This window comes from Delphinus delphis, chromosome 16, assembly GCF_949987515.2.
Source record: "Delphinus delphis chromosome 16, mDelDel1.2, whole genome shotgun sequence".
NCBI classification, from domain to species: Eukaryota; Metazoa; Chordata; class Mammalia; order Artiodactyla; family Delphinidae; genus Delphinus; species Delphinus delphis.
The window spans coordinates 4,477,093-4,618,915 of record NC_082698.1 but is presented as its reverse complement, the minus strand read 5'-3'; the positions used below and the strand labels follow the sequence as shown (position 1 = coordinate 4,618,915).

The window sequence follows — 141,823 nt, the reverse complement described above, 5'->3', positions numbered from 1 at the left end:
CCCATTTCCCCACCCACAGTCCCTGGCAACCACCAGTCTACTCTTTGCTTCTATGAATTTGACACTTTTTAGATTCCACATATAAGTGAGATCATACAGTATTCGTTTTTCTGTGTCTGACTTATTTCACTCAGCGTACTGCCCTCCAGTTTCACCCATGTTTTTGCAGACGGGAAGATTTCTGTCTTTTTTAAGGCTGAGTAGTATTCCATCATCTCTCTCTCTGTCTCTCTCTCTGTCTCTCTCTCTGTCTCTCTCTCTGTCTCTCTCTCTCTCTGTCTCTCTCTCTCTCTATATATATATATGTATGTATATGATATATTTGCGTGTGTGTGTCTCACACTTTCTTTATCCGCTTGTCCATCAGTTGGCACTTGTTTGTTTCCGTATCTTGTCATAATGCTGCAGTGAACATGGAGGGGCAGATGTTTCTTTGAGGTAATGATTTCACTCCTTTTGGATATTTACCCAGAACTGGGGTTGCTGGATAGATATTACCTTTTAAATTTTTTTCCACAGCTTTATGATACATTTCACATGATATTACCTCTTAATATTCTTTTTTGCTACTGGTGGGAAGTATGTAAATGGATAAAAATTAGTATCATTGCTTCTGCATTTGGAATTGGAAAAACAGAAACAGAGCCAGTCACCTTTGTCAAGGCATTATGTCCATCCTCAAGCCCCAAATATGTGCTCTCTGACCCTGCCTGGACCTGCACATCCCAGGGCACTCCATGTTGACATGAGTTAGGATGTCATGTTATCTAACCTTCCATGAAGAACTCGAGGAACCCGACATGCAAAAAGCCTGCTACCGCAGAGGGATGCTTCCCTCTCTTGGAACAAAATTGTGTGCCTGCCTCTCTGAACAAAGGCTATGAACTAATCCCCATCGTTCATTATCTTTAAACAGCATAATAACATTCCAGTAAGATGCTTTTCCAGGTATTTCGGCAACTGAAATCACTTGCTTGTGCTTCACATTATAGCTTTTTCAGTAAAATATGACTTTAGAACTTTTCACTCCTATGAACAAAAGGGACCCATTCCATCAATTATAGAATTCTTCTTGGGATCTTTTTTTAAAAATTCTTTCATCTTTCTTTATTTTTCAAACATCTTAGCCTCCTGTAGCAAAAACACCCAGGACATGTTAAACTTTATCTTTGGAAGATGACTGCAGTGTGTGATTTTCCAAACAAGGAATCTTACATTTTAGGTCTAGTTATTCCAGAAAAAAAAAAAAAAAACAAGAAGAGGCCCAAGCGAAGAATTGTTTGTGATCACTGGTGATCGCAACGCACATTTTGAAGGTTCAGTTGAGCACAGGTCACTATATCTCCACGTAGGGGATATGAGGGGAGGGAAAGCATGGCCCGGCCCTCACTGGGATTCCAGTCCAGGTGGGAAGGCAGTTCAGGTACACGGGAAGTGGGAAGAACAGCCATGGAGACGTGTTCCACACAGCCAGGGAGGGGGCAGCACCTGGAGGGCAGAGAGAAAAGATGGACCCAGCGGGGAGGCAGCTGGGGGCGGGCCACTGGGATGGCTGGCGCTGCAGCCCGCCCAGGCTTCTGGTCTACCCCGTACACCCATCCCCAGAACATCTCTCTGAAAACTGCCCTGACCTTGGTGCTTCCTTGATTAAACACCCTGGAGACTCCTGGTCATCTTCATGCAAGAATCCCATCTGCTTAGTCCCAGGGACAAGTTCCCTACCAGGCCCCTGCTGACCTTGGGCACCTCCCATCCCGCCGTCCCCAGGCACGCTTCGGTACTCACAAGGGGCCCAGCGTGGGCTTGGGAATGGACAGATGAAGGGCTTCCCACACGAGCCCATGCAGAGCAGAACGTCGGCCGGAAGGAGGCACTGAGCTGGCCAAGGCAGACGTCTGTCCGTAGGCGCTCCTGGAACAAGGCTGGCCAAGATGGGAAAGAGCAGGAGAGTTGGTATAAACAGGAGGTCCTGCGGTGTCTGACAGGTCAAGGTCAAGGTCAGGACCACTGAAAAGGCTGGGCTTGCACCAAGCTGTGGAGGGTGCACTGATTCTGAATGTCTCCAAATGTTAAAGTCAAGAACTTCAGATTAAACTTTCTTTCCAACTGGAATCTCCTTCTTCTCCATCCCCGGATTCCTGGACAGCCACCATTCAGCAGAAACAGCACAGATTTCCTGTGTGCCCATTCTGTTGTGTGCCCGGCCCCATAGCTGCAGGAGGGTCACAGGGCACAGGCCAGGCAGGTGTGGTCCAGGGACTGGCAGAGCCAGGCTGGGCGGAGCAGCACCTGCCCCACTCAGGTTCAGCCCAGTACAGCCTGGGTGGGTATGTCTGAGTTTTCAAGAGATGCTGGACATCTTTTTTGTGCGAAACGCTACAATTTAAAAATGTGGACAGGGCTTCCGAGGTGGCGCAGTGGTTAAGAATCCGCCTGCCAACGCAGGGGACATGCGTTCGAGCCCTGGTCAGGGAAGATCCCACATGCTGCGGAGCAACTAAGCCCATGCGCCACAACAACTGAGCCTGCGCTCTAGAATCCTCGAGCCACAGCTACTGAAGCCCATGTGCCACAACTACTGAAGCCCGTGCACCACAACTACTGAGCCTGCGCTCTAGAGCCCAAGAGCCACAACTACTGAGCCCACGTGCCACAACTACTGAAGCCCGTGTGCCTAGAGCCTGTGCTCCAAAACAAGAGAAGGCACCTCAGTGAGAAGCCCGCGCACCACAACGAAGAGTAGACCCCACTCACCACGACTAGAGAAAGCCCGTGTGCAGCAACGAAGCCCCAATGCAGCCAAAAATAAATAAATAAAATAAATTTAAATAAATAAAATAAAACAAAAAATAAAAATGTGGACAACTGAATAAAATATTCTTTTACACCAGGTGAGCTAAACAGGCTTTCTTGCCTGCATTTGGTCTCTGGGCAGTCAGCTTTCCACCCCAACTGATGAATTCTTCGTTCATTTCTTTACCTCCGGAAATCCATTCCTCTGCCCTTTCCACAATCTAACTCCGCCTCCTCCGTCTTGCTAAAACCACTCGAGCCAAGTCCCCGTGGGCATCCTTGAAGGCTCTGTCTTTATATCCAGGCTCCTTTGGTTCATGGACACAGGCCCGGGGGCCCTTACCTATAGACAGGTGATTTGCAGAGCGGGGAACAGGTAAGGTGGTAAGGCAGCCCAGTCCTCCCCCGGGCCAAGTGCAGAGCCACGGCGAGACTGTGCACTGTGTCACCAGTGGGAAAAAAGGCAAAGGAAATGGGCAAAATGTTGACACTTATCTGCAAAGCTGAGTGTCTTTTTATAATATCTCACAGGGAGAAAGTAGGTCAGCATCCCCCAATGCAGGCCACTTCTCCTGCAGTAAATCAAGAGTGTGTAGATGCCCCACTTGCCATGCCGGGGGTCACCGTGCCAGAAGTAATGAGAATGAGTGGAAATGAACAGAGAGCCTTGCATTCCAGGAAGGCACTTTAAGGAAAGGGAACCAAGGAATCTCACTCCGTCTGCTCTCTAGCAACTCAGAGGCTGTAAAAACCACTAGGGATGGAAGGGAATTGGGGAAATGAGGAAGTCTGGGGGTTGGGTGCTGTGTGTCTGCCTGTCTAAAGTGAACTTGTATAAAATGAAATTTTTTCTTTAAATTATATGATCGCTTTGATTTTAAAAATTGACTTAACTAACAAGCCCGTGCCTTTGATAGGTCAACTTGATCGAATTCAGTTTGACCCTTTGTCTTTAGACCTGAAAGCCAGTGCATGCAAAGTGTCCATCGATGGATGGATGAATAGATAAACAAAACAAAGTCCATCCACACAGTGGAGTATTATTCAGCCTTGAAAAGGAAGGAAGTTCTGACCCAGCTACAGCGGGGATGAACCTTGAGGGCCCAGTGAGATAAAGCCAGAGAACAAATACTGTGTGATGCCATTCAAGCGAGGTCCCTAGAATAGATTCACAGAGATGGAAAGTCGAATAGAGGTTCCCAGTGGCTGGGGGAGGGGAATGGGAGTTGTTTAATGCATGTGGAGTTTCACTTTGGGAAAAAGTCTGGAGATGCTAGTGGTGAAGGTTGCCCTGTGAACGGCCTTAATGCCACTGAACTGTACACTCAAAAGGGGTTAAAATGGTAAATTTTATGTTAAGTATATGTTACCACAATTTTGAAAAGAATCCTGCAAGAGCAGGAACCTTAGGGTGGCGTCTGTGATCACAAGGCCAAGACGTCTTTGAGACTTGGAAGTCGTTTTTATCACACAGCCCGGGATTCTTGAGTGATTTCTTCATCCCTCTTTGGTCTAACAGAAACCTCAATGATTTTTTTTTTTTTTCTCAGTTTTATCCTTCTCTTGTTACTCTGCCAGGTATCACCACATCCTGTCCTAACGAAAACAATCAGGTTCTTTAAACTAGAAAGAGGTCTTTTAAGGAAACCTTCCCTGTGTGTGCCGTTCCAAGCAAAACGCGGTCATGTCTCCATCAATTTTTGAGAAATGTATTTTTTCTGAATACTGCAGTGGTATGTGTTCATCTCTAGAAATCGAGACCATATCAAGATGCTTTCAATTCTTTCTCCTGTCCGGTCTCGTCTCCTCTGGGACATCTGTATTGAGGAATAACGCCTTGCTGGTCCCTTCTTAGCCGCTCTCTCCCATTAGGCCCAAGGGCCTGGGGATCCCTCCGGTTCTGGTTGCGGTTCTGTCAATTCCTGAAGTTCCCTGCTTTGTCTTCTCCCACACGGAAGGAAGGGCAGGGATTGGGGACAGCCCATCTCAGGGTCCCTGTTCGGAGGAAGCACGGGGCAGGCCCCTCACACGGGGCCAGGCTGCAGGCACGCGAGGACCCCCGCGCCCACCCCCCGACTGAGGCCCCAGGCATCCGGAGTCTCGCCGCCTGGAGTGCTCTGGAGGCCTCCCCGGCGGCGGCGGCGGGAGAGCTGCACCCGCTATCATTTTCTCAGGCAGATGGGGTTGGAGAGACTTGTACCACTTTATTCTGCAGTTGGCCAGCACTTCCCACAGGGGTTTTGTCTGTCCTCCCATGTCTCCTAATTCCGGGCGTTCCCAGCCCTCACATCTGCCAGAGGAGAGCTGGGGAGGCCTCTGCTCTTCAGCAGCCGGACAGGCGGACTGGACTGGCACTGACCATGCCGGAGCTGGGCCTGCCTGCTGGCACGGGCAGTGGGGCTGGGGGGCCGTGCGCACACGGAGGGGAAGGGCTGCTCTGGCTGTAGACTCTGCGGAAGGAGAGGGGGTCCGCGTGGGCACCGGGGCTGCAGAGTCTCATAGGAAGCACTGGGGCTGTCCCCGCAAGCTGGGGAGCTCAGCGCTGTGGAACTCGAGAGCAGGCGAAGGTGTTCCCATCAGGGAAACACATCAGCCAGTGGACGGGTTGGAGGGCGGCAGCAGACCAGGGCCCTCCTGCGGGAAGGCTGAGGTCCAGGTGGGCAGAGGGCCTGGGGGGGATTCAGGAACCACTGGGGGATAAAGCAGGACTTAGGATTAAGAGTCAAACCTTAGCTGCTGTGTCATAATGACAGTATGGTCACCATGAGGTCAGGGCCAGAGGAGCAGCCCTGGGAGGTAAGACGTTGACTGGATGGGTAGATGGATAGGTAGGTGAGTGAATTACCGCTGGATGCGTACGTTGATGAAGCTAGGAAAGTAGGCAAAGCTCAGATCCTGAAGGCCTCATAAGGAGCTCGAGGATAGTCTGAAAGCCATTTGCAGAGTGTAAGCCCGAGATCTGTGTCTGTGAAGAGTGCTGCTGGCACCATGTGGGTAAGAGGCTGATGGAAGCAAAGACCACTTGGAAGGTTGATGCAGTGAGAGATAACAGTGCCCTGCAGTTAGGTCAGTGACAACGGGATGGAGAAAATGGGCCAATTCCGCAAATTTCAGGAAGCACGATTCTCAGATAACAGTGCCTTAGATGTTTGGGGTAAGAGCGGGAGACACCAGGATGACCCCCAGTTGATTAGACAGCTGGGGGGACAGCAGCACCTTCCACGGGGGCAGCAGGAAAGGGGGAGGGTCAGGTTCGGGGAGAGGAGGGATTATGGTGACGGTCACAGCACTGCGGACTTGGTGGCCTTGATCTGCTGGCGGCCACCTCCTCTCCAGGACCCTGACGGCAGGCCCCGCATCCCCAGAGCCTAGCTCAGGGCGTTTGCAGGTGGGCTCCCTAGTGAATGTGGAGCTGCGATCAGAGCACCTCTAAAAGCCTTCCTCCCCTCTGATCTCTGCCACTCCTGTGACACGTCCGCGGGGCAGAGTGTGGTCACTTGAGGAGCTGGTAGGTCAACACGGAGAAGCCTCCAAGGCCAAGTGGCCCTGTCTGGCCGTGTGCCAGCCAGACTCTTGGGTCCTCGCCCGGAGGCCCCCGCCTCACTTCCCCGCTCTGGGCACTTGCGTGAGGAGGCCCCTTGCTCACGACAAGTGTCGCCAACACTGAAGGCGGGGGAAGCTACTGTGGACAGAGCGTGTGCCGTCTCCCTCCGCAAGAGCAGGGCTGGGCAGTTAACCAAAGACTCGCTGTTCCGACACACTCGCTGTTCAGGGCAGTAGGTCCTGCGTGCCCAGGGCAGCCACAGAGGCCATCGAGGGTGAGATGTTTGGGCTGAGCCAGGCTTTCCCTCAGAGCTCCGAGGGTGGAGGCCGCGGCCATGTTGTTTTCCTGTCGGTGAGGCACTTCCTGCCCAAGATTCATCACCCCCTCCTCGTATGCTTGCACAGAAATGCATCGTCTGGTTCACCCATCTTCCCTCCTGACCCCTGCGTTTTCCCCTGGCCCGACGCTGGAGTTGAAGAAGAGAGTGTGGTGGGTCACCTCTGGGGGCCAGGTGCTGACCTGGGGTGTCTCCTCAGGCTTCTGAGAGAGGCCTGCTCTGCGGCGGCTTCTCCTGGAGGCGAGGGCGGCCCCGGGTGGCTGGGATGGGGCAGGGAGCAGGCTGGAGAAGGACGTCAGATCCTGTGGGGAGGCTCATGTGGTCTGACAGGCCAGGCGAGGCATCTTCCCTCTAGGGTCGGAGGTGGGGCTTCTCCAACAGCCTGACTTACGCTGATGATTCATTGCTGTGACAGAAGAAAGAGGGAGCTCCTTGTTTCTCATCGTTATTCCAGGGATATGTTTGCTTCCCTCAGCACTTCTGAGACAGTCAGAGATGACTTCCAGGGTCCCCAGCTGACCTTCCAAACGAAGTAGCTGAGCTGCGCCTGGTGGGCTTCTCTTGTCAAGGTCCAGTTAGAAAGATGAGCCAGGACACGGAAGCAACCTAAGTGCCCATTGACAGAGGAGTGGATAAAGAAGGTGTGGGACAAATACACAATGCAACGCTGCTCAGCCATAAAAGGGAACGAAATAATGCCATCTGCAGCCACATGGATGGACCTAGAGATGACCATGCTAAACGATACTGACTTACTAGTCAGACAGAGAAGGACGAGTGCCATCCGATACCACTGACATGTGAAATCTAAAACAAGATACAAATGAACTTATTTACAGAACAGAAACACGGCCCACAGAGGCAGAAAACAAATTTAGGGTTACCAAAGGGGAAAGGAGTGGGGGGAGGGATAAATTAGGAGTTTGGGATGAGAAGATACAAACTACTATGTATAAAATAGGTAATCGACAAGGACCTACTGTATAGCGTAGGGAACTCTACTCAGTACTGTGTAATAAGCTATGGGGGAAAAGAATCCGAAAAAGGATCTATCTATCTATCTATCTATCTATCTATCTATCTATCTATCTATATATGTATATATATAACTGAATCACTTTGCTGTACACCTAAAGCTAACACAACATTGTAAGTCAACTATACTCCAGTATAAAAAGTTAAAAAGAGGAAAGATTCCACAAGCTCAGCTCATTCTGAGAAAACCCACACCATAACACTTACATTTTTTGAACTTCCCTCATCTTGCTTCAAAGTAATTTCAATTTTCTCGATATCCTGTCCCAAAGATGCGGTAACATAGTTGGTGCTGTATGTTGGGAAAATTGTCCCTGGGACAAATTGTAGTGGTGTGAATGAAATGATGGTTCTCCTAAATGATTCCATATTTATGTTAAAAGATAGATACATAGAATGCGTTGAAATCCTCAAGTGATTAAAAATAAATGTATGTATCAATTTAATTTCATTATCAAATTAAATAATTTATTTATTTGACTGGAGACTCTGCCACAGGGCCTAAACACAAAGAAAAAAACGTGTCAAAATTCATGGCAGGTGAATGGCCATCTGTGCCTGTCTTGTTTGATGGGGACTGATCACCTCCTAAGTGACCAAACCTGCTCAAGGCCGTAGGAGGAAGAGATGAAAAATCAGACTCTGTGCCCTCACTTCAGGGCCAGTGAGTAAGAGCACATGCACAAAGATGTTTACTGTGGCCAAAAATAAAATTAAAGAAAAAAATGTAAAGGCCCATCAATAGGGAAAGGTCGATAAAAGATTGTTTCCACTTCTGCATCATGGGCCAAAATGCTGCCCTTCAGAGGCATGCGTTGGACCTCTAGGGGCTGACAGGGTGGGGTGTCTGCGACGCTTCATAAATGAGGAGAACAAGATACACCAACGTGTTGTCCTCTCCTCAAAGCCTGCACCTGTGAGCACTTGTCTGACTCTAACTGTGGGCAAGGACAAAGGTGTGCAGGTTATCACGTATCTGTACTGGACCACATACACTCAGGAAAAGTCCCTGACTTTTAAAATTTTGTATACAGACTAAACCGGCCTTACCCTGTAACCGGGATGGGGAAAACATGGTTGGCGCTGGATCATCAAAGTTCAGTGTTCCTGGAGCTCAGGGGAATGATGTGGGGGAGGGTGGCATGTATGTAGAAGGTTTTTTTCATATGCTTGTCATCTGTATATTTCTTCCCTGAGGTATCTTTTTGGCTCTGTTGCCCAATTTTTAATCAGGCTGTTTATTTTCTTATTGTTGAGTTTTGAGAATTCTTTGTATATTATTGATAACAGTCCTTTATCAGGTATGCCTTTTGCAAATAGTTTCCCCCAGCGTGTGGCTTGTCTTCTCATTCTCTTGACACTGTCTTTCACAAAGCAGAAATTTTTAATTTTTTTTTTTCTCTGCGGCACGTGGGCCTCTCACCGCTGTGGCCTCTCCCGCCGCGGAGCACAGGCTCCAGACGCGCAGGCCCAGCGGCCATGGCTCACGGGCCCAGCCGCTCCGCGGCACGCGGGATCCTCCCGGACCGGGGCACGAACCCGTGCCCCCTGCATCAGCAGGCAGACTCCCAACCACTGCGCCACCAGGGAAGCCCAGAAATTTTTAATTTCAATGAAATCCAGATTATCAGTTACTTCTTTAATGGATCATGCCTCCAGTGTTGCATCTAAGAAGTCATCACCATACCCAAGGTCATCTAGATTTTCTCCTATGTTATCTTCTAGGAGTTTTATAGTTTTCAGTTTTACATTTAAGACTGTGATCTATTTGGAGTTAATTTTTGTGAAGGGTGTAAGATCTGTGCCTACATTCATTTCTTTGCTTGTGGATGTCCAGTTGTTCAAGCACCATTTGTTGAAAAGACTGTCTTTGCTCTACTGTATTGCCTTTGTTCCTCTGTCAAAAATCAGTTGACTATATTGATGTGGGTCTCTTTGTGGGCTCTCTGATATGTTCCATTAATCCATTTGTCTGTTCTTCTGCCAATACCACATTGTCTTGATTACCATAGTTTTACAGTAAATCTTGAAGTCCAGGTAATGTCAGTTGTCCAGCTTTTCTTCTCTTTTAGTAGTGTGCTGGCTCTTGTCAGGCTTTTGCTTCTCTCTATAAAAGTAGCATCAGTTTGTCAATATCCACAAACAATTTGCTTGTATTTCACTTGGAACTGCATTGAATCAATAGATCAAGTTGGGAGGAACTAGCATCTTGACAATATTGAGTTTTCCTGTACATGAACGTGGAATATCTATTTATCTAGCTCTTCTTTGAGTTCATTCATCATAGTTTTGTAGTTGTCCTCATAGAGATTTTGAAATTTATTTTGTTTGATTTATACCTATTTCATTTTGGGGGGTGCTGGTATAAATGGTATTGTGTTTGTAATTTCAAATTTCATTTGCTCATTGCTGGTATATAGAAGAGCAGTGACTCTTTTTATATTAACTTTGTGTGTTGCACCTTTGCTACAATTGCTTATTAGTTCCAGGAATTCTTTTTTTTCCCCGCTGTCAACTCTTTCGGATTTTCTACATAAGTAATTACTATTATCTGCGAACAAAAACAGTTTTACTTCTTATTCCCTTTCAGTATACCTTTTATTTCCTTTTCTTGTCTTATTGCATTAGCTAGGACTTCCACTATGATGTTGAAAAAGAGTGATGAGAGGGGACATCCTTGCCTTGTTCCTGATCTCAGTGGGAATGCTGCTAGTTTCTCACCGTTAAGTATTGATAGCTGTAGTTTTTCTAGTAGATGTTCTTTATCAAGTTAAGGAAGTTCCCCTCTCTTAGTTTGCTGAGAGTTTCTATCATTTATGGGTGTTGTGTTTTGTCAGATGGTTTTTCTCTTTCAATGGATGTGATCATGGGCTGTTTCCTCTTTAGCCTGTTTATATGCTGGATTACATACATTGATTTTCAAATGTTGAACATACTTAGCCTTATATACCTGGATAAATCCTACTTAGTCATGATATGTAGTTCTTTTTATACAGTGTTAGATTCTATTTGCTGATATGTCATTGAGGATTTTTGTATCTGTGTTCCTAAGGGATATGGGTCTGTGGTTTTCTTGTAAAGTCTTTGTCTGACTTTCGTATTAGGGTAATGCTGGCCTCATAGAACGAGTTAGGAAGTATTTCCTCTGCTTCAGTCTTCTGGAAGACATTGTAAAGAGTTGGTACAATTTCTTAAATGTTTGGTAGAATATACCAATGACCATCTGTGCCTGCTGCTTTCCGCTTTGGAAGGTTATTGATTATTGTTTCAATTCCTTTAATAGATACAGTCCTGTTCAACTGGTCTATTCCTTTATTTTAGAGAAATCCAGGTTAATTACAGGTCAGGGCTTGAGGGGAGTGAAGTACAGTGCATGTTCATCCTAAAAGCCCACCCACTTCATGCATACTCATTCATCATTCATTTTCACATTCATTCATTTAACAGCCACCTACTGAACCTGTTTAATAGGAACAAACCCTGCGTCAAGATGACAGCCTATGCATTTCTTAGGTCTTCCTCTGCTTTTTCTTGAATTCCTTACCTTTTTTTGTTTCTAAAGTGTAACTGCACATCTTCAATAATTTAGATTTAATTAGTCTATATTTTGTAATAACCGTTGAAATTAGCTTGATAAAAGGCAGTCTTCCTGAATTTGCAAACAAAGTGATTGCCAGGCAAGACAGAAGCGCGAGTCCATTGCCGGGAAGATGTTTGTGTTTAAACCACACGCTGTTCAAATGGAGTTCAGCACGTTCTCCGTAGGGGTTTAGGACATCGCTAGAGTCAGACCCACTTGGAGTGACCCTGGTTCAGCCACTTGCCAGGAGGCAGACCTAGGATAGTCTCCTTACCTCTTTAATCCTCCCTTCTCTCACTTGTAAAATGCAAGTAATAATACCAACCCTGCAGGCCGCTTGTGAGGATAGATGGAATAATGCTACAGAGCTTCTAGCCAAGGCTTGGCAGGCTGCCAGTGGTAGCTCTTGTACTTACCTTTTTTTTTTTTTGCGGTACGCGGGCCTCTCACTGTTGTGGCCTCTCCCGCTGCGGAGCACCGGCTCCGGACGCTCAGGCTCAGCGGCCATGGCTCACGGGCCCAGCCGCTCCGCGGAATGTGGGATCTTCCCAGACCGAGGCACGAACCCGTGTCCCCTGCATCGGCAGGCAGACTCTCAACCACTGCGCCACCAGGGAAGCCCACTCTTGTACTTATTAAAGTGAGGGAAGCTGTATTGAGGGGAGCTGTGTTGAGATTCTCCTCGGTGTTGCAGGGGATGCAAAGTTCCTGTCCTCACAGAGAATACAGTTGCTTGGGAAGCTAGGACAGAGTGAAGATTATTACTATAGAAGATGGAAAGTGATCAGAGATGAGGGGAAATGAATGCAGAAGCTGGTCAGAAAGGAGACCCCCTCCCCCGGTGTGGTCGAGGCTCGCTGGTGTGCGTAGTACCTGGTGGACTCAGGGTGCCTGGCGCTGGATGGTCAGATGGTGGCATCTGAAGTGGCCTTTGGAGGGCAAGGTGGGACGTGCATGGGAGAGCGGACCGTACCCACCTGCAGCGCACAGGAGCAGGCACGTAGTATGTGGGCAATGAGTTGGATTTCACAGAGAGAGAACAGGTTAAGAGCAAGCACAGAGGGGAGAGCCTCCTCTGTTTGCTGAGAGCCACGATTTCCTATCTGCACATTCAAAAGCTCCTGTATTCACTTCTCCTGGTCTTGGGCCCTTGGACGATTTCCCTGCTGTAACTTAGGCCTCGCAGGATTCATTCTTGTTCATCTGCATCCAGCTCCAGTCTCCTTGGGGTCGGGTCTCATTTGTGACTTCACCTGGTCCCCTGTGACCCGGAGCTCCTAGGGACGCAGACGCACGCGCACGCGCACACACACACACACGCACACGCACACACACACATCTTTTCACAGCTGTAGCTTTGTGTCCCTGCAGCCTGGAATGGGTCCAAGTCATGTCTGGACCCCTAACTCAATCAGTGTGTGAATTTACCATCACCCAGACCTTGCTGGAATTTATGAGCCCATAGTTCCATTAGCCCCCAAATGTGAGACTTTTTCTTCTACGGGAACAGGTGGTTCCCACTGGCCCCTCCTCTTGGCTGTGAGCACACATTCAGATGATGCCAGCGGCTCGGCTGGTCAAGGCAGAGCCTTGGGTGTAAGAGGGGCCTTTCCTCCTCCCCAGCGTGTCCCGCATGTATGTGGCCTTCTCCGGGGCATAGAAGTGCTTTTTTCAGCTCCCACAAATGAAAACGATGAGACATTCAGCAGAATAGCCCAGCTGCAGTCTAATTATTTCATATCATTATCGGTGACAGCCTCCCCTCTTTGGAGCTGGGATGGTGGGAGGGGAGTGAGACAGTGTTGGCTTGTTGGGGAGCTGTTTGTGGGGCACCCGGCGTGGAGAATCGAAAATGCTTACTTAGAGGCCGCTCTTTGGGACTGGGTGGGGCGAGGGTGTGTTTGGAAGCGGGGGGAGCTTGGTACAGGCCAACAGCAGCCTTGGTATTTCCCTCCGGGAAGATGCCCCTCTTCCTGCCCAGGACTGGGGACAGTGCAGCACGACAGTGATCTGGGGGGAGGGCTCTCCCAGGAGGCTGTGGGGGGGGGGGCTCTCCCAGGAGGCTGTGGGGTGGCCTGGCACCTGAGAACGAACGAGGCAGGTGCACAGGGTAGAGGCATCTTGACTAAGGCGGGCACCCCTTCATCGGGTGACCGCCCTTTACAGCTGTGTGACCCTCTCCACCGGCATCTGTCCGTTCCTGCACTTGGTAGTCGTGTGTGTCTGTGTGTTAATGTTCTCATTCTTGTCCTCCACCCGCAACGCCACCAGACTGCAGGCAGCGCTGCGCAGGGCCAGGACCCTCTTGCGCACATGCTGTCCCCAGGTGGGGCAGGGCCTGGCATGAGTGCAGGTACTAGGCAGGTGCTTGTGGAATGAATGAATGAATGAATGAAGAAAGAAGACATGAAATACACCTTGGACGATGCCTGGCATGTAATGACCACCCAGGAGATGCTTGCTCTGCTGGATGGGAGAGAGACTCGCACTTTCCTTCATGGATTACTGGGTGGTTTTAATTTCATTGAACAGTAAACCTTCATTATCTTTCTTTTCTTTAAGTTTTAGGTAATGACAGGGAAACATAGTAAACATCCAGTCAGTCCTCCTCGCCAGGGCCCAGGGGTCAAGGGAAGTCTGGCCACCAGGGCACGTGGCTCTGGCCCCCAGCAGGAGAGACTTCCTGCCCCTAAACCTGCAGAAAGGCTGACACCAGCGGAGCACAGGCCCCGTGCCTGGCCGTGTGTCCTTCTCAGAGAGAAAGGGAGGCCGGCAGAGAGGCCGGTCAGGGACCCCAGGCCAAAGGGTCAGGTGACTCGTCTCTGCTCCCCAGACAGTGAGCCCAGGTCCACTGCTACATCCTCTGCCTGCAGCTGCTCTACGTTGCCAGGCACAGACCCGTGCCCGCGAACAGAGGCCACCGTCATCTGGAGGGGAGGGGTTGTGCCCTGATGTGCAGTCTGCGGGGCTGGGGACTGGCCGAGCCTGCAGGCAACCCTCCAGTTCTCACCAGCACTTCCACGTCCCCTGCACTGTCAGCTCACTGTCAGAACGAGACCCGTGCATTTTTAATCAGCTGCAGTCAAACAACTTTCAATGTTTATAGAACAAATGCCCTGTTCAAGGCGCAGCAGTGGGTGCTCTGGGGCAGACATGGGAGGCTCCGTCTCTGGGATCCCTGCCCACGCCAGCGCCCAGGGGGGTGTGCGCTCAGGGTTAGGGTTCCTCACATTCTGTAGGGGAAGAAGGAACAAAGCCCTGTCCCGAGAAACCCCCCGACTGCTCACATCAATGTCCTTGAGAGACTAATGATGCTCGTTATCAAGAAGGTTGATTTTTTTCCTACAGTCTGATCTCTGGGGCCAAGCCTCTGTGAGAGCCTAAACTGGACCACTTAATAGGTCCAGGCAGAGAGAGTGTTCTCGGCCAGTGTTTCCCTTAACGTGGCTGGTTAGGATGGGTGAAGCTTTCTTCACTGGGGTCAGTCCCACAGATTAAGGATTATCTTCCTGGCCTCAAAAGGACCTCAAAGCTTTATCCTAGGGAGTTCCCAGACACTCTCCCATTCTCCCATCCATCCCCTCCATCAGTATGTTCCAGACCACCGCCTGAGCTCTCTGGGATCTCAAGCATTTACCACTGGGAGAAAGAAAAGGTGTATTTGTGACAAAGCAGTGCTTCATTTGGCTTAAGATCAGTTCGGGATAAACATGGGGATGAGGCAGAGGTGGTTTGGAAAAGAAGTTTGCCAGCCTGGTAATTTGAGACGTCCGTGTGGGGAGCCATAGAATGTTTTAGAGCAAGGTCATGGCAAGGTCAGATCTGCACCTTAAAAGATAGCAACTGGCCAAGAGGAGGAGAGGCTTGGAGGCTATTTGGGACATTATTGCAGGAATCTGTTCATCACACAGATTACGTACCCAGGCTTGTGCTGAGCGCTGGGAGGATGAGTTGGAAATGGTGATGCCTCTGACTGAATCCAGACAAAGGCAGCCAGAGCTGAACTGAGACCAGAGGCGGTGGAGAACAGGTAGCCCTCAGCAGCCTCACGGGCGGTGGAGGAAGCCGAGGATGCCCTGTGTGGGTGAGGAGTGCAACAGTGGTTCTCCCTCGCCTCCCACCCCAGAGCATTTGCTGGAGACATGTTTGATTGTCATGACTGGAAAGGTGGGGGGAAGGGTGTTACTGGCGTTTAGTGGGTAGAGGCAGGGATGTTGCTAAACATCCTATGATGCCCAGGACAGACCCTATGACGAAGGGTTATCTGGTCCAAAATGTCATCTTGCCGGAGCAGAGAACCTCCAGGCTAAGGTAACATCTAGGTTGGTAGGAAGGGATCTTACCCTCCACAGAAACCAGGGCCTGGGGGAGGAGCTAGGCTGGGGTCTAGGGTATTTTCAGATTCCTATATGGAAGTGGAACTGTGCATACAGAGACCTTGGCTGGGGAGGCCTGGGCTGAGAAACCTGGCTGAGGCTGGAGGAAGGATGTGCCTGAGGAAGGGGGTCCATGGGGGACAGCCACTGAGGTGGCAGCTAGGCACCGCCCCCACCGAGGCACGTGAAAGTCCAGACACCGAGATACCGAGGGTCCTTCACCTGCCCCTGAGGGGCTGGGGCAAGCAGACTCAGCCGAAGGCCTGTGGTGTGGGCCCTTTCTCCATGTGCTGGGTGCATCTAATTAACTCCCTCACCTCCTTTAGCTCTCAGCCAAGGTCGCTTCCTACAGGAAGGCCTCCCTGACTACTAGTCTGGCTCAGGTTGCATCCCCTCAAAGAACTGTTCGTTAATGTAAACACTTGATTCCCATCTGTCTCCCCCTGCTGCCCTGTGAGCTGCCTGAGAGCCAGAGGGGCTTCTGAGTTGGCCCCTCGTGATATCTTCAGAGCCCAGCACATAGTAGGCACTCAGAAAATGTTTCATCAATGAGCGCACTTTGTGCTTGATAACTGAGAAAGAGTCTTCTTTGCATCACTTGTATGGCAAAATCGAGTTGACAAATCCAAAGTGGTCAGAGGGAGCACTTCCAATCCTGGAGAGGTCTCCCCCAACCCCTGCCTCACCTAGAGGGGCAGCATGTGTGCGTGTGTGTGTGTGTGTGTGTGTGTGTGTGTGTGTGCAGAAGCCACTGGGCCAGGGGTGTTCTCCAGCAGTCTGAGGCCACAGCACATGCTCACCTTCTGGGAAAGCCCTGGATACCAGGTCCTCTGTGAGAGAGAAGAAGCAGAGTCTGCTCCGGCCAAGGGTCTCCAACCCCTGTGCCCCAGCTGCCTTGCCCTCTGTGCTGAGAGGGACAGATGGTTTCTCCCTCCTGGAGGAGAAAGCAGGCCCCATACCTTCCACCTCTCTTACTGCTCATCCTTTGGTCCAGGGGTTCAGGCTTATTTTCATAAAGCAAGAATCAGGGTTAGTGCTGGCCCCCAGGTTTTAAAATCTTCCTCCCGGTGTTGTCTAGCCTCTTTCCTGTCGAGGCCACTCCTTGCAAAGCTAATTGCATTTGAAGTTGAACCCAGTGTAATTGCAGTCCATTACCTCCTCCTGGTGGGCAGGGTATCCTTTTCCTTTATTAAATTTAAACGTTTAGGGATTTATTTTTATAGGTGATACTTCTAGCCATCTATAAGAATTAATGAAATGCCTCATTCCCGTGGCTAACAGTAGACAATTCTCAATTTTAAGGGAAAGATTTACTTCTTTATTCATAAACCTAAGGGCTACAGCAACCCTTTTCATATTGCAAGGGTACTTGCATTACATGGCAATCCTTCCTGCAAAGACACAGGTTGGTAACATTCGGGAATATTATTGAATGCTTTGGGGAATGCAAATTCTGTGCAAGTAATGATTTAACAAGCAAAGCTAAAGAGCACTCTGCACCAATGAATGCCACGAAGAGTTTCATTTCCAATAAGCACTTGCGGTCAGATGTCCAATTTTTAGAACATGGGCTCAGCAGCACTCTTGTAGATGTCGGCGTCATGCTGGGAGGTTGGCGAGTTCTCTGGATTGCAGGAAACTGCGGTGTGGGTGAGCGACAGGGTCCAGCCAGCCACAGCCTTTCATGTCTTCTCCCACTGAAATGTCCTGGAAGCATTTGGGTTTTAAATAAGTCTCTTTTCCCAAATCTCATAAACCTGTGAAGATCCTGCACTCTACATGTGACATTCGGTCCAAGATGGATTTCCTTAATAAGCACGTCCCTACAACAATAAGTGAGTTTTACTTCTGAAGAAGCTTCTTTAATTTGAACTTCCATAACGATATTTTTATAATCACCAAATGGAAGGAAATAGATGCCGGCTCCCTTACTTTTATCATTCTAAATGTCACAGGAATGGCAAGGATGTTGAAAAGACAAAAGAAGTGCTTCAATGAGTAATTCCCATGGTAACTAATAGAGGTTGATCTTTTTTTTTTACCCTTTCTCTGGCTATTTTAAGTACTTAAATTGATTTATATCCTCGTGGAGATGTGAAAAAAGCATGGATTGAGTTCGTCCACTCCGCTGGGAGTTGGGGAGTTTTTCTGTTACAAACCATGTTCTTTTCATTCTTCCCCAGGTATTTGCAGTAGAAGGTAAGAGCTAGATCCCAACCAGAAATGTTTACATTTCCTTTAATTAGGAAGAAGTCATGATTTCCCTTTGTATTTCTTCCACTGTTTATATTAAAACGTAAGTACGTAACCAATTTCATTTTGTATTCCTCTTACAGTTTATATGAAAACATAAATGTGTTTTAGTGGCCAGACATTAGATGAGAAAACTGGCTTAATTTGAGCTGAGCAGGGGGACCCCCTCGTTGGGTACAGTGAGGGTCTGAGCCCAGAAACCTTGTCTCTGTCTGGTACCCACTGTGGAGCCTTTAGAGCACAGCCAGCTTGGGGTTGGGCCCGTCTCTCACCTTGTTCACTGGCTGTGAACCACACTCCTGGACGCTGAGGTCTCCTGTCTCCTCCTTCAGGTGTCCTCCTTCAGGTCCTCCTCACTGGCCCCTTTGCCTGCACCGCCCGGCCCCTGGATGCCTCCGCACGGTCGCTGGTCCACAGGTGGCCCCGGCTGAGTGCAGTGCCAGCTCCCACACCCACTGAACAGGGCAATGAGCAGGTGCGCCGGGTCTTCACTACGCATCCAGACACCTGAACAAGTGGACGGGCATTGCATCCTCATTTTAACACAAGGCGTGGAACTCAGCGGTCCAGGCGCTGCATCTTGGGTCGGCAGGGTTCGCTGTCTCTGGCTGGATGTCCATGTTCTGATAGGAACTGTTCTGATAGGAACTGCTCGAAGGTTACCCATCATTTATGTTTTAAAGTGTGTCAGGAAACTGAAGGAAAGGTAGGACTAGGGGAGGTGTCTCAGGTATAATACGTCAACAGATATTGCAGTCGAAATACACACAGAGGGAAACTTTTGGGAGAAGGTTGTGGTCCTGGTTCTGATAAAAAGTCAGTATTTATTAAGCCTGTGGCCTGAGCCAGACATCGTAGAAGTTCCATTATGAACGTTACCTGGCACATCCCACCTCTTTACAAGGTGGCCAGCCACTCAGTTTTCCAGGGAGTGAGGGGTTCACCGGCCCGTGGGATTTTCAGCGTAGAACAAGAAGGTCCGGGGCAAAGCTGGGCTAGTCGGTCACCACATTTCCGACTTTCCCAGGGAAAAGGGGGACTTCCCTCATTTTGTAAATGGAAACCCCACAGCTCAGAACGGGGAGCTTTCTCCCCTGGCAGAAGGACCGATCCGAATCCATGTGCTTTGACCACAGCACCTGATCAGCCCCTGAAAGGCAATTCCCTCCCACCACTGAAGGGTCAAGGTCATCCGTAGGGTCAACATCATGAAAAGATTTACATGCAGATTGAAGATTCCTGTCCTTTTGAAAACAAATAAAAGTCAGAAAGTCATTTCAAATAAAGTTCGTGCCTAAAGGTAAACAAGCTTGTTTCATAAGAAATCAGGCTTCTGATGGCGAACAAGCAAACACGCCAAGGGCACAGCCAGGCCAGGGGCACTGTGCCCTTCAACCCCTTAAGTCTCCTGATGCTAACGGTCATCTGTCACCCTGTTGGGCGAGGAGCAGGTAAAGCGAGGATGTTTCTTAGTTGACCATATTTGCAAATTGCTTTTTTTTTTTTTAACGTCTTTATTGGAGTATAATTGCTTTACAGTGTTGTGTTAGTTTCTGCTGTATAACAAAGTGAATCAGCTATATGTGTACATATATCCCCATATCCCCTCGCTCTTGCGTCCCCCTCCCACCCTCCCTATCCCACCCCTCTAGGTGGTCACAAAGCACGGAGCTGATCTCCCTGTGCTATGCGGCTGCTTCCCACTAGTTATCTATTTTACATTTGGTAGTGTATATACGTCCATGCCACTCTCTCACTTCGTCCCAGCTTACCCTTCCCCCTCCGTGTGTCCTCAAGTCCATTCTCTATGTCAGTGGCTTTATTCCTGTCCTGCCCCTAGGTTCATCAGAACAATTTTTTTGTTTTTAGATTCCATATATATGTGTTAGCATACGGTATTTGTTTTTCTCTTTCTGACTTCACTCTGTAGGACAGACTCTAGGTCCATCCACCTCACTACAAATAACTCAATTTCGTTGCTTTTTATGGCTGAGTAATATTCCATTGTATATACGTGCCACATGTTCTTTATCCATTCATCTAAAGACACATTAATTTGTTTGCTTATTTATACAGGGTCAAAAGCAATACCAGCAATGATCTAAAATAGTAGCTCAAATTACCACTGTGGAGCACCCCTCCCGATGTGGGTTTACTTACAGAGCGAGCCTCTGAGTAACCAGCAGGGCCGGGGGACAACACGGGACCAGCTGCCACACCAGCCTCCTGCTGCTTTATCCCCGCTCCCTCTCCTCCTTCCGGGGCAAACACTCTCCCAACTTCTAAGCCCTCCATTCGTTTGACTTGCTTTTGAACTTTATGTAAATAGAATCATAGAGTATGTAACACCTTTTTTTCATGTTTTGTGAAAACCTACGATGAGCAAAAGGCACTATGCAGTTTCTCAGTGAGTCCCCATGACGTGGCTTTGATGGCATCCCAGTTGGCTCTTGTGGACACGTGTGTCCCTGTGTCGGTCACAGAGTCGTCTTAGCGGCCAGTCCTCAAAGGCCGTGCTCACCGATGACCAGCTCACAGACCGTGTGTGTTCAGGAAGGCGTCGCCACCACGTGACTCGATGGTTTAGCATTCGACGTAACTGTGAATTCGGCAGAGCACTTCGGGCGCTGTGCGCCTGGGAAGGTTTCGGGATGTGGCAGTCGCCTGCGCTCTGGGCTGCAGCAGGCAAGTTGGCACGAGGAAGAGTGGCAGCCGCTTGGGGGGTGGAGGAGGGAGGGGAGGGGCCTTCAGGTGTCATCTTACAGGGCAGCTACCACAGACCTGATGTCCAGTGAAGGCACAGCCATCTCGACAGACGGTCCCCGGCCAGCCCCGGCTCTACCCAGCAAAATGTTCGCCCACCCTGGCCACCCACAGGGGTTGTCTCTGACAACCAGAGAGCTGTGGGTCAGAGCCCGGGGCAGGAAATGCCCATCGATTCCATCCTGGGCACGGGCGTTACCGGTGTGTCATCTTGGTGTAATCCGTGCTCTTTACCCCCAAGAAGGGTTTGGGGCAACTTAGGGAAGGGAGGCTGCACTGTGTCAGGATGGTGGTAATTCGGGCGGGTTTGGGTCTGCGTGCTGCCTTCGCCTTGAGCTCCTGAGTCTGCGTCTCTAACTCTGCGTTTCTACCCTGTGAAGCTGGAATAATAACCAGGCGGTCGCGAGAATTCAGTTAAAAATATTTGGTGGAAGCACCCTGCACAAGTAGGCATTCCACAGATGCCAGCTCCCTTTCCCTGGAGATAAGTTGTGATTGCAGTTGTACCTTAAATTCGGTCCTAAGCTTCCTGGCTGACATGGCAAAAACGGAAACACAATGGCTCGTATTGTTCTAGTCTGATTAAAAGAATGTTCCCGCTTTTCCAGGAAGCATCAACACTTTCCTGGTGCTAGTTTCTAAGATGGCTTTATTTTGAAAGCCAGAGTCATTCAGTCGATGGTGTTTGCAGCAATGATTTTGTTTTCTCCAGAAGATGGAGAAATCCCCGTTCTATCTCCACAGCATGTATTAATCCCTTAATTTAAGAAATACTGAACTGAGGGTATAGTACTAAATTAAGTATGGAAAGCTAATACCTTGGCATAGGATTAAGTAAGTTCTGTTTCTCCATTTCTTTCACCATCGCTTTTTCGTGGAATCTTATGATAATAACATAAAGCAAAAAGAGCGTAAAGTCTGGAGGGACTAGAGGGGACCCTGGGTTCGTCCAGTGCTCTGGAGCCTTCCAGGGTCACCATGTGGGTGAAGGAGGTGACATCCGTAACCGCGCCCGGTGGTCTCTTGGTGTCGGCATCTGTACAGGAACCAATCGCACTAGGGGACTGTAGAATCATAGCGAGTGTAAGCTAGTTAGTCGAGACAGGAGTGAGCGGCCACCACCGTCCTCAGCATTTGTCGATGTGCTGGTGCCTGTGGTGGGCTCTGCTCCCCAGGCTCACGGACACCGGGTCCAGGGGGCAAGGAGCCTTGCAGAGGGAAGCGTGGGTGTCTCCCTCCCCTGCCCGGCAGCTCAAGAATTTGGATTCCTTTGCCCAAAACATTGCAGTTCTTTGTTTTTCTCCTAGAGGAACTTACACACACACACACACACACACACACACACACACACACACGCACATAGAATAGTGTGTAACCAAGGTGTTTCCCTGGCCTGCAGTGGCCTGGGAGCCCACCACACACACATGCAGACTCTGGACCAAGAGAGGCAGAGGTGAGGGGGCTGGGAAAGGTAGGGGCCACTGCACAGCGAGGTTCTTGGGGACCCTGTCCTCCCAGGGCCTTCGAGAGCAGAGCTGCTACGTGACAGCAAGAGTGCCTTAGACCTCGGAGCTGACCAAGCCAGGGAAGGGCAGTGAGGGGCCTTATCACTGTAAGCACAGCTTTGCAGGTGAAAGGTCTGCATTTGCAGAATTAGCTGGAGTCAGAGCTACAGACCTGGAGCGCCCTACTCCCGCCCAGGACCAGAGTCCAGATTCCCGTCCTTAGAGGCAGCCCATCTCTCCTCCCTTGTTGCCTGTCCTGGGGGGTTGTCGGGGCGGGGGGGGGGGACCCTTCCTTCACCACTGTTGACAACTCATCTGTTGTAGTTTTTTGTGTAGCCCAAAGCATCTCATCAGATGCTTCAAACATGGTAGGCATTCGAGAAATATCTGCTGATCAACTGATTACGTGTTATAGCCACAGATGGAACGATCCTACAACCTCCTAAAAATACTTTATACAATTATTATTCTAAACTCTGGAGCTTGAAAATTTTGACGATTCTTTCATTAATCCTACAGCAGTCTAAGTTTACTAATGGACTCTAAAGTTTTCATTACAGCTGCGTTCATGAACGAGATAACCTGATGTCTCCCATGTTGAAGATTTTAGGTGGATAATATTCCTACTCAAGTCATAAGAACCATTTATTGGAGAGAGACCATTTTGTTTTAATTATGAACGATTAGTCATTTAAAAAATAACCTATCCCCCCAGGTGAAATTTATCTGGGGCTAGTGGTTGGACAGAAAGGCTTCTATGCCATTCAAATTAGTTGACACAGCAAAGTCAACTGGGTCATTATCCCGACCCATATCTGTGACGGAACCGGAGGGCTGCCTGTCTAACACACGGCTGCAAAGGCCGCCGTGTCCTTTGGCCCACGCAGAGGGTCTGCCCGTATGTCACACGGAACGGAAATGTTAGGGAAGATCTTTTTGCTGTTGTCGTTTAATGGGTACAGAGTTTGTTTTGCAAAATGAAAAAGCTCATCTTGCATATCGCACAACGTGGATGTACTAAACACTACTGAACTGTGCACTTGAAAGTGATTGAAATGATAAATTTTGTGTTATGTGTATTTTTAAAATTTTTATTTTATATTGAAGTATAGGTGATTAACAATGTTGTGTTAGTGTCAGGTGTACAGCAAAGTGATTCAGTTACGCATATACATGTATCTATTCTTTTTTGGATTCTTTTCCCATTTAGGTTATTAACAGAATATTGAGCGGAGTTCCCTGTGCTGTACAGCAGGTCCTTGTGGGTTATCTGTTTTAAATACAGCCGTGTGTACGTGTCAATCCCAAACTCCCCAACGTGACTTGCGGTGTGAGCTTCGTTCATCGCGAGGGTTACACACGGTTGGACGTGGCGGTCACTGAGGCCGGCGCATTTGCACAGAGGGTCACCCAAACGCTCAGGGCCCACTGAGTCCACTGCACAGAAGGGCCCCGCTGGGCACAGGGGCTCTGGCCCCGGGCGAAGGGTCAGGGAACTGTTGGGAAGACTAACAGGCTCGGGTGGAGGGTGAGGTTTGTCCTCACTGAGGGAGGTCACCCAGGTCTCAGAGCTCCCGTTTCCTCCTCGGTCGTGGGGAGGGTCGTCCTTGGCCCTTCGCTCTAAGGGGAGGCCTCGGGGAGGAGGTGCCTGCCCGGGGCTTGACACGCAGCGCGGCCACGGGGTACGCGAGCCCGTGCACGGCAGCCTGGCCTTGCTGTCCTCACGGTCACGGTGATTTCAGTTCTCAGGTAGAATGACCAAATGGGTAAGGCGGGCGCCATCCAGCCCTGCCCTCAGTGCTTCTCCCTCACGAGGTGGTTCCGGGAGGGGGTCCCAAGAGCCCGTGGTTTCCGGGTCAGTTAACGTGGAAGCGGGTTCTTTAGAAACTTGGCTGCTCTGCAGTGAGACTCCCAGCTCTCCGCTGGACAAAGATACGGGCCGGGGGGCAGGTGGCTCGCTCGGGCCAGTCGGGGACACCTGCTGGGGTGGCCAGCGGGCCGAGACAGGGTCTGTTCGGTGCCCTTAGGTGCTGCCAAGTTCAGGCCTGCTCTTGAGCTCTGGGCAGTTTTCCCAAATTCAACTTCCAGGCTTTCACCTCTTCAGAGACCCAGCTCTGTTTTAAATGAGCTGAACGTTCTTTGAATTTGCTCACGAGTCACTGATCTGAGTCTGGGCTTAGGTGGGAAGATGGTTCTTTGGTGTCCTTGGCTGCAACACATCCCATAAACGGTGGTCGTTTAAGGAAACGAGGGCGCTGTGGCTGGGGAGGCATCTCTGGAGCGTCCTTCCCCTGGCCGGCTGGGTCACGACTGCTTCCTCGGCCGTGGCCCTCGGCACTGCTGCTTGCATGCAGCTTGTCTCCCAGGAAGTGATTCCCGGCCCGGGCATCAAAGCATCAGGATTCCCAGACGTTGGGGGCATCATTGCCCAGGGGCGATGCCCAGGGGATATCGCTTCAGGCCTGACCTCTTTCTGACCACTTGCAACTGGCTTCCAGGTCGTCGTGTGGATTAGAGAGGCCCCTGTACTGGGGTGTCCAGCCTTGAGCCTGACAGGTCATCAGTGCCCCTCTGACCCCTGTGCACGTGGCCCCAGCCCACTGTCACCCCCGGGGGCAAGCAGTGGCCTCTCTGTCCTGAGCCGCCCGCACCTGGACCTTCCCCTCTCCCCTTCACAGCTCACAAGCTCATTCACTCAGCGCTGCGTGCTTGGATCTTCCCCTGAAGCCATCTGTGACCTCATGTGTAGAGGCCACTGAAGTACAGAGAGGATGTGGGACCTGCCCAAGGTCACCTAGGTAGGAAGGTCACCAGCCTTCCATGGCAGCAGTGCTGGGGCCTGGCTTGGGGAGCACACGCGCTGCTTCTCCCTCCCTCCCTCAGACTTGGGTCACAGGGCAGACCACCGGCCATACGTGAGGCCGGGGAGGACCCTGGGGCCCCTGCTCCACTTCCAGCCTCTGACATCTCCACGTTTACCCCAGTGCCTGGGACTGTACAGATTGTTTGTGGAAGCAGCTCAAATCCCTTCATTTTCAGATGACTCCTTGAGTGGTAAAGGAAGAAAATCATTTTCTTTGAGAATGATGGGTACGCTGCCTGCCAGTGGGAGAGGAGGGCTGACCTTTCTCGGCCGATGAAGGAGAATGCCAGTGAAACAGGACACTTGTGTTGCAGTCTATTGTCCCGAATGGAGCGCGGCATATTTGTGTCATAATGCCGTTTTTGTTTTCAGATGAATACTGCAGTTCTCTTAAGTGTGGAGGAGGGATTCCTTACAAGTTCACAGGACTTTTCCTGTGGCGGGGCAGGGGGAAAATGGGCGCCCGTCCTCAGCAACAACGCATATATCAAGCCTGGAGACATTTTTGTTAATAGCTCAGTGATGTATGAGTTCCCCGAAAGCTCCCCTTCCATCGTGAGCTCTCTGTCAAATGGCGACGTTTCGTTTTTCCTCTTTAGGACGACACATTTAATGCTCGAGATGTTCTCTTTCCCCTCGTTGTTTTAAAAGCAGCCTCTTCTCTGAGCATTTTCCACGGATTCTTAATAATGAACTAGTTTAGATGGTTCAGATCAGCCAGTTAAGGTGGGGAAAAAATCATAAAATGTTTGAGGGGTTCTGGGCAAAATAACTTGTTGATGAGTAGATGTCTTAGCTGTCTGGCTTGCTGGGTTTCAAAGTCTTTCTTGGAAGACTTTATTTCCAAGTTCGTTATTACTAACAAACTGCTCTGCTCTGGAGGCCATGTTCCTGAAAAAGAACTGCGCCATTTTCAAAAAGGTTTTCTCCTTTTCTTATGATGCTTATATATGTCCTTAGTCTCTCGGTGACATGCTCTGGGTGTCTGTGAGGGATTCCCATACACATTACTTCCTGGCGACTCTGAGACTAGGACCCCACCTCCAGGAATGGCAAACCTTCTACCTGGGTGCCCAACTCAGGTCCAAGGTTACCTTGATTTCTTCCTTCCCTTTCTTTCCTCTTCACATCCATTCCCCAAGGCTGGTGGGCTCTTCCCCCCTTGATCTGTAGATAGCCGCCTTCCCCGGCTCCATCCCTACTGCCAGTGCCCTCAGGGGCACCTCCCCGTGGGATCCACTGGCCAGGCTCAGCTCACCCCAGCCTTTGACCTCTCCGCAGCCAGCACAGTGACCTTCCTTGCAGAGACCAGAAAGCGATGTCCAGGCTGCCAGACTTCTGCAGCCCCCTCATGGCTACAACCCCAGTCCAAATGCCTTTGCGGCTTCCCGGGCCCTGCCCATCTCACATTCCAGATCCGTATTAGTGACTCGCCGGGTATCTACGGAGTTCAGTGCTGGATCCTGTATGTGGGTTTACCTCATCTGTTCACCCAGCACAGTAGGGATTCTTATCCTTATTTTGCAGGGGAGGAAACGGAGGCTCAAAAAGGTTAAGTGACTTGTTCCAAGGTCAAAGCCAGGATTCAGATCATCTGCCGTTTTTAGAATGTTCCGTGAGCTCCCCAGCTTCCTCGCCTTTTTGTCATCTGCCTGGAGATCTTATACTTGAGAAAGATGCCCTGACCTCGGCCCACAGGGGTTAGCGGCTGCCGCTGCCATCTCTCACAGCCCCTGGGCTACCGTGATCAGAACACTCACCCCTGCCTTTCAGTGACTTGTTGATAAGCCTGTCATTGGACTCCGTTAGAGTAAAGACCCGGAGCTTCCGTCCACGTACTTTTTTAATCACTTAAATTCTCAGCACTTGGCATGACACTAGCACGTAAGTAGACGCTCAGTGAACAGTAGACACTCAATGAACAGTAACGTCTGATTTAAAGCACTTACTCATTCTTCCAACTAATATTTTCTGAGTTTCTGGTAAGTGCACAGAACTTTGTATATAATAAAGAAGTTCAAGTTAGAGATAATAGGATTTCTGTTCAGAAGGCAGCAAACTAGCCACAGATTGTGGATATGGGGGTGAGCGCACCTTGCTTTTGTCATCTGCAAAATGTGGATTGTACCTGCCCACATCATAGGGCAGCTGAGACCATGGCAAAGGTGGCCTGATCTCGATCCACCATCCTCTATATCCTGTTGTTATGAAGGTGGGGCTGGAAAAAGAGGACACAGAGGGTGCAGCAGAGAATAGCTTTGTGCTCCTGGAGCAGCAGGAGGGATAAGACCAGGGTAGCCTGGTGGTTGGGACAAGAGGGCGGGGCTTAATTGGCCCCTAGGCAGAGGGGGGCGGGGTTTGGGGGAGATGGGGAGCTTTCTGGGTCAGGGAGCAGCATGAGGAAAGTGATGATGTGGGGAAGACCTTGATGTGTCTGGAGGACAGTAAAACACAGTTTCCTTGGGTGAAAGTTCCGCCCTGCACAATCTTGCGAGAAGCATGCTGTGGCTTTCGGAGGGGCTGCTGAAAGCGGGGGGAGCTTGGCGTTAGAAGTAGGAATAGGACCCCCAAGTTGGAGGGTGTCTGGGTACCACGTGCTGCTCACTTGTGGCCTTTCCACATCCTGAGACTCTTCCCCGGGAACTTCCAGGCTCTGTTGAGCAATCCAGGGGGTCGTTTACCAACACACTTGACTTTTCTCATCGATGCCAATCTGATGTGCAGAAATGCTGTTGTCTTTATTCAGTAACAATAGTCATCATTATGTCATAATAATATTGCATCTCTTAATACTAGCAAAGTGGCACGTTTTACTTGTCCCTTTGCCATTTGTATATGATTGTTGGTAACTGGCATTTTAATTAACAGCAACAATTGATATTTTAAAACTAAGCACATTGTAAGTTTCCTTTCATTCTGGGTCCACGGGAATAATGATCCCCCTGAATAATTACTTAATGCCGTGGCCCATCCCTTGCACTGCCTTGGGGAACGTGGCTTTGCCCTTGGCCTCTGCAGCTTTTGCTGCTGTTCACAGCAGAGTGTAAGGACCGTCACCAGCCGAGCCCGTCCTGAGTACCTTTCACAGTCTGAGCCCAGTGGGAGGAGTGAAACAGGCCTTGCTCTCAAGGAAAGCCCCTCTGCAGCCCCATCCTGCAGAGGGGCAGGATGTCAGGTAAAGTGTGATCAAGGCTCTGGCACAGGCGAGCAGGGAGGCACAGGGCATGCAGAGTAGGCTGTTCTCTGGTCAGGTCTCACTCCCACCTTCAGCTGGCTGTCTAGCCCACCTTCTCCCCTGCCTCACCCGGTTGAAGACATTGAGGTGTGTTCAGGGGTGGTCACTGGGACCCCTTCATACTCTACTGGTTCCACGTTATACACGCCTGGCCCCTAGCGCCAACCTGGAGGGTCACTCGATTTTAGAGAATCACCTGGAAGGTAAGAACGGTCCTCAGACATTTTTGGGCAGCAGAAAGTTTAGAATCACAGGAGTTTTGGTACTCCTTCAGAGCTCATGAAATTCATGCAAGGTCTGTGCTGGTCTTGGGCCAGCACTGTTCTCAGAATGTGGGATACTTCTCTCTAGTGTTACTAGGAAAACTCATGGCCCTGTGTATATATCATAAAATCACATCTCTAAGCATGTGAGTCTAGTAAAAACTGGCTGAGAAACCGACTGTGGTTTCTGATTTTTATACTAATGGTTAATTTGGGGATTTTTTTGTTTGTTTTTTAATAACAGCTTGATTGAGATACTCATCACATACCACACAATTCACCTTTTAAAAGTGTACAATGTAATGTTTTTTAGTATGTTTTTCAAGTTGTGTATCCATTACCACAATCAATTTTAGAACATTTGCACCACCCCCAAAAGAAACCCTGTATCCTTAATCAGTCACTCTTCCTTCCCTCCACCCCTCCCCCCAGCCTTAGGCAACCACTACTCTACTTTTTGACAATGTACATTTGCCTTCTCTGAACATTTTATACAAATGGAATCTGGCCTTTCGTGATTGGCTTCTTTTACTTAGCACAATGTTTTCCAGGTTCAGACGTGTTACAGAGTGCATCAGAAGTTCATTCTTTTTTCTTAACCAAGCAATAGTCCATTTTATGGATAAACCGTATTTTATTTATTTATTCATTTGTTGATAGACATTGGGGTTGGTTCCACTTTTTGGCTGTTATAAATATGAAAGTTTGTGTGTGGATGTGTGTTTTCCATTCTCTTGGGTTTCTGCGTAGGAGTGGAATGGCTGGATCCTGTGGTAACTCTGCGCTTAACCTTTCTCATACTGTTCTCCGAAGTGGCTCTGTTACTTTACAATCCCACCAGCAGTGTATGAGGGTCGTGGTATGCGTTTTGAAAGATAAAGTCTCATTTAACAAGGAGATCATAGTGTTCCAGCACCTGTCGTTCAGTCCCCTTTCAGAGCCTTTTAAAGGTTGTAGCCCATGGCTACAGTTCTCTTCTCTGTCTCAGGCCCCATCCTCTGCTGATCCTAAAGGCTTGGAGAGAGTCTTGAGTATTTTCAGGCATAAAAGGAAGGCTGTGAGTTGAATGTGTTAGGAAACTAGGGTGAGGTGTCCTGGCCTCTGGTGGATGAGCTCTCCCATTTTCCTTCTGCTCTTTGATCCTTAGGAAGAACCACACCTGCTGTAAATTCTGTCTGTGGGTTTTTCTACAGTATGTGGGACAGCGCTGTGCGTACTTGGAGAACTTTGGTCCATAACAGGGATTCAGGGAGTATTTTGTGAGTGATGTGCTGAAGGTAATGCTCTCGTACTTGGACTTTCCAAAGTCGCCTTTCTTCCCCAAATCTGCATTGTTGATTTAGAGCAGCTCTGAGGGTAGAGCAAAGAGCTGTGCTCAGAGCCCCCAGGCCACCCAGAAGTCCCCTGCAGACAGTCCTGTTGGAAGGGGGCTGCTTTGTGTCTCTTTCTGCCCGAGGGACATCTCTGGTCACAGAGGATATCTGGCCTGCATGTGGCCCAGCCAGAATTTCTGGGGACCCCAGGAGCAACTCAACTAATGAGGGGTGGGCCATTAAGGGTTAATTTGTATTTCAGTCCTTTTATTCCGGGTAGAACTGACTGGCAGATGAGTGATTGTTCGTGGAGAAAAAGTAAAGCGATCAAATTAATCTACTGATCTTATTGCTCTGTAAACTGGAAAGTGATGCTGACATTTGATGTTTTTAGTAGAAAGTTGTGACCCAACCTGAGGAGCCTGGGTGCCCATCCTACAGACCAGGACCCTGAGGTCCACGGGCGCAGGGCAAAGAATGTGCCAGCGTTGTCTTGGGACCTGGCTGAGCGTGACTCAGTTTACTGCGGTCCAGTGGGATGGGATAGGGGTACAAGAGCCAGCATCCAGGAAGCAAGAGGGCTGGGGCCAGGGTTTAGGTGGGACCCTGCTTCATAAGAAGAGTGTGCAAAGTGAAGCAGGCTTGGTCACATGCGTGTAACTAAAAACGGGGGTGAAGGGGGAGCTGGCTCACACGTGACTCATAAGGAAGGGGCGGACCTCCAAGGAGGTGACCAGATTGAAGAAACGTCATCTGCTGACAAGCCGAAGGGCTCCTGGGTTTCCTCTGTCGATGAGAAATGTCCGTTTGTCCACTACTGCAGAAGAGATAGAACCATCCTTTATGAGGCAGGATTGCCAGTGCTCGTATGTTTCCAACAATAGCCACTTTTTTCCCTCTTGGAAGTTTGTTTTCGTTTTTAATTGGAGTCTAGTTGATTTACAATGTTGTGTTAGTTTCTTCTGTAGAGCAAAGTGATTCAGTTATACATGTACATACATCCACTCTTTTTTAGATTCTTTTCCCATGTAGGTCTTTACAGAGTATTGAGTAGAGTTCCCTGTGCTATATAGTAGGTCCTTACTAGTTATTTATTTTATATCTAGTAGTGTGTATATGTCAATCCCAGTCTCCCAATTTATCTCTCCATTTTCCCGGCTGGTAACCATAAGTTTGTTTTCTACATCTGTGACTCTATTTCTGTTTTGTAAATAAGTTCATTTGTATCAATTTTTTTAGATTCCACATATAAGCAATATCATATGATATTCATCTTTGTCTGACTTACTTCACTTAGTATGATAACCTCTGGGTCCATCCATGTTGCTGCAAATGGCATTTTTTGGTTCTTTTTTATGGCTGAGTAATATTCCATCGTATATATGTACCACATCTTCTTTATCCATTCCTCTGTAGATGGACACTTAGGTTGCTTCCATGTCTTGGCTATTGTAAATAGTGCTGCTGTGAACATTGGGGTGCATGTACCTTTTCAGATGAGAGTTTTCTCCTGATATATGACCAGTAGTGGGATTGCTGGATCGCATGGTAGCTCTATTTTTAGTTTTTTAAGGAACCTCCATACTGTTCTCCATAGTGGCTGCACCCCTCTTGGAAGCTTTTGAGGGAAAGTGTGAAATCTGTACCCCTACCCCAACATTAGGAGACTTAAGGGCCCTGGGCAGTTTCCAAGGCAAAGATAACAAAGCAGAGGGGGAAGCTGGACCCCTGGTATTGGGACTGGATTTTACATGTGGGCAGGAGTGACCATCCAGGGGGAGTCAAGGGCCCAGGGGCTGCATCTTGGTGGGACTAAGCCCGCTTTAGTCCTTTTGGGTTCCTCGAGGTGGGCTGGGTGGGGTGGGAGAGCACGTGCCTTACCTGTGGGAACAGGTGCATTTCAGGACTCCTGTTTCCCATCCTCTGAATCTCCTCACCTGCTTCTCGATGCTCAGAATCTCCTGCAGGGCTCTGAGCCCAGCTCTGCACAATGAGAGAGAAAGAGCATCACTAAAGTAGCAGGTGGACACGTGCACACAGGAGGACATGTGCACACAGGTGGACACGTGCACACAGGAGGACAGTAAACCTGTCACTGAGCCTGGCTATGTGTAGAGTTAGGGGGGGAGGGGAGGGGCCAGAGGAGCAAGCTGTGGATCTCATAGACCTGCCTTCCTCTTGCCCTCTGGTCCTGATAACCTCCCCCAGCGGAGGCTGAGCTGAGTGCGCTGTGGGTACCAGGCCCTGCTCAGAGCCCCGGGTGGGCCTCACAGCAATAGGCCCACCTAGGGACATGCACAGACCCCACAGCCCAGAAAACCCCACAGCCCAGGCAAAAAGCCCTTGTGCCTTTTTAGTACTTAGTGCAGCTGGTTCCGTTTCCCAAGGACTCCAGGAGGCAAGGAAGCCTGTGCCCAGGCCCTGGAGAGGGATCCTTAAGGCAAGTTACTTTACCTCTAGACCTCAGTCTTCCCATCTGCAAAGTGGGTCTAAACCAGACTCTTCATCAGAGTATTGAGAGGATTCAGTGAGCACTTAGCAGGACGTCTGGCTAAGTGAGCACCTGGCAGGATACCTGTCCTCAGGGTTGATACTTTCTCCAGAGATGTTCACACCATCCCTGCCCTCAAGCACTGGAGCCCCCACGAAGAAGCTACTCATGGCGAAAACACTTTTTGAAAGGTGACAGTGACTAACTGCCACAATATAAGAAGCGTTTGTGCCGAATGAGAGAGGTGGGCATGTGAATTAATAACGCCCAAGCTGGGGGCAGGAGGACGAGCCCAGGGAGCCCTGGCACCGGGCAGGGGGCAGGGCATGTGCTTGACCCACACCTGCAGCCTGCACAGATGGCCCGTGAGACGGGAGCCAGGATAGACCACCCTCCCCTCTGGGGCTTCAGAAGCGAGCACAGAGAATCCACGTCCTGTGTTCCTCAATTCCATGGCAGTGAGCATGGCATAGACAGACATGGAAAAGGGGAAACGAGCAGTTGTTTGTACTTGCAAAAACGGAGTCCTTGGCGTGCTAATTTGCATAGTTTCCTAGTCCAAAGAGGGGACCCCCAACTGTGGGGTAGAGAGGTGCCCTTATGTGCACTTTGGGGGCTGGGGATTGTGCTTCAGAAAACACTCTTGAGAAGCAGGCAGCGACGCGCATGGATCTTCTGAGCAGCTGCCCATGAATAATTTTTAAAAGTTGCCAAATATTTAGAAGTCCAGCTCGTTCGTCATAGATTTACAGAACGGGTGCCTAGGGAAATGGACTTCTTTTCAGCCTTGGCAACATCGTTTTAAGGACCCTCCCCCTTTTCCAGGATAGGCAAAAGATTCTCCCAAACTGCTCATCATTCAGAGAGGTTTCCTTTCAGCCTTTCTTTCATGCGTTAGAAAATACAGAAATTAACAGCTTTGCTGATGCCTGGAAGGTAAACAAGGAAACTGTGAGACTTGGCAGAGTATGAGATCAGTGAGGACCTGAAGGGATGATTCAGAGGCGTTTTGCATTCTCCCTGTCCTTTGAATCAGCAGCAGGAAGCAGGGTGAACTTGGTCCTGCTTGGACACAATGCTGAAGCAGCAGTGGTTTCATCCATTTCCACTGCCTTTGGTGGATGTGATGGGGTTTCAGTTGCTTTCCCATGTGTAGTGATTTTCCTGCTCGTTGGACCCCCAATCGTCCTAGTTGTTGTGCTTGAGTGTCACCATGACTGAGAGTGAATGACGCTCCTGCTATTCCAAGGGCTCTGACCAGTGGGTCAGGAGAAGCCGGTCTTGGGGAACACGGGAGCCCAGGAGAGTGCCACCACGATGGAGGAGCCTCACTCTGGGGTCTGATTATTCCAGGAAGATTACTTCAAGTCTAGGGTCCATAGTGTCTAATTATGTGTGTTAGATTTTTATTTGTGTGGCCTTGCTTTCTAAGATTTTAACCCATCATTAAAAGTTCACATTTTAGGTGCCCCGTACATGTAGAAATACATATATAAACATTTAAAAGTAAAATGCAGGGGCTTCCCTGGTGGCGCAGAGGTCAAGAATCCGCCTGCCAATTCAGGGGACACGGGTTCAAGCCCTGGTCTGGGAAGATCACACATGCCGCAGAGCAACTAAGCCCGCGTGCCACAACTACTGAGCCCACGAGCCACAACTACTGAAGCCCGTGCGCCTAGAGCCTGTGCTCCGCAACAAGAGAAACCACCGCAGTGAGAAGCCCACACACCACAACGATCTGCTCGCCACAACTAGAGAAAGCCCGCATGCAACAACGAAGACCCAATGCAGCCAAAAATAAATACATTTATATATTAAAAAAAAAGTAAAATGCGGATGAGCATCCCCAAGTTTTTAAAATGCTGCTGCCCATTTAAAAGAGAAGCCTGTAGATACACCCTCGGCAGCATGCAGTCCCCCCACTCGAATGTTTACAATGCTTCAGGCCCAGGGTGTGTACAAAAGGCATCTTACTTTTGTCTGAGCTTGGAAAGATTACCAAGTTCTGTCCATCTCAGAGCTTGACAAGTCGGAATAATTTTAATTGTTTCCTTAAATAGAGCAGGTCCGATGGACTGATTCTAAATTGTGCCATTTTGTTCTCTCTTAGCCTTAGCCGAGGTCTGGATGCACAATAGCATTGCTGGGTCTTTCCATATCTTGTGAGCGATCAGGACCAACCCTGCAGTGCAGCCACTTCCTGCGGGAGTGCCTGCCCCCATGACCTCGCCTGCCTTCCCCGCCCCCACGGTGGATTTCCCCTGCTCCGTGGCCTCGCTTGGCCTCTTTCCCAGGGTCTAGCTGGGCATCCTCCTGCCTCTGCTCCCTGGAAGCAGAGCGGCTGCCCCTGTAGGCCCCAGGGCCAGACCTCCACACTTCCGTGGTCAGGAGGCCCAGGGCTTCTGTGAACCCAGCCGCTCCCATAGGGCTGTTTCTCTCCACAGGAAGTATGTGGCCAGCCTGGGCCTTTCTAGATCTTTCCGGCCCATAGACCACAGTGGAGCTCCTTCTAGGGTTAGAAGGGACTTTTCAAAATTCTGCAGTATGCATGTCGCCCTGAACAGAAGGTCATTTTGTGGGCCCTCCTCCTGGCAGGCAGTGCCCCACACACTAGGAATGTAAAGAAAAGGAAGATGGTCCCTGGAGGAATTACAGCTTCGCTGCGGGTGGTGGGGCAGGGGGCGGTGGAGACAAGAAAAGAAAAAACAAGCAAACCGGAGGAAACCACATTGTAGGCTGGTCTCAGCATCCCTGCTTCCTTGTTCTGTGTGACGCAGGTCAAGGAGCTCACCGAGCCTCAGTCTTCTCATCCTTAAAATGGGTCTCATCTTGCCTCCTAGGATTGGCTGTGGGCTGTGGGTGAGATGCCACAGGAGCCGCCGACGCACTCGACTGGCCCAATGAATCAGTTTCCTCTCGTGTCCGTTTTCAGAGGATGGTGCTGTTCTAGTTAAGACCAGGAGCCTTTCCAGCTGTGGCACTGCCCCGTGCAAGCTCCTCAGAGACAACCCCCTCCAGAGGGACGTGGGTCTGTCCGTGGAACCAGCTTCCCCCACTCCCCGTTTTTAATGTGCTTATTTCACCATTTAGCTATTCGCTCAATATTACGGTAGCCATCTGCAGGAGGGCCGTGGGCTAAGGGAAGTGTTCATGTGATAAAGGCTGACTTCAGAGGATATTCTGGTTGCTTGATTTTTGCTCTAATTCTGCACTTTAGAGAAGCTGATGGCTGTGGTTTCATGTGAACATGTGTGAGCCCCAAGCCAGTATAATCTGTGATCTGTTTGTAGAGCCCACTGTTTCATGTATTTTTGCTTTGCTTTAAAAATCACTTCAAAGTTTAATTCAAAATTATTAATCGGGCTCGTTTGGGATTTAGTCCACGGTCCTTTTACTCATTTATTTAACCACCCATTTACTGGTTTTTTTGCCTTGTGGTTTTTAGTTGGGTTTGACTCAAGGCTGCAGCCCTGCTTCTGCCTATCGCTGGGTTTTGTTTTACATTAAAATGACTCAGCATTGGGCTTCCCTGGTGGCGCAGTGGTTGGGAGTCCGCCTGCCGATGCAGGGGACGCGGGTTCGTGCCCCAGTCCGGGAAGATCCCACATGCCGCGGAGCGGCTGGGCCCGTGAGCCATGGCCGCTGAGCCTGCGCGTCCGGAGCCTGTGCTCCGCAGCAGGAGAGGCCACAACAGTGAGAGGCCCGCGTACCGCAAAACAAACAAACAAAGAAACAAAAACATACTAAGTGAAAGCAGCTAGTCATAAAGGCCACATACTATACAATCCCATTTATATGAAATTTCCAGAATCAGCAAATCCATGTCGGAAAATAGATCAGTGGTTGCAGGGGCCAGTGGGTGGGGAGAGGGTGGTGTGGGGGAGTCATGAGCTAAACGGCAGGGGGTTTCCTTTGGGATGATGAAAATGTGCTACAATTAGATGGTGAGAATGGTGGCAAAACTCTGTGACGGTGCTAAATACCATTGAATTGTATACTTTAAGCAGGTGGACTTTATGGGATGTAAATTATATCTCAGTAAAGCTGTTGAAAGCCAGAAGAGCATGAAAGCTAAATGAATGGGGAACGAGCAAGCTGGATACTGACTGAGCTGGAAAACTGGGGTGAAGGCGGGTGTCCTGTGTGGGTTTTAAGAGGCTGTCTGTGGGGAGCTGGGCTGAAGGGATGGCTGGGGGTGGGAGGGGACATTGTAGGTCACAGAAGGAGCCGCTAACAGATGGAGCGCCTTAGGGGCCAGAGGCTAACACTTCAGATCCAGGGCAGCTGCCAGGCTCCGCCATCAACCAGAGCCTACAGGAGCATTCGGGGCAGGACACTTTTGAAAGCTGATGATGGCAGCAAAAAGAAGTTATTATCACAGAGATTAAAAGGCCTCAAGAAGACCCCAAATCCTGAGGCAAAAACGGGCACATTCAACTAGTGCTGTAGCAAAAGCAGTGGCTAGAACGAGCATTATTTTTTTTTAAACCAGAAAACTGACTCTCTTTTTTTCTTTCTTTTTCAGACTATAGCCTTCATTTTCCCTTGGTAAGTACAAAACTTTTAAAAAATTTTCTCTGATGTGTAGTTAACTAGCGAAAAAAAAAATGTTTGGGCTTTCAATGTTTGAGAAGTATTATCTTCTAGAGAAAGAAGGCCATATGGTCAGCGCGTTATATTTGAGTTTTATGCCTTCACTGGCTTGAACAGGCTCATATCACATTTTGGTTACATCATTTTTTTTTTTTTCGCGTTCAGAATCTGGCTCAGCTGCTCAGAATCCTGAAATGTATTGTTGAGAACACAGTTTCCACACGCCTGCCCCTCGCTGACTTGTCCTTACTTTTGAAAGGGCCTCGCCTTATCGCGGCGGCACGCATTCGGGGACTGTTGGCGGCACAGTGGCGCATAATTGCATTGATGGTAATTGCTTCTTAAATTGATCTGCTGTGGGGAAAACTGCTGAAAAGGAGTTTTTCCAGATTGCACTTTTAGTGGGAAAAAAAAAAAAAAAACAACAGTGTTGGCATTCCATAATTTTTTACCTTTTGAGGCAATATTCCATGGCCTCCAGGTCCTAGTACTTAGTAAAAGAAACACCATCGCCTTTTTTGTGTTCACTTAATCAACTTAATGTTGTCAAGTTTCCTAAGGAAACTGAGCGAAGACCATCTAAGAGCTTTTGAACTGGCTGCAGCCTGTGGGCAGGTAACACATGGTCTGCCCTGGTAGGCGCGCACCTCTTATGAGTGAACCGGGGTGTGGGCCGCTGGGATGTGTAGCATTTCTCAAATGAAGCACCTTATTTGAGATACCTTGACTCTGTTCAGAATGAGTCTGAGGCTGACAGGTGGATTCTTTGGCCCCGGCTGGCCCCTCTTTTCGGGGGTGTGCCTTTCATTTGGGCATCAGTGCGTATATGGTTATGCCTGGTGTGACCAAGGGCGTTTTGGTTGTACAGACTGTTTCTCCTTATCTCAAAAAATGCTAAATATAGTCAAAGATTTATCAGGACAGAGAAGAGGAAAACTTCCACTTCCTACCTGCTCAACTGAGTTTGTTGTCCATGTTCTTTACCCTGTAGTTATCGGATGTTGATGATTCCGAATGGCGCACTTTGCTTGGGCAAATGGTCACGGTGGGATCAAAGAGAAGGGTCATTACTGGAATAATATTACTGGGATGGAGGCTTACTTAGAGGAAGTCAGCAATGCCTTTGCCTCAGAAGCCCAAGTGAGGGTCTTGCTCGCTCGTGTGGGTTGGGATGGATGTTAAACCTGCTGCCATCAAAAGCAGTGGATCCTGACCACGCTGAAATTAAACATTTGAGGGCAGGCCCCGCAGACTCATCTCCTTCCAAAATACAAGGCACAGGTTATGATGCGTTAGAAGTGTCTGACCTTTGCTTCCCTCAGCTCTCGACTCAGCACTGGCCCCTCCACCCCCAGGTGCCATCCACCTGCTCTAGGATTTCCTGGCCATGCCTGGGTCAGCCTCACTCTCAGCTGAGTGAGCCCATGACCTGTGCTTCTAGGGGCCCCTAGCCTCCAGTGTCTCAAACCAGCCCCACGTTCAGAAGTGCATGCCCCATCCGAAGGCAGCTGAGCCTGTGTCCGGGAGGCGACGTCTGACCTCTGGTTCTATCACAGGTGCTTGGTAGCCACCAGCTTCAGGCAGCGTCTCTTCCAGCTGGTCCCATCCTTTGCCTCCTTTGCAATAGGAAAGTAAAGTTGTGCTTAGGGAGCTGTGAGTCCTTAGACTAAGAGCGTTTCTGATTTCCAGAGTCTTTCTCTTCCACGTGAGGAAAGTGTGTTGGAAGCACGAACTCCCCAACCGTGGCTACCTTAGGCGCTGCCTGTGTTTGGAATTGAAGGTCTTTTAGCCCATGGCACGTTCACTGCCAAACATCTCAGAATCCTTCCAGAGCGTCAGGGTTTCAGCCAATAGAAAGGAATTTATTTTTAATTGGTGAGGTTGGAAACTTGCTTTTGAGTCAGTTAGAACTAAATAACTAGGTCACCTTGGGCAGATGGGGAGAGAGTAAATGCCCTGAGGTTTGGCCACCCCGGGCCACCGTCCACACTCAGTGCAGTGGCTCCAGAGGAGTGAACATGCCAGCGTCTCAGGTGTCAGCTCTTCCTAGGATTCTTGTGACATTTAAGTGAAATAACCCAAAGTCTAAGCGTTTAGTAAAATGGTTCTTGTCTACCTCATCAGAAAATGATGCAAATTGTTTCTGCTGTTTAAAGAAGGAATTTAATTGGGTAGTGATGTATTTGCTGTATTATAATGGATATTTAAAGGCATTTCCTTGTCTAGAAATAATCCCTGATTTTTCATTTAACAAAAGACACTCTGTGTTAATATTTGACTTTTTTTTTTTTAATTTATTTTTGGCTGCATTGGGTCTTCGTTGCTGCGCGGGCTTTCTCTAGTTGTGGCGAGCGGGGGCTACTCTTCGTTGCAGTGCATGGGCTTCTCATTGTGGTGGCTTCTCTTGTTGTGGAGCACAGGCTCTAGGCACGTGGGCTTCAGTAGTTGTGGCACGCAGGCTCAGTAGTTGTGGCACACGGGCTTAGTTGCTCTGCGGCATGTGGGATCCTCCCGGACCAGGGCTCGAACCCGTGTCCCCTGCATTGGCAGGCAGATTCTTATCCACTGCGCCACCAGGGAAGCCCGATATTTGACTTTTAAAAAAAAAAGTCAATTTTAAACTGGAGGAAGAGGAGTCTCTTTAGTACAACCACCCATTCTCATATTTTTCTTCTTCTTTTTTTCAGTATCTAAAAATAGATTTGGGAAGTAATACTATAGTTCATATCGATCATCAGATATGACCAGAGTTCCCTCAACTGGGGAATGCCTGCAACTCTGTGGGTCTCGGTTGCATAGCGTTCAAAAAAATGCAGTGGAATTTCAGAATTAAGACTATACGGAAGACACATAATTAAGGTTTAAATATTTTCTCCAGGCTCGTTGAGGTCTTACGTTGTTGTACCAAAGCGTATCCACCAGTAAGTGAAATTAAATGACACTGCAGTTTGGCGATCTCACTTTGGTTCATGGAAATACCCAAGGAGTAAAAGAAAACCAAATTGAAGTGCTAATGTTAAATAACAGTGAATTTAATTTTAAAAGTAACTTAGAATATTCATTCACTAGCCTTGTCCTCTGTAAGGATCTATGATTCCAACTCTATCAGTTTCAATGCATGTGATTTTCCTCTTCCAAGTCATGTTTCTTCTTTGGTGTTGGTCTGAACAGTCACCATGGTAGAGAGGCAAAAAGTAAAGAACCTGAAGGTTTTTAAATCAACTGCAGGGGCCTTGTTCTCCCAGGGTGGGGTGAATACTCCAAGCATCTTTCTGCCCATCTCAGCTGGGGTTGCATTTCTGTTGGCAGAACAGGTACTCTATGTCCTGTCCTGGTTTCTGAATCTGTAGGAAGAACAGAGAAGCAGGATGGGCAGAGCACAGGAGATTTGAAAACTTTCTAAGAGATTCAATCCCTGTTTCCTTCCTTTGCCACGTTCTCGGGGTTTTATTAGCATGTATGGACTGCGCGGGTTTCCTATCCAAGCAAAATGTGTTTCTCCCAACAACAAAGCAGTTATTCTCCCGCAAACTGAGAGTAGAAACTGACAGCCAGTTGGAAGAATGCCTTTGGATCTGATGGTGACAAACAGCTCAATCCCTCATTTATTTCCATTTCCATTTTCCCCCAGGAAAGTTTCAACATTCTTCCAAGAAGTACCTCCTAAAAGCGTCCAGTAAGTAATTGTTTGTCATATAGCAAAGGCATGGATGTTGAGCTGTCAGAGTTTCCATTTAGAGGAAACAGGAACATAGCTCTCCTATATAAACGCGTGTCTCATCTCTGAGCTCCCAGCAGACCCAGTTCAGGGCTGGAATTGTTCTTCTTGAAATCCTGTTCCTGCTGACAGGAAAACATGGATTCTCGCAGGCCAGGATGGTTCCCCAGCATCGTCCCCGTAGGACAAGAGGTAAAGGGAAACTGAAAGGGGAGCCTTTCTTGTCCCTTGGGATTTATGTCATGGTTTATTTTTATGTAATGTAACTCCTAAGATATTTAAAAATTGGGTTAAAGAATATTATCAGGACGCCTCCGTTAAATGCAACATTGGCACACACTTTGGTTAACTTTGTGCAGCCCTGGGCAGGAAATCTGGTACTCATGCTTCAGGAAACTGTTCAATGCACCGCAGCTCGGCCAGGTGGTGCCTGGGGATGGTACAGAGGAACGGTCTGCTTTGGGGCTGCTAGGAAACCGAGTAAGGCTCACTTTTTAGGAAAACAATCCCCAGCTATTGTTGGGGCCCTGGGTTGCCTGGATGACACATCAAAATCCCACCCATTTTAAGTTGGACATTTTCTATTTTTATAATCAAAACCGCCCTCTTAATTTTCCTTAGCAACTAGATTTGTGAAGTGGCATTTCAGTTAAAAGTGACTCACTGAGAAAGTGGGAGGTACCTAGGTGGCCGGGCAGCAAGCTGGTTTTCCAGGAGCTGGTGTCTGGGTTCACGAGGGCGGGGCCAGGAGTCTGGGGCCAAGGTTGTCCCGTCTGTGTAGCTGACGTTGTAGGGACAGATGGCATCGTCAGCTGCAGATCTGTGCCGACTGCCTGGCTAAAGGCAGCGTTCACACTGGGGAAAGAAGACAAGATGTTTATAAACCCGTTGGGTGTGTGACTTACAGAGAACGTTCTCAGACCCATTGGGCCACAGAGTCAGGAAAGAGTCCTGCTACCACAGGGAAGGGTCACGGACCAGTTCCCACTGGATATGGGACCTGGCCCCCAGCTGCAGTCCCATCCACGGGGGACGTCCCTTTGTGAATCCGGACGTTCAGCCAGCAGGAGACTCGGTGCTTTCTGTTTCAAAATTGCCAATCGGGAGTGACTTTTTAAAGACTGCTTATTGCGATGCAGAGTTTGCTATAAACTATTTAAAATGTTGGGAAAGGAAAGGTCCCTGTGGAATTGCTGAACAAAAATGTGTCACATAATGGTTTCTCTGAGTAGCTTCTCTCCTTTTTTTGAATCGAAATGAACATAATCTAAAACCAGAACTTGGATTCGTGTTATTTCATGATGGGGACTGATGGAATTCTAACAACCTTTAAAAAATATGTTGACGGTATTCAACTGATTTCAGACAACTCTCCCAAGATTGATCTGCTCTCAGAAATGGTACAGATTTTGTGTTCAGGTCTTACCTATATGTAAATATGTTTAAAGCTGCCGTGTTGCTGCTGAGAAGTTAATTCTTTTTAAAAACGTCACGTTGCTGGAAATTATGATCTGCAAAAGCAGGACTTGATCTATTTCCTGTTTGGCCGGATAACGTCGTAAATGCCTTATGCTGAAAACCTAAATGGCATTGCTGGTAACTCACGTGCGTTCATCGTCCTCTTTGGGCCTCATTGACACCTGGGCGCAGTCTAGGTGTGCGTTCTCACCTCCACCATAAAGATGGGGAGACAGAGACTTGGGCAGGCATGGAGGGGTGAGAGTACAGTGGGAAGGGGCTCACAGGTCCCCGTGTTCCCTGCACTGAGCCCAGGTTCCTCTCAAACCTCAAAACCAGTCAGGTCTCATGACCACCTCCAAAGGTAAGGTGCAGACCTGCCAAAAGAAAAAAAAACAAACCACCCAACAACGCATTTTCCATTATGGAAAATGTGATTTTTCTGTTATGAAAGTAGCAGAGCTCATTACTAACTAAGAACATATCCTGTGGATTCTGCAAACAGTTTTCTGGTAAATAATTATATTTGGGAACACTTTCATGATCGCCTAAGTCGATCTTGGCCAGGGTTCCAAACTATTTCCTCGTGTTATCTGCTGACCGAATCCAGTTTTCTAATCTCTTCCCACACGCTTGCCAGGCTTCCTTTCGGCATGGCCAGGAGTCTGTCCATTCACTCGCCCAGCGTTTATCAGGTGTCTCCTGCAGGCTTCTGACTGTGCCACCAGGTCTTGAAAAATGCAGCAGGAGATCGTATAGTTCTGATATCAGGAAATATTGCCTGCAGGGTGGATATTTGAGTCCTTTCTTTAGCAGTTCTGATTGTGTGTTCTGCGCAGTAGCCTAGAAAAGGATTGGTCAGAAATCAAGTTTAGTTGTAGAAAGCTGAATGACTTGGACGTGTCCCTTCATGCCCTGAGTCACACCTTCTTTGTTTAAAACATAAAGAGCCCTGTGAGGACTTTTTAAAGGTCCCTTCATGACATAAAGTTCTGTGATCGAGGGCAATGCTTCTCTGGATTTTGAGTTAACAGCAGAAATGCCCCTCAAGTAACCACTGCTGCGTATCCTCCGTGTTTGGGGGCTGTCACCTTCATTGCCTTCCCTTCTGAGATGAAATTTGTACATTGTGATGTAAAGGTTTTATGATCTTTGCTTTGAAAAGGAAGCCGCTGTGTGGGTGCTTTCTCGTCCCTTCTCTCTCTTATTTGTATTTGCTCTCCTGCTGCCCTCCAAAAGAAGCAAGAACCTGTAAAAGAGGGTTTTATTCCTGGAAAACAATATTGGAAAAGCAATCTTTTTCTTTCTGTGATGGTGCTTACATATATGCGGGAAGTAAAAGCTGGGAATCCGTGGGTTTTGATTTTAAAACTTAAGCAGATACATTAGTTAACAAAACAAAGGTCCTTTCTCCACTGTTTTGCAATCCATCCTGGCAAAGCGTTCTGGGAGCCTGCTATGGTGTATTTTACCTGAAGAACTGATGGACGGGGAAGGTGAGTTGCTTAATCTCATCAGATACCATGGAAACCCCAGTACCACTCTGCTCCCCTCTTGTGAGAGTCCTCCAAAAACAATCCCAGCTGCAAAGTGTGTGTTGCTGAGATGAAGTTGGAGATCCCGAAAGCACACAACGTGAGCGTGATCAGGTTCAGAGGCATCACTCTTTCCAGGATCTATTTTTGGCTTCCTTCCAATGTGAAGCCAACCCGACATTCTGTTGTGCTGTTTCCCGCTGTGGGTGGATTTATTTAATTTTTCATGAGTGATTCACTACCCATGGCTGTATGTTTTCCTCCTGTGCAGCTGAGGATTAAGTCATGTTTCCTTTTAAAAATTATTTTTGATAGAATCTGAGCCATGTGGCACTCAGAGGGTTTGAGACTAAGGGACACAGTAGTATCACTAAGACAAGGCGCTTAGCTTCCCCGGGCTCTTACAAAATGGCAGTGATGGTGTCACCCTGTGACTGGGATGTTCTCCCCCAGAGGGGACTGCGTCTTATCAAACAGCCAAAAACATCTCTCTCTATAAAAATGTTTTTGTAAGTTGTGTGATTTTTTTAAACTTTTTTTTTCACTTTGCAACAAATCCATTCCACTTGGAACGCCGCATGGTAGGTAGGATTCCCTAACAGAAAGCCTAGTAACAGAATCAGTTTCCATGCATGTCCACGCTTTTCCCCCCGAGTGGCCTCTGTCTGCCTGGCTGGGTTCTAGTAACCCCCCTGTGTCCATCACCTTAAGTGACAGTAGCTCTGGACCGCAGAGCTGTTCTGCTCCTGTCTCAGGCTCAGTCCTTGCCAGACTGTTTCCACTCAGCGGCATCTCAGCCCTGCTCCTTGAGATGCATGAGGAGTGAAGATCATCTGTCTTTACCATGAGGCACTCCCTCCTGGCCCGAGCACAGACCAGGGATCCTCCAGAGAAGCAGTCCAGGCGCCTGCCCTGCGCCCAGGGCTTCCAGCGTCAGATCTCCACAGTGCTGCCTGACAAGATGGGTGAGCACCAGAATGGCAAATGCAGGGACCAGAAAGGTCCGGAGGCAGCAGGAGACGGTACAAATCAGAGAAGAATAACAAAGGAAGATGAGGATGTGGCGGGAGGGCAGGTGGGCAGCTCTGTGGAGTCAGTCCAACCAAACAGCATGACCAGAAAAGGAGCAGAGGAGGGGCCGGCCTAGGGGTCAGAGGCTCGCCGTCTCTCCCGACTGGCTGGGTGGCTTTAATCAAGTCGCCCACCTCCTAAGAGCACTGTCTCCTTAATCGCCCACCTCTGGAAGGCTCCGGCATTCTTTCCATCCAAGATGGGACCCCAGGAGATAGCAAAATTCTAGTACAACATTAATAGCACAAAAAGTCATCTGTGTTCTGGGTGAGGACACTGGAAAGTGCAAGAGGCCATGGCTGGGGGGTTGCTTTTCTTTAGGGACGATCTGCCTTTAACCAACATCCTAGGTTCAGGCTCAGGGCTTCCCCGAGCTGTTTCCCTGCAAAAGAGACACCCCTTCATCAGGGTGGCTGCTCCCGGGCCTGGTAAAGCTCAGGAAAACCAGCTTCGCTGAGAGCCAAACTGCAGGCCTGGAGCAGGAACCTCCGAGGCTCCATCCGTGTGTAGGTGCACCACTGTCAGACCTTCAGCTACCATACCAGACATCCAGGTACCGCGCCCGAAATCCACACAGCATGTCGGAAGTCCAAATACTGTGCGGGAAACCCCACCTGGTCAGAAAATCAAGAACTGTATCTGGGCCTTTGTAATGATGGTACAAATGGGAGTCTTCATTTTCACCAGACCATGGTGAGCCCTTTCTGAAATTCATTTTAGAGATTAAAAAATTTAACTTTTATTTCAGCTGGGCTGTAACACTCCTTATAAAAAAAACTGTGTCTGTTGTATATATCACAGTGTCCCTGGCGAATCTGAAAAAAATGTTGAAATTGACCCTAATCACAGAACCCAGTGGGCTTGACTGAGGGTGAACAGATGATCGAGGAAACGGTTCCTTGAAATTTCTACACCAGATTCTGGGAAAGTCAGAGAACCATATCAGTGGTGTCTGAGAAATCGTGGCAGTGCTCTCCAAAAATCCACAGGAAAGGGTTTCCTTCAAGGGTATGGTTAAGAGAGAATTAAATACTAATCTTGAGGAATGAAAAGTCAAATTCAGAGAATGGTCTGATGGCATAGGACTGCCTGTTCAGCTTTAGAAAATGCATATTTAAAAATATAAAACTTCTGTTTTCTACTTTTTCCCATGATTTATGTAATGTGTGACACTTAACGTGAAACTAATGCTTGATGGGATCCTTGCAGAGGGACAGAGAACAATGGATTTGGCCCTCATGGCTGCCTGTGACATGTAGGGGCGTGTCAGCTCCTGGAGGACAGCAAATGTCCTAATTCAAATCCCCAGGGGTGGCCTGGCACCTAGCAGACCTCCGCATACAGTGGATGAATGAGTAAATGAATGAATGGACTGAGGGAGAGTGGGGAGCGAGGCAGTTAGCAGAAAGAAAACAGCATTTTGCCTTCTCCGCAGCGCCTGGGGCGGCACTTAGCAAGACCAGGGCCACCTACAGAAGATGCCAGATTGCTTGTTCAAAAAGCAGGAAAAAAGCTTTCTCCTTTCTTCCGTGGTCTCTGGACCTGCCAGAGTGTTTTATACCTTCCACTTAATGTCATGCTCCCTGGGGGTATGGGGATTCTCTCAGGCAGTAGAGACCCTCAGAGATGCCTGGCACCTGCCCTGGAACTTGGCAGGTGGCGTTTGCATATCAGGGGCCAAAAATGGACCTTTAGGAACCAGTCCTGGGAAGGGGGCAGAAGGTGTGAGTCGAGGCCCCAAGCCCCTGGCAGGATGCAGAATTGTTCCGTCAGACTTCACTTGCCAAACACAAATTCAGAGATAAAATTCTTCCAAGTTCAAGAAAGTGTCTGCAGCATTAAGCCCCAGGCCGTGAGCCCCTTCTGAGTCTCTGGTCTCAGACCCCGAAGCAGGCTCTGGTGTGAGAAATGGTGGTCAGAGCACTGGAATGTTCCCCCGGGGCATTTTGCGATAAAGAATTTCACCCGCCCCCCCCTCCCTGGGAACATGATCTATTTCCAGCTAGATCTTTACTTCTCCCTGCTTCCATCATTAGTTTCTGGAAAGGTCTCCCCCCCACCCCCGCCACCGCCAGCGCTGCCAGCCCTCCGTATCTGACCCCCAATCCCAGGTGACTTTCTGCCACCCTGTTTCGATTTCTTTATATTGTTGTGGAAACGCTCACTACTCTTTGGAACGGCCATATTCACCCACTCTCTCCCCTTCTAGAACGTAGGCCCTGTGAGGACAGGGATCGTGTCCCTCTGTCCCTGCACACAGGTGCTGGCACGTGAATGAATGAATACGCTTCAATACTCCTGACACTGCTTTAGCTCCATTTTGGAGCAAGAGGGATATAAATAAACAAATGAAGGCAATTAACACCCCCAAGATTTCCAGTAAATCCCCCAGGATTTCTTCTGTCTAAACCAGACTGGCTTCAGTGATTTCTTTCACAGGTGAGGCTGAGCTGGTATTGTTTTCTCTTGTGCCTGCATGGCAGGTGTCAAATGGGCATGCTGGTGCTTCTGGCCCACTTTTTGCCTGAACTCGGGGGAAAGCAGTGTTCCAGGTGTGCACTGGTCCCCAAACCAGGCCAGAACTACATGTTTCAACTCCATTTGGGTTTTTTTTTTTTTTTTTTTTTGCAGTACGCGGGCCTCTCACTGCTGTGGCCTCTCCCGTTGCGGAGCACAGGCTCCGGACGCGCAGGCCCAGTGGCCGTGGCTCACGGGCACAGCCGCTCCGCGGCATGTGGGATCTTCCTGGACCGGGGCACAAACCCGTGCCCCCTGCATCGGCAGGTGGACTCTGAACCACTGCGCCACCTGGGAAGCCCTCCATTTGGGTTTTTAATGGCAGTTCTCTTACCCACCCCTGCACTCATTTTAGGCACATTCCTAAGAGCTAAGGGGTATGCTTTCCAATCAAAGCCACCTACACGCCTTGAAATTCCTTGTCTTGAAAGGGGTATGTTTTAGGTCAATCAATTAAAGGTGTAGTCTAACATGAGGACCTGTTACCCACCAAAGGTTTTATACACCAAGGAGAATGACCGAGGTTCAAGCCCCGCACAGCACAGGGCTGAGCGGTGGGGAGTGACAGCTGGACCCAGCTCTCAGAGCAGCCCCAGGACCCAGGGGGAGAGGCGGGCGGGGCTAGGCACCTGGGTTCGGAGAGCTCTCACTGCCCGGGACCCCTAATTATCACCTTCCTACACCAAGCTGCTGGTCGCAGCCTTACCCTCCCACCAGTCCTGGGGGAATAGGTGACATGGGTAACTGAAGAAAATACAAGGAAATTAGGTGAAAAAGACCTGAATGTGCGAAATAAGTCATGCTAGCCTGAACTGCCCCTGCGGTGTGGAGTAGGATAGGATCCGGAATTAACAGAGTTATTTGTAATGAGGTGGATGGACCTAGAGTCTGTCATACAGAGTGAAGAAAGTCAGAAAGAGAAAAACAAATACCGTATGGTGACACAGATATATGGAATCTAAAAAAAAAAAAAAGGTCATGAAGAACCTAGGGTAAGACAGGAATAAAGACACAGACCTACTAGAGAATGGACTCGAGGATATGGGGAGGGGGAAGGGCAAGCTGTGACAAAGCGAGAGAGAGGCATGGACATATATACACTACCAAACGTAAGATAGATAGCTAGTGGGAAGCAGCTGCATAGCACAGGGAGATCAGCTCTGTGCTCTGTGACCACCTAGAGGGGTGGGATAGGGAGGGTGGGAGGGAGGGAGACGCAAGAGGGAAGAGATATGGGAACATATGTGTATGTATAACTGATTCACTTTGTTATAAAGCAGAAACTAACACACCATTGTAAAGCAATTATACTCCAATAAAGAGGTAAAAAAAATAAAAAAACAAAACAAAACAAAAAGCCAGTGTGTTTTGTGTTATCCCTCAGGGGGGTTGGTCAGAACCCCCTGAATTTTAGGCAGGTAAGCTGTTAGCACTTTTGCAGCCCACTGTCATAGAAGGAGTTACATTCAGAAGCCGAGTCTCACCACATCGCTGTATTTTTAGAGAGTGAGAGCGCCATCCCCTCCACGACCCACAGCCCTCATGAGCCCCGCAGCCTGGACCTCGGACTTGGCTGTGACATCCCGGAAGTTCCTGGCTGCAGGGGCCTTCCTCCTTGCTGCCTGGGCTTCAGACACGTTGAGTAAGAGGCAAAGCACACCATCTCTCCAGGGAAATGGTTGGAGCAAAATCCAGGAAAACAAAAACAAGGGAACTGCCTATAGCCGAGTGGGTTGGTATATCTCACGAGTAGACTTGGTGCCTCTCAAAATCTCCTTATCCTCAGAACTCAGAGCACCTTAAGCCAGGAGCCATGCTTGGGCTTCTCCTCTCTGAGAAGGATGACTTCGGATCTGTGTGGCTGGGGGTTGAATACTGGGGTCATCCTGGCTCCTGGGAAAGGCTGCGGAGAGTTCTCTGCTCTGATGGAAGGTGGTACCACGGGATCGATGCTGAGGGCAGAGTGATTCTTCCTGGTGTGTAAAACCTATGGTTGATAACAGGCTCTCATCTCCGACTGCATCTTCAGTTGACTGATTTAAACATAGCCCTTTTCAAGGCACGGGATTTCAAGGCCGGTAGGCGGCTTTGCTTGGTGGGCATAGCCCTTGAATCTTGAAATACATCGGAACTGGATGGAGCTATTTTTCTCCCTCTGAAGCAGAGGAGGTTAGGTCATGGTGGTCCCTCTCCAGGAGGAGAGGGTGCAGCCCGGGGGCTTGCCAGAATGTGGGTGTCGCAGCCCGAAGGCCAAGTTCAGGGTGTCGCAGCCCGGAGGCCAAGTTCAATCACCAGGGGCTGCCTGACAACCAGTGAGTCCTGTGCTCTGTAGGGCCTCCATGTGAAGGACTTAGGTCCCAGAGGCCCCTAAATTCTCGGGGTCTGTGGATCCGGGATAGCACCACAGAACTACTGATACTCAGCTGATGGCCCAGAGCCTGGAGGCAGGGTTTGGAACCGGACGGTACCCAAGGCTTCTGTAGTTTCAGATAGCTCCGTGCAATAGATTGTTATAAACACCTGTGAAATCCCCTGTTTTCCAATGATGCTGCAGTATTTGATTAATGCTTCTGGATGGCATCACAGGATGACTGAAGCAAGCACTGCTTGGAGTTGTGGTGAATTTGCCGAGCATGAGAGGAAAATTGTCAGGTCAGGAGCCTAATCATTTTTAACTTGTCTCATTTGGCATTCTGTCCGTGTTTACACTCAGGCTACACACTGGGGGAAAAAAAATCCCAGACCACCTTGAACGAAATGGTTTTGACCTCTATTTCTAAAATGTGTGTTAGCATGAAACAGGGAGCTTTCTCTGAGGGTTCAGCAAGCAATCTCCTCCACCTGCTTCTGTCTTAGCTGCCAACCTTGGGTATTAGAGTGCCAGGCTTCTCTGGGAAAATTCATGTCATGGACATCTTGTTGCCAGGAAGCGCACCATTCACTTTTCATCTCAAGATGATGTAAAGTCTCACATGTTATTCCCAGCGTGGATGTGGAGCAGTGAATGATGTCTAATTGTGTGGAAGGGGGAGAGCTCCTCTAAGAAGCTCCTCTAAGAAGCATGGTGTCGGAAGCTTCCGTCGCTCCGCAACATTGTAACTTAACTTCTGTTTCACCAAAGGCAGTTAATTGGGCTGAAGACTCTCGTGCATATGATAGTAGAGAGAGGGGAATATCTTCAACCTGCCCTGATAAAAACATTGCTTCCACCGTAGAAAATAAACCCCTAGGAGAAGATTGGGGATGGGGGCAGGCTGCATGCTGCATACCAGGAGGTGGCATGTGGAGGGAGATAGTGGTTCCCCCATTTCTCCTGCATTATACTAACTTTAGATAAAGTCTATTCAAACTGCTCAGGATTCTAACCATACAAACTCCAGCTTAAGGATTTTTTTTTTTCAGAACATCAGCACTGGAGGCTTCCCCAGGTTTTATAACGGTGGTGCCTCAATACGGAAGCCAAGTCAGTGGGTCCCCCTCCATTCAGCACACACCCAGCTCTCAGCGGCCACCCTCCGCCTCATTTCATGTCCAAGCTGAGCTCAGGAAGACCCTTCTTTCCCCTGAAGGAGGAGTCAGAGAGGTGCAGAGATGGCTCAGACCACACACACTCGGGCTGTGCACTCACAAACCCAGGCTGATGCGCCCTGGCTGCCAGGAATCACTCTGAATGTTACAGCCCTCCTTTCTTCCTCCCTCCCTCCCTCCCTCCCTCCCTCCTTTCTTCTTTTCTCCCTCCCTTCCTTCCTTCCTCCCTTCCTTTCTTTCTTTCCCAGTGCACAGTGAAAAAGGCACACAAAGCAGAAAAAAAGCACTAAGGGTCTTAAAATATAAAGCTTGTTCCTTTCTTCCACAGCCTCTCTCGACTTGCCCTGGTGGTGTTTTTTTGCTATTTTTTAAATTAATTTTTTATTGAAGTTTAGTTGATTTACAGTGTGTTAAGTTCTGCTGTACAAAGTGATTTAGTTATACATATATATACATTCTTTTTTTTTAAACATCTTTATTGGAGTGTAATTGCTTTACACCGTTGTGTTAGTGTCTGCTGTATAACAAAGTGAATCAGCTATACGTATACATATATCCCCATATCTCCTCCCTCTTGCGTCTCCCTCCCTCCCACCCTCCCTATCCCACCCCTCTAGGTGGACACAAAGCACTGAGCTGATCTTCCTGTGCTATGCGGCTACTTCCCACTAGCTATCTGTTTTACATTTGGTAGTATATACATATATATACGTTCTTTTTAAATATTCTTTTCCATTATGGTTCATCATAGTATATTGAATATAGTTCCCTGTGCTATAGAGTAGGACCTTGCTGTTTATCCATTTTATTTTATTTATTTATTTATTTATTTATTTTGGGCTGTGTTGAGTCTTCTTTGCTGCGTGCGGGCTTTCTCTAGTTGCGGCGAGCAGGGGCTACTGTTTGCTGCGGTGTGCGGGCTTCTCACTGCGGTGGCTTCTCTTGTTGCGGAGCACAGGCTCTAGAGAGCAGGCTCGGTAGTTGTGGTTCGCGGGCTTAGCTGCTCCGCGGCATGTGGGATGTTCTCGGATTGGCAGGAGGATTCTTAACCACTGCGCCACCAGGGAAGTCCCTGTCCATTTTATGTGTAATAGTTTGCATCTGTTAATCCCAAACTCCCACGCCGTCCCTCCCCCACCTCCTCCCCCTCATTTCTTTATGAAGTGGGAGTTCTGAGAAGTGTGTCTATTCATCGCTGCAGCCTCAGTTTCTTAGGCCCCCACGGCATTCTTTCCTACGTGGAGAGAGTTCTCTTTCTGTCCCTAAAACAACAAGCTTCTCAGCTTTGAGCCTGGCCAATCATAGTGTCATGGCAAAAACAGAAATGGAAAAAGGCAAAAGAAAACAAACACCAAACAAATAGAGTGTCGGAAGGAAAAAGACCAGAGTGCACAGGTAACATGAGTTCAACTCAGGTTAACTTAATGAATTGTGGCCAAACTTAGATGTGGCATTTTCCTTGAAGTTTGGCTTTGGTAAATGACCTACCTGCCTTTTCCAAAACGTGACCTCTGAAATCCAATCCCGGTGATTTGATTTCTCCCCTTTCGATGAACACTGTGGTGTCAGGAGTGCAAGCTGGCTCTCAAGACCATTTGCAGTAGGAGGTAAGGACAGCCGGCTGCTCACCCTGAGCGTCCAGATAAATTTTGTGTTTGCTCAGAAGGAAACGTGGTGAAGCCCGTGTGCTCCAAAGGAAGGCTCCCACCTGCCATTTTCCTGGCCATCTCCCATTTCCCTCCTCTGCTTTGGGGCTGTCACGCGGTGGACACCCCTCCCACAATCTGGAGTCAGGGCTAGAGCCTCAGAGAACCAGCATCTCTGAGTTCAAAGTGAGTTCCGCACTTGAACGGTTCATGCTCAGGAAATCAGGGCTTAAAGACTGAAAAGTCAAATCAGTAGTTTCATTTATTTAAGCTTCACAGGTTAGAGACCTCAGGAATTAATAAATAAGTACATGGACATGTATTAGTGTGCAGTTTGTGTCTACTAGTTACAAGTAAAAGTAAGATAGGAGACTTTAAGAATGAATACGGCAGAGGTTCAGTTAACATAAACTCCCAACAATAAAAATGTACACTTCCTCATTTCTAGTCGTATTACTTTTGCCTTTTTTTTTTTTTTTTTGCATTCAAGAAACATTTGTTGAGTACCAGTGTAAGTAGATTCAGGCAACTAATTGCTTTGCATCTTTTTTTTTCCCATTTTTTAAAATTTATTTTTTATTTTTATTGAAGTAAAGCTGATTTACAATGTTGTGTTAGTTTCAGGTGTACAGCAAAGTGATTAAGTTTTTTATATATAATTCTTTTTCAGATTCTTTTCCATTATGGATTATTACAAGATGTTGAACGTAGTTCCCTGTGTTATACAGTAGGTCCTTATTGTTTATTTTATATACAGTAGTGTGATCTGCTCATCCTAAACTCCTTACTTTTGCTTTTTGAAAAGCATTTCTCAAGTCATTGGAAATAGTAAGAAATCTCTCCTTAAGTTAATGAAGGGAAAAAAATAAGAAATTTTTGGATGTGTCCTCTTGTTGTTTGAGATCTTGCTGCGCACGTGGGTGCTGGCACACACAGACGCTTTCGGCCGTCCGCATCCGTCACCACCGTGAGATGAAGATGAGTTCAATTAACTAAGTTTTACGCAGCCAGGTGTTCGTTTTCCGAAAAAATCCGTGCAGGGTGATACAAATGGTTTGATTTAAGTGTGTGGCGTGACTGCATCGGGAAGCAGTGGAACCCCAGCAGCGATACTGCAGCATCACCATGGCAACCGGTGGAAATAATGGCCCCCTTCGGGAATAAAAGAGATCTCAAATCCTGTTGCAGGCGAGTAGCATTGGCTGTCTGCCGTAGAGATGGTTTCTGATGATTGTTTCAGAAATTCCTTATCAACAGAAAATGAACGAGAAGTGGCGTTTTCAGAAAATGAATGGATTTACAGGCAACTAACGTGCTCATCTCAGGCACCCAGGAAGGCAGGGTGGCGATCTATTCCGTGCGCGCCGCTATTCCAGTAGCTGCTGGAAGCCTGGTCACTGGCCCTGCCACACAGAACACGTCTGTAGGGCTGTTGTCGACCTGTGCTTCTTTTATAGGCTTTCCGCTTCGGTCTGGATTTTTTTGCTTTATTGGAGGCAGAAATAATTGGGAATTCAGTGAAAGAGGACATGCCTACCTAGCACAGTCCTTGGTACATAGGAAGCACTTTGTAAACAGTGCTTCACATCAGATTCTCAGGACGAAATGAAAGTGCCTGGGGCTGGTCGGAGGAATTGATAGTATCGACAACAACGACAGCAGCAGAGGTGACACGTAGCAAACCATCCTCGAGACGTCGGGTGCCGCTTTGGTGCGTTTATGTCGGTGCTCCTTCCTGAAGATGTGCAACTGGTCAGACTTGTCTGCACAGCCTTTTGCCTTGTGCACTGATAACCGTGTCCATGGGAAAGGCACTTTCTTTATGAAGGGGCCACACTTCCAGGGATACAGCTTGACCCACAGAATGTGAGATAAAGAAGCTCTGTAAAAAAAAAAAAAAAAAAAAAAAAAAAAAAACTTCCACTTTAACGCAAGAGAAGGAGAACTTGGTGAGAACAAGCAGCTCGGCAGCTTCGGTTTTTCAGATAACAGACTTGAGAGTAACACTTGGGAGTCCGTTTCCCTTTTTATTTTAGGAAGTGCTCTAGAGAGAAAACAGAGATCTTTCTGCTATAAGAAGTTCTGTCTTCAAAGCAGCATCATGCCCGGAATAGAATTTTCTCTTAGAATTTTCTCTAAGCTAAGTGGAAAACTCTAGAATAAAAGATTTTTACCTTTAAAGCCTATTTGGGGGAAAGGCTCGCATCATACGTGTGTGGAAGAGTTTTCCTGCACGTTTTTTTCACTTTCAATTTAGTTTTGCCTTGAAAGAATTCGGGGGAAAGGATAACATTAGTGGTAATTTTTATTTGGAAACTGAATCTGAAGCATGCCGGACTCGTGATCTTGCCATGTCTGTGCTTGCTGTCTCTGGGCTGTGAACCCCGCTTGTCCTAGGCGCTGGGTGTTTTCCCTTCCTCTGCCTTTTCAAGCGCAGTGCACCGGAGGGTTTTGATGACCCAGCTGGGACCGCCGACTGCAGCAGCCAGCAGCTGGGTTGTCTTGCTTCCAGCAGCCAAACTGCTTCTCTGCCACCTTTCTTCCTGATTTATTTTAAACTTAAAAAAAAAAAAAAAGGAAAAAAGGGCACTCCACCACTGCAAATTATACATTTATTTGCAAGTGTTGATTTCAACTAGAGATGAGCCCTCTCTCCTGACACTTTTTCCCCTGCTGGATTTTGGGCTCTGGTTTCTGATGACATAATCTGGGTACTGCAGCCACTAGCCTCAGAAGGAGAATTACAGAGGGAATCCCCGCGTAAATTACGTATTGCCTTTTGCATCAGTAGCCTGCTTGGAAATGTTCAAACTGTCAACCGGCGAGACTCCAGTGCTGTGGACATGGGTTTGAATGAGTTGATCACCTAGGGGCTGTTCAGAAAGCCATGCTCTGTAAGTATCTGGGGATGCACAACACAGACGGGAAAAGGGATTTCTGGAATGTTCTTTATGTCGCTGGTTTTGGTTGGGAGAAAAATGCATTTTCCAACAGCTTTTAAAATGTAATATCTAATGTTGCCTCTCACTGTTAATTTAAGAATGTCACAGCGCTTCTATTCTTGGTCAAGGTTGTGTGTGAGCTTATGCGACCAGCTTGTAAAATGTAACATCCGTGCAGGTGGTGGGTGAGCAGTTTTTACAAACGATTGGTGCAGATTTTCTGTCTTCCTATGCGTTAAATTGCTATTTAACATATAAGTATTCTCTTTCACTTAAAATATAATATCTAAATGTTCTTTAAGCAAAGAGAACGTGCTTAAGATTTTGGACATGCATCTTTCAGCTAATGTGGAAATTATAAAGACATTTTAGGAAATATTTGACATGAAAGCCGACTAACCAATTAAAAAATGGGAGGAAGAGATTTTCTTCTCGCTGTTTTCTTTCTTTCCTTCCTTCCTCCCTCTGTCTTTCTTTTCCTCTCTCTCTCCCTTCCTTCCTTCCTTTCTTTCAATTTCTTTCTTTCTTTCTTTCTTTCTTTCTTTCTTTCTTTCTTTCTTTTTCTTTCTTTCTTTCTCTCTCTCTTTCTCTTTCTTTCTCTCTTTCTGTCTCTTTCTTTCTCTTTGTCACCTTCTTTCCCTCCTTCCTTCCTTCCCCCCTTCCTTCCTTCCTTCCTTCTTTTTCTCTGTCTCTCTCTCTCTCTTTCTTTTTCTTCCTGCCTTCTTTCTCTCTTTTTTCTCCTACTGCTACAGTTAAGGCTGTATCATTTTGTAATTGCACCTGTTCTCACAGTGACTGTATGTTTGATAGATGCTCAGATTACTTTCAGTTGCTAATGCTGCTCTGTGGGTAACTCAGACACAACTGCCTTTGAACTACTTTGGATACATATGGTGAGAACAGGCTTCCTGCTGAGAAAAAAACATTAGGTTGCTTCCTACGAGGTGGTTCATTTAATCAGTTTATCCTGGAACGTCAGTCTTTCCCAGCAAAGTAGAGGGAACCCTTCCAGGCTCTGTACACTCTTGGAGGGATGGCCGTTCATCCCAGTGTTGCCGTAAGGACTGCACCTGCTCGCTCACTCGGGACCACGCCTCTGGCGGCGCCTGTGCCCGGTGGCTGGAAACTGCCGTGCCAGGGCCGGCCTTCTCCCCGGGAGCCCCGTTAGAAGGGCACCCCTGTGCATGTGGGCCCCCAGAAACATCATGAATGAAAAACTTCATAGCACTTTGCCTCTTAGGTGAAAGTGCGTCCCTTACCTTCCAGCCAACTTAGGTGCCGTCTGGCTGTTCGTCACTAAAGAGAAGTGTGTGTGTGTGTGTGTGTGTGTGTGTGTGTGTGTGTGTGTGTGTTTGCGCGCGCTGTGTATGGGGCAGCACACAGAAAAGAGCAAGGGACCACTTCTCTGGGAGTTGGAAGCTAAGAGCATCCAGTCATAAAGTCCTGTTCTTTCACACTGAGTGGCGTGGGTTTTGGCGTCCTGGAAAAAGGCTCACGGTTAGGAGAACCTGAGCTGTTGTTCCCACTGTACCTTATCCCAATCAGGCACAGGGTGAATTTTGCATGATTTTTCTGCCTTTTGATGTGATTTAAATCCACCTACTCCCAGTATGGCTTTGGGGGCTGTGAGGTGGCCTGGGGTAGCTCCCACTCTGTCCCCCGGATCCTGGGTGGGCTCAGGGCCCCGCTCCGTAACACAGGCAGACTAAGGACTGCGCCTTCCGTTTCCTGCCCCTGGGGACCTCCCGGGGGCGCTGAGGGAGATAACGTATGGGAAAGTTCTCAGAACCAGGAACACACGGAGTCTGTGAAAGTCAGCCCCTGCTGAGTAGGGCCGCCACGCGGCAGCTTGACGTTCCTCTGTAATAAGGGGTCTAAGGGCTGAAGGGCTTACGGTCTCACCTGCTTTCCCCTCCCCCTGGGCCCCCTAAATACACTCCCTCATTCATGTTGCAGGAAGAGCGCCCCTCCTGTCTGATGTCCGGAGGGCTGGCCACTGCCTCGGGACTTCAGTTACAGTCTGTGACCCCTGGGCAGGCACACTCCAGCCCTCGCCCCCTCCCTAATCCAGAGCCGTGTGTCTGCTGAGCGGAAAGCTGAGCTGTAACAGAGTGTGAGTGTCCCCCCCGCGTTGGACCGCACCTCTGTTTGCTTACCTGAGCTGCGGGGAAGCTGCGGGAGGGAGCCCGTCCTGGGAACAGGTGATGAAGGTTCCTGTTTGCAGGAAGTTTGTGTAAAGGTGGCCCCCCGTGCAGGAGGGCTCCAGAGGTACCAGGGCAGAGAGAGAGTACTCTTCAGGAGGAAGCAGTGGTGGGGATCACTCTGCTTCAGGGCCCCAGCGATTGCAAGGGGGGGTCCGAGGAGGGAAGACGCAGCAGTGGGCGCGTTGGCCGGAAGAGCGGAGAAAGCGGAGACCTCAGAACCCAGGAAGGCAGGGCTGCTGCTTCTCTGCTCACTGTCGTCGTCCCTGCTCCCGGCATCCTGCCTGGCGCATAGCAGGTGTTCGCGCAGTTGCTTCTACATAAACGAACATGAGCTGGTGAACGAAGCAACCTCAGTTGGTTCTGCAGTACTTGGGGGTGATACGTCTTATGTGTGATGTGTTTTGCCTCCCTACGAACAGGCATGCGTAGCTACGTAGTTTGAAGTATGGAAAAGCGTTGCAAGAGCCTTTGGATCAGAGGCTGGGTTGAAATCCTGCCCTGTCACTTCCTTGCTTTGAGACTTCGGGAGTGACTTGAGCTGTGGAAGGTGGTACCTTCCTCTTCAGTGGCTGAGGGACTGAGATGAGATGATTCCTGTAAAGCGCTCAGCAAACTGCCTGGCCCCGAACAGCCTCTGTAGAGCATCACTGTTATTGTTATTATTTCTTCCTTCATATTCTCCTAATTGCACTGGGTAGCAGTCATTTGTATTTCTTTGGGAAACACATTTAAAAAGTCAGCCACGGGCTTCCCTGGTGGCGCAGTGGTTGAGAGTCCACCTGCCGATGCAGGGGACACGGGTTCGTGCCCTGGTCCGGGAAGATCCCACATGCCGCCGAGCGGCTGGGCCCGTGAGCCATGGCCGCTGAGCCTGCGCGTCCGGAGCCTGTGCTCCGCAATGGGAGAGGCCACAGCAGTGAGAGGCCCGCGTACCGCAAGAAAAAAAAAAAAAAAAAGTCAACCACGCTCGGGGGAAACAAACTTTCAAAAATGTTTTCTAATGTGTTAAAGAAAATATTTGCTCTGTCGATTTTAAAAGCAGCATAATACTGAGGCAGTTTTTAAGTCTAAAATAATCTTAAATAGCTGGAAGTTAAAAGTGCATTTCTACTCCATCCGTTTATGGCTGTTCACACGCAGACAGAAGGTGCTGGGGTTCTGCCAGGGTTTTAAAATTAGAGCAAAGGAAATGGGACCCAACTTAATTAGTATAAATGTTGCCGTGTGACTTCTAATAATGAGTGTAATTTGCAATGCATGCTCACCATGTAATTTAGCACAATGGGACCCACGGAATGTAGGACTAGTATTTAATCAAGAGAAATGATTAATGCAGAAAGGGATAAAGTTTGGAGATTGGAATCCTGTATAGAAGCCGTGCGTGCCCACTGGGATATTCCGCCTGTAGCACCATTTCCAGCACCCCTTCCGGCCCCACCCCAGAGGAAGCTGCGTCAGCTACTGAACTGTGTGACTCTGGCAAGTTACTCAGTGTTTCTGCGCCTCAGTTTCCTCATCTGTGAAGTGGGGACAACAGTGGTCCCAATCTCTTATTGTTGCCGTGGAGATTAAATGAGTGGACAATGGAAAGCCCTGGGTATGCAGCACTCAACCAGTGTCTCGCCGACTCTCACTTTAGTGACTGTTGTCATTCATGACGATCTTGGATGCCGGGCTGGGGAGGGTGGCTTTTGTCCCAAAGTACAGTATAGGGTGGTCCTGGGATGCTCTGTCTTTGTTGAGGTAAAATTCACATCACCTAAAACTAGCCATTTTAAAGAGTAAAAATCAATGGCATTTAGTCCATTCACAGTGTTGTGCCGCTATCGTGCCTACCTAGTTCAACACATTTTCATCACCCCAGAAGGAACCCTCTGTACCCCTTAAGCAGACAATCCCCATTTCCCCCTCGCCCAAGTCCCTTGGGATCACGAATCTGCTTTCTGTCTCTATTGTTTGATGTATTCCGGTATTTCATAGAAAAATGAAATCAGACATTATGTGAGCTTTTTGTCTGGTCTCTTTCACTTACCATTATGTTTTTGAGGGTCACCCAGGCTGTAGCAGGTGTCAGTGCTTCCTTCCTTTTCATGGCTGCCCTAATATCCCATCGTACGGACATGCCACAGTTCCATTTAGTTTGTCCATTCATCAGTTGATGGACGTTTGGGTTGTCTTTTGACTATTGTGAAGCATGTTGCTGTGAATAGTGGTGTACAAGTCATCGTACTCCTGTTTTAAGTTTTTTGGATATATACCTAGGAGTGGAATTACTGGGGATAGAGTAGTTCTGTGTTGAATTGTTGGAGGGATTCCCCCAGACTGTTTTCCACAGCAGCCGCACCGTTTTGCGTTCCCACCAGCGGAGTATGAGATTCCTGTTCCTCCCCACATCCTCGCCAACACTTGTTATTTTCTATTTTTTTTTAAAGCCTAGTCGTCTTAGTGGGCATGAGTGGTATGTTATTGTGGTTTTGTTTCTGTTCACGTTTCCCTAACGATTAGTGATGTCGAGCATCTTTTCATGTGCTTGTTGGTCATTTGTGTATCTTCTTTGGAGAAATATCTATTTAAGTCCTTTGTTTTTTAATTGGGTTATTTGTCTTTTTGTCCTTGAGTGGTAAGGGCCCTTCATATATTCTGGATACTAGATCCTTATCAGAAACATAATTTGCAAATACTTTTTCCCATTCTGGAAGGTGTCTTTTCACTTTCTTGCTAGTACCCTTTGATGCACAAAAGTCCTGAGATGGTTTTAGGTGGAAACAGAACATAGCAGTGAACAGTTCTGAATCATGAAGGGAGAAATTCTTCCCTTCTTCATCCCCTTCCAGTCTTTCTCATGCTCAAAGCGGGGAGAGGCTCAGTCTGATGCTACTGTGTCTTCAACACCTTCACACATCTTTTAACAGAAAGAGAACAGGCTTTGGCCCAAGAGCCTTCCACGGGGCCAGTGTTTAGCAAGAATTGCTTCCCCTTCTCCACTGAGCTGATTGTCAAGATCATCACTATATATGGCTAGCGATGCTGGTTTTCCCATTTACGCTAATGACAAAGCGTTTCCTTTTAAAGCAGCCGCATAGCACAGGGAGATCAGCTCGCTGTTTTGTGTCCACCTAGAGGGGTGGGAGGGAGGCTCAAGAGGGAGGAGATACGGGGATATACGTATGTGTGTAGCTGATTCACTTTGTTATTCAGCAGAAACTAACACACCATTGTAAAGCAATTATACTCCAATAAAGATGTTAAAAATTTAAAACAAAGCGTTTCCTTTTGAATACATGTATTTGGTTTTTTTAGGAAAATGAGTGAATGATGAGACAAAGCTTGTGATGGTGATGAGAGGATACAGATGCGTGGGAACTGCCTGAAGGTCTCTGGGCACAGAGGAGGGGTGGGTGGGACCACCCATCTGGGGATGGGGTGCAGGGTGGACCGCAGGTACCAGGCTGAGCGGGCATGGGAGGGCCACCTGGCTGCCACCACGGCCTCCCCGGGGTGTCCTGGGGGGTGTACCCGGCCCCGCTCTTTCTGGTTCCTCACTTAATCCTGATGACTGCCCGGTGTGGTGAAGAAGGTCTTGACCTTCAGGGTGAAGAGACAGAGCAAGCGAAAAGTGGGCAAGTCGACTGTGAGAAGAATGTGGAAGGTTGGGGACTGATGGATGTAGGGGATGAGCAGGAAGGAGGTCTGGAAGGACCTGGAAGGATCTGGAAGGATCCCACAGCCAGTGAAGGGGGAAGACGGGCAGACAGGGAACTAGAGGCATTTTAGAAACCTCTTCACAGCTTTCTTAGCTCAGCGTCTGTATCCATTTCCTACGGTTGCTGTAGGAAATGAACACAAACTCAGTCACTTAAACAATAGATACGATTCTCCCACAGATTTGGAGGCTGGAACTCTGAAATCAAGGTGTCAGGAGGGCCCTGTTTCCTTTGAAGGCTCCAGGGGAGGTTCCTTGCTTGCCTCTTCCAGCTTTTATGGTTCCTGGTGATCCTTGGCGAGCTTTGACTCGTGGCTGCATCACTTCAATCTCTGCTTCCTTCTTCACATGGTGTTTTAGGGGGAAAAAACAGCCTTTCTTTCCTCCTATGTGTCTCCTTCACGTCTACACAGAACGCTTCACTACTGACACTTCTGGTCACAAAACATGTGGAGGTTTTCCCCCACCAAGCAATTCTCCGTGACACCAGCTGGGCATCCTACAATTTAACTGGATTCTAACATCATCTGAAAATAGCATCAGATCCCACAAGTGAAGGGATCCCTCCCACGAGACTGCTGCCCCTTCAAATGCCAATCACAAGTCCAGGTTGCACCTGTGCTTCTGACCGAGCGGCTCTAAACTGAAGGTTCCCACAGTCCCTTCCTCGGGTTCAGTTAATTTGCTAGGGCAGCTCACAGAACTCAGGGAAACACATCTCCCAGTTTATTAAAGGATGCGATAAAGGATACAGATGAACGGCCAGATGAAGAGATACACAGGACAAGGTCTGGGAGGCTCCTGGGCGCAGGAGCCTCTGTCCCCGTGGAGTTGGGGTGCGTCACCCTCCCTGTACATGGATGTGTTCACCCACCTGGAAGCTCTCCGAACCCTGTACTACTGTGATTTGTATGGACTCTTCAGCAGGCACGAGCAATCATTAACTCCGTTTCCAGCTCCTCTCCCTTCTCAAGAGAATGGGGCGGGGGGTAGGGGCGTGGGCAGGGCTGAAAACGTCAAGCTTCTAATCATGACTTGGTGTTTCTCGTGACCAGCCCCCATCCAGGAGCTCCCCCAGAGTTGCCTCATTAGAGCAAAAGACATTCCCATCACCCAGGCCATTCAAAGCATTTTAGGAGCCCTGTGCGAGGAACCAGGAGGAAGATCAGATGTATATTGCATGTTATAAATCACAGTGTCGCACGTCCTTCTCTGTGTGTGTCTCTCCTCTTCTAATAAGGACACCACTCATTAGATTTAGGGCCCACCCTAATCCATTATGACCTCATCTTAACGAATTACATCTGCAAAGACCCTGTTTCCAAATAGGTCACATTCTGAGGTTCCAGGTGGACAGGAATTTGGGGGGAGCACAGTTCAGCGCACTGTGGCGTCTGTTGCTTGTCCTTTTCCACTGCGGATCTTGGGAGTGGTAATGATATTATTGGGCTTCCTAAGACCAAAGGGAGTCCCTGGACCTTCTCTCTGGAGCTCAGTTAGGGTCAGCACCCTCGGGGTCCCTGGGCATGATTTCACAGACCAGGGAGAAAGCAGACTCTCACAGGCAAAGGTCAATCTGAGCACAAGAATTTTACACACTTCTAGGAGCCCCTTAGGTACTTAACTAACTTTGACTTGCAAATCACTGCTTAAATTTAAGTCTGTTTCCTCCCGTCTGAGCCACAGAGAAGTCGGGAAGTGTAGTCTTTCAAGCTTGCTGCATCGTTCCACAGCTTCTAGATGCAAACCGGCAATGGAGCGGTATTGATGCTCTGTCGATACAGAGTTGCGTCTTTATTGAAAACTTTCCTGCATGGAGTCGGAAGACACCTGATCAGTACCGTTGTCCTTTCTTTCCTTCTGGGTGACATTGCCAGACCTGGGATACAGCAGGAAGGCGATCAGCAGGCCTTTGGGTGGATTAAAATAAAGAAGGAAGCCTCCCGCGGGGAATTGAAAGGCCCGCACCCCCGGGCCCCCATGACTGTGCCAAAGCCCTGTGAAAGGCTCCTTCACCAGAAAAAAGCCTTCTGGGTGGCTCTGCCCTAAAGCCTTCTCCTCCTTCTCATATCGGCATTCAAATAAAAGGATGCTCTTTGCTCAAGAGACTCCCCTCTGACACAGCCAGGTCCAGTGTCGCTGTGCTTAAGCGGCCAGACCCTGCTTGGCCTCAGCGTTTCTAAACACACTTGAATAAACTCAAATTCTCAGGGCCTGTTTCCTATTTTCCTGTTACCTGACTTCCTAGCAGATTGGGACATCCATTTCCTTTGAGGTTTCTTTTCTTCCTTTTTTGGAGTAACAGAACAAGGAATCTCTCTCAAAGGACGTAAAGTTCTATATTTATCAATATTCTATATTGATAAATATTTGAGGAGATGCAGCTGGTGTTTATAGAGATAGCAGTTGGGGAAAATAAAGCTCAACTCAGGCTTTTTTTTTTTTTTGGTAAACTTTTTGGCCATTTCATTCCCTCAATGAACAAATATTTATTAAGCACTTATTTTATGATGCAGGGCCATTTCCCAGGTATAATAGATAAAATGAAGTTTCTGAGTAGACTGTTTGGAATCCCAAACCCACAACATGCTAACATCAGTTAGTGCCAAAACAACTCATGGAGTTCCATGACCCCCTCTGGCGGGGGGTACGGAGTTAAAGTAAATATTTTCAGTGAATTTTTGGAATTTACAGAATGTGTGTCCATTTGTCTTGAAAGGAAATGCTTTTTAGTTTAGATGGAGTCCTGCACTCCCTGTGCCTGTCCTGATAAAACATTACAGTGTTTCAGAATACTTCCCAGGTCTGGTGAGCTCACTTTGACCTTGGAGACATGGTTTTCTAAAGTCTGGTTGTTTGAGACTGCCTGGGCTTGAATTCAGGCTCTGCCATTTTATGGCTGTGTGGCCTTGGGCAGGTTACTTAACCTCTCTGGTCCCTCAAAAGTCCTCTGCCATAAGACAGGCATGATGAGTGCCTATACTGTCTCAGAGAGCTGCCATGAGGGTCAAGTGTGTTTGTGTGTAAAGTGCGTGGACCCATGTCTTGGGCCGGAGCAAGTGCCCTGTGATGTCACCATCACGATCAGCCTCAGCATCCTTACTTGACCCTCACCTGCACGGCTCACTGTGCTTCTGGAAATGGTTGTCTCTGAAATAAGGGCACAAGTTCTGTCTCGGTACCCAAGTGCTACGTGGCTGAACTTCCTACTCCCGGTGCTGACTTGGGGTGGAACTCAAAGCTTGGTGTCCCCCCGCCGCACACAGGGCTCGCACTGGGGGTAGCAGGCAGCTGCCCCCAGGTAAGAAGTCTGCCCTCGCCTCCACCCAAGGGACAGCACAGCGGGCTCTGTGCCATGAGCACCTGCCGTGGGAACACTGCACAGCAGGGACGGTGCATGGAGGCTTGTGGAGTCCAAGAGGCGTGCTGTCCGGGCAGGTCTCAGGCATCCTTGAGGGCCTGGGCAGAGCCATGCTTGGTAGATGCTGTGGTGGGTGGGTGAACCCCAGACATCTCACTGTCCCGGAACTGCTGGGCCCTTCTGGGGGTTTATGTCTCTGGGACTGAAAACTGAGGCCCCTCTTAGGTTTCCTTCCCCGACTCAGAACACCAGTCTGTAATAAGAGAAATAAAATGGATTCTGTTGCTTCTTGTTTGGTTGCCTTTGAGCTGAACATATTTTAAAGTGTTTATTCGCATTCCAGAAAGGGTGTGAAAGGCTCTCTTCTTATCTTATGGACTCTCCCCCAAGTCTCATGAGGTCATTGTTTTGCTCATTTTACACACCCAGAGAGGGAAAGAGCTGGCCCAAGGCCACACAGCTAGAGAACCAGAGCTCAGGTTGCCCTGAACTGGTGGCCCAGGCTTTTTCCAGTGCTTTCCATGCTGCTGGAAGGGCAGCTGTGGTTTAAAGGATGCTGAAAGGAATGAAATAATTGGGGATTTTAAAACTTGGAATTCCCTAATTGTTTAAATGCCATTAATTAGATTGAGGGGGATTTTAGGCCATTTCTGTTGGGTCAGGTCTCATACGAAGACCTGTCTCATGCCAGCCTGGTGACCTCACCTCCATCCGTCTCTCCTAGTCAGGTGGACACACAGTGGATCTGTGGAGCCCTGATGCTTTGAGAGGGAAAGAGGACACTATGGAAAATTAGGCCGGTGACGGGCATAACTGAGACCATCCAAGGCAAGCAGGGCGTATGGTCCCTCTGCTCAGAGTAACAAGGGTCATTCACTCTGCAAATCCTCCTGGGCAGCCCCTGGGCGCCAGGCCCTCTGCTGGTCGTGAACCAGACCCACATCCCATCCTGGAAACCTGGTGGGTTTGGAGCACGTCTGCACATGTTGTTCACTCACGGCCTCGTCTGAGCCTCACGTGGAGATGACACCCCACTTGGCGGGCAGGCTCTCAGACAAAGTGGCAGGGCCGGGGGCTCCCGAGGCCAGCCCGGGCGGCAAGAGAGAGCAGAGCACAGCTTGGTTCGGGAACTGACATTTTTCCTTGGACTGAGGAATACGAAGCTGCTCCCTGGGGCACAGGTACCGTCACCACACCAGGGACAGGCAGGCCCCACCCTGTCCAGCTCCTGGCCTCCCCCCTCACATTGCCCCCTTTCCTTTCCTGCCTGCCCTCCCGGCCTCTTTTGCTCTCTCCATCGCTTTTCCCCCAAACATAAATATCAAAGCAGTTGTCGTCAGTCAGTTTATTAAATAACTGATAACTGATCCATTACATGGAAGCAAGTGATAGGCCAGCATGTCCTGGAAGTCTTCCGTCTTAATTAACTGCTACCTCTGCCCTCGGCCACCACTTTATTTGTACATAATTTGAGTTATAGTTTCCAGTATAATTAATTTTAACGTGTTTGGAAGAATCGCTACGGCGGGAACAAAGCCAGTTTCCTGCACGTGGCATGCTGTCTGATTTATAGTCTCTCTCACTTCAGGCGAGGAAAGTCTGTTCAAGTGTTAAATTTCTTAACTGAGGGAGAGGTAGAGTGTCCACAGATTATGAAATAGAATTCCAGGCTGGGAAACAGGTGTGAGGGTGACCATTCAGGAGAATTCAGAGGCACCTCACAATGCTAGTTACTAATCCCCTCACTGTAATGCATGGAGAGGATTATTAGAGAACAAATAATGGTCCTGGCGCTTGTGGGGTTGCTGTGCGGCGCTGTGCAGGTACCAGAAACCCCGTTTCTGGAGTGACCCTGGAAGGATGCTGGGTGGGTGAGAGCCTGACCTTATAGGAGGTGGGAACATTCTGGGTTGGAGTCTGGGAGCCCCGGACAGGTGCAGATGGGCTGTTCCCTGGCCTCCCCGCCTGCGCCACCTGCTGGTCATCTCTGCCGTCGCGTTCGGGTTTGCAGCGACTGCGCATGCGTGGAGGCAGGGTCCCGCCCCCGCCAGCATTGATGCTTCCAAATTCGGGTGCAAGTTGAGCCAGTAAACAAATGATCGAATTATAACACTTGAATCACTTGAAAGCTCCTTCTTGGACACTCCTGTTCCTCTGGGATATTCCGCTTTCTAACTCCACGCTCATTTTTGTGTGTCCGTCTGTCCCATTAGGCTGTGAGCATCTTAGGGGCACCTTGCACCCCCGGAGGGTACCACGCAGCTGTGGGTGCCTCGAACGTGCCGGCGCAGGGGCGGCACCCTGAACACGGGGGTTGTGTCTGTAGCTGCTCCCTCCCACCTGCTCAGAGCAGAACGTGGGCCGAGAGTTCACTTGCGTCCCTATCGGTCTTAACAGGCAGGCCCTGTGCCCCCAGACCACAGAGGAGGGGGGCAAGAGACTTGGCCCGGGGTGACAGGTAGAGGAAACAGGTGTCAGGGCTCTTTGCACTAGACTGGCCACCTTCTGGAGCCTCCCAGTGAGACACAAAGGCAATTTTGGGACAATGAAATGCCCCGAGGAGAGTTGCCATCCTGGTCACTGAGAAGCCCAGCAGCTTCCTGGCCAATACGCCCAACTTCTCCTTGCCCTCTGCTCTTGAGGACAGACGCAGCATCCCCAGGACCCAACAGCTGAAGTATCCGCTGCTACCTTCTTCTCTTGCTTTGCCTAAACCCCAGGTGGAGCTCCTGACCAAGGTAGGAACAGGGGGAGACTCCAGACTCAGGAAGGAGCCCACCCATCAGCTTCTCCCGACAGCCATGCCGCTGACTGCCTGGATTTCTGCTCAATTCAGGGGTCGTGATGATGCACGTACTACGCTCGGCAAGGTAGAGGCATGGTTTCCTGCCCACAGGAACTTCCCAAAGTCAGGAATGGGGCGTTAGTCCCTGAGGCATCCACCGTACCCAGGACGTCTATATCGAAGGCAAAAGCAGAGTAGACCTTCAAGTGGTCTGGTGTGGTCACTCCCAACAGCCCCACCCTGACCCACCGAAGTTCTTTTCAGGAGAGGGCTGGCCCCCGGCCAGAGGAGAAATCCCCCGAAGGCAACATCTCTGTCTAATCTTGTTGATTAACAAGGCCACCTCCTATGCTCTGTGTCCAGAAGACACTCAGTAAATATTTGTTGAGTGAATAAACACGTAAACAAATCCCTATGACTGGCTCCTGGTCGTACTCAAATCAGCATTTCTTTAAAAATTCATGAGTGCCATAATGTTTCCCAGAGTGAGAGCAAACCATTTTATGAAATAAGCATGAATTTTCTATTAAAGAAAAGAGTATCAATTTATTAATATTCCCAAAGGGTACCTTTTTTGGTTTACCGCTGTGCTGCTGTTACAATTTTCCATAATTATATGGTGTTGATGGTAGTTTACCGACAGAGCATCGGTAACGAAAACTGTAACCCTGGAACTATTTTACTTAAAGTGTTTAGCCTTACCAGATGGAAACTAATCAGTTAGCTGAGTGGAGGGTGGCAGAGAGAATAGACTCCCCCAAAACTATAAGGAGGGGAAACACAGAATTGTCCTACGGATCTGAATCCGTGTGATCTAAACAAATAGCAGGTAGGCTGTCTATTAGAAAACCTGTCGGGATTATTTAGAAATGGAGGGAGAGTCTGAATCCTGAGTGCCACTGGGGGCTGGTGGTAGAAAATATCTTGATAGAAGTCAACATTCAGGGGTAGAGCCTGTTGAGAAAAACAATCCTGTAATCAAACAGTCCCACATTATTAAGAGAAGGTGTTTAAAGAGCGGTCCCTGGGGCTTCCCTGGTGACGCAGTGGTTAAGAACCTGCCTGCCAATGCAGGGGACACAGGTTCGAGCCCTGGTCCGGGAAGGTCCCACATGCCACAGAGCAACTAAGCCTGTGTGCCACAACTACTGAGCCTGCGCTCTAGAGCCCGTGAGCCACAACTACTGAGCCTGCGTGCCACAACTACTGAAGCCCACCTGCCTAGAACCCGTGCTCTGCAACAAGAGAAGCCACCGCAATGAGAAGGCCGCATACCGCAGCGAAGAGTGACCCCTGCTCGCCACAACTAGAGAAGGCCACGCGCACAGCAGCAAAGACCCAACGCAGCCAAAAATAAATAAATATTTTACAAAAATTAAAAAATAAATAACTAAAGAAAGGTCCATGACGGAGGACTTGTTTATTTCGTTCACCGTTGTACAGTAAGTGCCAGTAAGTAGTTGAATGAATGAATAAATGAAGCAACAGTTGACTTACTTAGATTAGACCCAAGCGACCTTGCTTCAGGCGTGAAGTGGGCCAGGCCTTCAGAAGGGACCCTGGCCCCTACCTCCTCTCCAGACACGAATAGTGTGTGTATCCACCGTGGTTGAGGTGTGCAGGGAGGTTCCAAAGCAGCTTCTTTGAGTTCCGAAATATGGCGAGCTCTTTTCTTAGTTGCAATTTGCAGGCAAAATTTTCTTCCAAATAACCAGAGGTGCGGTTATAAATAATTTATGCACATTGTTTCCCAATTATCATTTTTCAGGAGATGCCAGCAGTTCTTTGAAGTCTTTCCTTCTTAAGGGACAGCGACCCACGCTGTTGAGCTGGGCCAAGCTTCTGCCCTAATTAGGCAGTTACACAAGAGACCTGGACGAGGAGGGTGGATTTACTTTTAATAAAAGAAGATTAAAAACTGTGTATCTGCCGCATATTAAAGAAGATCGAACCAAGTTAAAATCCTCCCACAGCTGTGGATAGTCGTGGTCTGAAAAGGAAGTGTTTCACTTGGAATTACTACAACTTCTTGCTTTGAGTCAGGAGAAAATTCAGGCTCCCCCAACCCCGATTTCAGAATCATCTGTTGGCGTTCTGAGCGAGAGTGCTGGGGCTGGAGAGGCACTTTAAATCTGGACACCGGGCCCAGGTGTCCCCTGGTGGAGTGGCAGCCACAGGCTGTGTGATGAAGGAGGTGGAGTGGGAGCCGTGTGGCACGCTGCCCATCCAGGCTCCTGGTAAGGGGCCAGCTCACGCAGCCTAGCAGGAATTCAGGCAGACCTGCTCTTCCCAAGAGAAGCCAGATCTCCAGGCTTTATGTAGGCTCTCCCCCTTTTTAAATATTTCAAACTAATTTAAATCCTTTTAAGTCACCAGCACACACCTACTCCTTGAACCCAGCGATTCCACTTACAGGCATTCACTTCAAGTGAATGAAAAACACTTGCCCACAAAAAAGACTTACACCCAAGTTCATAGCAGCTTTGCTCATAATAGCAAAAAACTGGGAAACAGCCCAAGTGTGTATCAAGAGGAGAATGGGTAAGCAGCATGTGGTAGTCGTGCAGTGGAAAACTCTTCAGCGGTGAACAGGGGTGGACCTCTGACGCCCATGGCCACGGGGATGAGCCTTGGAAACCTGTTGAATTTAAGAAGCTGAACACAGAAGAGTATTGTGTTTCCATTTACAGGAGGTTCAAGCACAGGCAGAGCTAACCGTCTCTGTAGATAGAAACCGTAATAGTGCGTGCTTCTTGGGGTGCGGGAAGAGTGGACAAGAAGGAAGTTTCTGGAAAAGTGGCCAGTGCTCTTCATGTTGACTGCCTGGGGGTATACATTTGTCAAAACTCATCAAACCATAGGCTAAAGGTCTGCATTTGACTGCATGGAATTATATCTTTAAAATGGTATCTTTAAAAATAAAAGAAAAACTTTCAAAACCCAACGCACATCAAACCTAGACTGTCCGTGGATCACACTGCGTCACCAGGCTTGGGTTTGTGACTTCCGTGCTTCAGTGGATTTCTACCCCTCGAAGCATCCAGGTGCAGAAGCACATCCCTCACCAGCAGGTGTGGTGTGATGTGATAGGGGCGGGCGGGATGGGCAGGAGGGTCCCCCTCGCCAAGTTGCTGCCCAGCCCATGCAGTGGCACCATTCTGAATTTATTGCTAGGATTTCGACTTTCCTTCAAATGCAGTTTAGAGGAACGTGTTCACCTTGTTCAGAGCAAGTGACAGTGACCTGTCAGCCTTCCTGTCTTCCTGGTCGGGGGACCTGTGCCGGCTGGGGTCTTGGGAGAAGAGGGACAGAGGGCATAAAGCCCACCTTTGCTCTGGATCAGTCAGCCCGGCATCTAGTGGAGTCCGTCCTGTTCCTCCTTTCCTCTGCAAGGGTGTAGGGAGTGTGGGCGAGGAGGGTGCCCGTCCAAGAGAAAAGGAGGCAGACGTGTCCAGGCGCACGCGTGGAGCATCTGCCGTGTGCCCGTGGGACCGCAGAGCCAAGGAGCTGAGGGGCTCAGACACGGTGGAGACGGACAAGGCGGTTGCTCAGGGTGCACAGTGGGGAGCGGGTGGCCTGGAAGCAGGTACCCGGGTCTCCCGGGGCACGGATTGCTGGAGAACTTGGCTGGGATCAGAGAGCTGAGAGCCAAGAGGAGTTTGGCTGGCAGAGCAAGTGCAGAGGGGGATCTAAACAGCAGAAGCCAGTAATCTACGGGGAGCAAGGAGGCTGGCATGTTTGCTGTGCGGGGGGAGGGGAGGGGGGCTGGAAGGGGAGATGGGGCCACCGCCCAAACCCACCCGGCTGTCTGGCCTCAACCCTGAGGGCAGTGGAAGCTACTGAAGAGAAGGATGTGGCAGGATTTTCATTTGATGAAAATCGCGACCTTGGCAGCCTTGAAGGCCGGCTTCAGAGGGGCCCCTTCCTGCCTGCCCTGCGGGGCCCACAGGGACCGCACACAGATCTGGCCCCAAATTCAGTGGGCTTCTCCTCCCCGCGACACGCCCCAGGCCGGCTGCTGCCCACCACGCGCGGCCCTCAGTGGGCTTCTCACCCCCGCGACACGCCCCAGGCCGGCTGCTGCCCACCACGCGCGGCCCTCAGTGGGCTTCTCACCCCCGCGACACGCCCCAGGCCGGCTGCTGCCCGCCACACGCGGCCCCAGACTGAGAGTGCATTCTGGACATTTTCAGAGAGCCAGTGGCTGATGGAGGTGGATTCTGGAGGCGATGGGAGCTTTGGAGTGGGCAGCCTGAGGGGGACTTCTTAGATCCGTGCGTCCTGTCCAAAACTCTGAATCACAGTCCTTGACTGGATAGGAAGCTCCGTTCGCTCCCCGATGCTGCTTCCTGGGCTCCTGGTCGCACGCACGTCTTCAGGGGCCTTTCAAACAGCAAACAGAGCCATCAGGCTGCCCAGCGGCTTCTGGCTCCAAGTCAGACACGGTGCCTTCCTCTGCCAGCTCCCTGCCGTCCTGCCTCTTGAATCTCCCGTGTCGTGGTCCAGTCAAAACAGGTCTTGTTCACGCAGCCAAAATCTATACTTGTGCAGCCTTGGCGATGCACGTATTTCTTCCTTTCCCAGAAGTTTAGTGGGATAGGGTGGGACTGCTGAGCCGCCCAGAAGACTGCGCCATAATCGTGGTGTTTCCCCCTCTCTGTCCCTGCCAGGCTCGTCCTGGGCCTTCGCTAGGCCCCAAGTGCTGGGGAGCGAGCCCTCAGGCCAGGCTCTGCTCTGTGGTGTTCTTGCTCCTCTAGATGCTGCACGTCTAGGGTCTTCTGTAGGATTTGCCTTCATAGCCAGAGCGTCAGCCTGGAGCACGGGTCTGCCGCTCTGTGACGCTTTGATAGCGTGCCCTGCTTAAGCCCGGCCCATCTGCTCATTCACTCATCTAGTCATTGCTCAACAAATGAGTACCCACCATGCGCCCTGGGATTGTCCCCAGGGCTCCCCTTGGGCCGGGGTTTCAGACCAAAGACAAGTTGGTGAATGGAGAGGAGATGGGAAGGGTTGCTAGGGCAGGGTCCCGTGGGAGGTGCAGGGTGACAGCACCCATTGTGCCCCTCCAGGACCCCTGCCCTGCTGCATATGAGCTGTGAGGATGGACAGTCTGGCTTTGCCCAAACTCAGTGATGGTCCCTGTGCAGGGTCCCTTGTTACAAGGAAGCACCAGGAGCCTCTCCAGGGAGATCAGGATTCTCTCCCTGGGCTCCCAAAAGGCTTTGCTGGGAGGTGGAAGCTGCGTGTGTGTGTGTGTGTGTGTGTGTGTGTGTGTGTGTGTGCGCTTTGCAAGGGGCTACTGTGGGAATGAAAGGCAGAGAAATTATGCCCAAAGCCAGGAAAACTGATCGCTGGTAATTGACGGCGGGCCTTCTTACCGAGGTGTCAGAATTTAAGCAACCCAGTGATGTGCTTTAGATGCGACAAGGTGCACAGTTGTGCCTCAGAAAATCCCGACTTTGCTCTTGACTCAAGGGTGACATCTTGCACTGATGCAAAGCCAGTTTTTACTTGATTTTGCTGATTGATCTCTTGACCCCAGATCCAGATATAATATCATCGGACCACAAATACAAGCAGTTTTCTTCCACTGAATTTCTGCCGTTTGGTTGCCAGCAACAGAAACCTACTTAAGGACGGTTCAGTGTACAAGAGAAACCGCCTTAGCCTGGCCGTGGGTCGGTATTTGGGTTTTAGAGCATGGATGACTAGATAACTCTGGATCTGACCTCGCCTCAGTTTATATTAGGTAACAAAACGACACACTGGGCTTTGGAATGACAAAATGGCCAGTGGCTTCTGTGGATCCCCTGGCCAGCTGGCCCGCCCCCTGGGAAGCCCTGCCTCCACTGTCCTCCGGGACTCCGACCAGCTGGTGCCTTTCCCTCCGGTTTCGTGTGGATCGAACTAGCAAGAACACAGCCCTGGACAAGCTCACAGCGCTGAGGCTCCTGGTCCAGCCTGGGGCCACCGGGAGGGATGGACTTTACTGGGAGCCACTTGAGTTGAGAGGCGTGGTTAAACCGTATCTCAGCCCTGCTCAACCCAAGGAGAGGGCACTTGTGCGCAGGAGGGTAGAGGACCCAGGCGCTGAGAGCCAGTGTCTCAGGTGCAGGTGGCGTCCATCCTCCATGTGCTGAGCTGGCGTGGGGGAGACTGTGGCCTCCTCGGCGGGGCCAGGGTCCTCATCCTGTGAGCCTCGGCAGCCAGAGCGAAAGCCCCTGCGGGTTTGGGAGCTGCTCACAGAATGGAGGCAGAGGCTGGATTTAATGGAAGCTAAAGTGCAGTGATCGGCTGGCACCTTGTTCCACAGACACCTGCAGCCTCAGGGCGGCTTCTGCAGCCCTTCTCCCGGGGCCACCTCCACCCTTCCCCAGGGAGTGGGCGCTCCGGAACGCACGCTGTTTCCAGAATTAGCCCAAGCAGAGCACTCGGAAGAAAGTCAAGCTGCAGCCCCCTCCAAAGCCAAGAGTCTGTCATCCAACGCTCCTGCCGGGACCCAGGGTCACACAGCGATCTCTTCTGCTTTCTTGCACTCTGCCCAGGAGTCTGGCCACCAGCCATTACAGGACCTAGGTTGCCTGCTACAGAGGGGAAGAGAAGGTCCAAAGACACCTTTAAAAATGCTCTTGCGGGGAAGCAAAGAAGGACAAAAATGCTGCTGGAGTTCCAAGTTTCTTACTGGATCTTTCTTTCCCCTTTTGCTTCTCCTGAGGCTGCTTTTAGGTGAAGAGTCACCATCTTTATTTGACGTTTTTGTCGATTTTACGTCTTTTTCCCAAGGGCTTTGATTTCCAGTGTAATCAACCTCAGTTTTCAGGGACGATTGTAGAATGTGCACTTAGTTATTGATCACTGGCCGAGCTCTGTGCCCAGGCGATCGGCATATTTGCTGAGTTCAATTAACCCAAGGCTGCAGCAAGGATATCTAAGCAATTAGCTGGAGGGTGTTGGCTTACCGTCCCTGGAGGTAGGGATGGAAGTGTTGGCTTATTTACGGACCCTGTTTGAAGGACGTCACAAACTGATTTACTGACACAGCCCAGGTGAAAGCTGAGTGGAAGTCACAAGGTAGAGGAAGTGGTCTTACCTGATCATCCCCTCGGAGGTGTCCTGACCATATTCTGAAGCCCCGGAGAACTCTTCACATGCCTCACTTAAAGCACAAGCCCCTCCTCCCTCAGCAGCACCTGGGCTCCCCAGGGCCACCCAGCACACCTACTCCCTGCAGGTGCGCTTGTCAGGCAGGACCCTAGATGAGGGCCGAGTGAGAAAGCAGGGCAGGCCAGGGCTCCCCGGGCTCTTTGAAAATGGTGTCTGTGCCTCTGAGAATCTTCCTGCATCGGCAGGTGGATCCACGTGGCCCTGATGGGTGTTCTTCCGGCTGTTAGTGAAATTCGGGTCCAGAAAAGGAGGCACGGCAGCTTCAGAGTGGTGAGGGCCTGTCCTTCCCCGACCCCAAGCCGTCCCCCCGGCAGAGGCCCAGGCCTTCCCTTGGCCTCCTTCTGGCAACGTCCCTACAATGTTACTGGATGCTTTGCAAACTCTGCCCTCCCCCTGTGTAGCACCTCCCCGCCATGCTCCCCGCCCTCAGGAAATGCAAGACCCCAAGACGGCATGACTCCCAGGAGATCACGTTCAAGTTCAGAAGAGGGAGCAGACGGGAAGCCACATGGATCAAAGCCCACCCGCTGTAGGCACCAGCAGAGACCGCCAGGGCGCTGGGCTAGGGTGGAGAGAGCAGAGCTTCCCAGGGCAGGGGCAGGGGCAGGGACAGGGCCCTGGAGGTTGGTGCGCTGCCCAAGTGGACGAAGGCATGGGTGGCGTCCGCCCAGGAGAGCCGCGTGGACAGGCCCGAAATGACGGCTCGGGTGGAAAGAAACCACCATCGCTGAAGAGTCACCCTCAGTGAGATTGTAGTGCTTTGGGCTGTAGCACCAGGACATCGCCGTGAATATTAAGGTACAATATGATGAGAACAAAAAAGAATCCTAGTACCTTTCCCAGGGAGTAAATCACCATTCGTATTTGCTACACATAAGTTGATAGCACCCTCCCCTAGGGCCATGGCGATCTCTGATTGAAATAGTAACAAGAGCTGAGAAGGCATTGGGGCAGGATCCTCGGTGTCTATTAATCGTTGTTCGCTTATATCTGTAGAGGTTAACTTTCTGTCTTCTGGGCATTTTTTTTCTGGCTCATAAACAGTTATTCTGCAATAATAATTTGGTTGGTTTTGGTAAGATCTAAAGACTATCCCAACAGAACTGTCTTGCCACTGCTGAGGTCGTAATTTTTATTGAAGAAAGGATTCAGTGATGTTATATCTTCTGTGAAATGACAATCAGCTACTGCAAGTGTAGGAAAAATTAATTATTGGTAATTCGTGACGCTCACGAACGATTGATTGTGAGACATTGTTCACAGTATTTCAGGTGAGGCAGCAGAACCTTCGTCTGTCATCTCTGGTTTTACGTAACTGCCACTCAGGATGGAGAGTTACACTTAGAGGTTTTCAGGGGTTTCTTCCTTTGTTCTTTTTTGATAATAAGAAGGATGGTTTTCTTTTCAATAGGGAAAAAAAACTTCTGCAATAAAAGTCTAGTTGTACTTCATTCCTGTCTTATTTGGCCCCAACTGTGGAAACATGGTCAGTTTCATGTTCTCTAGTAGGTGACTGGTCGGTGGGCTCGTTGGCGTTTAAACACATTCAAGTACAGCTTTGGGGTCGGTGAAAATGTGCTTTGGAGAAGCTTCCTTGGATCTTCAGTCACCTGTCAGTCTGTTGTCTCTATTGTAATGGAGAAAAACTTAATTCTTACAGAAGCAGCTCTTCACTTTTTCTTCATAGAGGACACGTTGCATAATTGGAACTTGCAACTTCTGTAGGAAATTGAAATTATCCCCTAACAGACTCACAGACACGCCTGTGTTCTTACGGGTCCTTCCTAGTGGCCAGGGAAGAGTGCTGCCGTGTCCTCAGCCCCTCGCTGTGCTGATCGGCCCCAAGTATCAGGCCCTGTTCAGTTGGGCAGGCAGGGGATTCAGTGTGGACCAGTACAGGGGGGGTTCAGATACACAGGGGCTTTATGTCGTCCTTGTGATTTTTCAGAATTCTTTGATGAAATCCATTTCAGCCTATAGTCCACACGTGTGCACACAGGTCTTCAGGAGTCCGTATAAAATAAAGCAGAGAGATGAGTTATAAAGGACCTTTCACTCTTAGACGTAATGGACTTCCTGAATTCCTTGAAGAGCGGCTGCCGCTCTCTGTTGCTGTGTCGGCATGAGCGGTAGTAGATTTGGTGGAATTCCCAGTGCGGACACTTTGCTTGGGATCCTCCGTCTGTTCCTTTGACGGGCCCCTGCTTTGCTCAGGGAAATGCCTTCTCCAGGTTCTAAGCCTCGCACTAAGGAGGTAAGCTCAGCACACGGCCAGCTGAGGATGGAATAACAGTAGGTTTATTACCCCGCTTTCCAGACAAGTAAACTGAGACATCCGTCCACAGCCACCTGCTTTCTCCCCCTGAATCTAATAACTGAAAGTTTCCAAGAGACCAGTCACATTTGGGCAGAGGTTGAACTTCCAGGGCTCGTATTCCCCCACACTGTACACCCTCTTCTTCCAGAATGTACCCGTTCATCCAACAAATCAAATCTTGTTCTCGAATCATGTAAAGTTCAGTTTACAGGAGCCAACTTGGGCGTGGAAGCCGGGTCCTGTGCGCCCTGTGCCTGCACGTTCCCTGTAGACCTGAGCCCGTCCACGCAGCCTCGCCCTGTGTACCTGAGCAATCAGTGCCCATTTGCAGGCAGCTCCTGCACACCTGGTCTCCTTTGAGCCCCCAATCTCATGAACACAAGAGAAGAACGTGACATGAGGACAAGAGAGAGATTAAAGTAAATGTCATGTACCCTCTGCCCTGCCATGGAGGACAAATTACCTACTTTTTAGGAAGAAGTTGAGTGGTGAAAGATCCCAGTCCAATCACCATGTTAAATTCTACTGACTTTACTAAACAGAAAGGATTTCGTGTTGAGACTTTTACTTTAGACAGTCCTCAAACCAAGTCTGTGATGTTTGTAACAGAACTCCCAGTTCTGCTGGGAAAACTCCCACATTCCCAGGGAATCTCAGCTGAGGGTCTGGGGCTGCCCTTGTCTGCGTCTGCCTGGGCTGGGCCAGGGGAGCTCAGGACCAAGGACTGGCCAGAGATCCACGTACTCATGACTGTGTTCTTCACTAGCGTTGGTGTAGTGCAGTTTCCGGCCCCATGTCTGGAAGGGTCTGAATTGCCAGGACTTCAGTGAGACCCAGAATCTGGAAAATCTGACCCGTTAGGTGAATGATCTGAGCTTGTGCTGTAGTTTTCTAAAGGAGAGTGAAAGTCAGCGTCACGGCAGACTAACTCCCAAACTGGACACGTGGAAATCTCCATTGCCATGACCACTGGAGGAGAAAGGACGTCAACAGCCCTGCACTGCAGGGTCACAGCTACCACGGAGAAAGGACTTGCGCCCCCTGGCGGGCAGGTCTTGGGGCCCAGGGGCCAGCCCTGCCGGTTCCCACCTCCTCGCAGCGATCAGCCCTTCCTTTGCCTGTCCCCTGGTTCTCCCAGATCTGTCTGACTCTTCCTTCCTAGTCTGTTTGACTTTCTTTTCTCCGGGAGCCTCTAGATGTCAGCGGTCCCAGCGTTCACCCCATGCCCCATTTCTTCTTTCACTTTTGCTTTTCTCAGGTCCTTAGCCATTGCCAAGGTCACCTGCCTGCTGGCAGCTCCCAAGCTCCACCTCCAGCCAGAACCCCCTCGGAGCGTCACACCTGCCTGATGGACGTGACCTGCCGGGTGGCCCACAGGGCTGCAGACTTGACCCTGAAGGCACTGTCCCGCCCCTCCTCCAAGCCAGCTCCTCCCCGAGGTCACTTTCTCCATAGAGCTCCTCTCTGTTCTCTGGGCTAGACGCCCCTCCTTCCAGCGAGTTGCAGACCACGACCCTGACACCCTCTGATAGGGGAACCAGATATAGCAAATTAAAACCAGCCAAAGGAAGCCCAGCGAGATGTGAGTTCCCAGTAAACAGCGGATGAGTATAAGTATCCCCGTGAAATATTCGGGGCGTGCTGATATCGGGGTGCTCCGCGTTTTATCTGGCAGCCCTACTTCCCAGTGTTCCTCCAGTCTTCTGGGCACACATTTCCGATCCTTCCCATTCCTTGCATGGGTGCTGCTGTCTTCCAGACACACCGAGCTCCGCCGAGACATCAGGACCCTATCCTCTCCCGTGTGCAAGGCTTTTAAACCTGGAAACCACTCAGCGTGGCTGTGTCACTGCCCGCTCATGACGAGCAGTCCCAGCGGCCCTGAATTACTCATCGTACCGGACCCATCATTTAGCCAAAGGGCCTCGCAGATAAAATATGTGAAAGTAAGTTGCTGCGTTGCGGCCGGCCTGCTGTCCCTCTGCTGTGGCGTGTCCCACTCACGGCAACATGTGCCCTTTGTGTGGATTTGCAGTGTGCCGGCCTGCAGGGGGGGCCTCTCACCTGCCCTGTGGCCGTGAGTTCTCTGGGCTTCCCCAGTGGTGGTAAATCGTGAACTCTGGGTTGGGCATGAATGGGCTGCAGGTGGGTGTGTGTTTACAGACGGGTGGGAATCGAGGGGCCCCGGCAAGGAAAGCCCCCAAAAATCCCAAGGGTGGAAAGGTCGGCAGACTGCTTTGCTGTAGCCTTAGTGACAGGGAACACCCCACGCAGCAGGGTGCCCGCAGCTCTGCACACTCCTTTTGCAACTCAGCATCCCCAGCGCCACCTCCCGGCACCTGCGACAAACCTCTCACCTGCCCACGCTGCCCACAGCCTCATAGAGCATCTTTACACTTTGGAAGCTGCCCTTCGGGAGCGCAGAGAAGTGGGGAGGAAGAGGCCTGCGGGGGGAAAGCCGCGCCCCACGTGCAGTACACGAGCGTGTGCGCCCCGTGGGAGCGGGCGAGTGCCAGAGTCCCGTGCCGGGCGTGGGGACTGAGGGCCTCCGGGAGCTGGGGTGGCCAGCCTGGGCCTGTCCCCGTGGTGTTCACAGGGGAGGGCAACTTCCTTTCCGGCTCTGGCCCCACTGTGTCCCACACACCAAGTGTCTTCATGTCTCTGCCGTTTGTGGTTAGAACCGGCCTGGTTGGGACGCTGTAAGCTGCCCTCCAGGCTGGCCGCCGAGGCCTTGGGAGGTGGGAGGCTTCACAGACTGGAGCTGCCCTCACTTCTCACCCCCACTGGTCCAGGGTGGCTCTGCTCAGAGACCTTCCTGCCAGACAGCAGAGAGCCCTGGAGAACCTCAGAGACAGCACGCGTGGCCCAAGCCCGGAGCCAGTGGGGCCGTGTCTGAGGGCTGACCCACACCCGTCCATCCGGGCTCCATTTCGAGGACTCGCTTGTCCTTGAATTAAACACGTGGCCCATCTTCTCTCTGAGGTGAGAACTCTCAAAGTCCCTCCAGTCATTCCTCTGAGGTTAGTGATGAAAAGCAACCATGCAGAGAGTTTGGATGATAGGTCGACGTGCTCATTGCTCGCAGTTTTCAGGATCTACTTTTCTTTGTGAGGCCCGTGGACCTCGGTGAGCTTGACGCAAACCTTCGATAGTGGAGAGCAGAGAGGCCTTTGATGGTGGAGAGCAGAGGAGAGCAGAGAGGCCCCTTCTGCTCCTAAAAGCAGGCAGCACTCTGTCTCCTAAACATATCACTTTGTCATCAAACGGCAAGATACATTTTCAGATGCTATTACATCAGCTGATTTTATTGTATCAATATTTTCCCCAATTAAAAGGGAGAGAATTTAGTTAGCTCTGTGGAAGGGCCATTTTTCCTAATGGATTGAGAACTCATGGCCTCAAATTTGGTAAAAGACTGTGGTATCCATTATTCCGAGGCCAAGTAACATCACCTAACGGTGGCCGTGACATCTGCTTTCCTCACACCCATCTCCCCACACTGCGTCCTCTCACTCAGGACCCAGCCTCTCCTTGAGCTGAGTTCTCTAGTTCTCTTGTCTCGGGGATTCGCTGAGCCCAGGACGTGCCTCAGGCTGCGGACAGGGCACCCTCATTCCCCCAGTGCTCTCTGCCCTGACAGCCTGGGTGGTGGCCAGCAACTCACCCTCTGACCTCCCTTGTCCTTGTCTGTCCGAGGCAGCGGTGGCGCCCGCCTCTCTGGGCGGCTGTCAGGGGAGGTTCAGACGAGGGGACCCTGGGGGACACAACGGGCGACGCAGGCCCTGCCTGGCCGAGCTGCCCAGGCTTGCCTCCTTCATTTCCCCCTGGCTGTCTTCCCCCTTTTTCTCTCCTAACACATGGGCTTCCTTGCTAGTCTCCTTTTAGTGATGTTTCAAGGGTTTGACATTTAGACCTGTGCAGTTACCTTTGTCCAAAAGCAATTAAGTTCCAACCTTCAGCAGCTATGATGAAAAGTACCCTTTTGCATCTTTTCCTTTCTAATAAGCAAAGCCTTCTCTGAAAAGGCGGGATGGCTGTGGATACAGGGGAACTTGCTGAGTCCGCACATTTTCCTGCTTCAGGGGGTCTTACAATTGTTATTGAAATCTCTCTTGTGTAAGTATATTCACCCCCGAAGCTTGGGAAAGGTCTGGGCTTATTTCTCCTTTACTGTGAAAATACATCTTTCTTCTTCTTTTCATTCTTCCCCAATGCATAGAAAAGTAATAATTTTGCCCCGTGGGTAATATTGTCCTGATTTTCTAGAAGACAGGCGTGGTGGGGTCAGGTACCAGATACCTAGGTAATCAAGGCCCCAAGGCATGTAGCGGTCCCTGCTTTCTCAAGGGTTTATCAGGAGGCTGGGAGGGGCTCAGCTCTGTGCCCGGCAGGCAGAAAGGGCTTGACTTGTCTTATTAGGGGTCATTTCAGAAAACTGGTGCTGCCCTGTCCTGTCTGTTTCCCAGGCGAGCAGTTGAGGAAACCCGCTGTCTGTGCTCCTGGCGGCGGTTTTCCAAGCACAGTCCTTTCTCAGGGGCCTGAGGGATGGAGGGATGCCCGGAGCCCCAGGTTCATCTCTCACCGACCCGCACCCCACGGGTGTCGAGCGGTAACCCCGACTGTAGGTGAACAGCAGTGCTTGTTGGCTTTCTGGGATCATTGAGGTACCATGTGTGATCTTCCTGGTTGAAGCTGCCTTTCTGCCCTCGGGATTTGTCAGCAGGCAGAAGGCTCGTCCTCCTGGCCTTCGCTTTGCTCCCTCGCCCGGAAGGGTGCGGGCAGCGTGTGCATAACTGCGGGCCTGGGAGCGTGTGAAACTCTCCACCCGTGCATACAGCCCACCAGGCTTTGCGCACACGTGGCGTTGAAGGGTACATAAAGCAGTTTGGGGTCACCTGAGAGGGGCCGATGGCTGGCCTTTCTCTTTCCGCTTGCCCTCCACTGAGGGCCTGGATAAGCAGCTGCAGAGAGAGCCCCTCGCCTGCGCCAGAGATGCCCCCTCCAGTCGGCAGACCTGGCCGGCTGAGATGACAGGGTGTGACAGCCGCGGGAGGCTGCCGAGGGGCCTGACTTCTTCTGGCAGGAGCGAAGAGGCTGAGAGGCCTGGGGGCAAAGGGTGTGTGTACCCCGAGCCTCCCGCAGGGAGAGCCGGGCAGGCAGAGGGAGGCCATCGGGTGGTTCCGTCCGACTTTGGCCAGGGGCCTGGCAGGTTGCCTCTGCTCTGGAGACCAGAGGAGCATGGGTTGGGTTCCTAGAGAGCACTGAGCTTCCCCAGCCTGTCTCATCCATTATCCTCAGAACCTTCCAGAGAGGGCGGGTGGCAGACGTTCTAAGCCATGGTGCTCAGGGGAGGTGAGGAACCGTTTCTGTCTGCAGTTAGATGGAGGATCTGCACGGCTCTGCCTGCCTCCGGGCCGGGGTTGTGTGTGTGGGGGGGTCTCTGTGGAGCCTGGAGGCCTCGCCCCGGGAGGACACACGCAACCACTCTGGGACCTGAGCCCACCGCCTGAGCAGGCGGAGTCGCCCACCCTGAGCTCTTCCACCTTCTCCTTTCTCCAGCTGCCTCTGAAGGTCACTGTGACCGGCGTTCCCCAGGAAAGATTGGGGAGCAGGGGACACAGTGCCCTTGGCCCTGGCTCTGCCCCGCCTGGGTAGGTGACAAGGGGCATGGGCTGTGCCTAGCTGGAGGAGGCTCGCACTGCTTCTGCTCCTGGCCCGCAGCTCCCAGCACAGCTGAGAGACCCGTCACTAAAGCCCAGGGGGACAAGCGAGAGAAGCCATGTGTCCGGGTTGGGGCCGACTTGGGACTCTGATTATGGGCTGGCTAAGGCCCTGCACAGCCGGGCCGGGCGCACGCACTTGGGCTCAGGGCTGCCGGCGCCTTGCCCCACCTACGTGCATTGGTGGTTCCCGGGCATCAGTGTGGCACAGCCGGATCTGTCCAAGCTGTTTCTGAAGCTTGTTTGCAGAGAAATGGTTCTTTTGTGGGACAACAGGGAGCTTATCTCCCTCGACAAAGACCATCCCAGGAGAGCACAACCTCCACAGACGTTCTTGACGAGGACCACAGAGCGAGTGAGGATCCAGGCTCCGGGCCAGCGGGCTCTGTCGTGGAAATAGCAGCTGCTTTCCCCGCCCCAGGCTGTGCCCACTGCCCTGGCTGCTTCCGGGGGAGTGATGGGGCGGAGGTCTTCTCGGGAAATAGTAGCCGTCACTTTGCTGAGTTTAAAGTCTCCCTGCAGCACGCGTGGTGCCCCGGTAGTTCCAATAACCAGCCCAGGCCGATGAGTTCACAAGATTCACTCACAGTTATTATCTCATTGGATCCTCTTGTTTTACTAATTGGGAAGGAAGGTCAGAGAGGTGACGTGGCCTGGCAAAGACCTTCATCCGGGTGGGGGCGGGAGAGGAGAGAAAGAGAGAGAAGGTGAGAGCAACAGAGATACAGAGACAGAGAGACACTAAACGCAGTTGGGCCCCTTCAGTCCCAGTAGAAGAGGGACAGGAACCTGCTCTGCTTTGCCTAAGGGGTTTATTTCCTTCCACCACGTTCCCTGAGCATCTCCCCTGTGCCAGATGGACGCACGCATGAGAGCAGCTCCGCCCTCAGGAAGCCCCGGGGCAGGAGTCATTCTGCCCAGTGGAGTGAGCTTTACTACCATCCTGCTGGAAAGCTTTTCCTGGATGTTTTTAAGGTAACCCTCCTCAGCGTTGCCAGGAGAGACCCTCGGGCTTCCTTATCCTGGGCAGGTCCTGGGGCTTCCTAAGGACCACGTTCTCTGCATGGGGGGCCCCCCTGCTTCCTCCTCCCACTTCCCACCGTGGACCGGTTGACTCCTCATTGAGAAGACACCCCTCTCCCCAGGCGGCTTTTCAGACCTCCCTGCACAGGGTAGGTGTCCCCGCCAGGTGCTGCCACCTCACTGTGTGTGGCCCCCTCCTGGCACGTCAGAGTTGCATTGTCATTATTTAGTTATTTCCTGTCTCCTGCTGAAACATGAGCTCTGAGGGAGGAAAAGGCGGTGCTCGGTGCTCGATTTGTTCCGTTGTCTCTCCAGACTTTGGCAAACAGTCGACTCGGTAAATATCACTGAAAGAGGAGAGAACGAATGAACAAATAATCAGCCCAACAGATCGTTGCAGGTTTACAGGGTTCACACAACGAGCCAGTAAACTCATGCCTTTGAAATCAGACGTGTGTGTAAACCTAGCCACCGAGGTTTAGTCCACCCATCCCCGTCTGTAGGCATCTCCACGTCTCATCCCAGGTGGGTGGAAGCAGCGTGGTCTGAGGTTCACCCAGCGGGGGGCCCTTGGAGTTGGCCACCTTCTCCTCTGTCATCTACGCTGCTGAGTGGAGGGTCAGTGGAGACCCGTTTATCACTATCCTTCCCCTGAGTCCCAAGGCACTGCTGCATCCGCATCTGCTTAGCTGTTTTAGGAGCTCTGTGCCTGAGGATGACGGATGGAAGATGCAGGACGTAGTGCCCCGCAAAGCATGACTTTTCGTTTAGCTCAGACGGCTCTTCTCCGTTAATTTTGCCTGTTTTCAGCTCCAGGTGTCACTGTGCGTTTACTGAAGGTGAAGTGATACGTGTTAATGCTCCCGTAGCAGACGAACCTCACAAAGCATCGAACGAGGCCAGTTTGAGATCAGAGTCATTGTCAAATAGTGATTTTCAAACAGAAAATCAGTTAATTCCAATCTTAGTTCAGTGGTTTTTCCATTTCACGGAATCCAACCACAACTTGAAAATTTGCTCCGTCAAAGATAAGCACCTGACGTGATTGCTGATGTTACTGCAAATTTGATGAAAGAATTCAACATCTGTGATACAGTTATTTGTTTTGTAGGATAATATAAATGTTTGTGGTAAGTGTATCCCCCTCAGAATTGATTGTGGTATACAAATAATTTATAATTGTGTCCAAACCAACGGGATGTTCTGTCCGTTAAAATGGAAGCTGAGGATGTCAGACTTTATAAATGGCGATAACTACAAGAGTAATTGAACTAAAAATGTTTGGTAATGAAGCCGATGTTGAATTTTCTAAAATACTTCGGCTGATAGCATGCATTCTCCCTTCTCTATTGAGCATCATATTTCAGAAATGTTTAGGCCGTCAAAGAATTACTTTGTAAATCAATCTGAGAGTCCAAAGATGGTGAACTTTTCTCTAAATGAGGCCCTAAATGTTGGCTTCATTCTGTTATAAATTAGTTGGAAATATTTAATAGTAGCCATCAACAAACAGAACACCAAAAAACACAACCACAGAACAAAACAAAAGCAAAAACTCGCAGCTTTGAGACTTTTATAGAATTACAAGTATTAAAAACAGAGTTTATGAACAGGAAGACATAAAAATTCCTACAAAAGCAAGGAAGGGATAAACAAATTCAGTGATGAGAGCTCACAAGATGCTATTTTGAAAAAAATTACAGGCAATTTCATGAAGAGATGTAAATATTAAGGATATTGAAGAATATATTAAAAGTGAAACATACTAAGAACAGACAAGGCTAAGAAATTTATTGGAGCAGGTGGACATGTACTGAGAATAAATATTCTGTTCATGTTTTTATTTTATTTTCAGAAAGACAATATAAAAAGGTTTTTCCCCCCAAATATTGCTGTAATGTGCATTGATACGTTAATTTTGTCGTCTAGAATTTTTTCTTAAGTTTAAAAAATAGTTTTTGAACAGAACTCCTTAATAGTTTCCCATTTTAATAAGACCAAAATGCTCTTCAATAATTATTTTAGAAAGCATATAGCTTTAGTTGTTTTAGCCCCTCCTTCACTCTCAAAAGGGTCCTGATTTGGATGAGGAGGTATACGGCGCCCATTCTGAGGGCTCTAAGTGCCATGGCTTTAAATCTCGAGCACGATGGCTCCCAAATCCTCATCTGCTCCTTTGTGAAGGAGCCTCGTGTGTTTTATCAATGTAATCGAGAACAGAAGAACCACCTGGGAGGGGCTGGAGCTGCAGAAGGAAAACACTACCCTCTTGGGGACGCAGGGGGCAGTCTGGTTCAGTCTGCCAGGACACCCAGGGCTACTTGGAAAGGGCACTTCCAGGCCCCGCTGGGCAGGAGAGGTCAGCCAGGCAGCCCCTCCTCAAAGACACCGGCTCAGGGAAGGCGCCAGCCCTCAAAGCGCTGAAGATCCCAATCGTCTGGGGTGGCTGGGACAGTACCCGGTCTGCTTGGGTCACCCAACACCCAAATGACTGTAACTCACACCGGGTGGTAGGACCCCAGGGAGCAAGCGTCGGTCTCAGACTTGCTGGACCTCAGAAGCTGATGGGACAAGTCAAGGGAAAGGAGAGATAGGGTCGCGCGTGAGGGGAAGCTTGTGAGCCAGGGCTGGGGGGAGTGGGCAGGGGGCGGGAGAAGCCCTCTCCTGCTCTGATTCCACCTCCATCTGCTTCTGTCCTCCTTCTGTCCCCCAGCTGCCACTGCCCGGTCTCCCGCCCAGTTCCCCTTCCCGTCCCTGAGCCAAGCACCCCAATCCTCACCTATCTCCCTCCCACTTACCCTTGGAGTGAACTCAAGCCCACCCCTCCCTTCCAGCCAATCCCCAGACCCCCCTCCTCTTGGTGGTCTCCACTAGAATGGCCCACAGCCCCCTGAAATACAACTTGTCGTCCCGCTGCAAGGACAGCAGGACATTTCCCGTGGGATTTCGGTGAGGGTGGGGGAGGAAGCTCAGCTAGCCTGTCACACGTCATAGGAGCCCCCCAAAGCGGGGCCCCACTCCCCCGTCTCAGCTGATGAATGATGTCCCCTCCCATCCACCTCCCAATATGGAAATCCCAGCGCCTCTGACACCCGACTCTTCACCACGTCTAGCTGATTACCATCCACGTGGATTCCACCCTTGAAACCCCCCTCACATGCTGCCTCCCTTCCATTCCCATGGTCCTGCTTTAGTCCAGACCTACTCCATCTATTGCCTAGACCAGCACATCTCAAATTGTAACGCGCATAGGAACCACCTAGGGACCTTCCGAGAGGGTGAGAGGTCTGGGTGGGACCTTGGATCCTGCATTCCCAACCAGCTCCCAGGTGAAGCCCATGCTCCGGGACCATCCTGGGGCAGCAAAGGCTACATCACCCCCCGCTTCCCTCCCCATCTTAACTGGCTCCTGATGGCTTCCAGTCACTCGAAACTTCCATGGCGGTTCGTTGCTCAGAGCCAAGGTTTTCAGCTTCAGTCTATGTAAAACCCATCACTGCCCATATATTTAGATTTCCAACATCTGGAATCTGGAGTTAGGCCCAGGAATTGGCATCTTTGTTTAATGCCCCCAGTGGTTCCAATAATGTAGGTTTTCGGCGGGGGTTGTTTTGGTTTTGGGGGGTTTTATTTATTTATTTGTGGCTGCACCTCCAGGCTTGTGGGATCTTAGTTCCCCAACCACGGACTGAACCTGGGCCCCAACATTGAAAGCACCGAGTCCTAAACACTGTACTGTGAGGGGGCTCTGATAGTCTAGGTTGTTGATGGAAAATGAACCTTTAATACCAAACCAAACGCTTTACCATGGCACTCAAGGGCCTTCTCAACTCAGCCCCATCTTTCTGCCTCGCTCATCCCTGCTACCTTCACGTACCAGAAGTCCAGCAGAACAAACCGTCCACTGTCTGGACAGTAGGTCGTGCTGTCGTCTCCCTCAAGCCCCTGTCCGTCCCCTCTGTGTCCTGGAGGGACCGCTTAGCCCTCCACCCCTGGGGAGCCTTGGTGACCTCCCAGGTGAATCACCGCCCCCATCTTCCTTCCTTGGTGCTGTGGCCCCACGTCTCCAGAACGTGAGAGTGGGTGTCTTAGGGGTAGCTGTTTGCCACTCGTCCTTCCAGCTCAGGAGGGCTGCTTTAGGGCAGGGACAGGTCTGTATTCATCTTTGCATCTCCAGGACCAAGCGGGCTGCCTGCCCCAGAGCCATTTCCCAAAGAATAGTATTGAAAAGGCATCAAATGGGGTTTAGAAAAAGACAATTTTAATCAAATGTATAGCTGGCTGACTTTTGAAGGTGTAAAAGTAAAGTCTGCTTTGTTGGAAATCATCTGTTTTGATAATCTCAGTTTTGGAGAGCAACGTGCTTTACGCCCCACAGTACTTCACGTTCGGTGAGCGCACAAGCACTGATTAAATACGAATCACTCAAAGTCAGTATAGATTTAATTACTGTTTGAAGCATTATTTTTGTACTGATTCGTGTCTGTGTTTATCGGGTAGCTTGTGCAAACCCTTTGAGGGTGAATGGCCAGGGACTGGCAAGCTGTCATTGGCCTCTTAAGTGATATGATTAAGGGACTCTAGGTGGTGGGCTGGGTTTGAATTCTGCAACGTTTAGTGCCCTCTGCTGGTCACACCAGGCAAATCACCTGCTGCTCCAGGAGGCCCTTGCAGAACTCATGGTGTCTGATTCCTGATAAGCTGGTCTTGTCTGGCCTCCCTTTAGATCGTTGAACATTTGGAAAGGAGGGTTTTTAAATTAATGCATGGAAGAGAAAAATGTTCCACCTAGGAATTCTGCCTCTCTGGGTTGTATTAAACCAATTAATACCTTCTAATCAATTACACTACAATTTACTCAAATATATTTTTTTAGTGATCTCATTTCCTTTTCTCATTTTTATTGAAGTATAGTTAATTTACAATATTGTGTTAGTTTCAAGTGTACAGCAAAGTACAGCAAGGTGATTCAGTTATATATGTATTCTTATATATATGAGATTCAGTTTTATGTATATTATATTTTTATATTTAGATATTGGGTAGAGTTCCCTGTGCTGTACAGTAGGTCCTTGTTGTTTATCTATTTTACGTATAGTGGTGTGTATCTGCTAATCCCAAATTCCTAATTTATCCCTCCCCACCTCCACTATCCCCTTTGGTAACCACGAGTTTGTTTTTTTATGTCTGTGAGTCTGTTTCTCTTTTGTAATAAGTTCGTTTGTATCATTTTGTTAGATTCCACATATAAGTGATATCATGTGATATCTGTCTTTCTCTGTCTGACTTACTTCACTTAATATGATAATCTCTAGATCCATCCATATTTCTGCAAATGGCATTATTTCGTTCTAGAAAGGAGTAATATTCCATTGTATATATGTACTACATCTTCTTTATCCATATATTAAGAGTATCATAACAGTGCTCAATAACAACTTTTTAATGCAGTGTATGCAGAGTGCCTGTCAGGGGTTGAGGGCTTTTGTCTCCAGCGGCCCAGGATTGGAATAGCGGCTCCTGAGTTTCCTCTGGACTGGATATGGACCAGCTCCCCCGTGGGGCCTCAGTTGCTCCGTCCTGGAGGGATTTCTGTGAGGGTGATACCCATAGAAAGGGGGTAGCGCACAGTAGGTGCTCACAGAGCGAGAGCTATTTTGCATGTATGGCTCACTTAGTAAATCTAAAATATATCTTGGAAACAAAAAAGAAGAAGGAACTAAAAGTGTTGATCATGACTATGGTAGTTGTTCTGGGATAATTGTCATACTGTGCTCAGAATGGTTTCATTTTAATAGTGGTGATTGCTAGAAAATGATTGGGTTTTTTGCGTTCATTCAGAGCCTTCTCTAATTACAAGTGTTTCTTGGCTTTGGTCCATTCGTATTCCCGAGGGAGGCTTCTTGCAGGAATGTGCCATCTGTAGGGCTGGGCGCCCAGGCTGACTGTGGACAGGGCTCGTGGATGGAAACGGAGGAGGGCGCCCAGGAGGGAGGACACGCCTGCATCATCAGCACCAGATCCCACCCGGCAGGTGCCACTGCCCACCTTCAGCTTCAGGGAGCCCTCGGGAGGGGTTTCTGTACCACCAAGAGGTCACTATCATGATTCCCAAGGATTTATGGTGTCTTTGCCGAAACGGAGCGCTGCGTAGGGGGTCCCAGGTGACCGCCTGCAGGTCTCCTGGGCGAAAGAGCCTTTTTCTCTGTCGAGCCGCGTTGCAGTCTGGGTTTGCCCAGCACGTCTGCCCATCCACCCAATAAATACTTTCCCCCATCCCCGAGGTGCCCGAGTGGGTCTGTCAGAGATGAGCTGACCATGACCCCTCCTCCAGGAGGGGGCTTCCCTCTGCTTCCCCTAAGAGCTCAGACCGGAGCAGAGTCCAGATGCAAGGCCTGATATCAGCCCGGAGTCGTGAAGATTACACGGGGTGATACAGGAAAGCTGCCGGCAAAGTGCTTGGCTCAGAGGAGCAGTGACATGACGCCAGCTCTTCATCCCCAAGTCACTGTTCACACCTCACGAGGCAGGGGACTGAGCTGAGCTTCACGACAGTTAATCAGGCTCCGGAGTGTGGGACAGGTGGACGGCCAGGGGCTGGAGTTTTTCGGGGACCTTTTCCTGTAGCTCTGGTAGGAGGTACTCAAGGCCGGCACCCGGAATAAGGGCCAGGGTGTAGTTGTGGTTGTGGCCGAGGGACAGCAAAGGGGGACCCTGTGCAGGTGGCTGGACCCCCCTTCCAGCCCCCCAGCCCTGTGGCCACAGGCTACGTAACCTAGGGCGCTGATGCATCTCTGGACTGCTGTGATGCAACACGGAAATACTGCACCGTGTCACCACGGGCACAGCGAAATGTTCCTGTACGTTCAGCAAGTTACTGTCGTCGGCAATCCTCAAGCCAAGGTGACCGGGCCTCTTGCAGGGTCTGTGAAGCTGCCTCTCGGAATCGCAGACCTCGCGATGTTTGAAGAGTTTCTTCTCCCCTGGCACCTCCACGTCCTTGGCCTCTTCTCTCCCTCCCGAAACAGACAAACGAACAAAAACAGCAGGAGCTTTTGTAACCTGCGGGTGGTTATGGCGCTACTAACCTGGCTTGTTCTAAGGTGGGGCTACTTCCCAAGTGCAGGTAGAAACCGTGCCAGTACCAGACCTCCCCCCACCGCAGACTGACAAAGCCACGCTCCCAAAGGGTCCCACTGTCACCCCGATCCCCGGCCCACTGTTTTTCTTCCCGAGTCCTCTGTGTCTTCCCTGAGTTTCCCGCCTCGGTGGAGGCTGGCCATCCCCAGGTGGGTGGCGGGCGAGCCCTCTGAGCCCGTTCTGCCTCTTGCAGGGTTGCCATGGAGCCCTTCTGTCCGCTCCTGCTGGCCGGTGTTAGCCTGCCCCTCGCCAAGGCCTTCAAGGGCAACGAGACCACCACCGCGCAGAGCAACTGGACCTCCACGACCGCAGGTAAGGGCCCCCCGCCTCTTCCTCCCTGCCCTCCTGCCCGCACTGCCCACTGCCCCGCCTCCTGATGGCCTTGCGGGGTGATGGACAGGTGCGTGGGAAGTGTGCACGTCTGTAGGGCAGGCTGGCTAGGAGAGCAGTGCTCCGTATTTGACTGGAGCAAAGCTGAGCACTCGGGAGGCAGCAGACATAAGCTCCCACCCCTGCCCTGGGCTGAGATTCCGTGTCAGCTTGGTGGGACGGAGGGCAGGATGGCCCCCGTTGTGCTGAACCCAACTCAAAGCAGCCCTGAACAAACGTGGATGTGTCAGTGGGGGGTATTTAAACGCTGGCGTGACAGTTGATGCCATTCATTAAGAAATTCATATTGTGGGGCGAGATATTGGTATAGTAGTTAGGTTTATTTTAAAACATGAGTCCGTACCTTTTAGAGACGCATACTTGAATGTTGACAACTGAAACGACAAGATATCTAGGAGTGACTTGGAAAAGAATGCATAGTGGGGCAGGCCACAGACGCACACAGTTGATCCAAGAATGTCAGGGGGCAGATACGTGGGGGTTCGTTACTCTAGTCTCTCACTGTTTTTATACTTTGAAAGTTAAAAAGGAGAAAAGGAAAAGGAATGCCTGATACATGAGACAATATGGGTGGATCTCAGAAACATGCCAGGTGACCAGACAGGGAAGAGCACGTGTTGTGTTTTCCACGTATGTGAAGCGCCCGGGACAGGCAGATCACTGGGGCTGGGCGCAGGACGGGGAGTGAGCACACATGGCAGGAGGGGTCTTAGTGGGTTGATGGAGAAGCGGAGGTGATGGATTGTGGGGATGGCGGCACAGCTCTGTGAATTCATTGAAAGTCATTGAGTCGTATGCTTAAAATGGGTGTGTTTTAGAGCTTGGAAACTTTACCTCCATAAAACAATGTAAATGCAAGGTTAAAAGAAGAGGAGAGGGAGAGAAGAGAAGCAAGAGCAGATGCCCCTGAATCGCCCGCCTGTGCTCACATCTAGCTCTGCAGCTTAGTGGCTGAGTGACCTTGAGTAAGTCGCTGACCCTCTCTGTGCCCAGTATCCCCAGGTGTAGATGGCGGTGATAATAGTACCCACTTCTTAGCAGTGCTGTGAGGATTAAGAGAGATAACCGTGCTGGGGTGTGGAGGACTCCTCGACGCTGGCCGTTTTTAGCGGGACAGTTATGTCGTAGGTCATCCGGCCAGACTCTTAACCGAGAGTCGGCTGTTCAGTATCTTTTGGTATCTTCTTCTTGGACATGTGCCTGATACAGAGGGAGGCCCAGCTGGGTGGGTTCCAGGTCCCCGAGGAGTTGATATGGATTTCCTGGGCACCGCCATGCCTCCCTGGTAGACTTGTAGGCCTGTCTGTGCCTGCCAGCTCCATCCCATGGCAGGGCCAGCAGGAGCCTGTAACCAGCAGGGACTGGACCTCCGCTCTGCACCCAGACCTGTTGCCAGTTCCCACACCTGCTGCTCCATCCCCATCCCCTCCTTCCCCCAAGACTCCCAGACATAAAACTCAAGGAATTCTCTGATAGGGATCACTTGGTGTATTGGTCAGGGTTCTTCAGAGAAACAGAATCAATAAGATATATAATTATATGTATATTTATTATGAGGGATTGGCTTACATGACTGCAGAGCCAGGGTGCCAGTCTTCCTGTGGAAACTGCCAGTCTTCACTCTCCGCCTGAAGACGGGCAGGCTGCCGTAGAAACAGAAGGAGCGACGCCCCAGTTGGAAGGCAGTCAGGCAGGAAGAATTCCCTCTTCCTCGTGGGAGGCTCCGGCTTTTTGTTCTATTCGGACCTTCAGCTGATTGGATGTGGCCCAACCCCCAGTGCAGAGGGCAATCTGCTTTTCTCAGAATACCAGCTCAGATGCCAGATCTCATCCACATGGCCTCCCTGTAGAAACACCCAGCTTATTCAGATACGTTGACCCAATATCTGGGCGCTCTGTGGCCAGTCGAGTTGACACATGAAGCCTCACAACTTGCTCATCACAGACCTTCGGGAGAACAAAAATTATCAACTTCCCTCCAGGAAAAAGTTGACCAAGGTGATTAGAGTTGCCACCATTCAGCCTGGGGTCAAGAGTTCAATCCCCATCCAGCCCGAGGGCTTTCCATGATTTCCTAACCCTGGACAAACATCCTACTAAAGCCCCTAAGAGCAGGGACAAGTGAGGCTCCCTGCTGACCTGAGCACCCAGCCAGGAGAGCCCTTCTAGGCTCCTGGCCATCTTCTGCACTGAGCAGCACCCTCTTCACACTGAAACCCCAGAGAAATTCAAAACCACAGAAAAGAAAGACCAGAAGCCCCAGTGAATAGAAACTGTGCTCGTCACGCTGCCTCGTCTCAAGCCGGCCCTCTGGGTGCCGGGTCCTTGGCGGAGCACTGCAGCCCGGGATGCTCAGGACGGTGCTTCCCTGGGATGGGCGGAGGGGAGCTGGCCTCTGGCTGGCCCAGTGCCCAACACCTGCAGGAACATGTAACAAAACATTCAACCAGGCAGAGAGCATCCTTTGCCCAAAAGTGGGGAAGAGACGCTGCAGCTGTGTGAATGCACCTGCAGATGGCGCTGTGGTCACCGTCAGGGTGACGGGCTCCCCACTCCTGGGTTCACCTAAAAACAAAATGCCTGGCTGATAATTGGCTGTGGCTGTCAGGTGTCCTTACAGGGAGCGGGACGGCTGTGTGACCTGGTGCCCACCAGAACGCATGTGAAAGTCACCTGTTGCAGCCTCTGCAGGCATGGCAGTGGCTTCTGGTCACTTCCAAGAGGGAAATCATCTGGCTCAGGGCCCCTGTTATGTAAGTAGATGGGCTCCTGTGGCCTAGAGTTCCGGAGGACACCTGACGACCGTGTGAGGTGCCCTTTGAAACTTCACCTGTTCCCCAAAAGAAGGATGAAGCATCGTTTGGGATGATCACAGTGCTTTGCCAGTGTGTTCCAAAATAACCGGGAATAATTTCATTTGCTCACTGAACAAAATGTATTAAATTATCATCAGGAGACATTATTTTACACAATTAGTTGAAGGTAAATATCTATAAATTGTACAGCAAAATGGTATTGTCCAGATTATACGAAGGATTCCTAAACATTAACAAGAAACAAAAAAAAGACAGTAGGAAAACGGTAAAAAATTTGACCAGGCAAAATATGAATATCTAATTAAGTATGTTTGTGAATCATGAAAAGGCGCCTAACCGTCTAGAAATTAGGGAAATGCAAATTTAACTGGTATCATTTTACTTATCAGATTGACAGAAATTAAAAGAATTACTAATATCTGGGAGAAACAGGTTCCATCGTACACTCCAGGTGAGCGTGGAAGGTGGAAACATTGGCAGTTTGCAGTTTCGATTACAGTTTAACGTGTGTGGACAGAATACAAAGGGTCCACTTCCAGGAGCTCGCCTACAGAAACCCTTGTGAGATACACAAAGATGTCAACATGAGCTGCAGAATTGTAGGTAATAGCCAGAAAGTTGGAAACAACCTAAGTGTCCATCCCACTCTTGGTTTATCCAAAAAGTGGAAATTCAAGGGGCAGTTAAACAAAATGAAGAGGCTCCTGTGTGCTGACACTGAAACTCTCCAAGACAGACGACCCAAGAAAGGCAAGTCGCAGAGCTGCCAGATACCGTAGTTCATCTGGTTTTTTCTTCCCCACATTTCACATCACTGTATCCTGAAGTGTGCCTTAATATCTTTTCTCCTTTCTTAGTGGTTCTTAAAGTAATAGCACATCTTACGATCCCTGGAGTCTTAGATGTGATGAGAGAGTCGTTAGGCCTCCAGTTATCAGCGAACCTGTAGGTTTATGAATGTGAACGTGTAGGGAAAATGTCAGGGCAGATACACCGCACGGGTTGGACAGCGTGTAACTCTGGGAACAAGAAGGGGTGGCCCTTGCCCGTGACTGTGCTGTGTTTGGTCTGAACATTTTGCAGCAGGCCTGGATCCCTGTGTTGCTCCTATCGACCAGAACCCAGCAAAACGCACGAGGTACAGGGTGGGAGCAGACTTTTAAAGCGCCCTCTGCTGGTAAACAGCGGGTCCTGCAGGGACCTTGCCCGCCCCCCAACCAGAACACAGCTGCTCTGCCACCTTCTTCCCCTCCCTCCTCTTCTCTCCCACCCCTGCCCCAACTCTTCCCTCCCCCAGGGACCCCCAAGGCAGGGCAGATCCGCATTGGAGGAACATCATCCAGTACCCCCCTTCCTACAAGAGGGGACCCCAGAAGGGGGGGTCCCTTTGTCAAGGCCTTACACAGAACTCTTTAGGGCTGAGGGGGGAACCAAGGGGCCTCCCCACCCCCTGCTGCCCACCCTCACCTCACAGGGCCGTCCAGCACAGCGGGCGAGCCGCACAAGTTTAAGCGTGCAGGTGCATGACTGAGGTCAGGACTCACAAGGCAGCCCCTGACTTTCAAATTCCAGGACCAGATTGCATGTAAGCCGACACACACGTGTGCACACTTCTCAGGCGTGCATGGGCATAAATTTGCACGAACATCCATGCGCACCTGACCTGGAGCATTGGCTGCATAGAATTGGAGGAGATTTGGGGAGAAGGCTCTCTGAGTGGACCACCGGGGTACTAACCTCCAGGAGAGCCCCGCTCTGCTCCCCAGCCGTGACCCTCAGCCCCACCCAGTCTGAGTCACATCACCGTGAAATGAAAACAGAAAGAGACTTGAATTTCCTCTTAGTCATCACCCTGACTTCCCGTCGGGAGCCCATTGGTGCCCGGGAACACAGCCCAGCCTGCGGAGGGTTTTTCTGACCCACATTGGTTTTCAGAATTGTATTTGGGTTGAATTGCTTACCAATATTTAAAAATCAGATAATTTTTACGTAAAAATATAGATTTCTTCCTTCGGTAAATTGGAAGAACTGAGCACGCCACGTGCACCTCTCCTTGGCCCCCGTGAGCTGGGGCTAAGACGCGGCCAGCCCCGCGGACAGGGCATGGACACCCCGCCAGTTCCCAGAGCCCCACGGGGCCTGCTGGTCCTTGACTGTTCCCGCCTGACCTCCATCTTCCATAACAGCCGCGGCTGCTGACAACTGACAGAGACCCCGAGCAGGGGAACCCATTTGTCCCTGTGGCCCATCGCTTCTGTCCGGGTACACGGCCCCTTTCTGGGGGCCTTGGGTCATTCCGCCTCGCTCCTTGAGGGTGTGCCGTGGAATTGCCCACGTCTGTAACTGCAGCCTTGACTCCGGGCAGCATGAAAGCGGAGGCTGGACCCTGGAGCCCCTGACGGCCCCAGGGGTGGGCTGTCTGTGATCCCGGTGCCCACCTGAAGCTCCTGGCAGGCCTGCACGCTCAGCTAGGCCCATCCAGCCCTCGGACCTACGAGCTGGCCCGTCAGTCACTGCCAAGGTTAAGCTGAGCAAATGCAGAAGTGGGGAGTTCGACAGAAGGGACGCCCCGGGAGAGCAGAAGGGCACCTGCCAGGCTCTGCGGCTGCATCTGGATGGGCAGGGATGGAGCTGAGTGGCCTCTCTGGGGCTGGGCCCAGCTCTGCCCCTTGGTAGCAGGCGTCTCCCCCATCAGTCTGGGCTTGAGTTGCTCCAAAGCCCTGGCAGGGTTCGGGGGTGCTCCGAGGAGCTGCAGGCAGGTCGGCTCCTAGGGTCGGGGAGGAGCCTCTGTAGCGGAGGGGCTCCCAGGGAGGGACTGAGCAGAGATCTCAGCCTGGCATCCCCAGCCTCCCAGCTCAGCTGCAGTGGTCCCTGAACATCACTAGCTCGTGTGGCAGAGGCGTGGGGCAGCCTGGAGCGGGGGCGTGTCATAGGTTGGCCAGGTTTACGGTGGCTGAGGTCACCTCCTCACCGCTGTCCTCAGGTTTTAATACTTCCACGTCTAGCAGTCACTCAGGTCTGTAAGAGTCCTTCGTTTATTAGGAGTATAGCACTGACCACCCACAGGGTGCCGGCGTCAGCGCGGGGCCCCGGCGGCAGAGCTCCCGGCCCAGGGGTGAGATACCCGTTACACCTTTGGGATACGTGGGGAGGGGTGCGAGATGGGGGGCTGCGGGGCCCTGTTGGTGCTTCTGTGAGTCAGAGCGATGACGGTCCAGTCATGCCTTCTAGGGGCTTCCACTGAAACGGGGGTGAAGGCGGGCCCCCCGGGCCTGTTCCCCCAGGAGAATAGGCTGTGTGCTGACGGCACACAGAGCCCCTCTGGGATCCACTGGAGGGGAGCCGCGTGGGCCTCGTGGACGAGGGGCCTTTGAGGTGCTCCTTGGCGAGCGAGGACGCTTTGGAGAGGAGGGCGCCGCAGGGCAGTCTGAGGGGACAGGAGCTGAGTCAGAACACTGGGGGAGGGGTGGGCTCTGAGGGTGGCGGCCGGGCCACCAGAGCCCCCTGGAGTTCGGGCTTGCGGGCCAGGCCTTGGGCAGCCATGTTGGGTCCAGGGACGTGGCACCTTCTGGTCCAGGAAAGACAGATGAAAGGGGAGTGCCTGGTCAGCAGCTCTCCTCTGGGCGGGTGAGGTCGGCAGCTCACGGCTCCGGGAGGCCGGGTCACCATGCGACCACGGGCCACTGTCCTGGGACAGAGCAGCAGGGCATCTACACTCCCACCCTCCTCCACCTCCCGTTAGGGGGAGGGACAGGTGCCCTGGGACCTGGGGAAACAGGTCACACGGGGGTCTGGGCCTTCACTACCCAGCAGCAGGGGGCCTTGGACACGTCAGGTCATCACATCCTCAGCTCAGCTTCTTCTTGGTGTCAACGCTGCTCATCTAAGTAGAGGGGCCTTTGTGGACCAGGATGGTGGACTGAGTTGCAAACTGTAAAGTGGGGTCCGGGAAGAAGGGCAGATGAAGGAGGGAGTTTGCAAACTGTAAAGTGGGGTTCTCGTGTCAGGGAAGAAGGGTTGAGAGGGAGTGACTAGTTTGCAAACTGTGAAGTGAGGTTTTGGTGTCCAGGAAGGACTGTTGACGAAGGGAGTTTGTAAACTGTAAAGGAGGATTCTGGTGTCCTGGGCCGCTGGGATGGGGGGGACGAATTGGTGACCTCTAAAGTGGGGTCTGGCATCAGGGAAGGGGGGCTGGTGGGAGGGCCACTTTGCAAACTGCGAGGTCTGGTGTTGGGAACCTTTCCTTGCCCAGAGCCCGCTTCCCCTTGTGCCTCGGGTCCTGACGGGGACCTGCTTCTGCCCCCAGGTGCTCCGGCCCCCGGCCCTCCGGCCCCCGGCGCGCCCCAGCCCCTGCTGGCCTGGCTGCTGCTCCCCTTGCTGCTGTTCCTGTTCCTTGCAGCCTACTTCTTCAGGTAGGAGTGTCCGGGCGCTGGCTCACCCACACCTGCTGGGGAGGAAATGATGCGAGAGGCTGTCACTGCAGATGAGCAGGCGGGGGCTGGCCGGGTGGCAGAGGGCAGAGCAGGGGCGGGGCCAAGGGGCCAGGGCAGGGCCGGGGCCAAGGGGCCAGGGCAGGGGCGGGGCCAAGGCGCCAGGGCAGGGGCTCAGCCATGAACAGCAGGAACAGCTTCTCTCGGCTCACCTGGTGGGTATCCCTGGGGTTCACCTGGTGGCTATCCCCGGGGCTCTGGACTCTCAGCAAGCTCCCTGTGCTGACACCTCACGCGTCTGTGTCTCTAAGGTTCAGGAAGCAGAGGAAGGCAGTGGTCAGCTCCAACGACAAGAAGATGCCTAATGGAATCCTAGAAGAGCAAGGTAGGGGGCCGGGCTGGGCCGGGCCTGGGGGGGCCGTGCCTTTCTAACACCTTAACACTTAAACGATGGACTCCTCCGGCTTTGCGACTTTCATCTGGCTTTACCTGGTATCATGCCGTCCTTTATAACCGGAGTTTCCCCGTTTCAAAACTACTGTCATTTTCTGTCCGGTGTGAAACAGACGTTTGAGGCATTTCAGTTTGTGGCTTTGGGGGAGACACTGTTCATATCCTGTCGTTTTTCCAGGATTTCAACATATAAAATTTATCAGTAAGTCTTAGATCGTCCTAAGCTGAGACAGGTGGGCTCACAATTTACAGTTCTCGAAAGGGCCACGCTGGAATCCGCAGTTTTCCCATCAGCTAAAAGAAGGGAATTGATGTACCAACGTGCTCAGCAGGGAGGCGCAGAGTAGCTCAGGGGGAATTTCCTGCCTTTCTTTGAGGTTCCGAATTCAGCTACTAACTTGTAAATTCTGCTTACAAAGGCACATTGGTTTTCTTCCCACGCGTTGAGATGTCCAGGAAAGGTATGTGAGGCAGAGGCTTTGAAAACTATTGTTCACACCAGTGCCTACGGCTTCCTCAGTCAGCTTGCTGCCTGGTTGTCCCGTGGTTTGGGGGAGCAGAGGTGCCGTCAGACTTCAGATGAATTACAAAACCGACCCGGCACACGACAAAGAGTATCGGCAGCGAAGGACCTCAGCCAGACCCAGGAGGGCAGTTCTGTCGTGCTGGGAGACCCGTGACCCTGGTTTCATGATGACACGTGGCCTCCAGGCACCACCTTCCTGCCCCCTTCTCCCTGCCCTGCACGTCCCAACAGCCCGGATGGGAGGAGGAAGTTGGGGCTGGTTAGGCCACCTGCTCATCCTAGAGTGACTGTCTCAGGAGGAATGAGCCCTGGAGGGAGTTCTTGGCTGGCCTTCAGAACAGCTCTGCAGGTGGGGACAGGCCCTTTTGCAGGTGACAGCAAAGTGGTGTTGACCTTGTTGAGAACAGCAGCTCAGTTCCCTAGGAAGAGAAGCACATGCCACGGTGTCACTTGCTGTCTCACTCTGAATTTGTGAAAGCAGCTTGTCCGGGGACACCCTTGAAGTCTGGCCCTTCTCCTTTTCAGTGCCGCCAGCCCCTCCCCCCCCCAAAAAAAGAGAAAAAAACAGCAGTGGTTTCTCTTATTTCTCTTGGAGCTTATGGGGCTTGAGTAACCGGGACTAGTTGTGACAAAGAAGACAAGGCTGCGGGAGACTCATACCGGAACTGATTCCCAGCCTGTTACCCATTTGCGCCCAGAAACCTATTGTTATTCTGCTCCATTTCAAACCTGGACAGTTGAGCTGGAGTGTGAAGCCACCTGAATCCCTTGAGGAAGGAGAGGTGGCTGGTGGGCGAGTGAGCTGGGAAGGTGAGGCGTCTCTGGTTGGTAAGAGCAGGGGATGCCAGCCAGAGGGGTGTCCGTCTGTCACTATGGGTGATCAGGGTGTGTTAAAAGAGACAGACCTTGCTTCAGCTGCTCGTGATCTGAGACGACCGTCCCCCTCCAGCTGCGTCATTTCCCCACGAACGTTGTCCGTCTGTCTGGTTAATGTCATCCACCTGGGAATATGGCTTAATAAGCCCCATATTTCTGTTGATCCCACAGAGCAGCAAAGGGTGATGCTTCTCAGCAGGTCCCCCTCGGGGCCCAAGAAGTACTTTCCCATCCCCGTGGGGCACCTGGAGGAGGAGATCCGGGTCCGGTCGGCGGATGACTGCAAGAGGTTTCGGGAGGAGTTCAATGTGAGTTTGGGGCCCCTCTTTCTTGTCACGTGGAAGGGCGCTGGGTCATGGGATGTCGTATTTCAGGATAAATTAGCCCAAAGGCTCAGAATGCTGGCGTCCATCGAGACACTGTCCCAAAAATGGGGCTCCAGGGAAACCTGGTTTCTGCCGTGATGACCCTCCGCTAACCCTCATTCCCATTTATGAGACGGTTGAGAAAGAGGTTCAGAACCTCCTTGCAGCTCAGACACCCTGGGTGCCGTGTTCAAAAGTCAAGTGTGACGGAAACACCGTTATCTCGATAACGTGCAAGACCAGGGCCTGAGTGGACCACAGGGTAACAATTTCACGCTGAGAGCAAAGGAGCCCCCAAACCATCCTGCACAACATCAATTAAACAGTCGAGGGGCTGCCTTGAGGGGACACTAGCTCTGCCTGGACAGCCCTTTGATTCTGCCCAAGTCAGTGTGTTCATCCTGCTACCGCCGTTCTGGGTGAACTTAATGATGGCAACAGCTAAGATGAACTTGACAAACTGGTCCAGCCCGATGGTAGCAAACCGATCCTACTATCAACAAAAATGCAAATATACATTAATGACACCTCCCCTTGTGTTGCTCATTTTTTAATTTAATGTTCCATGAATTGTGAATCTGCTAGATAGATAGATAGATAGATAGATAGATAGATAGACAGATAGTTACAGATGCTTGGACGCGCAGGCAGGCAGACAAGACGCACTGGGAAGTGTGGTCTCGGGTTTGGCTGTCCAGTGTTGATCTCTGATCGTGTTTTGAGTTTTCTTTTCTGCATCTTCCTCATATCGTATATAGCCGTGCGCTGGTGTTGAGCTTGAAAGAGGACGGGTTTCCAGCAGGGGGGCCACCTGGTCCTGGCCCTGCCTGTGGCACCGCAGCCCCGCCCGGCCCATCAGTTATTCTCCTGGAAGCTGCAGCTTCCGTCATCTGTGAAGGGGCAGGGGTGGGAGGATGCCTTGATGACCTCACAGGTCAAATATGAGGCTCTGACTTGGTAAACAGCAAAGAGTTGTACAATTGTGACATCTAAAGACAGCATGACTCCTGCTGCAGACAAGTGACTTTTTATCCAGAAGCAGCCCACGAGGGCACGGCAGGGTGATGGCGCATTTAGACCCGTGCTTTTGTTTATTTTTTGACACAAGCCTCACCTGCCTTTATCTCGCTTCCTTTTAATTGTTTCCAAATGTATCCCCTTTTCTGAGCTATTAGGTCATAGTGAAAGACAGCTCCAAGCAGTATTGTTTTGCAGTCTCTCAGCCTGACAAGAGAAGTTAATTCTCCATTTTCCAAATGACTATCCAAGTTGGCAGCTACAGGACCATTTCCCCCACGTCCATTCTTGCCCTGTTTCCTCTTGTACTTGTATTTCTCCACGGGGAGGCTGGTGACTGCCCTTGCCGAGGGAGGGCTGAGTCAGAACTCGCTGGCTGTACCACCATCTCCAAAGCGAGGGCCCGGGAAGAGGGTCGGGCAGGTGAGGCACTTGTCCCAGGTGCAAAATTTAAGGGGGCACCAAAACACTCTGCCATCTGGATAAATTCTGTTTTCATGCAGCTTTTAAAAATCATCAAAATTAATGCAAGCAATCCATGATGAACAAAACAGCACAACTGTAAATAAAGCCAGGGTCTCTCTGGTGTTTCCTGTTGCCCCAGGCTCCGACATGGCTTATCACCACGCTGTTGCTGGTCCTGACGGTATTTAAAAGTTTGATATTTTGGTTATCATGGATTTTTTTTTTTTTTTTGCATTTAGATTTTTTATTTCTTTTTTATTATTTTTTTTTTGCGGTACGCGGGCCTCTCACTGCTGTGGCCTCTCCCGTTGTGGAGCACAGGCTCCGGACGCGCAGGCTCAGCGGCCACAGCTCACAGGCCCAGCCGCTCCTCGGCATGTGGGATCCTCCCGGACCGGGGCACGAACCCGCGTCCCCTGCATCGGCAGGCGGACTCTCAACCACTGCGCCACCAGGGAAGCCCTTGCGTTTAGATTTTTTTAGATGTTGCATTTGAATGGGATTTTTCTTGATTCCTGGGTTTTGGGGTACCAACCAAAGCAAGTGCCTTGCTCTGCTCTCCCCACCCCTGCCACCGAGCAACCTTCCCAGCTGCCCTCCTGCCCACGGCCTCCACTCAGGGAAGGGCCGGGAGAGAGGGTCGAGGGGTCGAGTCCAGCAGCATGGAGCCTGGTCCTGGCTCCAGGGGACCCAGGGCAGCTGCACGTCCCCCTCTGGACCCCAGTTTGCTCCTCTCTCAAGTGAAGGGCAGGCTCTAATGAGAGCATCACAGCTGCCGTGACCAGCCCGCTCTTGCCTCCACTGGTGGACACGCTCGAGCTGGGCCCTCGACGCCCGTCCTCTTCTTTACTCACCCTCTGTCCTGAGCTCCTCTCCCAGGAACTGTGCAGGGAGACGGATGAACCTCAAAGTCGTCGATCCGAATGAGTTGGGACTTGTGTGTATGGCCAGTGGAAGCTGCCGTGAACTTGACGAAGTAAATGGGGGCCTGGCACTGGGATCCGTTCAGTGGGGTGATCAAGGCATGGATGCTGGAGACGGGCTGCCTGGGCGCCTGCCCCAGATTTGCTTCTTACCAGCCTGGAGGGCTCGGGCGACATCCTTAACCTCTGCCTCAGTGGCCTCGTGTATGAAATGAGGCCCTCCCAGCCCCCATGGGAGTGTCTTAACACGTTAAAGAGGTAAGGTGTGTGCCCAGCTCAGCCCGGCTCCTGCACGAGGGAAGTCTGAGCTGCCGTCCTTCTCAGGACGACTTCTGTGAATGTCCAGTCTGCCGTCTCCACCCGCAATGGTAGAACGCTGACCTAGCAGAGTCTGTTCCAGGCCCCCGATTAAGTCCCTGCAGGTGAGGAAAAGGCCCCCTCCAGACAGCTTCTTCCACGAGCCTTTGTCCCAGCAGGTTATTTTAAGCCCAGTGCCTAAAAATGTCACCTCAAACAAACAAACCAGCAAACCCTCTTCAGCCAGTTTACGTAACCGGACAATCGATCACAAGGTAGTTATCAGCCAACTGCTAGCTGCACGGCTCACTCAGGGCGCTGCAGGGGTTACCCAGCTATGGCAGGCCACACCCGGCCCGCCCCAGAGCTCTCTTATGAGCCCTGTGCCTTTGGAGCAGCTCAGACATGACTGACGGCAGGAGGAAGTGCTGGCCTGCTCTGTGTGGGTGGTCATTCTGTGTGCTTGGAAATGGGGTAGAAGTTCGGGGAGCAGGGTGCTTTGCCTCCACTGTGAACTCCTGTGCTGCCGCCCACAGAGTCAGGATCATCACCCCATCTCCGTGTTCTGCTCTCCGGTCGCTGCCGGGGCCACACGGCTGGGGGTGGCAGGTCCATCCTTACCACTCAGACCCCTCCAGCCACTCCTTCACCTTCCTCACTTTCAGAGGAAGAGGGAGGCTTCTTGATTTTGTTTTGTTCTGTTAATTTATTAATTTAAATAGAGTATTTTTTAGAGCAGATTTCGGTTTACAGAAAAATTATGCAGAAAGTACCAAGTTCCCATATCCCCCATCTTTCCCTGCACGGTTTCCCCAATGATTAACATCTTGTCTGAGTGTGTTACACTTGTCACAACTGATGAGCCAACATTGACTCGTTGTTACAAACTAAAGTCCGGGTTAGGGGTCCAGCGCTGCACGTTCTGTGGGTTTTGACAAACGCACAACGTCATGCATCCCCCGCGATGGTCTCAGGCCTCATTTTTGTTTTCAGTGCTGGGGTCAGAAAAGCTTTGGGGTGAAAAAGAGAAGGCTCTAGAATGTTGCTACAAATTTCACGTTGAGGTTTGGTCAAGAAACTCAGTGTTAAGACAGCTCGATGAAGAGCTCCCGGCGGAGGAGATGCTGGTCTGGAGGAGAACTGCCCACTAGCCTTGCCCAGGTGCCCGCCGGGCAGACCTCCACACTGGCCCTGGCAGAGCCTCTGCCTGTGGCCACTGGCTGTGGTGGGGAAAGAGGCCATGGGCTGGCCGGGGCTGGGTCTGTGATGGAGAAACCCCCGACCCGGGACAAGGGGGCTCTGGGCCCCCATGGGCTGCACACCCGACTCAGGGCCTTGGCTTCAATCCCAGGCTATGCCTCAGTCTCCTGGGCACCTACAGCCGGACGCAGGGAAGCCCTCGCTTGTCCCTACACTTAAGGAAGCGAGTGCCCTTCTCGTGGCCCAGGTGCCAGCTGCACGTGCCCTCCCACTGCCTGCTACGTGCCAGGCACGTGACTCTGGACAATTCTGCAGCCACCCTGGGGTTCTCTTTCCTCATCTGCAAAACGGGAGTGATCCTGGTGTCACCTGATAATAGGTAAGTTGTGAAGGCAGGTGACCCAGCTCCTCCCTCAGTGCCTGGCACGTCGTAAACACTCGATAGATTTTAACACCAGTGACCCCTGGTTCCTCTGACGGTCAGGCTGAATGTTGAAGGATGTGATTTGGGGGTTCAGAAGGCTCTCTCCCACTGTGCACTTCGAGGAGCCCCCCTGAGCATGGAGCCCCCCCAGCAGCGAGCAAACAGGAAGACAGTTGGTGCTAACAAGAGCCAAGGGCCTCTGAGTCGTGGCAAGAACTAGAAGTCAGGACGCTGGGCTGACACCTGCTGTGCCACACGTCAGCTTTAGGGGCCTAGCTGAGCCCCTATACTCATTTTCCTCCTCTAAGACAAAGGGAGGGTTAGGGCGGTACGTGCACCTGGGGAAGTGGGCAGCTGCTGTGCGGGCCTGGGGTGGCCTGAGAGCTGCATTTTCAAGGAGCCCCACAGCTGTGCCTGTCCTCAGAGCACACCAAGTCCTCAGCAGGTGAGGGCTCGAGGACGGTCCTTCGCCATCACTCTACTCGTCCTTCAGCCCAGCATCTGGGTCCTTGCTCCCGGATCAGAGCTCTGCCGTGGCCAGTTCCTACGTACTTGTGCAGGGCCTGCTCTGGACCAGGACTGTGAGTCCTGGGGCTTTGGTGGCAGTGCACGGGCCAGCCCCTGCCTTAATGCACTCCGGGGTCCAGCTATGGGTCATCAGGTTATCTGCACCTCCACTGGCCCCACTAGACAGCGGGCCCAAGGGGAGGCGGGCCTGTGTCTCCATCACATCTCTGCCCAGTGCCGGCCCAGCGCCTGAGGCAGAAACTTCCACGGGCAGGAGCAGAGAGATGGGCCCAGCACTGGAGGTGCTCAGAGACCAGATTTCCGGATTCCTGCGCTCAGTCGGGAGGTGACATAAACACGGTGTTGGGTTCCCCACGTTTATTGCTGACCCTGTGCTTCTTCTAGTCACTGCCGTCCGGACACGTACCAGGAACTTTTGAGCTGGCCAATAAGGAAGAAAACAGAGAGAAGAACAGATACCCCAACATCCTTCCCAGTAAGCGTTTACTTTTTTTGCGCGATGGGTGGCGTTTTGACTAAACTCAGCCTTGCCTTGCAGCTACTGGTGACCCTGCCGGTCCTGACAGCAGATGCGTGGGGGCTTGGAGGTCAGGGCCTGGGTCAGTGTAGTGGCTCAGCCTTTGCAGCTGGGAGTCTAGGTGTCTGTCTCCCGCCCAGGACTTGGGTAGCCTGTGTTGCTCTGGGTCTGGCTGCCAAGCCTGTGCTCGCTGTTGAGACCTGCGCTGCCTGGTCTATTTGCCCAAGAGGGGTGCCCCCCGCACCGGCTGGCAGGGCTCCTCCTATGGACCCAAATTGTGCCTGGGTCTCGGGCAGCTGGTGGCCCTGGGCATCTCCTGTCTTGGACGCAGTGCTTCTGCCACCAGCAACAAGGCTTCTGTACCAAGGACAGAAGTGGCAGAATAGGAGAGCTGTCTGACATTGGCAGCTTGGTGGGAAGGCTTAGAAGTAACTGGATCTTTACCACAGCTAAAGGTGGCCATGGGCTTGGGAGGGCGGCCTCCAGGGGGTGGGGGGCCGGGGAGCAGACACATCTGTCCAGGGGCGTTGCTGGATGGGCTGCGCCTTGGCCTCGGTGCCAAGACAGACCCCCAGAGTTCCAAGCTGCCTTTGTGGAAGCTGGCCCGGGAGGTGTGTGACGTCCTTCCTCCGTCCTGGACCCTCCTGTTGGCTTTGCCATCGGGCTAACAGAAGGGCAGCCTCAAAAAACTCCAGGGAATTCACGTTTGAACCCCAAACCAAGGCCTCCCGGCGTCCCAGGGAACACCTCCCTTCTGAGGCGGTGCTTCCGTGGGGTGGAGCCAGCTGGTCTGTGCTGGCCCTCGGCATGGCGGCTCCTGGTTGCATTTTTAGGGTTAGAATTGAGTCCAGTGGCTCTGTAGGTAGGAGATGCTGTGGTCCGCGTCGTCTGTGTGGTGTCTGGATTATTGGCCCTTGATAGAAACAATTCTTTCCCATCTTACGTGCATAGGATTTATTTGTGGTTTTGTTTGGGGTTTTTTTGGTTTTTTGTGGGTGTTTTCTGCAGAGCCCAGCATGAGCCTGGGTCAGCTAAAACCAGAGAAATTAACTAAGTAGTCTGCCATCCCACACATATTTGTAGAGGCAGCCAAGGGAGCACCAGGGAGACGGGTCAGGAGGCCACTGTGGTCACACAGCCGAGCTGAGAGGGTGGCTTGGACCAGGGTCGGGTTCTGCACACACTGCAATGATCACGTTGAGAGGACTTGCTGTTAGATTGGGTGAGGCTTATCGGAGGCAAGTTTCTTGGCTTGAATAGCTCAAGGGAAAGGAAAACCAGGCAGGAGGTTGGGAATCTTTGGAATGTTGTTGGTCGAATAAAGATCGGGATATTTGGAAGTTAGCATCTCGTATTAGTTGAATTAACTAGCTTAATTAATTACTTGGTGCGTTGACTGCAGAACGTACACGTGGAGGACCCACTCAGCGCCAAGCCCTTTTCCCAGATTCCTCACCTGCGTTCCTGTCCTTATCACTCACTGAACACTGTATCTTTTAAAGCTAACGATTACATTGCTGATTAAGAGTAGTCTTGGTGGGAGCTCAACCGGGCGGAATTAGCAGCCAGGTGTAGGAATTACCTGCACCCACCACTGCTCCCAGATGTGATGGCTGGGGGAGTGGGCGCCTCCCCAGAGGATCACCAACGGGGACCAGCAGGACCTGGTCCGACACAGCGTCTCTAAGCTGTGTCCTCCAGCTCGTACTGTGGAAGTGAGTTGGCCTTTCCTGCAGCTATGAAAATGTGGGTCCTGCCTCAGCCCCTCCTGGCCCAGGAGTGCCACGTCAGAGGTAATTGAGGGTGCTGGCCATCCCCAGGGGCCCACGGGACCTCTGCCAGATGTGAGTGTTTCATGTTGGTGGGAGGATGTGTTTATGGAGCAGTGGCCTGGAGATACTCGGGGTGGGCCCTGGAGATGGCCAGCTGGGTGGCATCTGGCGTTTGGCATCAGCCAGACGTAGGAGAAGCGTATCTGATTAAACTGAGCGGTTGGCCAGAGACGCCCTGGGCAGCTGGATCACGGGGATATCGTGCAGGGGGCTCCCAGGCCTGCTCCCCCAACCCCAAGGCCGGGAGACCCTTCTCTTACTCAGGTTGAGGTCAGGGTCAACGGGCAGGGAGAGGCGCGGGGGACCAAGGCCCTCAGTCCGGTACACCTTCCCTGCCCCTCCCCCTCTTCCCCGAGCAGAGATTGGCTGTAAATGTATCTGATTTATGAGGTGCCCCGGGGCAGGAGCCCAGTCCCGGATGTGGCTCTAGGGAGCTCTGAGGACAGAGGTCAAGATGCCGGGTGTGCTGAGAGGCTGCCTGTTCCAAGGGCTCCACGGCCGGTAGCAAGAGAGCATCCTCTGTTCTGGAAAAAAACCGCCAGCACCTGGTAATGTTAGGAAATAGTGTTTTGAAAGAGTAGTGCGACTTTTTAGAGTAAAAAGACAGGAAGCTCTTAGAACTGCAAGATGCTAAATCTAACCAGAACGCTATTTTTTACCCCCTGCTTTCTATAGCTGTCCTCAAAAGGGTAAATTGGTCCAAATTATGTTCAACTAGCTTTATACGTGTTCAGCTAGAGCTATTTCTGCCTCAGGGCTGTCAGCCCCTGAGCAGAAGGGTCTCATGGCCGAGCCTTTGTGGGCTGTGAGTTTGAGCTCGGGCACCCTGACAGCCCTGTGTGGGCCGTGACTGACCCTGAGAGCTGCACTGGCTGTGCTCGCTAGCAGCAGTGGTACCGTGTCCAGACAGCTCGCAGCCAACCCAGCTTCCTTCCATGTAAATGGGAGACGTACAGCCTGTGACTAGGAGGGGACAAAGCAGGGGCCAGGACGTGGAACTATTCAATAATTAATGCAGTAAATACGTACGAAGTACCCACCGTGCGCTGTGCCCAGCGCAGCATAATAAACGCGGAAGCAGCTTGATCCCTGGGCCCCGGGCCGAGTCTGGGCATCCTTCATATTTCTACTCCTGGGAGCGGCCAGCCACTTACACACCAGCGGGGGGACCCAGGGCCGGGGCCACACCACCTGTAGGGACCCATAAAACCATCTAATTTCTTTGTGAATCAGAAGAAAATATATACATAATCCAGCCTGGTTCACACTCATCTTTTTTTTTTTTTAATAAATGTATTTATTTATTTTTGGCTGTGTTGGGTGTTTGTTGCTGCACGCGGGTTTTCTCTAGTTGCGGCGAGCGGGGGCTACTCTTCGTTGCGGTGTGCGGGCTTCTCATTGCGGTGGCTTCTCTTGTTGTGGAGCACGGTCTCTAGGCGCGCGGGCTTCAGTAGTTGTGGCACGCAGGCTCAGTAGTTGTGGCTCGTGGGCTCTAGAGCGCAGGCTCAGTAGTTGTGGTACACAGGCTTAGTTTCTCCACGGCATGTGGGATCTTCCTGGACCAGGGCTCGAACCCGTGTCCCCTGCATTGGCAGGCGGATTCTTAACCACTGTGCCACCAGGGAAGCCCCTCACACTCATCTTTATACCAACTACTAATACAGTTGTAAAGTAAAATGTGTAATTTTTTTCTTTTGGAGAAAGGGGCCCATGAAGGCAGAAGTGACGTGGACCCACGTAGGTCACATAGGGCCCTGGTTGAAAACTCTTCCACATGTGTGTACACACAAATACATACCACAAGCATACACACCACAAACACACATATACACCACACTCACATAAATACAACACACATTACACACACTGTATACAAGACACACCACTATACACCCCACAAGTACACCACACACACACACACACACACACACACACACACACACACACACACACACACACACACACACACCACACAGCCCTCCCTGGTCGGCCCTCCCACACTGGAAAACTGCTTGTACCACAGGCCAGAATCCTCCAGGCAGTGGCCTATCCTGCCCAGGCAGTCCGTGTGAGTGTGGCTTACCTTTCTGCTCTGGGGCAGACCTGAACATGAGGACTGGGGTCTGGAGTCCCAAACCCCAGAGCCTTGTGTCCGTGTGTCCAGAGGCAGAGTTGTGCTCCTCCTGGAAAGCCTGGGAGACTGGATCCCAGAAGTGGGCCTGAGGATACCCGCACTGGTCAGTACTGGGGCCTGGTTTGGGGTTCAGAGGATATTGCCATCACGCTGTAGGGGTCCCGCACGTTCTGCTGTGTCTACGTGATGGTTCAGCAGACCAACTCCTGGACCCTGAAATTCTTACCTGTCATCATCCCACAGGTTGTACTGAGCTCCTGTTTGGGGCCTGGCTTGTCCTCAGTGCTGAGGTACAGCAGGTGCTTCCCCGACCTCAGGGCACTGAGGATCTCGTGGGAATGTCTAAGAAGAATGTCCCTTCTGTCCCGTGATCACCATGGTTATGTCCTTTGTAGTGTTTAATACTGTGCATGTGATTCCCTTGTCCTAATGTCATGGTTTTTGTGTTGGGTTTTTTTGCAGATGACCATTCCAGGGTAATTTTAAGCCAGGTGGACGGAACCCCATGTTCAGACTACATCAATGCTTCATACATAGATGTAAGTACGCCCAGCCCCCCACCCAGCATGACACTCATGCCTGGACCATTGGGGGTTGAGTGTGAATCATGACCGTTGGACGCTTTCTTCTCTGGGGCCACAGATGTAAATTGTCACAACTTTCCTGAGCGCAGTGGCCACACTGGTCACAGCACAGAGCATGAAAATGCTGGGCCTTTTGAATTAGCACCTGTGTCAGGGATTTGTTCTTAAGATGCAGATAAGCCCTGAGGATGTCCATTACAGCATTATTTATATCACTGACCAAACAGAACAGAGGGGACCAGTTAAATAAATTGTGGTAAAATCATACACAATGGATTATTAAGAATCCATTTTAGTTGAAGCTTAAAAGATCATTTAATAGAAATTTTTAATTATCATAAAAATTCAGTATAAGAGAATGTGTACATATTAACCAATTTAAATATATATATATATATATATATATATATATATATATATATATATATATATACACGTGTGTGTCTGTGTTTTTGCTTGTGTGTGTGTCTGGGAAGGTATTCACAGAAAAAATACTGGAGAGGGATATACAAAAATAGCATGTTATTTCTGGAATTCCTGGCCAGTTTTCTTCGTACTTTTCTGTGTTTTCCAAATTCTTCACGATGGATACGTGTTATTTTCCTAACAACAACAAAATCCTTCCACAACGATAATTTTGAAAAATTATAAATGTGATTTTATTTTTCTAGGGTTATAAAGAGAAGAATAAATTCATAGCAGCTCAAGGTAAGCTTTTTGTTAAGTTACTTTCTGAACATGATTTTGGTAAAATGGCGTGGAAGGCGATTGCTTCTTTATCCGGTACCAACCGTCCTGAGGGTTTATGTCGGCTTTTTGTACGTGTGTTTGCTGCTCCGTTTACATAGCTGATCAGAGTCCGTCTAGCCTTTCCCGAAGCACAGAATTCAAAGCTGTCATGAATCTCACACAGCACTGCCACTCACTGTGTCTGCTTCACTGGCCAGGAGTGTCCCATCCCCTGCGAGCTGGCCAGAAATGCAGCAGCTCAGGCCCCACCCCCAACCTGCTGCTGTCCCTGAATTTGCATTTTGGCCAGCGTTCCCAGGTCATTCTGCTCAGTAGAGTTTGAGAAGCATTATACTGTGAGGTGATGAAACTCCTCCTAGGAACAGGGTTTCAAAGGAGCAGAAGAGTTGGAACCTCTGAGAGCATATGCCCCCCGTCTGTGGTCAGTGCAGACAGACATGGAGCGTTTGGGGGCGTCTGTCATACAACAGGCATGTTAGATATGCAGCCACGCAATGTGTATGTGCACATTGCGTGGCTGTTTCCACACCTGCATGATTTAAACCCAGACACCCAGTGGTCTGGGTTGCCACTTCAGCGTGTCGATACTTGCGTTAGAAAACCTTGAACCTCCCTCAGCTGGCGAAGCTCTACGTGGCTTCCAAGTTGTCGGGTTTGGGGATTACTTTCAATCCAGCATCTCGTCCATCTGCCCAGGGGTTGCATCCCCAGGAGCCAGTACTGGTGCGGTTGGGTGTCATGGGAGCTAAAACTAGGTTTCCTGGACGTTCTGACTCCTCAGCAAGGGTCTTTAGAGCTGTGGGTCCCAAAATTCAGTGTAGATCAACATCCTAAATGCACATTCCTTGAAAAATAGGGCGATACACGTACGCCCACCGTCCCTCAGGAATAGGCCCAGCTTTAAATGTCAGAAAACCTGACAAACACCAGCTGACACCAATAGAAATGTCTTTTTCGTTCTTATAAGCAGACATCCGGGGAAGCAGCGCAGGGCCGGGGCGGCAGCTCAGGGGAGAGGGGCCTCTTTTATACCTCTCCGCCCTCCATGGTGTCATCCTCAGGGTCACAACATGGCCTTCTGCACCTCGAGGCACTGTGTCCCTAATAAGGCAGGAAAGAGGGCAATGGGCAGAGGACTTTCTTCCAGGGACACTTTGTCTTTTGTTCAGATCCCCTCCCCAGGGACTTCAGCCCACATCTCACTGGACAGCGTTACTGGCTGTCAGGGCAGCCAGAAGATGAGATGTTTTCAGAGGAAGGGGGGTTAGACATGGCGCGCGGGTCATTCAGCCTGCAGTCTCTCTCTCTCTCTCTCTCTCTCTCTCTCTCTCTCTCTCTCTCTCTCTCTCTCACACACACACACACACACACACGCACACACACACACTCTGTTCTGGATGGAGGGTCATATTCTGAGGCTTTGACAAGCACCCCAGTGGCCACAAACCACTTTGACAGGCAGCTTGAAACCCAGCTCCCATTTGAATAGCCTTTATGGCCCGGGAAGATCATCACCCAGCTGGGTCTTCCTTAGCTCCTGAGGATTTCCCAGACCCAGCGGGACATCGGGGGGAGTGGTAGGACAGAGTGGAGAGGCTGCCACCTACTCCGGTTCTGGGACTCTGTAGGGTGTTAGATGGACCGGCAGGCCCATCACCCCCTTCCTCGGGGCGGGTGGGGGAGCCGTTCCCGGGGCCTGAGGGCCAGGGCCACAGGCCTGGGGCTCGCAGCGACCTCTCGGTCTGACTTTGGGACCATCGTCTGCTCACAGGCCCTAAACAGGAGACAGTGAATGATTTCTGGAGGATGATCTGGGAGCAGAAGTCTGCAACCATCGTCATGTTGACGAACCTGAAAGAAAGGAAAGAGGTGAGTCCAGCCTCTGAGTCACGGGCACTTCCTTCTCAGCTGCTTTGCTGGGGGTGTGCTTACCACTTCCCTTTCCTTTCTCTCCCCGCTCCCCCCGCTGCTTATCACTGCAGAAGAGAAGAAACACCCAGTGGCTCACAGCCTTTTTATTTTGAAATAAATTCTCTGTGTTCCAAGGATCTCACTGTCTTAGACTATGATGTAAAAATGATGCAGAAGTTTCTTCTTTCAGCTGAGGGTCATCCCTGGTGGGCTACTCCACGGTGGGAGTGATGGATTTTAATATAGAGGTCTTTAGTATGTTGGACATATAATGTGTGGAGCCTCAGACCATAAAAAAAATGATTTCCCGTGTATTACTCAGACCAGAGAAATGCATTTGAAAAAACAAGGTGTATTGAAGTAATATTGATTTGTCGTGTCAGTGTGTTTAATTAGCTGTTTCTAATTATGGTAATTATGTAATGCATGTACATTATAAGAACTTGAAATCTCTAGGTTAAGCTGGTTCATTTCCTACGGAGACGGGTACGCGTTGGCCTCTGTCTCCTGGACAGGGCTGCCCCAGGTGGGGTGCATGTCGTCAGCCGCCCGGCAGACCCCTCACGCAATTTCTATTCCACTGACGGGGGCTGGCGCCAAGCGGAGAGCACGTGAATGTAGATTATGTCAGGAGATGACAGAAAATATAAAGGAGAGTAACGGGGACAGCGGGAGGGACGGGCCACCCGGAAGGCAAGGCCAGGCTGAGGGTGCAGAGACGCCGGGGCATTCTCATGCCTGGGAGTCACTCACTCTTTAGCCAAAGGGAAACAGACCCCTGTGGGATAAACGGGACACAGCACGATTGTGGCTCTGGGGGTGTGGAGGAGAGGAGGGGCGGCCCCCCGTGGGTCCTGGGCTAGGACCGGGGCAGGAGGGCTCATTTAGGGGGTGATGGTGTCGCTGGGTCTCAAAGACTGGGCTGGTGAGGGGAGGGACTGCATCGGATGCAGCTGGAGAGAGGCACTGGGGCGGGGAGGTGTGTTCGCAAGGCCGGGAGCAATGTGCTGGACCCAGAACCAGGACGCCCACACGGGGGACAGAGCGGCTACAGATGCACCAGGGAACCGGGGCTTGGGGCTTGAACGTTGGGCTGAGACAGGTGGGCAGTGGAGGCCCTCGGCGGGTTTCTCAGCAGTAAGCAGGGGCCTGTGCTTTAGGAAGTGAGCTCTCGCTCGCTCTCCAGAAGGAAAGAATTGGGAGCTGGAGGCACGGACATTGGCGGCAGGGAGACTGTTCTTCTCGCAGATTGCAGCGTGAGGGCCAGCACGAGGGTGGGCGCGAGCAGGCCAAGAGGAAGACCCAGCCTGGCGAGAGACGTCTGTCCTGCTGGCCTCTTCCCAGGGTCTGCGTGTCCTGGCACTCGGCCAGGCACGGGCCCAGAGGCACTGATTCCCCCGACCCCGCGCCCTGCGCTCCATCATCACGCACTGGCCTGGGGCTGGCTGGCCTGTCCCTAGCGAAGCCCAGGCAGCTTGGCTGGGGCCCGGGCTGGAGGGCGGGGCTGCCGGTTGAGATGGAAGTGACAGGCCGTGGGGAGCTCAGCTGGGGCAGGGGTGGGGAGGCCAGGTGGCAGGCGGGGCAGCCCTAGCGGCCGCCACCAACACTAATTGGTTCCGCCCAAAAAAGCACCGGATTTTTGCATCTATGTTCATCAGTGATATTGGCCTGTAGTTTTCTTTCTTTGTTACATCCTTGTCTGGTTTTGGTATCGTGGTGATGGTGGCCTCGTAGATTGAGTTTGGGAGTGTTCCTCCCTCTGCTATATTTTGCAAGAGTTTGAGAAGGATAGGTGTTAGCTCTTCTCTAAATGTTTGATAGAATTCGCCTGTGAAGCCATCTGGTCCTGGGCTTTTGTTTGTTGGAAGATTTTTAATCAGTTTCAATTTCAGTGCTTGTGATTGGTCTGTTCATATTTTCTATTTCTTCATGATTCAGTCTTGGCAGGTTGTGCATACAATGGAATATCACTCAGCCATAAAAAGAAACGAAATTGAGCTATTTGTAATGAGGTGGATAGACCTAGAGTCTGTCATACAGAGTGAAGTAAGTCAGAAAGAGAAAGACAAATACCGTATGCTAACACATATATATGGAATTTAAGAAAAAAAATGTCATGAAGAACCTAGGGGTAGGACAGGAATAAAGACACAGACCTATTAGAGAATGAAGTTGGGGATATGGGGAGGGGGAAGGGTAAGCTGTGACAAAGTGAGAGAGTGGCATGGACATATATACACTACCAAACATAAGGTAGATAGCTAGTGGGAAGCAGCCGCATAGCACAGGGAGATCAGCTCGGTGCTTTGTGACCACCTAGAGGGGTGGGATAAGGAGGGTGGGAGGGGAGACGTAAGAGGGAAGAGATATGGGAACACATGTATATGTATAACTGATTTACTTTGTTATAAAGCAGAAACTAACACACCATTGTAAAGCAATTATACTCCAATAAAGATGAAAAAAAAAAGCACCGGAAGAGGCTCCACACACACTTTCGGGTCGGGGAGAGGAGAGGGGTTTTCTTTTGTTTTCCAGGGAGCTGGGACGGGGCTGGGGAGGGCCAGCCTTCTGTGTGTGAATCCTGCCCTGGCCTTCCTCTCTCACCGGAAAGGGGAGGAAGCAGGGGGTTCCCGGGCAGGGGCACGGCCCCGGGGGGGTGGGGGTGGAGGGTGGCTGCACGGGAGGTGTCCCCACGCTCTGGGCAGCTGCGGCAGGACCTGGCCCTAGAAGAGGAGGCTGACCTGGAGCCCCGTGTCCCCTGGGACCAGCTGTCCCCTGGGACCAGGCTTCTGGGGGCTCGTTTATAAACATGAGACACAACGAGCCCAGTGCAGAAGCGGTGGGACTCAGAAGACACCCCCAGCTCCCCCATCAGTGATCCTGTTGCTACGTTACTTGACATTTTCCCTCCATCTTTCTCTACAGAAAGATCCTACTGCATTTTTCTGTCTCTGTGACTCAGAGCTGGCCTGCTTCTGTGTCTTGATTTTCACCGTTTCAGATGAAATCATTTCTCAATAGAGTTCCCTTTTTCTTCATCTCTTACACTTCTGCTGTGGTCTCCCTGGCTTCAACATCCTGACTTGACGTTGCGAAATGTAGCTGCTCTGGCATCTCATGATCTGATGGGAGGGAGGGGACGGCACCCGCCATGTAGACGGGAGGCCGAGGGCGTGGAAACAGTGCACACACTGAGCCTTCTGGGGGCCTGAGAAACAGCCCTCAGATCCCCGAGTGAGAGTTTGTCAAAGTGAGAATCTCTGGAGGGTCCCTAGGAGGCCAAGACCGTCCCGAACCAGGACCTTCAGGGCTTGGTTTCTCCTCGGGGTCCCTTCCGAGTCACCCGGGCCCAGGCCGTGAAGGGGATGTTGTCTGGTGGGTGTCATCACACAAGCTCTGGGCACTGGTGAATGCCAGCTGACTCTTGTTTTATAAGATTATTAGTGACTCGACAGCTGTGGCCTGTGGGCAGTTTGCAAGGTAAACGGCTTGCTGACCCCAGGGCCTCTCCCGTGGCTGTGGAGCTGGTGTCTCCCCCTTAGGCAGGCCTCATGCCTTCAGGTCCTCCTTGTAGGAGGACAACCTGGGATCAGGGGCCGGAGGCCCCATCCCCACCCTCTCCTGTGGCCCTGTGGTAGTTCGGGGGGAGGGAAGGCAAAGGAAGGGCCTCTCCGTGACCGCGCGCCTGCTCCGCAAATTCCCACATCGGGCTCCTCCCGGCTGGAGAAAAATTAGGAATGTTCAGCTGACCACAGGCTCGTGACTCTCCCACAGAGGATGGGTGGGATGCAAATTTAGTTCGTCCTTAGTGCTGGGCAGGAAAAACGACCCGCTGAGTGCGACAGGTAGTGTTTGGGGAGCACGTGGTCCTCCAGGGCTTAGGGCGGCCCCTCCCAGGTGAGGCCACTTCTGCTCTGGTCCCCGGCTCTGCAGGGAGCAACTCAGCCAGACGGTTCGGTCGACGTGTGGGGTTAGCGAGTGGATGAGTGAATGAGACATGAACTGGAAATGGTCCGATCCTGGTCTCAGCCCTGCCATTCATCAGCTGTGTGGCCTCAGTTTCCCCATTGATAAGATGGAAACACACTTCCCCAGCTGAGGACTGTTTCACGGGAAGCTGGTGTGTGTGAGGCCTTGTGGCCATGGCCTAGGAGGGGGCGACGAGGTGCTCAAAAGTCCCCACAGACCTATTGTTTCTGTTCAATTGTTCCACGCAGGAGAAGTGCTATCAGTACTGGCCGGACCAGGGCTGCTGGACCTACGGAAGCATCCGGGTGTGTGTGGAGGATTGCGTGGTCCTGGTGGATTATACCATCCGGAAGTTCTGCATTCAGTCCGTAAGCACGTTACATCCTGGACTTTTCTGGAGAAGCAGGGTAGGGAGTAAATACCCGTCTACGTTTATAATAGGAAGCGCTTTGCCCGCGGCTCTCACGAGTGGAGGATGAGGCTGGAGGAAGCGCTGGGCGGGGATGTGGGACGGTCGTTAGTGGGCCCAGGCGGTGAGTCTGCAGGGCAGATGGCAGACAGGTGCACGTGGGCCTTGAGTCAGTACCGGATGTTCCTGGCTCCCAGGGACCTTTCTGGGTGGAGGAAGTCGAGTCAGTGGGGGGGGGGGCATGGGGGTCCCCACTCAGTGACACAGTGTCATTTCACACGCTGGAATGGTGAGGTGAGGTTTTTTTAGCAGTTTCAAAATTATATCTGAAACACCTCATTAGTTTTCCCACTGATTTCCTGCTAATCCTTCCTTCCCAGAAAGGATTTAAGGCAGTCTTCAATAGATACCTGTATTCAAGGCAGATGAAGTAGAGGTTTAAGAGATTAAAAAAACCCAGAAAAGACAGAAGGTCGTGTCATCAGGAATCGAAGGTAGAGTGAGGGGTGTAGTCAGATTACAAAATAAGAGTCTGAGATTCTGAGAAACCACAGCAAAAAAGGAAAGAGGATGAGCTTCATCGTTCTTACTGTCGGCCTGCTTGCCTCCCCAAAACACACACACACACACACACACACACACACACACACACACACACAACTTCCCAGTACACCTTATGGCTTTGGGCAGAGAACCAAACCTGGGTTCTGGGTAATAAAATCTGAGAGAGGCTTTGAGGCGTGGGGTGGAGGGGTCTCCCGAGGGTAGACCAACCACATCTTTTCCCCGAAAATTAAGATGCTTATGAGAGTGAAAGCTTCTGCTGTTGGTAGTTACACAGGCATAAAAGCTAAGCCCCCTGGGATGCAGCCACCCTGCTTCCCAGCGGGGTCCATGAGCCCTGGGGCCATCTGTAGGGATGTATCTGGCTGTCTGGGGCCTGGCCTGGCCTGGTCCTGGGACAGGTGACCGTGGGTCCTGCTCTGCTGCCCCTGCTGCCACGGTGCTGTGTCCAGAGCCGGCAGTAAGAATCAGGGTCTCTCACTCTGGGGCGTCCAGCCTTCGCTGATGGGCCCCTCCCTGCACCCGTACCCATGGCTGCCCACGCCTGGATGGCAGAGGGGGACCCCAAGCTAGCATTCTCAGAGCGTGATGCTGGGGAGGCGCAGGGGCCGCCCACCTGCTCACACCTCCGTGCATCCCCGCAGCAGCTCCCCGACGGCTGCAAAGCCCCTCGGCTCGTCTGCCAGCTGCACTTCACCAGCTGGCCCGACTTCGGAGTGCCCTTCACCCCCATCGGGATGCTCAAGTTCCTGAAGAAAGTGAGGACACTCAACCCCACGCACGCCGGGCCCGTCGTGGTCCACTGCAGGTACGTGCGGGGCGGGGCCACGGGGCAGGCCCTCCGGGGAGGACTCAGGCCCTCCTGGGAAAATCACCAGGGGACGGAGAGCCGGGTGGGCAGAGGGGCAGCAGGGGCGATGTGAAGGCACCTCCCAGATACCGGGTGCAGCTCAGAGAATCCCTCAGGGCAAGAGCTGGAGGGATAGTCCCCATCCGGGGCGGCGGAGCCCTTTCCTCAGTGCCACCTGGGGAGAAAGCCTGATGTTGGGACCACACAGAGCCGAGAGGCCCAGGTTGGTGGTGGGGGTGGAACTCTGCCATTCACCCCCCGGGGACCCTCAGGTCACCTCCAGGAACAGAGTTGGAAACCGTGCTTCTATAGGGGGTCCACCTGACCTCTCTCAGCAGAGGTCTCCGCGTCTGTGACGGGGAGGACAGCCTCGGAGGGGCTGCAGTTACAGCCGCAGCAACTAAGGTGATGGAAGAGCAGGTTATGAAGTGATTGCTTCTCCCAGAGCATGTTCCCCTCTCCCTCTGCATACCGGGACGTCCTCTGGTTGTTCTCACGCTGAGCTCTTATTTGCTCTGAGCTCCCCAAGCCATAGCGTCAGGGCTCAAATCCACCCCCTCTGTAGCTCATGACTAAATGCAGTTCGGCTTCGAACACGAAAATCACGGTCATGAGAAGGCCTTGGACTTCTGGGGGGCCGGCTGGCGTGTGCATGTGTTGTTTTTTAAGACAAAGGCACAAAGATGAGAACGTTCCCCAGCCATGCTTCTCATTCTTTGGTGGATGCACGGTCAGAACCCGAAGGTGCTGGCCAGATCTTTTCTCTGCCCCAGCCCAGGGGCTTCTGCTGTGCCCCTCATTGCCTAGGCTGGGAGGTTTGGGGGTCACTGGGGCGGGGGGGAGCGCCTGGCGTCCTGGCCGGGGATGGAATCCTGGATCTGCACCTGGGAGCTGAGCAACTACACATCAGGTGAGGTGACACCTGTAAGAGTCCCGTTACCTGGCCCTGCACGCTCCTCCCAGCAGCTGCACTGGAGGGGGTGGGACATGGTCGAGCCCCGCTTGGCCCCCTCGAGGCGGCAGCCCCTGTTCTCAGACGCCCTGGAAGCCATTTCTGCCGAACACCCGTGTGGCAGGTTCAGAGCACCTGTGTCACTAGGTGCAGGTGCCTTTGGCCCCTGGCAGGGTTGTGATGCTCAGAACGGCCCTGTCTTTAACAGCTGGAAACCAGTGTCCAGTCAGCGTGACACCCAGTGAGCAGGGCCCTTCCTCCTCAAGCCTGGACAGCCGGGCCACAGGCCTGGGTTCCTGCACGGGGATTTCTGAGAAACCCCGCAGAGATGCGGGCCCGCGTAGCCGAATCGGTGGGGTCGACGCCGGCAGCGTGTCATCGGGTGGAGAGTTTGAAGGGCCCTTCGCTGGAGCAGCGGCTGGCAGGGAGCTATGTGCTCAGTTCCCGTCAGCTGCAGGAGGCCCCCGGCTGTGCTCTGGAGGGCAGGGGATGAAGAAGCAGCCTCTGTGGCATCAGGGGTGGCTGCGGGCAGCTGTTCAGTGCTGTTCTCTTCTGATGCCTCTCGATCCACCGTGCGTGTGAAAACTCAGTATGCGGCCCTCCCCTGCTCCCCTCTCCCTCACCACAGGTGCCCCCAGCAGGTGCATTTGCCCTTCATCTTGGTTTCCATCCTTGGTTCCCCTGTGGCTGTGAATCTCAGCCTTTGCCATTGAACACAGAAGTAGTCTCTCGGGGTAATGCTTTATTTCCGTGCCGCCAGTGCAGGTCCTGGCCCTCCCTGCTGCTCTGTGCTCTGCTCTGCCCCCGCGTTTTTGTGTGCATGGAAGGGAAGCCCTTCTCTCGGGGTCTGCTTCCCTGCAGAGCTGAGTTCCCCTGCAGGCAGTTGGGTGGTCTGGGTGCTGCCTGCAGGGGGTCACGTGGTGACAGCAGTTCCCACCAGGAGTTCAGGCCAGCCAGAGTCCCCCCTGGAACAGGGAAGAGGCTCCCGTGGGCTGGCAGCCTCCGGTCTCGGGGCGGGGGGCGGACCAGACCTCCTCATTCCTCCACGTTCATCTTCACACGGGGTCTCCTGGGGCTCCAGTATGTGCATCGCCTGGGGGTGGGAGGTTTCTCGATTTCCTTCTCTCTCCCACACTCACCCTCAACGTCTCCCCCTTAATCCCTTAAAAAGAACCCACTGCCTGCCTGCGGGCCCTGTACAAACAGCAGGGAGGGTCTCTAGCTAGGGCTGTGAGCTCTGCACCAGCATCCAGGGCCCAGGAGGGAAAGAGCGCCGGGCCCGGGGCCTTTCCTCTTGGAACCGTCGCTTTCCCCGCTCCCAGGTGCTCCCCTGCCCTCTGCCCCGCGTGCACCTGGGCCTCCAGTCCTCTATTTCCTGGTCCTTACCGCTGACCTGTTGGGTGGGGCGCCTTTAACTGGTCCTGCACCTGATGATTTTCTCTTACTTTGCGTTTGTGAAGAACCAAGGCTCCCGAAGGGGCCTCTCCTGTCTCGCCCGCTTCCCCTCCCCTCGGTGTGATGAGCGGGGAGTCCTTCCAAGGGCGAGGGGCTTCACTGTCTGTCCTAGCACCATTCTGGAGACTAATGGTCTGGAAAGAGCGGTACCACCCTCTCCCCAAAAAGAGGAACAGGCTGGGGGACTTCATTCATTAAGTTGTGAGCCTTTTCGTTTAAAAGGTCACTGGGGCTGCAGGGGCCAGAGGGGGAAAGCCCCGTTCGGCCAACTAACCCGACAGATGCCTGGGCCGCCACGTGCAGTTCTGGTCGACGCCGCACATATGAGTCTGGGCCATTGGGGTTTATTCGTCCAGCGGATGTTGGCTGAGTCCGTTTGTGTGCCCCCTGAGCCCTGGGTGTTGGGGAGACACATATGGACGGCCTGCACTGGCTGGTGGGCGTCTAGATGAGACAGGTGGGGTGGTGGTGGGGAAGATGTCCAGAGACTACTGCGGGGACAGCGCTGGGTGGGAAGGAAACCGGAACGCAGGAATGGAATCGGGCAGCTTCCTGAGGCGGGAGACCTCTCCGTGGAGCCCCTAAGGACCAGCTGGCCCCAGCCAGCCTGGAGGTGAGGGCTGGGATCCCAGACAGAGCCCCCATTTGCATGACCTTGGCTCCAGGGCCAGCAGACCTGGCCTGGGGTTCTCCACTCTTATGAAGAGCCTGGAAAAACCATATCAAGCATGACAATTAAAAATCCAGTTACACAAGTGAGAAGGGGAAGATGACATTTGATAATAGAGGAAAAATTACCTGTACAACTCACCCGAGGCTTAGGACACAATTTCCAGGCAGAGGGAGAGATTTGACGTCTTTTCACTAAGACTGTGGTGCCCTCTGGTGGCCTCGCGTGGATTTGCTCCTTATTAACCGAGGAAAGTTTGCATTCAGGGATGAAGTGGAAGTCTCTGTGGAGGGCGGGGTGTCCTCCGGTCCAGACTGCAGGCGTGTTCCGAGGCCCCGTCGTTCATTTCGGGGAAATGTGACTCACGACTTGGCGTCTTTCTTTCTCCCCAAGCGCGGGCGTGGGCCGGACGGGCACCTTCATAGTGATCGATGCCATGATGGACATGATACACACCGAGCAGAAGGTGGACGTCTTTGATTTCGTGTCCAGAATCCGCAATCAGCGGCCTCAGATGGTTCAGACGGACGTGAGTAATACCCTCCTCGGGCCCAGCTGCCCGTCCTGGTGTGAGCTTCGCACAGCAAACCCAGACGCCTCAGGATGTGTGCCCTCTCCCCAAGATGGTGCACGCAGAGTGGTGCCCGGCAGGGAGAACGTCCTCAGTGACGCCCGCTCTCACGCTGCCAAGGCCATAGATGCTCGCTTTAAATGGCCATTAATCTGACTCTGCCCCCAAACCCCCTTCCCTTTACACAAAGAGAAGAGAAGGGCCCCCTTGGAGCCCACCTGCGTCTCCCCGCAGATGCAGTACACGTTCATCTACCAAGCCTTACTGGAGTACTACCTCTACGGGGACACCGAGCTGGACGTGTCCTCCCTGGAGAAACACCTGCAGACACTGCACGGCGCCACCACCCACTTCGACCAGGCCGGGCTGGAGGAGGAGTTCCGGGTAGGTGCCGACTTAAGGGCCACCTCTTACACGAAGCTGCTTTCAGTTGCTTCCCCCCCTGATTGACCCCAGAAAACGCAGGGGAGCCGTCCTGCCCGTGACTTCCGAGGGAAGAGTACTGGGGACTTTCAGAGCTTAGCAACCACCTGTGCAGTGGGCGTGTCGTGCATACACTTTTATTTCCCAAGACTCAGGAAGTGTCTGGAGAAGCAGACAGCTGTTTCCATTGAGCAGGTGCCGTTGACGGTAGAGCTGTTAGAAGGCTGAGGGGTCTCTCGGGAATGTCCGGGTTTTCACTGCACGGCTGTGTCCTCTTGGCCGCAGAAGCTGACAAATGTCCGGATCATGAAGGAGAACATGAGGACAGGCAACCTGCCGGCCAACATGAAGAAGGCCAGGGTCATCCAGATCATCCCGTGTAAGGCAGCCCGGGCCGCGGAGGGGAAGCCCTTGAGGCAGGCGTGATCGGGCTGGTACCCTCTGGCTTCAGTTGCTAAGAAGTCATTGCCCACCCACCCCTGTAAACCAGGGGTCAAGGGCAGGATGCCCTCTGGGAGCTCTGTCAAGTGTGGGGAAGGCACGAGTGACCCAGACAGTCCTGTGGGTGTCAGGCGAGCAGCTTGTGACCTGGACTTGGAGGCAGGAGGGGAGGACTTCCTGGAAGCGGTGAGATTCTGGCCTGACTCTGCCTCCTGCTTCTGCATGTCATCCAGTTCTACCCCGAGCCTGGGCAGAGGCATGAAGCCCCCCGTACACAGAGCAGGGGTCCTGGCCCAGGATGTGTAGCAGGACCAAACTCAGCTGAGACCTTCCAGGAAGGGGCCTGGGGACGGGCGAACCATGGGCAGGGTGGCATCGGGCACTGGGCTGCCCGGGGTCTGGGGGCCTGCGGGAGCATCAGAGGAACCTGGGGGGAAGGGGAGGGCACCCACCTTGAGGGGAAGAGGACGCCTCATCCAGACGTCCCCTCCACCTCCCCGCCCGGGCTCAAGCGCGGGCAGGAGCGGGTCTCACGTGGACCTGCCCAGGCAGGCAGTGTGTGGGCTGAGAAAGTCCGGTCTTTGCGGCTGTGATGTCCCGGGCCGGCTACTCTTTTTTACTCTTTAAATTTTTACTCTTTAAATTTACTTTAATGCTTACGTTTTGGTAGGAATTACCTCAATTATGACAAATGAGAACGATAAGTGGATTACTTTAGAACTTCCCTGGTAAAACACAGCTTCCTGGGCCACTTGAATTAACCTATTTTAGAAAGTAAACCTTCCTTTGAGTTGACTTTTTTTTAGTGATTTTATCCATAAGTTTTATGTCTCGGAAGCTCCTAGCAGCATGTTCAAGTTTGCAAGGCAGGATGGGGTTGGTTCTGACCCAGGGGACACACTGCTTTGCAGATGACTTCAACCGCGTCATCCTTTCCATGAAAAGGGGCCAGGAGTACACGGATTACATCAACGCGTCCTTTATAGACGTAAGTGCAGCGGCCCGGCCCTGCTTGTGTGCCTGGAGAGGACGCATGCTCTCTTCATCTGTAATCACAGAGACTCTTGATCAACTTGCTTTCACAATCAGAAAGGATAGACACGCCCACAGAAATCGAAACCATTTCATTAGCAGACACTTGCTTAAAGAAAATGAATAAGGAACTTTGGAAATAGAGGATGTAGGTGTGCTGCTAAATAATTTGCTATTTTTCCATTCTGCTTTTTTTTTTTAATTTATTTATTTATTTTTGGCTGTGTTGGGTCTTCATTGCTGCACGCAGGCGTTCTCTAGTTGCGGTGAGTGGGGGCTACTCTTCATTGCGGTGCGCGGGCTTCTCATTGCAGTGGCTTCTCTTGTTGCGGAGCATGGGCTCTAGGTGCATGGGCTTCAGTAGTTGTGGCTCGCGGGCTTGGTATTTGTGGCTCACGGGCTCTAGAGCGCAGGCTCGGTAGTTGTGGCGCACAGGCTTAGTTGCTCCGCGGCATGTGGGATCTTCCCGGCCCAGGGCTCGAACCCGTGTCCCCTGCATTGGCAGGCAGATTCTTAACCACTGCGCTACCAGGGAAGCCCTCCATTCTGCTTTTAACACATAGTGACTTCCCTTTTCCCTCTCTGTTGCACACCACCTGCTATCCGTGCTTGCACGCGCTTTCTCTCGCATGTGCTGTGCGTGGACAGCACGATTGTGTTTAGGCCCAGTCTTAGGCTGCTTCGTGCATAGCAGAGTTAGCTGATGAATGGGCAGGAGAGAGCACAGCAGCCAAGTCCGTGCAAGGGTTTTTGTTTGCAGATGAGAATGCTGTGCCAGGGGTCACTTGGGCCCGAGGGGAGGACCTGGGACTTGAACCCACTTCCTCTAACTCCATGCCCAGGCTCGCTGCCCCACTGCGATGCTAACTTAGCTGTGACGCATCCAGACATGTTAGAATCAAAGCCAGCCCAAGCAAGGGGTTCGTGATACCCATTCAGAGGTGACCTGGGGCTGAAGGGGGGCTGTCTAGCTTGGGCATCTCGACCTGTTTTCTGAGCGTGTGCCAGCTGGATTGGCTCAGGCCCTGGAAGTCTGGAGAATACTGTCCCTCATCCGGCCCTGGGCTGTCCTATACTCACATGTCCCACGGTGGAAATGGGTTGGAAGGAAGTCGGACTTTAACCTCTGCTCCCATTTGAAGGGCTACCGGCAGAAGGACTACTTCATCGCCACCCAGGGGCCCCTGGCGCACACAGTGGAGGACTTCTGGAGGATGGTCTGGGAGCGGGAGTGCCATACGATCGTGATGCTGACCGAGGTCCAGGAGAGAGAGCAGGTCAGGGCGCCGCCCAGCCCACCTGTGGGGCCGTTAACACACACCAGGTGCAGCCCACCTGATGTGACTACCTGTCCCTTGTGAATGTCTCACCCGCTGTCCTCTGTGAGGCCAGGCCACAACCACTGAGGAGGGGGAGAGGCTGGAAATGGAAAAGGTTTTATTTCATCACCACGCCCACCACAAGTTAATCGTAACTACCCACTGGCTTTATTCTTAGCCTACATTTTATTTAACCTGGCTTGAAATTCTGCCATCTTGTGTTTGCCACAAATACAAATTTGGTCACAACCTGTTGAAGAAAAAGACATTTATTCACTTTTTTTTGAACAGAAAGACATAAGTATTGATATATGTACCTAATTAGTATAGTTCTGGTAAAACTGAATGAGTTAAACATTTGTTTTTTCCCAAAGATCCATGCATGGCCTTCTTGTTTTGTGTTTTTTGTTTTTTGGTTTTTTTTTTCGGTATGCGGGCCTCTCACTGTTGCGGCCTCTCCCGTTGTGGAGCACAGGCCCCGAACACGCAGGCTCAGCGGCCATGGCTCACGGGCCCAACCGCTCCACGGCATGTGGGATCTTCCTGGACCGGGGCACGAACCCGCATCGGCAGGCGGACTCTCAACCACTGCGCCACCAGGGTAGCCCTGGCCTTCTTGTTTTTATTTAATAACGTAATAAACAGTCACAAACCCACCATCCAGCTGAAAAACCAAACTTTTGCCAATAATGTACATTTTTCCAGATTCTCCCAAGAGGTAACCACTGTCCTGAATTTGTGTTTTTTGATTTCTTTGCTTTTTAAAACCAGTTTGGTTGGGATATAATTCACATACCATACAATTCATCTTTCTAAAGGAAAAGTGGTTTCTAGTATATTCAGAGTTGTGCAGCATCACTAATTCCAGATCATTTTCATCACCCCAAAAAGAAACCCCATACCCACAAAAAAATCACTTACCCACTTCCTCCCTGTAGTCCCTGCAGCGACAAATCTACTTTCTGACTCCATGGATTTGCGTCTTCTGGACATTTCGTATAAGTGGAATCATACACGTCTTCTGTGATTGAGCTCTTCCACTTAGCGTAAATGTCGTCAGGGTTCATCCGTGAATCAGTTCCCCGCTCTTTTTTACTTTTTATTGTATAAATATACCACATTTTGTTTATTCATTCATTAGTTGATGGATATTTGCGTTGTTTTCACTTGGGCTATTATGAATAATGTTTTGAACGTTCATGGACAGGTTTTTACATGAATGTTAACTTTTAATTTCTCTTAGGTAGATACCTAGGGGTGGAATTGCTGGGCCATATCATGACTATATTGCAAACTCATATCACTTAACATTTGGAGGAACTGCCAGACTGCTTTCCGAGCAGCTGCCCCGTGTTGCATTCCCACCAACAATGCACAAGGGTTCCATTTTCTCGCCATCCTCATCAACACTTATCATTATCTTTTCAATTAAAGCCACCCTTGGAGATGTGTTCTTAGCTTTTTTAAAAAATCTTTTGATATCACGTGTGTGTATTCCTAAAGAAACAACTGTTTAGTTTTGTCTGCTTTTGAACTTTATTCAGAAGTTGACTTGGGGGCTTCCCTGTTGGCGCAGTGGTTGAGAGTCTGCCTGCCTATGCAGGGGACACGGGTTCGTGCCCCGGTCCGGGAAGATCCCACATGCCACGGAGTGGCTGGGCCCGTGCGCGTCTGGAGCCTGTGCTCCGCAACGGGAGAGGCCACAACGGTGAGAGGCCTGCGTACCGCAAAAAAAAAAAAGAAAGTTGAGTTGGTTTTTCCACTCAGAATTATGCATTTGATATTCTCCTATGTTGCTGCCTATAACTATGGCTCATTCATCATTATTTCCTTATACTCCACAACACAAACTGTACATCCTGCATCCATTGACTTTGCCCCTTCTCCTGTCATGGGCATTTGGGTTGATTCCATTCTGTTGTTTTACAAACAGTGCTGCGGGTACTTTCTTGTACGTGTCTCATGGTGCACAAGGAATAGTAGGTTCCAAAGAGACAAAATGCTGCACTGGAGAGTGTGTGTGAAAGTTTGAATTTGCAAGACATTTCCTAATGGCTTTCCAAAGTGGTTGTGGTTTCCAAAGTGGTCAGTGGGGAATATCATTCATCGACATCCCTAGGGTTGTCTGATGTCCTCATTTTTGTTAATTAAATAGGTATAAACATCATCTCTTTGTGTCCTTGATTTGCACCTCTCTGATCCCTGTGAGGTCAGGAATCACTATGCATATTTATAGAGGACATGTTTCGTCTTGTGCAAAGTGCCTGTTCATGCCTTTCAGTCATTTTTTTAGTGGGTGGTTTGCCCTTTTCTTATTGATTTATAGGATTTCTTTACGTATTCTTGGTACTGATCCCTTGTTGGTTTTACGTATTGCAAACATCTCATCCCAGTTGATGGTCTGTCTTTTCATTCTCTTGATATTTTTGGGTGATGCAGAGTTAATTTGATTATAATCTGATGTTGCAATCTGCTGTATCATGGTTGGTTTGCTCTTTGGGGCTCTTGTTTGTTAAATCTGTCCCCCAAAATGAAAAGGTATTTTCTTCTTCTAAGGCTTTCACAGTTTTGTTTTTGACGTTGAGTCTGACCCTGTCTTGGTTTGTTTTTATCAAGGTTCAAGGCTACCATATATGGTAGGGCAAGTTCTACGCTGCCCAACTCCAGGAGGGGCTGGGGCATTCGTATCAGCCCAGGTAGGGTGTGAGTCAGGGATCCAGTTCCCTTTTCCCATACGGAGAACTGATTTCCCAGCTCCATTTACTGACTAGTCTCTCCTCTGTGTCATGTCACTTCTGTTCTGTATCAAAGTTGCGAATACACGCATGTCTGTTTCTGGACTCTGCTCTGTTCCCTCGGTCAACAGGCACTGGTAGCATTCACATTCGTGTTCATATGTTATTTTCTCGGTCAGACGAAATACGTTAAATGCTTTGAGAGCAATTCTGCACCAGATCGTCAAAACTGCTAGCAGCAAATTCTTTTTATGTTATCCCCCAAGGATAAATGCTGCCAGTATTGGCCAACAGAGGGCTCAGTGACTCATGGAGAAATAACGATCGAAATAAAGAGCGATACCCTTTCTGAAGCCATCAGTATACGAGACTTCCTGGTCACTTTCAATCAGGTATTGTTGCCCAAGCCCTTCAATCTCTTGTGGACATCACTCGGGGTCTGCTTGTCATTGTGCCAGAGTGTCCTGCTCCTTCAGGCTTTTCCGGAGCCCCAAGTTAGATTAGTATCGACGGCCAGTGAGGACAGTATGAAGCTGTGTTATCAAGTGGCCGATCTCCCATAAGATTTGACCTCGTGGTCCCCTGCCTCCTTGCTGGAGCACGGGGATGGTGGGGCAAAGAGGCCAATTCCGAGAGGCGTCCCACCGCCACCCGCTCCCCAGGAGCAAAGACCGTGGCCGAGAGCAGGAAGAATGAGTGGATGAATCCACAGAGGCGTCTCTGGGGCTCTCTGCCATCCCCCCTCCCCACCGGGTCTTGGGCACTGCTCCCTGGCAAGAATGGGGACGCTGTGTGTCAACTGTGGGTAAGATGACCCACCTATGGGATTTGATTCTGAGCTCAAGGCGGTCAGAACAGTGAAACCCAGCTTTGCCCAAAGACTTGTTCTCCTCCACGCGGGTCGCAGAACGACCCAGGGCCGCTTGACTCAGAAACTCCTCGTCTCCAGCCTTGAAGGGACGTGTAGGGTCCTGGCCTCTTAAAAAAAGGGATGATTCCTGTTAGCTCCAGCAAAACTGCCGAGGATCCGTAGAGGGGTCTGGGGGGCCCTGGGGACTCAGGGGCGCATCCTCTGAGTGTCCTGTCCCCACCCAGAAGGAGGCACTGCTGGCCTTCTGCTTTAGGGTGGCCACGGCCTACAAACACCCTGACAGGGAGGCCAGCCACATGGGAACTCTGCTGGCTGCCAGACACCGTGGCCCGAGTCCCCGGGAGGGCAGGGGAGCCTGCGGTGGGGCAGCACTGAGGCGCCCTTCCCGCCCGGCAGCCCCTGGCCCGCCAGGAGGAGCAGACCCGGGTCGTGCGACAGTTCCACTTCCACGGCTGGCCGGAGATCGGGATCCCCGCCGAGGGCAAAGGCATGATCGACCTCATTGCGGCCGTGCAGAAGCAGCAGCAGCAGACGGGCGATCACCCCATCACCGTGCACTGCAGGTGAGCGGCCCCTGGGGGCCCGGGCAGCCCTGTGGGTGGGGCGGACACAGACCCCACGCCCAGTTCACTGCTCCCAGTAGCATCATTTGCCTGGACGGTATCCTTGCCCTTCCCTTACGCACGTCACATAACGCAAATGCATAGGTGTCATCTTACCATAACACGCAGAAGCATTTGGGCAGAAGGAGTCAGGAAATGCCTCAAACACACACTTCTTTGTGCTTTATAAGTTGTCGAAAAAAAAAAAAAATTGCCAAGCACCGCTCCGACAAACCCTGAACTTGAGTCGTCTTCGTTTTGAAAGGCCGTCTGACTCTGGCTGGTGCGCCCACCCAGCACAGCAGGAGGCTCTTCTGAGCTGCTCACGGATGTCCAGGCCGGGGTCCATAACGGAGGGCCCACCGCTCCACGCCCTCCGTCTCAGCCCGGCTCCCGAGTTAGGCCCAAGGGCAGAGGGACACACTAGGGGGACCCCTGGACACAGCTGGGCGCCCCCAGCAAAGACTTTGAACGACGGCATCACGAGGGTAGAGGGTGAACTGGCTGAACCTAGACACCTGCCAGCTCACCTTTTTGCTGGGCCAGGCCCGCCTGCTGGCAGGGGCCTTGACCACCCCTGCAAAGCTCTTCCTCGCGTTTGGGGAGTTTGATCTCGGGGCTGCTGATTTGCCTCCAAGGCTGCACTTCTGTTCCTTTGTCTGCACGTGTGGTTCCCACATTTTTGTGACTGCCATTGGCACCGACCCACTTCGCCTTGTAGCTAATAACACCCAGCGTGGAGGGTTTGGGCCTCTTTCCTTGTCTGGGACCCGCCTGGCGCACTTCCGGCCTGGCCAGCAGGGAGAGCACACGCCTCGGTTTCCAGTCCCTGGTGCCTTTGTAGATGTCCTTTTGAGTTCCTTTTTGTTCCCCCTCTGCAAACCCAGACTGAGCTTAACACGTGTTGGGCACCAGGGATGCAAAGGTGAAGGAGACCCACAAGGTCATCCCACCTGTGGGAAGGCAGACGCAGGGAGAGCAGCCGTAGAGTCAGCCCACAGGTGGGATTCCAGGGCCCAGAGGGCAGCCGTGCATCCCCAGAGGGCTCCCTGGAAGAGGCCAGCCAAGCCCGCCTCCGTTAGGTCTGGTCTACACAAGGAAGAAGGGAAATGGTTCCACCAGCTTAAAAACTTGTAACCGGTCCTGATTCAACTCATGTTGTAATTAGGCAAGTGTTTTAGGAATTTTATGTTTGCTGACTCGTAGTCCAAAGCTAAGCTACCTATAAGTGATCATTAAAAATCCAAGCTCCAGTCATTCCAGTACTGACGTGTGGGGCTTGGCGGAGGCTGTGGGAGTCCCGTGCCCGTGGGTGCGTCTGAGTATCTTATCCAGCACGTTTCCTCTGCAGTGCTGGAGCTGGGCGCACGGGGACTTTCATAGCACTCAGCAACATTCTGGAACGGGTCAAAGCTGAGGGACTTTTAGACGTATTCCAAGCTGTGAAGAGCTTACGACTTCAGAGGCCACATATGGTGCAAACCCTGGTAAGAAACCGTTTCCAGAGGGATCGAGAATGGTCTCATGTTGAATCTGATGTAGCTTCATTGAAGGAGTTCAAGTCCACGGGGAAGGAGGGAGGTAAGGTTTCCAAGAAAAAGAGCTAAAGGTTCCAGTCAGCTCACAGTAAAGCTCTACAGACCCCCTTCTTCCCTTGCGTCTGGCTGGGGTCTGTCCCCCGGGCAGGACACGTGAGGAGGGGCACACACGTGACTTCAGATGGTAAGACCCCTTGGACAGAGGCACAGATGATAGCAACCGTTATGTCAGAGTGAACTGTTCCTCCAGATTCCAATGCGCATTTAAATATGTACCACGTTCAAAAATAGCACTGACGTTGCCAGTCCTGATTCTTGTAATCGATCTTCCACTGTTCGTGTGGACTCTGTTCCTTGGCTGGATCTCACTCAGCCTCCAGACACTGCCCAGGGGCCTTACTTAAGGAGTCCGTGCGATGCACAGTTCCTTCTCACGTTCTCTTTCATTTCGTGGTGAAAACACACACTTGCTGGTTTTCGGAAGCGATGCCTCTTCACCAAATTTGGTGATTGTTCTGCAACGGCAAGGTCAGCTTCAAAGGCTGTTACAACCCGTCGTTTTCCCCAAGGCTTCTTCTTTTAGCACTTGCCCTCCCGGCCCGGCCCACTCATTCTCTGTGCTAACTGGGTCCCGACTCAGGCATTTTCCTTCCCTTTCCCGTCCGGGGGCTGGGTGATCGGGTGGGAATCTTAGTAGCTGGAAGGGAGGACCCCCACCGTCCATTCTTGGCTCTCCTGACAACCTCCCTGCAACCTCAGGACAGCAGTTTTCTGCCTCATCTTTTCTTCCCCTGGAAAGCCCAGCTCCTTCCCGTGATGGCTGGACTGAGACTCCAGAACGGCCAGACAGGCTAATGTTTGGCCTCTTCCAACCCAAAAGCCTGTAGATTTTTGTTCAATGGGAATTTGTTCAATGGGAATTTAGAGATTTTTGTTCAATGGGAATTTAGTCCATTCTTGGCTCTCCTGACAACCTCCCTGCAACCTCAGGACAGCAGTTTTCTGCCTCATCTTTTCTTCCCCTGGAAAGCCCAGCTCCTTCCCATGATGGCTGGACTGAGACTCCAGAACGGCCAGACAGGCTAATGTTTGGCCTCTTCCAACCCAAAAGCCTGTAGATTTTTGTTCAATGGGAATTTAGAGAAGAGGCTGAACCCAAGGTGTTGGGAAAGAGGAGGGAGGGGGATGAGGAACGCCCTTGGTCCCCCTGCTTCCCCAGCTCCCATGTTCACTGGGCCAGCAAATGACCAGGGTCTGCAAGGAACCAGACCCTTTTAGGGTAGCTGTTGTTACTTGAACCTGCCTGCCTACCATTGTGCACGCATGGTTTTCCGAGGCACACGGTAGGCTCACTAAGGAAGCCCTGCGGTGGCCATTTTCCCCAGCTCTTTCATTTCCTCTTTAGAGTGCCCGTTAGGGGCCGTGTCACACAACCCGCTTTCTGGTCCCCTGTTAACCCGCCATCTGACTCTAGTCTCACCCCCTCAAAGAGCCACTGGGGGGTCTGGAGTCAGATGATGTCCAAGTGTTCCAATAAGTTAACAGCCTTATACATATGCAACACAGTTTTCTTTTAAATTCTAGTAAAATTGATATAAAGCAATGCCCTTTTATAGTGTAAATTTAGGCTTAAAAATAATCTATATTTCTGTCTTATTTAACTTCTGTAGATTATTTTCATTACACTCTGAAGTTTGATGTTAAGTGTGCTCATTTTTTTTCAGTTCAAAAGTGGTTATTTTTAAGTTTAAATATGAAAACTAAAGATCTCTCACTCAGACTGTCCAAAATACACTATGCTAAAGTTGAAACTGAACATTGACATTTTCTATGTAGAAAAACAGCTTTATTTGGAAATGTTCATGTGCCTAGAAACTAAATTATATAACAGAAGCTGATACGCAGTAGGATATACAGTATTTCAATAACTGGTCAGACTTTTTTATGTCTTCTCTTTAAAGTTTCTCCTAATTAAATTAGGCAAATTTTTTTTCATATTATTTTAATGTGTTCTTGTTTTTCTTTTTCAGGAACAGTATGAATTCTGCTACAAAGTGGTACAAGATTTTATTGATATATTTTCTGATTATGCTAATTTCAAATGAAAATTCCTGCCTTAAAATATTTTTTAATTTAATGGTCAGTATATTTTGTAAAAATCATGTTAATTTATTTCATAGTTGACATTAATATCCTCCTAATTTCTTTGTATAGATTTTGTTATGCTTAAAGGCCACCTGCTGTAAAGTTATTAAATCTTAAATACCCCTTTTAAAAACTGGAATAATGTATTAAGGTCAAATAATATTCCATAAAATATATATTTCTGCTAATATCAGTAAAAATATTTTAATTTTTCATTAGATTCATATCATTTCATTTCACACAGTCAGCACCTCTAAATGTTAAAAATCTTAATATGACAAGTGTGTTTATTTATGCAAGATACTAACCACAACTTCCTTAGAAAACAGTCGAGGACTCAGAAATCGGTGGAAAATACATTTTCCTGACACTGATTTTACAGCCCTGAGTAGTGGCAGGATTTTTTTGTTTTTTTGTTTTTTTTTGCGGTACGCGGGCCTCTCACTGCCGCGGCCCCTCCTGCCACGGAGCACAGGCTCCGGCCGCTCCGCGTCATGTGGGATCTTCCCGGACCAAGGCACGAACGCGTGTCCCCTGCATCGGCAGGCGGACTCTCAACCACTGCGCCACCAGGGAAGCCCCCCAGTGGCAGTTTTGTGAAAGCAAACTGTTTGTGAAGATACAGTGTAAATAGGGAATTCTGTAGTCCTCAGTCTCAACCCACGTGGTTCATCTTTACATTTTAAAGATCAAAGAAGACTTTACAACCTGAGTCCAAGTCTAAAACACACTGGAGTAGTCAGTGACTATATAGTAATACTTAAAAATGCATTTATTCAAGGCTGTGTCGTGCCATCTTGGCCAGATGAGAAAGATGTAAAGGCCAGTGGTCCAGTTCGCACGGGCCTTGGGTCCGGCAAAACCAGTTATCAGAGTTTCAGTCCCACGGCGCTGGGCGCTGCTTGCTGTCCGTCTGTCTGAGAATCACACCCACTGCACTTCTCACTCCCCCCTGCCTCCCGGCCCCCGCCATTCTGCCCTGCTTGTCGTGAGCTGTGCCTCAAGGCATGACAAAAAACCACTTCCATTCCAAAAGGTCAGATAGAGCATCTGACAAGCATGGAAGCAAGGGGCTCCCGCCTGGTAGAAACAGTTGGGCAGCCACAAGCAATTATGCTTTAAACTTTCTGAGAAGCATTTTGGTATTTAAAAATCTCTTGTAAATGCTAAGACTGTTTGTAAGAAAAGAAATCTTAAAATCTAGATTTATACAGTTTTTTTTAAAGTCCCACTCCTCGATATTTAATAAAAGAAAAAGAGAAATCCTTAATCTAAAGGCTAATTTATTTTTGAATGGTTACTAGTGAGACCTCTGACACTGGATAATAATGATCTCACTGCCAGACAGGATTGGCTTATGGGGCAAAAAAAAGAGAAGGGATGAATGTAAAAAGGTTTGATTTAATGGCAGTGATCTGTCTGTGGCTGTTAGGTACCTAGCCGATGAGCACAATATAAAAAAAAGACATCTGAAAACATTTAACATGTGCATTTTTGGGTACACTTTTTGCTTTTTAAAAGAGATGTGAATGTGAAGGCCTTTATTTGATATTTCCACTGGTAACTGATTGCACAAAGGTAACCCAGGGTAAGTTACGTCCTAATAACAAGCCCGCCGGTAATCAAGCTTCTGCCACTCCTCCGAGCCCCACCCAAGGGTCAGATGAGGTGCCCAGCTGGACGGACAAAAGCACAACTTTGTGAACGCTGCCATGGCCACCAGCCTGCAGCCCTGAGCTCCACACACAGCTGAATGCGTCCCTCGCCCTTCTGGGTACAATGATTCTGCATTTGGGTCGAAGAGAAAATGGAGGGAGCTTTGCGAGATGCACCTGGTGGCCCTGTTTGTTTTCATTGTTAAAGTCCCAAGCCCGAAGCCCTTCTTGACTGAAGGGGAGGAGAGAAAACTGAGCACCAAAGCCTAGAAACAGAGCCGGTGTTTGTGGTGAAGGCGACATATAGGGGTCGAGACGCCTGGATTGGGGTCCAAATGTAGGAGCCTTTAGTGAGAATCCTTCAGGCCTTTCAATGGTCTTACTGGCATCTCTTGTCTTGAGATTAAGGTAGACCTTCTCGGGGAAGCGCCCCGTTTGTGTGTTCTTCTGCCCCCTTGTGTATCCCCCTTGTCTGCTGCGGTTCCGCCCTCATGGTTCTGAGAACAGAGCGGAAGCCACTGTCCCTGGGTTGCAGGACCCCCTCCGCCTTTGGGGCAGTTCTTGCCTCCCAGTAGCTGCAGCCTCCTAGCCTCGGCCCCGGTCCCGGTTCAGACAGCCTTGGTGGGCGCTCCGGGACTCCTGTCCTCTCTGTCTCGCTGGGATAGTTTGACTCTTCCTCCCCTTCGGTGAAAGAAAGTCCATTGTACATAACAAAACGGCGCCAGGCTGGTAAAGTCATTTTTCTTTGCCAGTTTTCTCCGTTGCATGCGGCTACATTCAAACGCCAAATAGCGATTAGAAGACGACCATTCTGATCTCCTTGCTTTTATCAGTCACTGTGTGACTCACTTTACTGTTTCTCTCCATGTGCTCTATGAATGAAGAATGCATACCAGTGTTTTAAAAGGTATTTTTATGTGTTTTTTAAAACTTTTTAAAACGAGCCTGACACCTCTGTTTCAGCATTTGGAGTCACGCCCATGTTATTTTTTAAAATGTGTGATTACTGATACTTCTGTTGTGTTTGTGTTAATTTATGTGCAATCTTGATAATATATGTATGTATTCCGGTTTCATTTTTTTCTTTTATTCCATTTATCACTTGATCTTGCACTGATTATGATGCCAGTGAATGCTGCTGAATTCTGTGTATATGCAAATTGCAACATCCAAAACATTCTGATGCGAGGATAAATCTTTACTTTGACTCCAGCCTGCGTCTCTTTCTTCACTGAAATCTCCTTATCTCGTTCCTCTGCCTTAAATCCTTTTAGACAAGACATTCATTAGGAGGGAAGCATTGATTTACACAGACAATTTTAGGACTTGTAAAATTTAGCTCGGACATGGTGTAGAAACAGTCCCCCGGGCAGGAGTGGGCACGATGGCCAGTGGGCCGGTCTTCAGAAGTCCTGAGGGTGTGTGGGTCACTAGTCACAAGCGGCCCTGCAGAGGGCCCCCGTCCCTCCTCCGGTCCAAACAGGGCTCCGAGCCCTGAGCAGTGGTTTCCCAGCATCTACGAGGAAGGTGACCACATGCTCAAAGTCCACAGCCAGATGGGGTCAGAGAGCCCTTCTAATGTCGCTTCTCCTCCTAAAACCTAAACACCTGTTAGGCCTCCCTTTACACACCTTGTGTCTCTGGTGATCCCAGCTCTCTTTTTCAGCTTCTCCGCCCTTCCCCAGCTCACACCCCAGCTTCCTCTTTTAGATATTCTGGGCCTAATGTGGAAATCTAAACATCTGCTTTTTATTGGTTGTATTTATTTAATAAATTTTATAAGCCTTGTTATGTTTGTTACAGATGTGATTAATTAGGATGAGGGCCTAGGAGTCGGGTGGGCCATTAGGGTGGGTCCATTCTACTCCAGTGTGAGGGCGCCTTTATGAGAAGAGGGAACTTGGACCCAGAGACACACGCACAGGGAGAAGAACATGTGAAAAGAAGGCAGGCGTTGGAGTGATGCTTCTGCAAACTAGGAAGCCCGGAGGCTGCCGGAGACCAGGGAGTGGCTTCTCTTTCACAGCCTCGGAAGGAAGCAACCTGGACTTGGCCTTCGTGCCTGCAGGACTGGAGACAATAGGATTGGGTTGTTTGAACCACCTGGTTTGTGGCACTTTGTTAGGACGGCCTTAGCAGACCAACACCCTGCCCCCGCTCTGACCCCTACATCCAAGGTTTCTGTTGTTGGATGTCCCCGAAAGAAGGCCTGAATCAAGCCCGTGGGTGCAGGTAGCTAATGGGGAGGAGACCCCAGCACGTGCGAGTGAGGGAACAGGGCGGGAGGGGCAGCACAAAGAACCCCCACCCCCGGGACTCGACTCTGCAGGGATGCCCGAGGGCCTCCCCGAATCGCCCTCCCGAAGGACGGGACCCTGGAGCCTTGCCCCGCCACTACCCCCGGCCCAAGTTGGAGGTTTTCTCCAGCAGTGCCAGCCCCTGGTCTCAAAGGACGGTGTCACCCTGGCGACACAGGGAGATGCCTTTGTTGTACAAGTTCAAAGCAAACAGAAAGAGTGTGCATGAACTTGGCCTTTCACTCGGTTCCTCCTCTCCACCTCAGTGCATTGGTAACTTTGGGGTACATCCTTCCAGACAGCTATCTGCAGATTTAAACCTGTAGTTACATAAACACACGGGCTCTTGCTTGTTTGTTTATAAAAACAACAGAGCCGGACTCCCGGTATATCATCAAGTCCAGGATGAGAGAATTGCCAAACCCACTTTGTTTTGCTGAGAAGGCAAACACTGCCAGTTATTTCTTGCAAGACACCGTCAGTTTTGAGATGCATCCTGATGTTCGAGAGGTTAGTATGTGAAAACCTGGTATCTTAGAAACGACAAAATGCACTACCTGCGGCCAGTTGTGTAAATTGCCCCTTTGTCCCGCCTTAGGGTCGGGCCATGTCAGCACATACACAGCTTCCTCATCCTGTCTAAAGGCTGCTTGGCATTCCTGGCATAGAGCTACTCTGATGGACGGAAAACGTGGAGACTAACCCTTTGTTATTCATGTTATAAATATTTCCCTTCGATGCTTTATAGAAGACTGTCCTTGATGGCTTTCTAACGTCCCTTGTCCAGGAAGCTTCGGGACTTACCAGCCTGTCGACAGGGTTGCTGGGTGTGGGGCTGATTCCGCCTGGCAGCAGGGCCCTCTGTGGCCCTTGCGTGGCGGCACCCAATAAACGCATCAAACCAAACATTCATGCCTGTGGAATCACCGTGTAGACGCCAGGAGGGGCTTCATGGGAACAAGTCCTGGGCACTTTTTGTTCCTCTGTGAAGAGCAATGTTGATGACATGCATGTGTCAGCATGGTGCTCTGTAGCAGGAGAGGGGAGACTGCAGCCATGTCCAGGAGACGGCCCGAGGCCTGGGGGTCTGCACGGCACCAGAATCAGGGTCCCTCGGGCTGTGGCTGGAGCATCGCATCTGTGTCTGGAAAGATGATCCCACCAGCTCTTCTAGAGGAATCGTCTAGAAAGCCCAGCAGATGGGCAGATCCCAGCCAGTGTTTTAACGCCGTTTTCAGTTCAGTAGCTGGACTTGACTATGGAGTTGACATTTACGATGTACTTTCCACGACAACCCGGACACCTCCACCCAGCGCGCCCATCTGCCGAGGCCTGAATCCCTCCATCCTGACTGTGTTTAGGACTCAGGATGGCCCTTCCTTCCTGCCTCAGCCCCTCCAGGTAGTAATGAACTTGACGCCTGGACACCCAAAAGCCTTTCTCTGCGCCTGACAGACTTCTTCCTGGGAACAAACCGACCCACCACGGGCTCTCACCCCCTGACTTGCCCGCAAGTTCACTCCCAGGATCTACTCACGTTAGGACGGCCAACCTCGGGGCAACATGCATCTTCGTTTGCTGACTCTGCGGCCCTGACCAAATCCCTGTCCTTGGACTCCCCACTTCTGTCCAGACAAATAGGACAGAGCCAGGGTTGTGGGAGTCCCCTTCCCCGAATACAAGGGCCGTTCCTGCAGGACCAAAGTGGGCCTGCTGGCCAGGAGGGGAAGCAACTCTCCGGCCACGTCAGAGCTGGGGAAATGCAGACAGGCCAAAGAGCCCACGCCGACCCACCCCATCTGCCACTCACTGTCTTGCTTTGGTTTGGTTTTCTTTCCCTTCCCTCCCTTTAATAAAAAAACACCATGGGTTTTAAGATCATTTCATTCCAGACACCTCCTGCACAGGGTCACCAGGGTATTGAGACTTGTCCATCCATGGTCTGGCCTCCTGGATGGACAAAGCTTTGTCCTAGAGGGGGGCGTCTGGTTTTCACTGCACTACGTCCCACGAGGATGCACACCAAGACCCCAGGATACAAAACGGGGGACTAACCCAGCCTGGGAAATGGGGATGGGGTTGAACGAGGCTTCTCCGAGGGAGTCTCACTGCAGCTGAGCTCGGGGCTGAAGGGGACCATTTTGTGAAGCAGGAGGTGGGGAAAGTCCGAGGCAGAGAAGAGAGCAGGGCGTGTGTGTGTGTGAGTGTGTGTGTGTGTTCATCTGCATGTGTATGTGCGTATAAACGCATGAATGTGTATGCATGTATCTACGTGTGTAGGAAGGGGTGTGGACCCATGTATGTTTATGTATATGCATGTGTATATGTGTGCAGGTCTATGTATGTGTGGGGGGGGGTGGAGGGGTTTAACTAAGAAAGACAAAAGTTGGCTGGTACAGAACTGGAGCAAAGAAGTCAAGGAGAGATTGTGGCGGCCACATCACGGAAAAGCTTGGAGATGAAAAAGTAAAAACAGCTTCCAGTGTGCTCGCTTCGGCAGCACACATACACAAACTGGAACAATACAGAGACGATTAGCACGGCCCCTGCGCAAGGATGACACGCAAATGCGTGAAGCGTTCCATAGTTGTTGTTATACGGCAGAAACTCACACAACATTGTAAAGCAATTTATACTCCAATGAAGATGTTAAAAAAAAAAGAATAGCTTCCGTTTACTGAGAACTTTCCACCAGAGGGATGTCACTCACCTGGAATCTGAGGCTCAGAGGAGGCACCAAACCACACGGCGAGTGGGCATTTCCCTCTTGCACCCGTGCTCAAACACACAGTTAGCCTGGCTAAGTATTAGTGGTTAACATTTCTGACCCTTCACCCTCAAGGATGCGAAATAAAGGCTGTGTCCTGGGGACATGGGCTCTTTTAAACACTTGTTTGAATGACCTTTTCTAATCCAGCACCTACAACCCTATAAAATAAAACCACTCTTATGCTCTTGAAATACTGTACTTACGAAGGCGAGAAAATATGCTGATATATTTCAGTGAGATTTTTGGTTAGAATTGAACCCTAAGAGCTTTCTAATTAATTTTTATCCCATTCCCCAGGCATACAGCTAATTGAAATTTTTCTATATGTAAGGTTCATAATTATTACTAAATGTGAAGTGTTGGCAGAACAACTTAATCGTAGAAAATTCCTGTTTTACAATTTCTTGACTCTTGCCTACCTAAATGACACATGTGTGACTCACACCTTCAAATAGAGTGCCTTTTCTAATGAGGGTTGTGTTTCCTAAAATACTCTCCCTTCTGCTCACCAGAATCCCACCCCTCTTCCTGGCCCAGCTCTTTGAATGTCCCCTCCCTGCTTCATCCTCAACCCTCCTACCTCCATCTGTCACTCACCCTCCTAAAGATTTCAGACAACACTGCCTAAAACTGTATTATAGCAGCCAAAATAGCAAAAGCAAATACCACTGACTCAGCAGACACGCCTGGATTCATGCATTCGTTCAGCAAACATTTATTGTTATGTGGACCTGGATCCATGCCAGACACGGGGGTTACAAGAGTAGACAGACAGGGGCACCAGTGTTACAGTTCACACTCTAGGGGACAGCGACCTTTTCTTATCTTCCATCCTTACCTCCACCTGGCAAGGTAGGTGAAGGGGGAGGACAGGTGACTGGAGGGAAGGTGTGCTCATTTCTGATTTAGGGAACACAAAGGGACAGGAGGACAAAGCAGAACAGCAGTGTGACGGAGGCTCTGAAACCGAAGAAAGACGGAAGTCCAGGCTTGAAACGAGATGTAGGAGCCATGGGTTCCCGTGTTAAGTGACTCAGAAATGGTGGGGGAAGAGCCTCATGCTCTGTGGCTGTCAGATGGCCGCTCTCTTGGGGGAAACGTTCGGGTTTGTGTTGCTCCGTCCAAGGTGACCTGCTGGGGACTAAGACAGGCCAACAGGTGTGGTCAGAGAAAACAGGTGAGAGCAGATTTGCAGAAAGCTCAGAATATGCAGATGACATGAAAGCTCAGAGGGGTGCTACAGTTTGGAACTGAGGGGCACCCTGGCCGATGGCCTTAAGATTGAATGGGGCGATGACTTCTCAGATGAAGGCAGTCCTAGTTTAGACAAAGATGCTC

The 141,823-nt window shown here is 50.9% G+C and overlaps 1 protein-coding gene and 1 non-coding gene across 5 annotated transcripts; both read left to right on the top strand.

Annotated features, from left to right (window-relative positions):
• The first annotated feature begins 40,580 nt into the window (after positions 1-40,580).
• PTPRE (protein tyrosine phosphatase receptor type E) lies at positions 40,581-137,034 on the top strand. Of its 4 annotated transcripts, XM_060033844.1 has the most exons (20): positions 40,581-40,620; positions 90,970-91,088; positions 98,289-98,394; positions 98,724-98,797; positions 100,439-100,575; positions 105,871-105,961; positions 110,432-110,508; positions 111,225-111,261; positions 113,075-113,172; positions 117,435-117,554; positions 118,804-118,967; positions 122,480-122,615; positions 122,892-123,041; positions 123,366-123,459; positions 124,433-124,509; positions 125,696-125,830; positions 128,874-128,999; positions 129,875-130,041; positions 131,432-131,567; positions 133,649-137,034. In XM_060033844.1, exons 2-20 carry the CDS (start codon positions 90,977-90,979, stop codon positions 133,721-133,723), a joined length of 2,112 nt encoding a protein of 703 aa, XP_059889827.1. In that variant the 5' UTR covers positions 40,581-40,620; positions 90,970-90,976; the 3' UTR covers positions 133,724-137,034. The 4 variants fall into 4 exon arrangements, with proteins under 4 accessions (XP_059889827.1, XP_059889826.1, XP_059889829.1 ...); XM_060033843.1 differs by lacking the exon at positions 133,649-137,034 and having other exon boundaries at positions 131,432-132,194; XM_060033846.1 differs by lacking the exons at positions 40,581-40,620; positions 90,970-91,088; positions 98,289-98,394 and adding an exon at positions 98,593-98,627.
• Positions 137,035-140,199: 3,165 nt separating this feature from the next.
• LOC132440098 (U6 spliceosomal RNA) lies at positions 140,200-140,306 on the top strand. The gene has a single exon (XR_009522508.1). It is a non-coding gene; the product is annotated as a U6 spliceosomal RNA (small nuclear RNA).
• The last annotated feature ends 1,517 nt before the right edge of the window (positions 140,307-141,823 follow it).

Coding starts and splice junctions, on each gene's coding strand:
- PTPRE (XM_060033843.1), top strand. CDS start 90,977: ATGGAGCCCTTCTGTCCGCTCCTGCTGGCCGGTGTTAGCCTGCCCCTC. Junction 105,962..110,431: donor ATACCCCAACATCCTTCCCA/GTAAGCGTTTAC, acceptor GTTTTTTTGCAG/ATGACCATTCCAGGGTAATT. Junction 117,555..118,803: donor GGAAGTTCTGCATTCAGTCC/GTAAGCACGTTA, acceptor GCATCCCCGCAG/CAGCTCCCCGACGGCTGCAA.